The sequence below is a fragment of the Phytophthora cinnamomi genome (assembly GCF_018691715.1).
Source record: "Phytophthora cinnamomi strain GKB4 chromosome Unknown Contig23, whole genome shotgun sequence".
NCBI lineage: Eukaryota > Oomycota > Peronosporomycetes > Peronosporales > Peronosporaceae > Phytophthora > Phytophthora cinnamomi.
Window position 1 is genome coordinate 571,825 of NW_027150956.1, and position 136,151 is coordinate 707,975.

General features: G+C 55.1%; 29 protein-coding genes across 33 annotated transcripts; 14 read left to right on the top strand and 15 right to left on the bottom strand.

Moving 5' to 3' along the window:
* Positions 1–2,848: 2,848 nt before the first annotated feature.
* IUM83_05020 (ABC transporter A family member 1) lies at positions 2,849–8,698 on the top strand (the record flags this gene model as incomplete). The annotated part of the gene is made up of 1 exon (XM_067929128.1): positions 2,849–8,698. The coding sequence occupies one exon, from the start codon at positions 2,849–2,851 to the stop codon at positions 8,696–8,698; it is 5,850 nt and encodes a 1,949-aa protein (XP_067794826.1).
* Positions 8,699–9,197: 499 nt separating this feature from the next.
* IUM83_05021 (uncharacterized protein) lies at positions 9,198–9,984 on the bottom strand (the record flags this gene model as incomplete). Its single annotated transcript, XM_067929129.1, has 2 exons — positions 9,198–9,608; positions 9,679–9,984. The coding sequence occupies 2 exons, from the start codon at positions 9,982–9,984 to the stop codon at positions 9,198–9,200; spliced, it is 717 nt and encodes a 238-aa protein (XP_067794825.1).
* A 1,554-nt stretch (positions 9,985–11,538) lies between these two features.
* Positions 11,539–12,810, bottom strand: IUM83_05022 (uncharacterized protein; the record flags this gene model as incomplete). The annotated part of the gene is made up of 5 exons (XM_067929130.1): positions 11,539–11,542; positions 11,606–11,865; positions 12,004–12,078; positions 12,151–12,486; positions 12,805–12,810. 5 exons carry the CDS (start codon positions 12,808–12,810, stop codon positions 11,539–11,541), a joined length of 681 nt encoding a protein of 226 aa, XP_067794824.1.
* A 982-nt stretch (positions 12,811–13,792) lies between these two features.
* IUM83_05023 (putative 5'-nucleotidase domain-containing protein) lies at positions 13,793–16,078 on the top strand (the record flags this gene model as incomplete). Its single annotated transcript, XM_067929131.1, has 10 exons — positions 13,793–14,036; positions 14,113–14,186; positions 14,286–14,750; positions 14,834–14,926; positions 15,008–15,103; positions 15,209–15,315; positions 15,402–15,470; positions 15,550–15,610; positions 15,680–15,745; positions 15,818–16,078. 10 exons carry the CDS (start codon positions 13,793–13,795, stop codon positions 16,076–16,078), a joined length of 1,536 nt encoding a protein of 511 aa, XP_067794823.1.
* A 79-nt stretch (positions 16,079–16,157) lies between these two features.
* Positions 16,158–17,045, bottom strand: IUM83_05024 (Serine/threonine protein Kinase; the record flags this gene model as incomplete). The annotated part of the gene is made up of 1 exon (XM_067929132.1): positions 16,158–17,045. One exon carries the CDS (start codon positions 17,043–17,045, stop codon positions 16,158–16,160), a length of 888 nt encoding a protein of 295 aa, XP_067794822.1.
* A 20,212-nt stretch (positions 17,046–37,257) lies between these two features.
* On the top strand, positions 37,258–38,565 carry IUM83_05025 (uncharacterized protein; the record flags this gene model as incomplete). Its single annotated transcript, XM_067929133.1, has 6 exons — positions 37,258–37,432; positions 37,510–37,574; positions 37,659–37,910; positions 37,998–38,117; positions 38,200–38,455; positions 38,540–38,565. 6 exons carry the CDS (start codon positions 37,258–37,260, stop codon positions 38,563–38,565), a joined length of 894 nt encoding a protein of 297 aa, XP_067794821.1.
* Positions 38,566–38,726: 161 nt separating this feature from the next.
* On the bottom strand, positions 38,727–40,210 carry IUM83_05026 (hsp70-like protein; the record flags this gene model as incomplete). The annotated part of the gene is made up of 4 exons (XM_067929134.1): positions 38,727–39,007; positions 39,110–39,802; positions 39,860–39,988; positions 40,063–40,210. The coding sequence occupies 4 exons, from the start codon at positions 40,208–40,210 to the stop codon at positions 38,727–38,729; spliced, it is 1,251 nt and encodes a 416-aa protein (XP_067794820.1).
* A 13,220-nt stretch (positions 40,211–53,430) lies between these two features.
* Positions 53,431–55,232, top strand: IUM83_05027 (Serine protease family S33; the record flags this gene model as incomplete). 2 transcript variants are annotated; one of them, XM_067929135.1, is made up of 2 exons in its annotated part: positions 53,431–53,752; positions 53,815–55,232. In XM_067929135.1, 2 exons carry the CDS (start codon positions 53,431–53,433, stop codon positions 55,230–55,232), a joined length of 1,740 nt encoding a protein of 579 aa, XP_067794788.1. The 2 variants fall into 2 exon arrangements, with proteins under 2 accessions (XP_067794788.1, XP_067794789.1); XM_067929136.1 differs by lacking the exon at positions 53,431–53,752 and having other exon boundaries at positions 53,826–55,232.
* A 669-nt stretch (positions 55,233–55,901) lies between these two features.
* Positions 55,902–56,938, bottom strand: IUM83_05028 (Uracil phosphoribosyltransferase; the record flags this gene model as incomplete). Its single annotated transcript, XM_067929137.1, has 2 exons — positions 55,902–56,016; positions 56,127–56,938. The coding sequence occupies 2 exons, from the start codon at positions 56,936–56,938 to the stop codon at positions 55,902–55,904; spliced, it is 927 nt and encodes a 308-aa protein (XP_067794819.1).
* Positions 56,939–57,426: 488 nt separating this feature from the next.
* IUM83_05029 lies at positions 57,427–58,263 on the bottom strand (the record flags this gene model as incomplete). 2 transcript variants are annotated; one of them, XM_067929139.1, is made up of 2 exons in its annotated part: positions 57,666–57,732; positions 57,806–58,263. In XM_067929139.1, the coding sequence occupies 2 exons, from the start codon at positions 58,261–58,263 to the stop codon at positions 57,666–57,668; spliced, it is 525 nt and encodes a 174-aa protein (XP_067794787.1). The 2 variants fall into 2 exon arrangements, with proteins under 2 accessions (XP_067794786.1, XP_067794787.1); XM_067929138.1 differs by having other exon boundaries at positions 57,427–58,263.
* Positions 58,264–59,634: 1,371 nt separating this feature from the next.
* IUM83_05030 (uncharacterized protein) lies at positions 59,635–60,465 on the bottom strand (the record flags this gene model as incomplete). The annotated part of the gene is made up of 1 exon (XM_067929140.1): positions 59,635–60,465. The coding sequence occupies one exon, from the start codon at positions 60,463–60,465 to the stop codon at positions 59,635–59,637; it is 831 nt and encodes a 276-aa protein (XP_067794637.1).
* A 1,370-nt stretch (positions 60,466–61,835) lies between these two features.
* On the bottom strand, positions 61,836–62,666 carry IUM83_05031 (uncharacterized protein; the record flags this gene model as incomplete). Its single annotated transcript, XM_067929141.1, has 1 exon — positions 61,836–62,666. One exon carries the CDS (start codon positions 62,664–62,666, stop codon positions 61,836–61,838), a length of 831 nt encoding a protein of 276 aa, XP_067794868.1.
* Positions 62,667–64,037: 1,371 nt separating this feature from the next.
* IUM83_05032 (uncharacterized protein) lies at positions 64,038–64,868 on the bottom strand (the record flags this gene model as incomplete). The annotated part of the gene is made up of 1 exon (XM_067929142.1): positions 64,038–64,868. The coding sequence occupies one exon, from the start codon at positions 64,866–64,868 to the stop codon at positions 64,038–64,040; it is 831 nt and encodes a 276-aa protein (XP_067794638.1).
* Positions 64,869–66,239: 1,371 nt separating this feature from the next.
* On the bottom strand, positions 66,240–67,070 carry IUM83_05033 (uncharacterized protein; the record flags this gene model as incomplete). Its single annotated transcript, XM_067929143.1, has 1 exon — positions 66,240–67,070. The coding sequence occupies one exon, from the start codon at positions 67,068–67,070 to the stop codon at positions 66,240–66,242; it is 831 nt and encodes a 276-aa protein (XP_067794639.1).
* A 1,017-nt stretch (positions 67,071–68,087) lies between these two features.
* IUM83_05034 (Uracil phosphoribosyltransferase) lies at positions 68,088–68,849 on the top strand (the record flags this gene model as incomplete). Of its 2 annotated transcripts, XM_067929144.1 has the most annotated exons (2): positions 68,088–68,466; positions 68,552–68,568. In XM_067929144.1, 2 exons carry the CDS (start codon positions 68,088–68,090, stop codon positions 68,566–68,568), a joined length of 396 nt encoding a protein of 131 aa, XP_067794633.1. The 2 variants fall into 2 exon arrangements, with proteins under 2 accessions (XP_067794633.1, XP_067794634.1); XM_067929145.1 differs by having other exon boundaries at positions 68,088–68,849.
* A 226-nt stretch (positions 68,850–69,075) lies between these two features.
* Positions 69,076–74,335, bottom strand: IUM83_05035 (putative ras-specific guanine nucleotide-releasing factor; the record flags this gene model as incomplete). The annotated part of the gene is made up of 6 exons (XM_067929146.1): positions 69,076–69,180; positions 69,250–69,791; positions 69,855–69,931; positions 70,002–71,328; positions 72,325–73,559; positions 73,647–74,335. The coding sequence occupies 6 exons, from the start codon at positions 74,333–74,335 to the stop codon at positions 69,076–69,078; spliced, it is 3,975 nt and encodes a 1,324-aa protein (XP_067794635.1).
* A 1,248-nt stretch (positions 74,336–75,583) lies between these two features.
* On the top strand, positions 75,584–76,445 carry IUM83_05036 (Serine/threonine protein Kinase; the record flags this gene model as incomplete). The annotated part of the gene is made up of 2 exons (XM_067929147.1): positions 75,584–75,938; positions 76,000–76,445. 2 exons carry the CDS (start codon positions 75,584–75,586, stop codon positions 76,443–76,445), a joined length of 801 nt encoding a protein of 266 aa, XP_067794867.1.
* Positions 76,446–76,778: 333 nt separating this feature from the next.
* On the top strand, positions 76,779–82,152 carry IUM83_05037 (serine/threonine protein kinase; the record flags this gene model as incomplete). Its single annotated transcript, XM_067929148.1, has 5 exons — positions 76,779–76,928; positions 77,003–77,092; positions 77,166–77,412; positions 77,487–78,104; positions 81,149–82,152. 5 exons carry the CDS (start codon positions 76,779–76,781, stop codon positions 82,150–82,152), a joined length of 2,109 nt encoding a protein of 702 aa, XP_067794636.1.
* Positions 82,153–82,370: 218 nt separating this feature from the next.
* On the top strand, positions 82,371–83,723 carry IUM83_05038 (Transcription factor SKN7; the record flags this gene model as incomplete). Its single annotated transcript, XM_067929149.1, has 1 exon — positions 82,371–83,723. One exon carries the CDS (start codon positions 82,371–82,373, stop codon positions 83,721–83,723), a length of 1,353 nt encoding a protein of 450 aa, XP_067794837.1.
* A 2,542-nt stretch (positions 83,724–86,265) lies between these two features.
* IUM83_05039 lies at positions 86,266–88,097 on the top strand (the record flags this gene model as incomplete). 2 transcript variants are annotated; one of them, XM_067929150.1, is made up of 3 exons in its annotated part: positions 86,266–86,590; positions 86,674–87,082; positions 87,220–87,262. In XM_067929150.1, the coding sequence occupies 3 exons, from the start codon at positions 86,266–86,268 to the stop codon at positions 87,260–87,262; spliced, it is 777 nt and encodes a 258-aa protein (XP_067794631.1). The 2 variants fall into 2 exon arrangements, with proteins under 2 accessions (XP_067794631.1, XP_067794630.1); XM_067929151.1 differs by having other exon boundaries at positions 86,674–88,097.
* A 4,538-nt stretch (positions 88,098–92,635) lies between these two features.
* Positions 92,636–93,469, bottom strand: IUM83_05040 (Secreted protein; the record flags this gene model as incomplete). The annotated part of the gene is made up of 1 exon (XM_067929152.1): positions 92,636–93,469. The coding sequence occupies one exon, from the start codon at positions 93,467–93,469 to the stop codon at positions 92,636–92,638; it is 834 nt and encodes a 277-aa protein (XP_067794796.1).
* Positions 93,470–103,938: 10,469 nt separating this feature from the next.
* Positions 103,939–104,671, top strand: IUM83_05041 (uncharacterized protein; the record flags this gene model as incomplete). The annotated part of the gene is made up of 2 exons (XM_067929153.1): positions 103,939–104,170; positions 104,250–104,671. The coding sequence occupies 2 exons, from the start codon at positions 103,939–103,941 to the stop codon at positions 104,669–104,671; spliced, it is 654 nt and encodes a 217-aa protein (XP_067794795.1).
* Positions 104,672–105,479: 808 nt separating this feature from the next.
* On the top strand, positions 105,480–105,914 carry IUM83_05042 (elongation factor 2; the record flags this gene model as incomplete). Its single annotated transcript, XM_067929154.1, has 1 exon — positions 105,480–105,914. The coding sequence occupies one exon, from the start codon at positions 105,480–105,482 to the stop codon at positions 105,912–105,914; it is 435 nt and encodes a 144-aa protein (XP_067794753.1).
* Positions 105,915–106,292: 378 nt separating this feature from the next.
* Positions 106,293–107,497, bottom strand: IUM83_05043 (Developmentally-regulated GTP-binding protein 1; the record flags this gene model as incomplete). Its single annotated transcript, XM_067929155.1, has 2 exons — positions 106,293–106,296; positions 106,392–107,497. The coding sequence occupies 2 exons, from the start codon at positions 107,495–107,497 to the stop codon at positions 106,293–106,295; spliced, it is 1,110 nt and encodes a 369-aa protein (XP_067794752.1).
* Positions 107,498–107,720: 223 nt separating this feature from the next.
* Positions 107,721–108,095, top strand: IUM83_05044 (uncharacterized protein; the record flags this gene model as incomplete). Its single annotated transcript, XM_067929156.1, has 1 exon — positions 107,721–108,095. The coding sequence occupies one exon, from the start codon at positions 107,721–107,723 to the stop codon at positions 108,093–108,095; it is 375 nt and encodes a 124-aa protein (XP_067794679.1).
* Positions 108,096–108,687: 592 nt separating this feature from the next.
* Positions 108,688–110,159, bottom strand: IUM83_05045 (5'-AMP-activated protein Kinase subunit gamma; the record flags this gene model as incomplete). Its single annotated transcript, XM_067929157.1, has 5 exons — positions 108,688–108,855; positions 108,931–109,043; positions 109,117–109,470; positions 109,541–109,690; positions 109,763–110,159. 5 exons carry the CDS (start codon positions 110,157–110,159, stop codon positions 108,688–108,690), a joined length of 1,182 nt encoding a protein of 393 aa, XP_067794727.1.
* A 1,685-nt stretch (positions 110,160–111,844) lies between these two features.
* IUM83_05046 (DNA repair protein) lies at positions 111,845–113,376 on the top strand (the record flags this gene model as incomplete). The annotated part of the gene is made up of 4 exons (XM_067929158.1): positions 111,845–112,722; positions 112,812–112,854; positions 112,932–113,019; positions 113,114–113,376. The coding sequence occupies 4 exons, from the start codon at positions 111,845–111,847 to the stop codon at positions 113,374–113,376; spliced, it is 1,272 nt and encodes a 423-aa protein (XP_067794794.1).
* Positions 113,377–113,964: 588 nt separating this feature from the next.
* On the top strand, positions 113,965–115,029 carry IUM83_05047 (uncharacterized protein; the record flags this gene model as incomplete). The annotated part of the gene is made up of 1 exon (XM_067929159.1): positions 113,965–115,029. One exon carries the CDS (start codon positions 113,965–113,967, stop codon positions 115,027–115,029), a length of 1,065 nt encoding a protein of 354 aa, XP_067794728.1.
* A 661-nt stretch (positions 115,030–115,690) lies between these two features.
* IUM83_05048 (uncharacterized protein) lies at positions 115,691–116,521 on the bottom strand (the record flags this gene model as incomplete). Its single annotated transcript, XM_067929160.1, has 1 exon — positions 115,691–116,521. One exon carries the CDS (start codon positions 116,519–116,521, stop codon positions 115,691–115,693), a length of 831 nt encoding a protein of 276 aa, XP_067794640.1.
* Between the last annotated feature and the right edge of the window lie 19,630 nt (positions 116,522–136,151).

Below are 136,151 nucleotides of genomic sequence, written 5' to 3' on the forward strand. Positions count from 1 at the left end.
CAAGGGATCGACTCTCTTCTTCAAATTGAGCACGTCGAGTAAAAGCAAGGTTTACATGTTCAACTTTTAGTGTTGCCATTACGATTCAAGCTCCGTAAAATCTAATCCATCTTGATTGCGTTCACTAGTGGTGGGTTGTCTTCTGGGCTCGTTACAAAGAGATCCCACGGGATCGAAGCAACCTTGTTTTTTTTCCAATCACAGTGATCGAAGATCTTGCTTATGTCACAACTTTTATAGCGTTGAAATGTCTGGACAACGAACGGGGTCAAATCTCGCCCCTCCCCTTGCTGAAGAGTAGTGCCTTTGAAAATGAGAAATCAATAGGATTAAAAAAAACTGACAGTACGCTGGCAAGAAGATCGCCGCGACACCGACACTTCGTAGATAGTGAATAATTTCAGAGTGCCGATGGATAGTGTTGTAATGTACTGGTCCTCACGGTTGCCTCTGTACCAGGTTTGCTTTTGGTCCAATAGGTCGTTACAGCTAAGTGCAGCGAGGCCATATTAAAGGGTTCGACAGTTGGGAAAGGAGAGAGAAGCAGAGAGAGAGAAACCTCACTTCACAAAATACAACGGGAGGAACAAGCATCTTAACTCCCAGCCGGCCTTCTCTTCTTCTACATTAATTCGTCTTTGTGTAAGGTGTGAGTTGCCGACGAACGCAAGCCCTCTAAGTTACAAGTGATAGTAGCCCCACTCATGATCCAGACAGAATTCCGTCCAGGGTGTAGACGTGTTGGCCCTCCACCAGCGTGTATCAGATCCTGACAGCACTTGTCGAACTCAAACCGATCGAAAGTCCCTCTGTATTGAATTAGTCGATAATTCCGGTCAAAGTCGCCGCGGACGGCAACTTTGTCCTCGGACAGCGTATCCTCGCTACCGAACCATCCCTCGGTTATCGAATGACACATCGTCGGGAAAATCGAGATTCTAGTGGCTCCAGGCGAGATGCAGCGGGGCTGCCGTAGCTTTGCGTCAGAGGAAGACGGGTTAGACTCACCGAGTCTTATCTTGGGATAGCGGTCGTTCTAATTCCAGAACGACGTACTAGTCCGTACACCTTACGGAATCCAAGAGTCAACACAAGACCCTTAACTGTAAATCCCCAAACTGAATGTATTTTTCTTTGTTTTGGTGTAAATGTATGGCGCTCACTATCTACCATAGTGAGCCCTGGTCTCTTGCCTATCCATTGGCTATAAAGCCATCTACTGATGTTCCAGGTTAAGATGTGAACCCCACAACTCCTGGGTGTCCCACACTCTGCAGCCTTCGGGTAATCTTCGTGTAACCCCGTTACACGAGATGACTGAGCTCTTCCACAAACCGAAATGCGCCCTGCTTTTTGAAGTGAAGCGCGCTGCGCTCTGACACTTTCCACGTTAATCCCAAAGAGTGGATAATGCGCCATACCGAAGTTTTGGAGATGTCGATGCCGTGCACTCGTTTGATGGCGTCTTGAGCTTCATCTAAGTATGAGAGTAGGTGCTGCTGGTAGTAGGTAAATAGCCACGTCCGCTACTGCGCCGTGTACTTCCGCTTGCGTGTAGTCTGGACACGCTGGAACACCTCGGTTTCATATTAGATCTGCAGCCTATCGCCGATCGTACGCTCCGTCTTATTGAAGACGTGGGCGAAATGGATCTTCCTATAGCCGAGCTTGATATGCGCGTAAAGACAGTGGTAGATAGTGTTGGGGTGCGCGTGTTGCCACATTACCGCTTCCTCCGTCTCGAGTGGATTTGTGAGTGCGCACTTTGAATATTGGCCATTTATCGCCTAGGATTGATTGGCAGAGGTCAGGCCCAAATCGCACCGTTACGGAAAATTTGACCGGAATTGACAATATTACATCGGAGTTAAATAACGCAAAAATCTGATAGTTTTGACACCCCTCCCTAAAGCAGATTTTCACGGTGCCATGTCTTTCAGAAGTTGAAGGTGGTCGTCGCTGATTGGCTAATAGGATTTGTGTACTGGGGTGGTTGGACGTGAGCGCAAGTACAGTAGCTGTGTAATTACCAGTTATGTACATAACTGGTGTGACCCACATCGTTTCAAACCCAGCCGAAAATACTTGAAGTGCACGTTGATTGGTCAGTTCTTCAGGCGAGCTTCCTGCCAAATCTTTCAGGGTGCCAAATCTATCAGACTTTTGTTTGGGCTGAGTTCGCTGAAAGCAGTGACCTCAACAACTCGAAGACGTGTTGTCTTTGCTATCGACGGGACGGGTGCTGTACCCCTCTGAACGATTCAACTGTGCAGGAAGCCACGTCCAGGGCCAATTATGATTTATGGAACCCGATCTTGAACGAATGTGAATTGAGGCCTCGACTACGCTGGAGGTTGTAAGGAATGGAGACCAACGCGTGGTCGTCCAGAGCTATTGTACTTGTCGGAGTGCAATTCGCCAGGTCGAGATAGAATTTCCGTGAAGGACATTGTCCGGTCGCGCAAGAGTGCAGTACCACAGTCACCGTGCCAATCAGCAGTATGACCCAGAAGCTCAAGACAAGCATTCCTGCGTTAGCAGTGGATTTTCCTCTGATCATCGCCATCGCGAGTACCCGAGACACTTGCGCGTGGACAGATGTTGCCGTTTGAAGTCCCTCTCAACCAATCGGGCGATAAACACACCGAAGATTACTCTGGGAGCGCATCTACAAATCTACTCAGGAACTGATGATGCCAAAAACATTATACCAAGCAAGCCTTTTGGTTAAACAACGACCCCGGTCATCCATTCTTCGATCCGACGTCAAGTGCACACTTCAACGGCAACAACCACCAGTTCGGGCTCTTTCACCGCCAAAACACTCAACCAGATTGAGTCTGCGCCGATGACTCTCCAGGAGAAGCTCATGAAGAGCTCCACCGAGAACCTGGCGCAGCGACGCACGTCCTGGACGTTCATGCGGGCGTTGCTCTGGAAAAACTGGCTCATCAAGAACCGTCAACCCGTCGCTACCGCATGCGAGATCCTCGTGCCCACCTTCTTCATCCTGGTGCTAGGAATGCTGAAGCTGCTTACGACGACGGTCGACGTCCCTCCCGGCTGGAGCGACGACGCCGGCAGCACTGGCACCAGTTACAACCTGTTCCAGGCCACGGGCCAGACCAGCGAGTGGGTCGATGTCGACCTACCTAAGTTCGCGCTGCACGAGTCCACCATGACCGGCCTGATGCTCAAGCTCGGACGTCAGTCCATCGACGATGGCCTGCACCTAGAGGACCTGTCCGCTTCCGACTTGGTTGCATGCCGGACGGGAGTAATGGCTGGTGGACTGGTCGACACCAACACCTCATCACCGTATAGTGTACCGACCGAGTGTGCCGGCAAGGTTGTGCCCTACAAGATCGGCATCGCCCCCGACAACGCCTTCACGCGCAACTACTTCGCCGAGGCGATGGACATGTGGTACCCGCGAATTGAATTGTTGAACTCGTCCAGTGCGTCTCTGACGGTCCCGTCGTTCAAGGAGAGCATCCAGTTCTTCGACTCGAACGACGCACTCACGGAGTACGTGAAGGGCGACAAGTACGGCGACAACTTCGACAATCCCAAGATCTTTGCCGCGATTGTGTTTGATTCGGCTCCATCCGGGGATGACATTGGAACGTTCGCGTCCATCGAGTACTCGCTGCGGCTGAACGCAACAAAAGGTAATAGTAGAGATTCTGTTGGTCGTGTGCCAACCACGGATGGTGCGCTATCCAACGTGGACTCATTCCAGAAGGACATCGTGACGAAGTACTACTCGGCCTACACCGTCACGGGTTTCATGACGCTGCAGACACTTGTCACTCGCTTTGTGGCCTGCATGCCTGAGTGGAGTTCGGCAAACCAGTCCACCACGGGTATTTGCCAACGTGCTCAGACCACCGCCAAAGCATCGTCCGAGCTTGACAGCACACTTCTCGATGTTTTGACCGATGACGCCTTGATTCAGGAAGCGCTCAGCGGAGTTAAGATGTCTGCAACGCTTTCGACAATTGTGGCAGGGCTGTCGAACAGCACCAAGGAAACCTTGCTGGTGCCTCTACGCCAAGCTCCGCAGTCAATGCTAGGTGCTACTGTCGCCCCATTCCCTGGCGACAACTACACCAGCTCACCCTTCTATGATAACGTATCGACTGTATTCTCGATCGTCTTCGTTCTGGCATACCTGTTCACGATCTCGCGAATCCTAGTGGTGCTCATCCAAGAGAAGGAACTCCGCCTGCGTGAATTCATGAAGATCCTTGGTGTGACCGAGAATACAATCTTTTTCACATGGTACATCACGTACACTGTCATCCTTTTTGTCGGTGCTGTAGTTCAAGCTCTTGCAGGGCTGGTGGGGCTGTTCCCAAACAGCTCGCTGATTGTCACCTTCCTGTTCTTCTTCCTGTTTGGAATGAGCGTGCTGGCGTTGGGATTCCTCATCAGTACGCTTTTCAGCAAGGCCCGTGTGGGTGCTTTCGTTGGAATGGTGGCGTTCTTCGCCATGTACGCAATTTCGCAAGGGTTTTCGGATGGCACGGCTGAGGATACAAAGCGGATAGGCTCTGTGCTTTCTCCGGTGGCGTTGTCACTTGGTGTTAACGTACTCGCAAATGCTGAAAAGACTGGGGAAGGCGTGCAGCTCTCAACGATGGATACGCTCAGCCATAATTACCGCCTGAGCACAGCAATAGGGATGTTTGCCTTTGATACGGTACTGTACACAGTGCTTGGTCTGTACTTTGCGAAGGTGATGCCCAAGGAGTACGGCACGTCACTCAAATGGTACTTCCCGGTCTCTCCTTCATACTGGCGAGGCCGAAAGCAACACCAAGTGACGATCGAAGCACCTACCGACACCCACTCGGATAACCTCGTCTTGGAATTGAATCCGGACTACGAGCCTGTTAGCTCCGAACTACGCGACCAAGAGCATCACGGCGAGGCTCTTACTGTGAAACGACTGCGCAAGGTGTTTCAGGTCCCCGGAGGCGAGAAGGTGGCAGTAAAGGGGCTCGATGTCACCATGTACAAGGACCAGATCACTTGCTTGCTGGGCCACAACGGTGCCGGCAAGACCACACTGATCTCCATGCTCATCGGCATGGCCGCTCCCTCCAGTGGTAATGCCACCTACCGCGGCATGTCGATCAACGAAGACATGGACAAAATGCGTCAATCCCTCGGTATTTGTTTCCAGCACGACGTTCTGTTCCCGGAGCTGTCGGTCCAGGAGCACCTGCAGTTCTTCGGACAAATCAAGGGCTACGCGAACGAGGAGCTGCAGGCTGTGGTCGATCGGCAGATCCGCGAGGTCGGCTTAACTGAGAAGCGCAACTCGAAGCCCAACGATCTGTCTGGTGGCATGAAGCGCAAGTTGTCGGTGGCAGTGTCGCTGCTCGGTGACAGCTCGCTGGTGTTCCTGGACGAACCCACCTCTGGTATGGACCCGTACAGCCGTCGCAGCACGTGGGAGATCCTGCTGAACAACCGCAACGACCGTGTGATGGTTTTGACGACGCACTTCATGGACGAAGCTGACATCCTGGGTGATCGCATTGCCATCATGGCTGAAGGCGAGATGCGCTGCTGCGGCTCGTCGCTCTTCCTGAAGAACCGCTTCGGCGCGGGCTACAACTTGACCCTTGTCAAGGACGACGCCAACTGTGACGACGAAGAGGTTTCGGCCTTTGTAACCTCGTACGTCCCCTCTGCACAGCTCCTGAGCAACGTCGGAAGCGAGATTGCGTTCCAGCTTCCCCTTCACAGCTCGGCGAGCTTTGCCCCCATGTTCGCTGCGATGGATCGTCAGTTGCAGACGCTGGGTTTGCTGTCGTATGGAGTGTCCGTGACTACGTTGGAGGAAGTTTTCATCAAGGTGGCGGAGTTAGCAGACGAGAACAACCAGCATACGCTAGGCAATAATGTACAACGGAATTCGACGGATTCAGGAGAGTACTATCAACCCTGCGACGAGATCATCACGACGGAGTCGGTCTTCCAGAGGCACCTGCGTGCCCTCATCCTGAAGCGGTTCAGGTATGCCAAACGCGACAAGAAGGCCATCATCTACGTTGCTGCGCTGCCCGTTCTTCTTATCGCTGCGGGCTTGGGGATTCTTAAGGCCAGTATGGCGATCAAGGACGACCCTCTGAAAACTCTGACGACGGAGGCTTATTCCGGTAACGAGACTCCGACGCCGTACTTCTGCCAGGCTGGAGCTGGAACTGGGCAATGGTGCAGCGAGATGATGGCGTCGTCATATTACTCTGGAGCCAACGCACAGGCCCTTTCGATCTCGGAGCCGGCATTTGACACGGATTCGCCCACGGTATTTGGCATCACTTACACGGACCCGACCATCAATGCGAGCGGCGCGACCGGGTACAGTGTTGCGATGGGCCAGCAGGTTTACGAGCGTGGATATGGTAAGGGCGCTGGTCTTGTGGAGGGTCAGTATGGAGCTTACTTGGTGTACGGTGACAGCGACCATAACGTGTTTGGCTACAACGTGTTCACAAACACGACGGCGTCGCACTCGTCGGCGATTTTCAAGGCGTTGATGGACCAGGCGGTGTACCGGTTCTTCGCGGCGAACAGCTCGAGTGACTCAGCAGCTTCGACGGTGAACCTGAAGGTGAACAACTACCCGCTGCCGTACACCGCAGCAGCGAAAGCGGTGTTCAGTTCGTCCACATCGTTTGTTGCGGCTCTCTTCATTTGTATCGCGTTCACGTTCCTGCCGGCATCGATTGTCGTATTCCTGGTGAAGGAGAAGCAGGCTGAGCACAATTCGAAGCACCAACAGCTCGTCTCTGGAGTATCCTTGCCTGCGTTCTGGCTGTCCAACTACATCTGGGACTTCGTCATGTACATTTTCCCATGTGTATGCGCGCTAGTGTTAATTGTTCTGTTCAAGATCTCGGCGCTCACGGGTCAAGACTGCGATAGCTGCACGTCTGCGACGTTCCCTGCCGTGGTTTTGCTGTTCGTCCTCTTCGGCCTCGCTATCTGCCCGTTCACGTACTGTTTGTCGTTCATGTTCAAGGAGCACGCGTCCGCCCAAACGTATACGATCGTGCTCAACTTTATGATCGGCGTGGTGCTGATGATCGTATCCTTCATCCTGGACACAGTTAACTCGACAGAGGACGTGAATTCGGTGCTAAAGTTTTTATGGCGTTTCTCTCCGCTGTTCGACCTTGGAAATGGTCTTCTCAGCATGGTCACGAATGACATTGACACCATCCAGTACAGCGAAAGCAAAACAAGCCCGTTCAGCGGCGATGTCATCGGGTACGAGCTGCTCTACCTCGCGTTTTCTGCCGTTTTGTACATGGCCCTGGCAGTGTACCTTGACTACTCGAAGACTTTTGCGAAGAAAGAGGAGGACCATGAGCATCACGGTCTCAATGAAGATATCGAGCCGGACGAAGACGTTGGACGGGAAGCTCAGCGTGTCGCTAGTGGCGAAGCTGATGGGGACGCGGTGAAGCTTGCAGGACTCCGCAAGGTCTACCCGGGTGGCAAGGTGGCGGTTCGCAATCTCTCCTTCGGCTTGAAACGCGGCGAGTGCTTCGGCTTCCTCGGCATCAACGGAGCTGGAAAGACAACCACAATGAAGATGCTTACGGGCGACGTTCAACCGACCCAGGGTACAGCCACTCTCAATGGCTTTGACATCCTCTCACAGCAGATTGAAGTGCGCCGCCAAATCGGATACTGCCCGCAGTTCGACGCCTTGTTCGACTTGCTCAGTGTTCGTGAGCACCTAGAGCTCTTCGGCGCGATCAAGGGAATCCCTCGAGCATCTTTGGAGCGTGTTGTGATGGAGAAAATCCACCAGCTAAACCTCGCAGACTTCGAGAACAAGCTTGCTGGTAGTCTGAGCGGCGGCAACAAGCGCAAACTGTCGGTGGCCATCGCCATGATCGGCAACCCGGCCATCATCTTCCTGGACGAGCCTTCCACCGGTATGGACCCTGTCTCCCGACGATTCATGTGGGACGTCATCGCGGACATTTCAACTCGTGGCAAGGAGTCGACGATCGTTCTCACCACTCACAGCATGGAGGAGTGTGAGGCGCTGTGCTCGCGCGTTGGCATCATGGTGGGCGGTCGTCTTCGCTGCTTGGGCAGCGTGCAGCACCTCAAGTCTCGGTTTGGAGATGGCCTCGTGTTCGATGTGAAGCTGGACATGCCTACTGCGGACGAACTGGAGTACCTAGTCCAAAGCGTCTTTGGCAACGGCAGTGAGTTCGTCACGCCTGTAGAACTTGAAGACAAGTGCCGCGTATTCGGCAACGCCCAGCTCGCTGACCGAGTCACGGCGTCGCACCCGACCGGCTACAATGTTGCGGCCGCCATGCAGCGCGATGGGTTTGTCCGCGCCGAGGCCTTCTGCTCGTGGTGCGTCGAGGAAACGCGCTTCGACAAGCTTAACGATTACCTCGTGCAATCCTTCGGTGCGGGCCAAGTGCAGGTGATGGAGCGCCAGAACGACTTCGCTCGCTTCAAGGTGCGCAGCCACAATAACGAAGTAAAGTTGTCCAAGATGTTCGCGCTGGTCGAAGACGTGAAGACCAAGATGCACATCCGCGAGTACAGCGTCTCGCAGACGACCCTGGAGCAGATTTTCAACTCGTTCGCGAGTCAGCAGGAGGAGGAACAGGGCGTCGCTCGTGGAGTTTTCCAGCAGGAGCAATAAACGAGTAAACCCGTTAGCACATCCGTAGACTATTGTGAAGGATCGCCGTAGGTATTGATTGCTCTATGCCGGAAAATCTCTTGTGTGAAGTTCACACTGTGAACCCCATAATGCCTCTATACATTCCTCAAGGCTCAACAAGAAGCCACCTGGTTGCTAAAGGGCCAAGACAGGTTACTAGAGCAGCGTGTTCATTTTTCAAGTGCGGCTATAATTTCGGCCCGCACTGTACTTATCTTGTATTCCAGCGGAGAAGACAATACTGCTCTCGTCCACATGTTTAACCCCACCGGGAAATTCTTGTTCAGCTTAACCCTTTGAATATGTCACGGAGAAGGCCGTGGTCTCACCGCTCTGCCTATGGGGCTTCTTGTACCATGATCGGCCGACATAGCAAATAACAGTGATACATCGCAACTTAGCAAGTAAATGTGATACACCGCAATTTACAATCTTTTTACCCACTTTCGCGGTAATACGGTGCATTTACTCTAGTATGTTACATTAGTTGACATGAATTGTGTGAACCAGACTTCTCAGCTTCGAATTCCATGATCTCTGTTGATTCTGTAGACTTCGATGCGAAATAATGCTGCAGCTCAGGAAGGTGGAAATGAACATCGTCCCAAAGCAGGGAAAGGTTCTTGACTACAGCTTTCTCGTTTTGTTGTGCCTCGCCAACAACCCGTTGGTACTGTGTGATCCCCGCTACATCAAATGCAATAAATCCACCAAACTTCGCATCGTGCTCAACTTGGATCTGACGCATCTTATCGATGCAAGCTAGAGCAGCCTCTTGAACTTGAAAAGATCGGTCGAAATAGTTTCCCAGTGCATCGATCATCGTAGATCCGATCCATTGAAGATCCTGACGAGAAATGGCCAAATTCTCCATGTTCGTCGAGCCATTCTGCAATAACAGGCATCGCGGCGGTTGGCAAAACGACACATCCAGCTGTTGAGAAGGTATGCAAACTTACCAAGATGTGCGCATCAAGTTGCTCTTGAACCGTATCACATAGCTTCAAAAGGCCTTCCCAAAATGCAAGCGTATCCTTCGCCTCTGCCGCTGCTTTATTGCTGGCGCGTAGGTCTGTGTAGCACAGAGTCAGTTCCTTCCGTAGCGACGCGATCTGTGGGTTTGAAGAAAGCTCCTTCTGGTAAGCATTCCGGAGTTCTGAACACCCAGTATAGTTTTTGGCTGCAGCAAGCTCACAATGCCGCCGCGAAAACGATTCTTCAGTTTTCTGCAGCTCAGTATCCAGGGATTTCTGGAGTAATCCCATCTGCTGTTCTTGAGAAAGTATGGTTGATTCTTGTCGATCCATTTGCAGCCACCAATCATTCTTGCGTTCCAATATTTCGTCATGCTGATTGCGGAGTCTACCGTTTGCCGCCTTGCACCAAGTCCTCCACTCGACAGAGTTTCGGCGAAACTACCAGCAACCTTTACGTAAGCATCTACAGCAAGAACGATACTGTCGATCACAGCTAGCCACGCCAGTGTTGCTTTTGGGCCGGTTCCTGCACTTCCTGCTGACTCCAGCTTCACTTTGATAGTTCCTCTGTAATCAGTAAACGTCTCCCCAGCTATATTCTACAGTATTCATACCAGTTATTAGAGCACGGGACTTCGCACAAAGCATATGCACCTCACACGTACCTGACTTCTGTCGTCGTGCTCGATATCAGGCAAACATTTTATCGTTTGAATGACCCATTCTACGTATTCACCCAGCAGCCGATCGCTTGATTGGCGCTTCGAGGTCGCATCGCGCAACAAAATCAAAGTCGCACCCAGTTGGGCTGTCGTAGCTGTTCAACGTGCTTACCCAGCACTTCAAGAAGTCGCCGCTCCCAGCATGGAAATTTCGACAGCCGCTTCAAAATGGGATTCTCAGTAAAAACTTTTTTGCATCATTACCGCGGCAGCTTGACGATGTGTCTCAGATGACGAATCAGTAGCTGCCGTGCTCAGTTCCATGTCATTCTTCAATCCGGATGACTTCCAAAATGCATGTACAGTGCCACTTTTGAATGCAACTCGAAGCACAACATCTCTCGGTTCAGCTACCCTGGCACGTGTGATCGTTTTTTCCGCTCCTTTTGTGGATTTCAGTCGTTTCTGGGGTGAATTACTCTGCTGGCTGCGCGAGCTATTGCAGACTCTCTTAGTGCTTGAACACGAACCATCGAGTGGTTCTACGATGTCCACATGTTGGCTGTATCCAGCAAATCTATCACCATGCTCATCACTGTTCGCGGTGCTTCCCAATTTTATGGATAATCCGGTCGCTGACTCGTAGCCCCAGTGTGGTTACTCGCGTGTGCCATGCTGCCGTCGATATTGCATTCTTCATGCTCGATATGATAGCTGCTTGCTTCATTCATAGTGTCGCCAGAACCTTCAGGTTTCGAACCGGATTCGGCCAGAGCGGCGGACTTTCCGACGGCATCATTGTTGTCGCGACTCTCAGTGGGCTTATTTACTTCATTTCTGGACCCGCGAGTATCAATACGGCTTGAGAGGGTCTCATCGTTTCCATCTAGAGGGCGTAACGCGCACTTTTCAAAATCAGCGTTGGAATCACCAGCATTATCCTGAACATCCTCTCCAACACGGCGACCAACCGTGTTCCCTGGAATGTGACCACTTTCGCTACAAGCTGGTCTCACCGCAACTTCTGGATCAGCATGCTGCCACTCGGCTAGGTCAAGATCTGGGGGCGGGTGCTTGTAATCCCAGCTCTGCACTCGCTCCAAGAATCGGTCAAGTTGAATCGACTCGCCCAACTTGCTCTAAGCGCATTTCGAGTGGCGAGTTAGATACCATCCATTTCTCAACTGAGTTATGCACAACACAAAATTGCGCCGCACCTTGATCTGGGATACGTATTTCTCCCGTACCTCCGCTCAGCTTCTCGGAGCGGATTCTTCTTCCCCACCAACACGAACACCAATTGACGCTCCTTGATGTCATCTAGTGTTTCATCGTACCAGTCGTGCGCCTTCATACGCCCATCTTCATCGAAATGGTTAAATCCACAAAGAACATCGCCGTTTCGAACCCCGCTACGGTACGCCACACTCGTCCTCTCCAGGCCAGCGACCTCAAACACGGACTCGCCCACCTTTCGGACAGTAAAGTCGATATCATACACGCACGTCTAGACAAGACAAAAAACAGCCCATCAGCTGAATTAGTCCACTACCAGTCCTAACATGGCTAGCTAGGTAGCTCACTCGTATCGTGGGCAGCTGCGGCGAAGGAGGAGCCTCTGGCCCAAGAGCGCCGATCCGCTAACCTTCACGTTTCTCTTGTCCCACTTCTGAACAAACTTGGACAGCTCGTCCAGGCGGTGGACCCTCTTGAGGTTGGACTGCACAATGGGCTTCACGTCAGCTCCCACGTCCCAAAATTAAAAAAAATTAAAAACATAGATCTCCTTCACCTTTCTGGCCGAGATGAAGTCCAGCCGCTTCTTCATGAGCGTGTCCTCCTCCGGCCCCACAGCCACGCGCTTGTCCACGAACAAGATGAAGAGAGTGCCGGCCACCCGCGCGCCGAGCTCTAGCAGGGTGTCGTCGCCCCAGTTGCGCGCCTTCTTGTGGCCCGAGCAGCTGTAGTCACTAAAGCCGCAGCCGCGGTCGCCTGCGCGCAGCCCCGCGCCGAAGGCCACGCCGCCCTCCTGCACGTTGCACACCTCGAAGGGCCACTCCTCGTCGTCAGGCACGCGTCTCACAGAGAAGTCGAGCGCGGAGGACCCCTCCGGTTGGTAGAGATAGAGCTGGAAGGAGGAGAAGAAAAAAGGGCTTTAAATGGGCGACACAGTTGCAGAGGGCGTTATTTATTGTTGCGCGCCAGCATTCTCGCGCTGTCTCTTATTGGGCTTGCAGCAACAAGTGACGGGTGTGTCTTCCCTGGAGCTTGCTCGGAATTGCAACCTGGTGGTAGTGGAAGAATAAATATTTAAAACCTCGAGCAAGGTAAGAGGCAAGTTTTTTTTTCAACGCATGAGTTTCTTAACGAAGCGAGGTGGACTGTTCTCTGTCTGGATCGAGCACGAGTGCAATGGCAGTGCTAATAGCTGCTGTTTGGCCGTCACCTTCAGACAACGCACTGGCACACGTGTGCTGGTCGTTCAGAGCATTTTCTTTCGATTTCTGTTCTCTGCCTCCTTAATCCTTAAATATTAGAAGGCAGATGTGCAAGCTGCGATTGGTGTGCACGTGTAAACCGAGGTTGTCACTCTGGCGCTGTTGACGAGCACCCGCAACTGAGTCGCGTCTGGCTGACTGGCGGCGGTCTCACTTGGGGATTTCCCGACTGGCCAACACAGCAGCTCTATTCCCCTCCTGCACCAAGACAAATGGACCAGCGGTTTGCACAGTCGAGGTCAGCCGAGAATGCGGGGAGCAACCACAACGTTCGTGTTGAAGTCAAACCCTTAGACAAAGAGAGAAGAGTGTTGGAATATGTCACCACAAAGCTCACACGCACAAATTCAACTTGTTCTTGGCGGTAAGTTGGGGAATGGCCGCAGCCAAACTCCTTCTCCCTCTCTCCTAGACATGCATGCAACCGTTAGACTACACTACCTCAACTGCCTCGTCCCTTATCTGCTCCAGCAGCACTTCACTGTAACTTCAACAGCAGCAACTTGCAGTGCTTTCCAACAAAGAGAAGCAACCATTACGACTCAAGGTGCCGGCGACGATCCAATTGGCCTGCAACAGGTTTTCCCTGCGAGTGCGAGCAGCTTCCTACTCCGTGAACTCGACAGGGAACTGAGCGCCAAGCACAGCGAGCTGTAGCAGCCGCTTGCAAAAAGTCTTTTGGAGGAAGCTTTCTAACCAAAGTATCTCGCTTTGTACAAGGCTTTCAAAGCCACTTCTGGTTGCAGCACACCCCAAAGAACAACCTCCCATTCCAGCTCTATAGATGCGTAGACAGAAGCCGACGGAGCGACTGTACTGCCTCGGTCCCCTGTGACGAAAAGATTATATCAATAATATATTGTAGCCCAATGATTGCACCTTTTTAAATTAATCACACATAGTTTTTCCCTCTCAAAAAGCATATTACTGTCACTCATGATGTTGCGAGCGTCTGGCCCCGCCAAGCTGACGCTGCTGCGGGGCGCGCGCCGCCTGTCGGCGCTGTCGTTCGTGCCGCAGCTGCGCGCGTCCGTGCCGGCGTCGCTGCCGGCCATCCACCGCCTCGTGGAGAGCTACGAGCGCGACGTGCAGACGTTCCGGCCGCGCGAGAGCCTCCAGTCGGACGTCGTGTTCACCAACAACCACCTGCGACTCTCGGGCATCGACGTCGTGGGCTTCGGTGTGCTGCAATGACGCTGCCATTATCCGGATTTTATCTTATCTAATTGGCGGATTTTTTCTTTCACGTTAATTAGACTATGACTACACGCTGTGCCACTACACGGAAGAGCTGCAGCACCTCATCTACGCCATGGCCAGAGACTACATGGTGAGGCTGCTATTGCCCATCTCTTTTAATTATTATTATTGTTATTATTATATTGTTGCCTGTACTAATGATTTCGTATTAACAATGTGTTGAGTGCAGGTGGGCAAGTTGAGGTACCCGGAGGGGGTGTCGGTGCTGCAGTACGACCCGAGCTTCGCCATCCGCGGGCTGACTATCGACAAGCAGAAGGGGCTGCTGTGCAAGATCAGCTCGCACCAGAAGCTGTCCAACACGGCGGTGTTTCGAGGTCGCCAGCGGCTCTCGCGGGACGAAATTATGGAGCTCTACGGTGGCTCGAGACACATCCCCGTGCACGACCGCGACTGCAACATGGAACCGCTCAATGACCTGTTCAGTGTCGCCCATGCGTGTCTCTTTGCCGACGTGGTGCAGTACATGATCGACCGCGACATCGAGTACGAGCCGATTGCGCTGGTCGAGGACGTGAACCAGGCCATCACAAATGTCCACCTTAGTGGGGACATGCACAAGGAGGTGGCGCTCGACTTGTCGAAGTACATCGAGCCCAATCCGACATTGAGACCATTGTTGGAGCGCATTCGGGTGAGTGGTCTGAAGAGGCTTTCTACATGTAGTACGGGAGATTATGTTAGCCGCTCTAACGTACTCGTAACATCATTCTGCAGAACTCTGGCAAGAAAAGCTTCCTGTGCACGAACAGCTCCTTCTCTTACATCAACGCTGGCTTGAAGTATATGCTGGGAGATGACTGGCGAGAGGTTGGTGAACTCCAGACGCTGATTTCATTTTGATGTACGATCCTTTTCCACTAACTTGCTGATCGGTGGCATGTGTCCTAGCTCTTCGATGTGGTTAGCGTTAGTGCGCGGAAGCCGAAGTTTTACACTCGTCAGCGCTCGTTCCGCATGCTGGACATCGGGCACAAGCAAGTGCAGGTAAGTTGAAGATTGCTGTCAATTGTTCGGGTAGATAAAGGGGAAACTCGCTCGCTCTTTTGTGCACGGCGTATGCTGAATGATTGGACGTACTTCTTTCTGTAGTGGCACGCTGTGCGAGAACTGCGCCGAGGCGAGGTGTACACGCAGGGCAGTGTTTATCAGTTGTCCAAGTTAACGGGATGGGTCGGCAGTCGAGTGCTCTACATCGGGTGCGTTTGCCCCTATCGTTATGAAATTGCTGGAATTGAGTGGAACCGGATTAGCTGATAATATTCGATGTGCTTTACATTTACAGCGATAACTTGTTTTCGGATTTGGTGGAACCTTCTCGGGCAAACGGCTGGCGGACGGGTGCGATTATCCGGTGAGCACCGCTACTGTTGTCGTTCTACAACAGTAGTAGCACCGATCTCACATGCTGTGGGCTATGTTTCTATGTATAGCGAGCTGGAGGATGAAATGAAAGTCCAGCAAACACCAGAATACCAGCGACTGGCATTCCAGGTACGCAAGCATAGGATACGCTTCTGGTAAATGGATGCTAGAGTTGCCGACAAATACTCTGGCTTACAGATTAACAAGATTGAGGAGTTGATGCGCAACATCCAGAACGAGCTGCGCTCGGAACCAGTTCCGCAGGTAAGTGTACATACACCCATACTTTTCAAAAAATGAGTGTTAATTAGCGTTGATTTTGTCCTCAATTTTCAGAACCATGCCTTTGTGGACCAGCTCGTCAATGTCCACGAAGCAGTTCAGATGGAGATGGAGAACCTGATCAACGTCAATTTTGGGTCAGTGTTCCGAGCTGACACATATCCGTCCCAGTTCGCGTTCGTCGTTCAGCGCTACGTGGACATTTATTCTGCGCGGCTCGAGAATCTGCTGGAGTACCCGTCCAACCATACGTTCTACCCTGAACGAATCGCCATGCCTCACGAGCATCCTACAGGTGCTCCGCGGTACGAATAGAACAGCAACAGCGTCTAGCAGTGACAAGGTAACGCAAAAATCGCTAGACTTGTTTCTCCTTTACAAAAAGTCTGGTGGCCTATTCTTCCGATAGGCACGTCGCTCCAAACATCGGCTTCAGCTTGGTCTTGATCAAATGGTTCAGCACGCCAGGAGCCTGGCCGTTAATCGCCGAGATGACAGTTTTGTAGACGGTGCCCCTGTTGTTGATCGACTTGGCCGAGTAGTCCGCCAGCAGCCCCGAGATCGAGGACAAAATGAAGTTGGAGCTGTCGAAGCTGAGGTCGAACTCGGAAACGGAATCGAAGTCTATCGAGGTGGACTTGACGGCCGCACCCTTGAATTTCACGAGCACTTTCTTGAGGATGCTCTTGAAGTTCCCGAATACGGCCGCTTTCACGACTTCGACCTGGAGATCTGCGACGGTCATGTTTGAACAGAGAGAAGTTGATACGTCCGGCGCACACGCAAACATGTTTGCCTCAACGTTCGCTGCGAAGGTCGGTTTTTTCATACTGAATGTCAGTTGAACTTTTGCCGATGCGTCCAACAAGTTGGTGGTGATACCCAGCGAGGCTTCGACCGAGACGTGACCAGTAGAGTAGGCACTGATGTCCACCGTATTGGAGGAAGTCACATTTACGTGCTCCGGAACGACGGTTCGGAGGCCGGTAATGTTCATTGTCTCGATGGTTGGCACGAACGTCAGATGCTGGCCCAGAATGCTGTAGTTGAACCCAGCGAGCTTGACGTTGCGGAGAACCAGGGGGTCGTACTTCTTCAGCAACGAGCCAAGCACGTTCGCAGACTTGACGAGACCGATCGCACTGTTCAAACTGTCGAATTCCGACGCCGTCGGTTTAGTCGTGAAGTCGACCAGCACACACGCATCTTTGCGGGCGGCGGTGCTGGATCCAGCGAGAGCAGCGAATATGGCCGCGGTAACGAGAGTGAATAACCTTGCCATATTAGAAAGGTGTCGAATGGTCCCAAGTGCCCAGAACAAAGCAAACGAAATAATGAGAAGAAGTATCAATCGTATGGGCGGTAAATTGTTGTACGTTCGAACAAAGCCCTAATTGAATCCTTGAGGCAAATCCCAAGCAAGGATCGTACCGTATGTGTATGTACGGGATAGAACGCTACTTTAGCATTTGTTGTCCGGCACAAGCAGTGTAGCATGAACAGCAAGATATAGTTTGCACATGCAGTGATTCTGGAATCAGGTCTTGGTGCCACGAAAAGAGTTTTTATTTGTTTCGCAAGCAACAAATATCAGACATTCTCAAACGGTGTGAAGACTATACTGGTACTTGACAGACGTTATTTCCACGAGACCAGTCTGGCTATGCGCCTTCCTTTATCCCAATTGTCGTCGATCGTGGATTGATCACGAGAATTGCCACACCATAGATACATGTACAAACAACGAGCAATTTCCATAATATAGTAGGAAACTACTGTTTTGTTTCCCAGGTGATTATGACTGCCTCAAAAACAGTAGAAGTTCACAAAGTGCGATCCATGTCTTGATGCGTACTTAACTACGAACCAAAATAGAAATACGTCTGCGAGCTCTTGCTTTAGATTATTTACACGCAGATACAAAATACGCATAAACCGATAGAAAAGGTAACACTTCCTTACGAAAACTCGCAACCGCTTTACTTCATTGTCGAAATGGCAGACTCTAGTACAAAAACACAGTCAACGTTTGGCAACGCTCGCTTCGTCCTGGACGCATTCGATATCGACGCTGCTGGCGTCTACGAAGGGTCGTTGCAAATGAAACCCCGGACCCTGCCAGCTCCAAGGATGCTGTTGCGTACAATCAGCGCCGCAACAGTGCAGACACAGAATTTCCGTCACAAAAAGCAGCTAGGTCCGTATGCAAGGAGTTTGCACTACAGTGCGGTTTTCAGAATTTTTTCAAGCAGACCAGCGTAAAATCCAACAATTCAGGTAATCCAAAATACGCATCCAAAAAGCTGAACGGAATGCAATTTTTTGATGGCGAGACCCCTGCCACCGAGCTGGAACGCCCATTCTTCATCAACGTGTATGGAGAAAAACGGTTGCGCCGGCAAAGTAATAACGGACCGCTATAGCAATGTAACGGGCCATTCACCAACTGAGCATGCTGTACCATTCGTCATTTTGCCCAATAAACCCCAGACAGCGTCACACTAGGAACTTCAACCGCAGTCTAGACGGCTCGATTTGGCAGCTCCGTCTAAACCGAGAGTTGTTCGTGCGCGAAAATACTGACCAAGGCCGACAACTTGGTGGGGCCTCCTCGAACAATGCCATTAAGGCGATGGAATCTTCGCTAGCGACAGCCGGCTAGCGACAGCCGTGCTCACCGTGGTGGCGCGGAGCTATTCGACGTCCAAAGGATCTGTGCAAACCGGTGGGTTAACACAAGCGTCTACTATCTGCTTCAGTGTGTGGGCTTCCGCGAGCACACATGGGAGCATTCGCAAAGCATCTACGAGTGAGTTTTGAGCGAGAAGCTGTTGACTTTATCTGGGTGTACCAGTCAACGAGAGGAAGGCGCGGGCGGCGCCGACCGCATACGCTTCCAAGTAGGCGAAGCACTAGGGTGACGGCTAAATGCATTTGCTTTGTCGTTATCTCCAACCCGTGTGACCTTCTTGTTACACCACGGCGTAGGTAGATAGTTAACACAAGTTGACCACCTCAGCGGTTGGGAGCGCCACGGCTAGCAGGGGAGTCTACCAGTGCGAGGCCGTTCAGTGTCGACCAGACTTTACTGGCCTGCACGCATGGCTAGGATAGGGATGGCTGGGAGGAAGCATTATCAGCACTAGTGGTCGGGTGGCCCCACTAGCCGCTTCCTGCTCGTAAACCCGGTTATATGCACCGGACAGCAGAGCCCTTCGCACACTGGCACATGCGAGCCCTGTCGTCCCTCGGCCGAGGAGCTCCAACTACCACAGCCCCGTGGTCTCTCTCCACGGTCCCGCCGCCCTATTCGAACACTGCCCTCATCTGTGCACGAGCCTGCCTCTGCTCACCTGTCTCGACCGTAACCCTGCGTCGGCGCAACTCGTGTATATTAGTCTTGATCCTCCACTAACCAGTGAAAAATCGCAACTGAGGGTCGAGCCGGCCGACCGCCGCTCGCTGCCCTCCTACTTCCCGTCGATCTACCTATACTCCTACTGCACGGGCGCCTTCCTAGCCTACTGGACCTCTCCTCACCGGTACTTCAAGGCCTCACAGCCTCACGTTCCTGCTCTTGATCTCGCCTCGCCTCGCTTGCATACTCTTCGCCCTTGTCCTTCGGCGTGTCGCCCCACGCCTGCGATCTTCTACCGTCGCTGTCGCCACTTCAACCTTCCACTGCTTGCTCAACGCCCGTCGATGGCTGGTGGCACTAGCCCACTGGCTCGCCCTCGTCACCACCCGTATCTTGTCCCACACTACGGCCCGACTTGGCCACTTGTCCACCGTACTCGCCTCACGTCAAGTCGATCACCGCCACGCGATCGTCTGGCAGTGCTCGTTCGTGGCCTTGCGCTACGCGACGAGCCAACCTACTACACGCCATCCCCGGCTCCAAGGTCGTCCACGACCTTGGCAGCATCTTCGAGCTGCTCAAATTCTTCTTCAGTGAGCCATCTTCGTCCTGTCGGTCGCCCTGGTCCCGTGCTGTACTCCACTTGGTGCTCGCGCACGTAGCGTCCTGCGCGGTTGCGCACCCTTCGTCGTGCTCGCTCCACGATGTACCCAGCCGTTTCCACTTGCAGGAGTTCGGGCATGGGAGGCTGCCAACGTGGACGCCCTTGTCCACGAAGCATCTCCACCGTTGCTCCTCGTTCGCCGTCGACTGCTGACTCTTTCGTATCGGTACTGGCCTCGCCGTGACACCCATGATCGTCAGCGTCAGGTCCTCGTCGTGCTATTGTCTTGGCCTCGTGATCATCGGCTTCCGCACCGCCATGAATTCCACTAGCAGCGTCTGTACTAGCTGCTTCTGCTTCTGCGGCCTCTTGCTCGTGACGTGCAGCCTGGCGTCTTGCTGCACGTGCCTCGCGCTCGTCGGCTTCTCGTCGCCGGCGCCCCTTCGTTTCCTCGTAGGCTTTGGCTTCGGCATCCGCTTCTGCCCTACGTTTCCACCCTCGATTTCTGACTGCCGGCTTAGGTTGCGCTGCTGCGCTCGACCTCGCTCCATCTGTGCTGCTCATCCTGGGCGCCGCTATTCCTGGTTGGCTTATTTCATTCGCATCTCCATCTTGGTCCGCCGGGGCAGTTGAAACGCGTGTCGCCTCATCGGCTCCTGGGCGTGCCGTTCCATCACCCGTCCGCTGCTTCTCTTCCTCGTCTTGTCCGGCCAGATTTGTTCTGGTTGGCACTGGTACACTCGGTCGTGTTGTTGTGGCACTCCCGCGACCACTCGTTCCCTCCATGACGTCCCTCGTGGCGTCATCTCGCGTCATTTGGCCTTCGTCTCGGCCCTCGCCCACTATCGACTCGTCGGCCGTATTGCCACTGCTCGTCGTGGCCGCTGCGGTTTCGCCGTCGTGCTGCGCTCCTGCCTGCTCAGCGCCGTCGTCCACCGCCAACTCCCCGTCACTAGCGTCGTCTTCCAGCTCCAGCTCTGCGAGGAGCTTCTCGGCGATCACTCCCAGTGAGTCGCTCGGACAGCGGCTCGACACTAAGAAGCTACAGTGAACGATCAAGTGCTCGTCCGTATCGTCGCGGACGACTTCCCAATTGTCGAATCCTGCTGCTTGATCGATGCGTGCCGGACCTACCCATTGGTGTGCTAGCTTCGTAATGCCCTTGCCTCGTGGAGGCTTGAACACCCACACCGGATCACCAACGCCAAATTCCACGTCATGCCGGACTCGCCGGTTGTAGTATCGCTCGCGACGCAGTTGGTCCTTCGCCAGCGCTGCGTGCGCTGCACTCGTAGCTTTTGCGATGTTGTTTACCAGTCTGCGGTGGTACCCCGCAGCTGGTCCAGTCTGCGTGATGCCGCTGCTGCGTAGTAGCTCTCTCGGCGCTCGTAGTTTCCTTCCCATCATGAGCTCGTTCGGGCTGTAACCTGTGGCTGAGTGCTTGGCGCCATTGTACGCGTACGCCGCGCAGTGTAGCCACTGGTCCCAGTCGTCCTGAGCTTCTGCCACATACATCGCGACCATGTCCTTCCAGGACCGATGGAAGCGTTCCACCAGCCCCATCAAGGCAGGTCTGTAGGGTACAGGCGTAATCTGCTTCGCCTGTAGAGCCTTCACTAACGCGTCCAATACCTTCCCGTTCAGTTCCGGTGCTCCGTCCATGACGACCTCGCGCATGGGGCCGAACACGAATACCAATTTATTCGCGATGAACTTCGCGACGTCCTGCGCTGTGTGGTGCGGCACCGCTGCCACCACAGCGTATCTCGTAGCGTAGTCAATAGCCGCCACTACATACCTGTTGCCGTCGGCCGTGACAGGCAACGGTCCTGCGACATCGAGTGCCCAGCGATCACCCGCGCTGCCCACGCCCTGACTCCTGAGAGGCGGGATGACTGCCCTCGGCTTCGTCTTCCTCGACCCGCAGTCTCTGCATGACTGCACCCATCTGCGTACGTAGACCAGCATATCTGGCCACCAATAACTCCGCGCAACGCGTTCATATGTCTGAGGCGTGCGTAAATGGCACGAATAGATCGAGTCATGCCCTTCCTTCAGAGCCGCGGCCCACAAAACGGTGGGTAGCACGACCCTCTTGCTTCCGTCGCCCTGAACGATGTAGACAATCTCGTCCTCCACCACGATGGCTCTGTCGTGGTACTTACCCTTACGCCGGAGGTTCTTCACCATGCGATCTCTAGCTTGCTCCCTCAGGACGGCTCGATCAGTCAGCTGCTCCTCGCTGTCTGTTCCGCCCGGTCCACTTACTTGCTGCTCTGCCACGCCCACTACAGCGTCTACCGGGGCCCGTGAAGCGCATCAGCAACTACGTTGCTGGTGCCCGGTCTGTAGATAATCTCAAAGTCATATTCTTGTAACTGTAGCGCCCAGCGGTGCAGCCGCCCTGTCCATTCTTTCGACGTCATCAACCATTTGAGCGCCGCGTGATCCGTCACGAGCTCAAATCTACGACCATACAGGTACGGCCTAAACAGCTTTACCGCCCATACGACCGCCGCACACTCTAACTCGGTAATGGTGTACGCCGCCATCGTCTCGGAATTGATCTTAGACGCGTAGGCTATCGGCTGCTCGCCCTGCCCTTGATCTTGGGTCAGTGCGGCCCCGAGCCCCACCTTCGACGCATCCGTAACTAGTTTGAACGGCTTCGAAAGGTCTGGGTAGGCCAACAACGGCCTCTGCGTCAACTCCGACTTCAGCTTCTCAAAGGCGGCTTGCTGTGGTTCCGCCCACCTCCACACAACTCCCTTCCGTAGTAGTAGCGTCATAGGAGCTGCTTTGCTCGCGAAATCCGGCACGAAACGCCGATAATATCCCGCCATGTGTACAAATCTTTTCACTGCTGCAGCATCTGTCGGGGGTGGGAATCGCACGACGCTGTCCACCAAACTCGTCATCGGTCGGACGCCTTCAGCATCCAATTCGTGGCCCAAATAGTTCAATCTCGTCGCCGCGAAAGCGCACTTGCTGGCTTTCAACAACAACCCTGCCTTTGCCAGCCGTTCGAGCACTACCGCCAGCTGCACGATGTGCTGCGCCACATCGCCCTTAGAAAAGACAATAACATCGTCTAAATAGACTAAACAGCTTTGCCATGTTAGCCCTCGTAACACTGCGTCCATCATTCGTTGAAATGTGCCTGACGCATTTGCCAAGCCGAAGGGCATTCTCACAAACCTGAAGAGCCCCCTCCTGGTGATGAATCCGGTCTTATCTCGGTCCTTCTCGGCTACTGGGACCTGCCAATACCCAGCATGCAAGTCCAAGCTGGTGAAACGCCTGGATCCATGCATGTGGTCCAAGTTGTTGTCAATGCGTGGTAAGGGGTAGACATCTCGCTTGGTGATCGCGTTGAGGAGTCTGTAGTCTATACAGAATCGCACCGTGCCGTCCTTCTTTTTCACTAGCACAACAGGAAATCCCCACGCGCCATTACCCTCTTCGATCACGCCGTCCTTCAGCATCTTCTCCACATGTTCATCTACAATACTCTGTTCTGCATGTGAGTGCCGCCGCGGTCTCACTTTGACCGGCGCCTCATTTCCAGTGTGAATCTCGTGTGTTACTCCCAGCTTCGTCATCGGTGGGCATCCACTTCTCGGCTCTAGTAGTTCACGGTAGCGGCGTAAGAGTTGTAATAGAAGTTCTTTGTCGTGATCGTTCATGTCTCCCAGCACCAAATCGTCTTCGTTGCTCAACGGCGTCTGGTTATGGCACAAGTCTTCCAGCCATCGCCGTACACGGTCCTGCCCGCATTCGCCCGTCATCTCGAGTACCTCGACGTCGTTTGCTGTCGGCATCCACGTACCCAGCGCCTCTCTCCTTGGCAGCCTCACAGATTTGCCTTCGATGTTCATCACTGGTACAACTACCTTGCCTCCACGCACTGTTGACAATGTAGGAGCTAGGAACAGGTGTGGCTCTACGCGTCGAGCTGGTACGAACAGCCCCACAGTGCCTTCGGCCGCTGCCACTCCTAACTCCACATTACAACAAGTCCACGTCCGCACTCGCGCTGCCCGCACTAGTCGTACTCTCGCTGCTCGACCTGGTTGCCTGCTGCCGCTTGAGCACTGGAACGGCACGATCTTCTTCGTGTCGTCCTCGTACCATTTCATCTCACACGAGATGAAGTCGATCTTGACTCCCTTCCTGAGCATCCAGTCCTCGCCCAAGAGGAATTCCTCCGTCGCGCCCTCGACGATCAGCGCGTCGACCTCCATGGTCTGTTCGTACTGCGTACGAAACTTGAACCTCCATACGCCCAGCACGCGGGATACCGCGCCCGTGAACCCTCTACGTAGTCTACCGGAGGTAGCGCGTGCTGCTTCTCACCGTATTGCCGCCATCCTTCGCCGGCCACACTGTATTGTGCCCCGTGTCGAGCTTGATCCGCCGTTGCTCGCCCTGGACTCTCACCACCGCCGTCGGTAACGTACTCACCGTCGGCGCCTGTACTGCGCGCAGTTGGCCAACGCGCATCGGCCGGTACTGCTGGTCCATCTTCTCCACGCGGGAGCACGCGTACACACTACCACTGTGGTACACGTACTGCCGTGTATCGCTCTTTTGGCGTCTTGGTCGCCGACTCTGCCCTCTCGTAGTACTTGGAAGCGTGAAGCCAATTGCTTCGGCCTCCTCGCGGCTCAAGATTTTTCCTTTGTCGCCTCCGTGTCGTCGATACGCCTCCTCGACAGCTCGGTAAGCCACCACTGGTTGCGTTAGTTTTACCAGCGCTTCCCGCACCTCGCGTTGTTCTTTGGCTCTCGCCTTGCGCAGGCGCTTCTCAGAGCGTCGCCTCGCCCTGGAACGCTCCAGCGCTGTGTCACTCACGCCATCCACCGGTCGCGATACCGGTGCCTTGCCTGCTTCTTGCCCGCGACTGGACACCAACGTCGTCGCCATTCCATTCTCCGCCGGTTCGTCCGCCAGCCGTTCGCGCTCGGCGCGCCGTTCCCGACGCTCCTTGGTATGTGCGAGCCGCTTCTGCCGCTTGTGGAGCTGCCGCTCCGCTTCCTTCTTCTTGGCCACGTTGTAAGCCTGCTGTCGAGCCGTCACCATCAGTACTCGACCCCGCTCCTTGTCACACACGTGCAGCTCCGCCGCCAGCGCCTCGTGCAGCATGCCGCCGGCGTCACCGTGCTCCGCGTTCTGCGTGTTCTTCACGTCGTCCGTGCCCTTGCCGTCTCCGTGCAGCTCGGCCTGTCCGCTCTGCGCTGCCTTGTCCCGTAGCACGTCTTCGTTCGGCAGGCCGCTGATCTCGCCACCATCCTTCGTCGACTCGTCGTCGAAGTTGATCACCGCACGCTCCTGGCCAGTGCAGTGGGCCGACTTCGCGTCTCCAACGCCCGCCGAGACAGCGTCCACCGCCGATCGTTCGTACTCGTCACCGCCACTCACCACGCCGTCGTTCTGTGGCAAGCTCGGTGGCTGCTCGTTGCTGCGGGCCACCGTCACCGTGGCATGCAACAGACGCGTCGTCTCGGCGTCCGCGTTCCGCATGGCGCCGCCGTCGCCGTTGCTGCTCACCGCACGACCCTCGTCGTTCATCGACGGATCCGTCCGCTGGCCCATGTCGACATGCTCCATGTCGTCGGTCACTGACTCCGCCTCGACGCCAGCGAATGTCACACGTCGCTGCGTCGGCTCTTGACGTCACTAACCTCGGTGGCTGTCGGAGAGGCCACCAGCACCTGATGTCCGGCGCCATCCCCAGACCTCCGCCATTCCTCCTGTCGTCTTCTGGGGTCGGTGCGTGCCACGCCATCCCCTGACCGCATCTCCCCATCGTCTTCACCGCGGATGCATTCGTGCGCGTCGTCCGCGGCGCCATCCCCAGACTCAAAGTCCACTTGCCATGCTCCTCGTCGTCTGCGCCCGCGTCTCCCTCGTCTTCGTTCTCCGCCGTCGCTGGCTGCGCGTCCTTGCCGTTGCCCAGGCCGCTGCCTCGTCGTCTTACCCGGTCCAGTGCCTGCGAGCAGTAAGGCCGGGGCCCTTACGCTCGCGGGCCGTTTCCCGACTCTTCCGTGGTGTTCTCCGTCGCGCCAGCCACCGCGCTCTTGCCACTCGCTTGAAGGTCCGCCTCCTTCAGCTCACAGGACCGCGCAAAGTGCCCAAGTCGACCACAGTAGTAGCACTCCGTGCCAGGCCGAGGGGTGAACTCGCGCCTTGGCTGTTCTCGTCGTTGCATGTAGCGCTGCTGGTTGAGCAGCCTACCTTCTCGTGTCGCGAGCGCTGGGTTCGACACCCCGCCACTCGCTGCTGGTGCTCCGCTGCCATAACTGCCCTCAACCTTCAGCGCCTTTGCAGGACGCCTCGGGTTCTGATCTCCAACCGCTGCTGGCCGCTTTCCTCGCGCTGCGAACTGGTCACTGCTAGCCGTTCGAAATTTTGAACCGTCTCCCTGGCTGCTGCGTGTCCCTACCGGTACCAGCTGGAAACCAGGTGGTATCGCCTTCCACCAATCTGCACTGGCTTTTCCAGCGCTCACCTGCCGGCCTTCGGTGTCGTACCTAGGCGGTGTGGCCGCCGTGCCCCACATGGGTCCGTAGCCAGTCACCACACTTCCGAAGTTCCCTGTCAGCCCAGATTGTTCCTGGCCGCCAGTCGTCGTCGCGGCGCCCACCCCGGGCCCGCGCCCTCTTGACGTCTCGCGCTCGTCCCAGCGCGACATCGCCGTCTCCAACCCGACGCCGTACCCCTCACCGTACTCGCCAACGTGGGGCACCGCCAAGTTCAATGCTTCGTCCAACGTTTGAGGCCTGTGCCCTCGTACGTGGGTGGCACCCTCGGGGCTGCTCATCCCCTTCAGGAAGGCGTTCACCAACCAGTCTTCTCCGACGTCGCCGCGCTCCCCGATCTCGCGCAACGACTGCGCGTATTCGACAAGCCGCTCGCCTCTCATCTGCCGTCTCGCGTTGAGCAAGTCGACCACTTCCGGGCCAGTGCGTTGCGTCATGTATTTGGCGCGTAGCATCCCAGCTAACGTGCTGATGTTCTCTTCGCTCTCCGGCACGGACTCCATCACCGTGGCGAACCAGCGCTGCGCCTCGCCTTCGAGGTTCGACGCGACCTCGTGGTAGAGCTGGCGCTCCTGCCACTCGACTCCCAGCGACACTGCCTGGCGCCTGACCTCCGCGCGCACAGTCTTGAGCCACATCGTCACCGGCATCGTGTCGTCCAAGCCCTTGAACTTCTTCAACTTCAACGCTTTGGCTTTCTCGCGAACGATGATCGGTCGCTGAGGAGCGTTCCCCTGCACCGGACCACGCCCACGAGCTGCCATTGCTCCTTCGTGCGGTTGGGGAGGAGGAGGTGGTGGTGGCGTACGCCCCGTTCCGGCACCGCCGCTGCCACCATTCCCCGTCAAGTCCACTGCGTCCCCGTCCGTCGTCGTGTCCAAGTTCGCGCTGGCCTGTTGCCCGCTACCGCCGTCGTTTCCGCGGCCGCTTCTCGGCTGCGCGCCGTCACCGTCCGTCACCGTCCAGCTGCCGCTGCCCACTTCGTCGCCGTGTCCTGTCAGAACGTCACCGCCTCGACTCGTGCCGAGGTCGCCTTGCCCCGTTCCGCCTGCTGCCATCGGCGTGTCGCCAGATGCGCGGCGTATCTCCTCCGTGCTCAGCGTCACCGTGGCACCGTCCTCCGTCTCCAAGGTCGTGACCGTTGTCGGTTGGTGCTGAAGCTGCTGCTGTTTCGCCGCTTCCGTTGCCGCTCGCTCCGCTGACGCTGCTCGCCGTTGAGCGCGTTCATCACGTGCCAGTTGTCCTCCGACCACCGTCATTTCGTCTCTCGTAATCTGTTAACGTAATACCAAACTCATTAGTCTCATCGCTCATCTCCTCTCTCCTCTCTTCCTCTTTCTCTTCGTTTCTCCCTTCTCTCTCGACTGCGGCTATCCCCACGGATGCCAAGCCGCCAGCACCACTTCGTGATACTGCCCGGTAGGCCCCTGTATGACCACCATGTCGTTATCTCCAACCCGTGTGACCTTCTCGTTACACCACGGCGTAGGTAGATAGTTAACACAAGTTGACCACCTCAGCGGTTGGGAGCGCCACGGCTAGCAGGGGAGTCTACCAGTGCGAGGCCGTTCAGTGTCGACCAGACTTTACTGGCCTGCACGCATGGCTAGGATAGGGATGGCTGGGAGGAAGCATTATCAGCACTAGTGGTCGGGTGGCCCCACTAGCCGCTTCCTGCTCGTAAACCCGGTTATATGCACCGGACAGCAGAGCCCTTCGCACACTGGCACATGCGAGCCCTGTCGTCCCTCGGCCGAGGAGCTCCAACTACCACAGCCCCGTGGTCTCTCTCCACGGTCCCGCCGCCCTATTCGAACACTGCCCTCATCTGTGCACGAGCCTGCCTCTGCTCACCTGTCTCGACCGTAACCCTGCGTCGGCGCAACTCGTGTATATTAGTCTTGATCCTCCACTAACCAGTGAAAATCGCAACTGAGGGTCGAGCCGGCCGACCGCCGCTCGCTGCCCTCCTACTTCCCGTCGATCTACCTATACTCCTACTGCACGGGCGCCTTCCTAGCCTACTGGACCTCTCCCTCACCGGTACTTCAAGGCCTCACAGCCTCACGTTCCTGCTCTTGATCTCGCCTCGCCTCGCTTGCATACTCTTCGCCCTTGTCCTTCGGCGTGTCGCCCCACGCCTGCGATCTTCTACCGTCGCTGTCGCCACTTCAACCTTCCACTGCTTGCTCAACGCCCGTCGATGGCTGGTGGCACTAGCCCACTGGCTCGCCCTCGTCACCACCCGTATCTTGTCCCACACTACGGCCCGACTTGGCCACTTGTCCACCGTACTCGCCTCACGTCAAGTCGATCACCGCCACGCGATCGTCTGGCAGTGCTCGTTCGTGGCCTTGCGCTACGCGACGAGCCAACCTACTACACTTTGATGAGCGAACTTATACGGCTAAGTACATTTGCTTTGATGAACGAACTTAGTAACTACTGGGTCAGTACTGCATTTGTCCGCACTGGCTGGGAAACAAAACAGTAGTTTTCTACTGAATTATAGAAATTCCTCTACAAACAACTCACTAAGTGCTAACATCGCAATTGTTAATTAAGACCATCCGGCGTTAGACGATCTTTCATTTTAGGTGAGAGTCAGCTCCGCAACCTTTAAATCGCTCTTCTTGTCAAGATGAAACTCCCGACAGCAATGCCTCAAAAATATATCTGGGTTCACGCCACCACCACTAGGTTAGCATCAATCATCAGCAAAATCTTGGTGCTACTATTTATGGTATAATAGTACCGTAGAGCGGCTATCCTATCCTTTGATAACAGTAGGAAGCAGGGCAGTGCTGGGATGGAACTGGCTACCGTAGGAACTGCACTGTGCAATTTGCACATGTATCTCAGCAAAAGACTGGGGAAAACAAGTGTGTACAGTATTCACGAAACACACTGTACATGTACAGTGCGACCCCCCGTTTTCGCGGAGGGTGGACCATAAAAGAAACGAGAGGGTAATAAACTATGCCATGGACAATAAAATGATTTGCTATTTGATACTATATTTCACTTAATCCGGGCCTTATAAATGAAGCCTGTGCGGCACCAGCAGTTGCGAATAGTTTCATCGGAGATCTTTTTAAAGCCTTCAGAGCATCAGAGCAAAACTTCATTGCAGAGAAGAGATCCACAGTCATGTTGGGTTAAGACTAAGTTCGTGTTTCTGAGATAGTGTCAGCGTAGTGTACCAGGAAGGGCGACACAACATTTGTTCGACACACAGAAATGTTTAATGAGGGCAGGGGTATGAAAAGGTCTATGCACCCGAGTTTAAGTCAATCTCGGAGAACGTGTCATCCCTCCCTTGATACAGGGAAAACCTTTGAAAACGGAGATGTGCACGCCACTTGCGCAATCCAGTCCTATCCCAAAAGCTATCATCCGAGTGCCTCCGAATGTGCGGAGTATCATTTCTAACAGTTTATTAGAGGTCAGCAGCCGCGAAAACGGGGGGTCGCACTGTACCTCCTTGGGGTGGTCGCGTCATTTCCATGTGGAGATTGCAAGATATTACCTGGAGATTAGTCTCCACCTACTGTACCATATTAATAGCTAGAGAAGGTGAGAAGTTGTTATGTCGAAAAGGTCCAGAAGTTAGCCAATCACGTATCGAGCTTTCGCCTTTGATCTCCAGGATTTCTCCTTGAGATACCATCACCTTTTCGAGTGTATCTTGACTGTCTTTTTGCAGCGCTGTTTTCTCCCGAGGCTTGTCGTTTATGCTGCTGTCCTCGTTAGACTCATACGTATCACTCGATATTCTCAGTTGCTGGGTCAATCAATACGTTGATGCCTTCCTTCATTGTCTTCATCCGGACGTGACGAAAAACAGAAGGAGGAATTTATTTTGGTTCGTATACCGATCTGACCTTGTTTCACGATCAGGAATGCGGATCAGGCATGTGAACTGATCGATTTGACGGTGAAGCAAGTGTGTATTAGGGAAGTTGTTGCATTATAGGAACGTGCTAGTAGCTACCGAACAATATCTATAGTGTGACGTATCACTTGCTGCTCCGACAGGCCACACACGACATCAGGAGTGTCTGCTGAGTAGTAGCGGCGCTGATGCTCCTCCCAGACACGACGCACAGGCCATGCAACATGCTCAATCGCTAAGAGGTCAGTTTGGGCTTTCATTTCAGCTTCTACATTGGCGCCGGAGCTAGCTATGACTGTCTCGCTGCATGTATGCGCCCGGACGCACGAGTAGCCCATTGATGCAATCGTAAACTCCATTTTGTCACAGCAGCTCACTCGATACTTAGAACACCAACCAACTATCTTCCGCGAAGAAGCCCAAGCGCGAGTGTACTTGTACCCCTTCAAGAAACACGTCGTACGCTCAGCACGTCTCGGGGCGTTGCTGCCCGTGAGTTCAGCTGGCCGGGCTGCCTGCCCGTCGCCATCATCAGGCACTTCTGCTACGTTCATAGCTCGAGGGGTACCCTCGCCATCCAGCACCACGGCTTCCGCTCGCTTGTCCTTCTTGATTGCTCTAGCGCCTTCCACCATGTCACGTGAGCCCTTTGACGCAACTTCCCGACTGATTCAGCACCCAACACTGCCTGCCCTGCGCCACTCTCCATCCCTAGTTTCCCGATCCCACACCCGATCATCGGTGCGACATCCGTCGGATCATAATACCGATCAGTTCCATATACGACCCATTTGGGAGGTAACCAAACAGAAGTGCCACGCGGAGAGTTTCCCCGTGTTCAGACAGAGTTTTTGCGAGGCTTCTCATAGTTTCAGCTATCAAGTTCTCCACGTTGACCTTGATCAGCTACGTCCATCGGAGCGAAGGTCAGCACGTTCAATACGCAAGGATTCTCGAGGGAACAGCTCAAAGCCTACTTCCGCCTCGGTTTCTCGCAGATTATCAGCCTTGCCCTCCAATGCCTTTACCTTGAACTCGAATACACGTTTGATCATTACGTCGAGCATTTCGGCTGTTTCGACGTCCTGAACATATTTCATTTCAACAGGACCCATCACATCTGCCTTTCAATGTGAGGCACCCAGCTTCACGTGCTCCTTAGCCTGCTTGGTGTGGGCTAATAAAAGTTCATTGACTTCGAGTTCTCGACCGCTGGATGGATTTTGGCTTGTGCTGGTGCCAAAAGGGTGGTCTTCATGCCATGAAGGTTTTGAATATGGGCCGATATGGCTTGTGTGATACAGAATGAACTCGACCGCCGTATCTTTCGCTTCGATGCGTTTATTCTTTGCGATGTTTTCGAGGTCTTGACCTCGAGGTTTCTGGATCACGAGCTCAATGAGACGAGCATCGCCGATAGCACGAGCCAGAACCTACGTAGAGGTTCAGGACATAGTATTAATAAGAGAGTTAATAACTTTCACGCAGGCATGTGACGTCTAGCATCACACGTGATCTCACCACATTCACACTTGAGCTGCCTTCTCTGGGTAGCCGCGCGATTGCGTCGACAACACGCTGAATGCCGTCGCCAGATTGTTCTTGCTGCAGTGTTGGCAATCGTGTTACATACACGAGATCCTCCACGGTCTGCTTCAGCCACTTATCGAAATCGATTGACAGGGGGTTCTGCTGTTCGCCTAGGAAATCGCCCGTCGACACTTCCGAGCGATCCAGGACACTTTGAACCTACGAGTAATCTAAAGATCCTGCGCCATAATTTTCGATCACGAGTGCAAGCACTGCCGACGACGAAGTCTCTCATCAAATTAGTCGTCCTCGCTCACGATCATGTCATTTCGTACGAATCAAGGAAGACCGTTCTTTGATCAACTTTCTTCACGTTTTAAGTTACCAGTCTTTGCCGATGAACTCCTCATGGAAGCAGTTCATTTCGCACTTTTTTCTGTTGAATGTATTTGCGCGCCTGGCGAAATGTTGCTTTTGCTCTTCTGTCAGTTCCACTTGCTTGTTCACAGAGAGTGCTTCCACCGACAATTTATCAAGCGTATCGTCGCTCCAGTCGTGCTGCCTCTTTTTGATGCCCGGTTGGTCGTAACCACTGTAGTAGTTGACAAGGTCTCCGTCCCGCATGCCTGCACGGTAGGCGACGCCACCTTCACGGATATCGCAAACCTTGTAAAGCCATTCCGAGTAATTTAGTTGCTCGAGTTTCATCACGGGACGGCTCGCCACCCTTGGCGTTTGGGTAAAGGTAGATTTTTTGGACGGCATTAGTCGTAGAAGTTCATAGATGAAAGCGGAAATTTGCCAGCATCCAGAGCGATCCCACACTAAAACTGGCGTGATACTTCGCGTCCTAGACGGGCTGACGGGCTGAGGACGAAGTATTAATGAGGCGCTGAAGCAAACCATTACTACACCTTTGCCCGTCCATGTTCGCGGTAGTGTAAAACAATATGGAATGGGAGCCAAAAATTAGACATTAAATTTTCAAAAAAATAACCTAAAATTTTGGCTTGTACTCCAAAGTGGACTTAGTCCACAGCTAAGTCCCGTACTCCATGGGCTCGCTGCGGATGGCGGCCGCCACGGACAGCGCGCAGTGGTGAGCCATTTTATTGACCAGGCGGAGATCCATGCATGGCATCGCATGCTCGGCTGCCTTCTCGAGTAGCTGCATTCACAGCTGCGTCTTCTGACCGTATGGAACGTTCATCACCTCCTCATGGCTGAGCGCAAGGTAAGCCTTAATGCGTGCTTTCAAGACGCTGAAGCAGCATGCCAATTGTAGGTAATCAAAGCCTATTAGAGCACATAGAGTATAAGATGTAACGTAAGTTTACGTACCTTCAATGGGGTTGCACATTGGCGAGTAGGGACCCAGCCGTAGCAGCACCAGATCACATCGACCGTGGACGAGATTCTCGGTCTGATTGTGGGCCGGTGCGTTGTCTAAGACAACCACGATATTTTTTTACACGAAGTGATCCTTGTACATGTCGTGCTGCTTGACAGCATCATAGATGGAGTCCACAAAGCCAGCATTCACCTCCATCTTGATGCTTCCACGCCTTTTCTCGTAATACACTAGCCCAACCTCAGGCGAGACAGCACGCTGGAGCTGCAGGTTAGCGCCTTTTGAAGGCGAAAGCTTCGCCACAGCACGCTCTCCGATTGGCGCCCGCCCCTGGGACCGTTTACAATAACGATTGTAATTGGTCTCGTCGTAGTACACAATAAAGGCTCCTTCTCGCCCGTGTTTTAGAAGCGCTTTTCCAAACACTCTGCGCTTCTCAATGTTCTCTGCGTTATTACAAGGTTCTGGTTCGACTCTCTCCTGCGTACAGTATAGCATAATACATGTACGTGGTGCTGCAGAACACACAAATATCGTGAGATGTGGATCTCCTGCACAAACCACAACAATCGCCGAGTTAGGTCGGCGCTTGTTGGCCTAGTCCCCTCGCGGTTCGGCCCAACCGGGACAGCGGGTGTCTCGCCTCTCGCCGACACCTGCCAGCCGAGGTCCACTCTTCCGGAGATCCGCCGAGCTAGCGGACTCCGTTCACAAACTCCTGTGCCCTCCACCAAAGGATGAAGGGCGGCGCGCGAGCGCTTTTATAGGCCGCCGGGGCAGAAGCAACCGGACTTGAAGAGTGACGGCACGCGGGCTGTCCGGCGTACCGGCTCGCTGAGTTAGCGAGACTTTTCCTTCGCGCGTGGCGATAACCCCACGGCCAACCCGGGCCGACGTAGTCTCTTGGCGCTGCCAGTCGAGTGCCCTACAAGCTCTGCCTCTCGGGTACCGACGGCTGGCATAATTCGACCCCGTGCAGGGACTTACCGGAAAGTGTGCACGTGTTATGGGACCAGAAAATTCTGCTCTGTTTGTTCTTAAGACTTAGTCTCCTGGGGGGATGCCTCCACTATTCCTAAGGTCCTATACAAATATCAAGTGAAATGGAGTGGTTTCGCTCGGCCAACCCTTCACCCTCGCTATAACGCCTCGAACTCGGCGGAGCCGGATAAGCTGTCCGGATAACCCGGCGAGCTCCACGGAGAGATCTTACCGACTCGGCTGAGCGCTGCTGGGCTCGCCGGGCTCACGCTTGGTCCTCCTGTGAAGCCTATGGCCGTGCCCCGCTTCGTCTGGGAGGCCGGCGACCCTGTTTAGCCGAGCTCGAGGCTTGAAACTTGCATTGGACTCGGCTGAGCGCCTCCTAGTGTTCCCCGCGCTCGTACTGCCGTACGCGTATCTTCATCTTGCGTGGCGCCACCCGTCCTTGTTCTCCGGTGGTCTTGGATCCTCGTCAGTCGGCTGCAGTGCGTCCGAGAAGCCTGTGAGCTCGGCGAGCTCGGCGGACTGGCACATTGTACCCATCCAGCCGAGTAGTACCGTCGATTCTGCTTTTCTGGCTGTCTTGGTACCTTGTTCCACGAAATCTGGTGTTCCTACACCACCCTAGCCGAGTCCGGCGGCCGAAACCTGCCGTGGTCTCGGCTCAGCTCCCTCCTGGACTCGGCTGTGAACTCTGTGCACTTCCTCCGGTCGCCGCGGGTTAGTCCTTCGCTCTTGGCACTCTCTAGTCCGCGTAGCCGAGTTGGCGGGCCTACTGGATCGCGCTAACCTGGTGAACTCGGCTGTCTGGTGCGGTGTACCCATCGAGCCGAGTAGTACCGTCGATTCCGCTTTTAGGCGGATTTGGTACGCTGTTCCATTTGGGTGCTCCACAAAACAGATGTTTCCTACACCACATGTATAAACACAAGTTAGTTCGGGGCAACCCATTTAGCATCAATCGAAGCAGTACATACCTGCTTCACGGTGTAAAGCTTGTTGCATAGCTTCTTGCTTATAAGCGACGTGCTGACGAGGATGCCAAAGTCAAGGTACAGCATATCACGCATTTGCGAGAGCGTATACTGAAAGGTCTCATCGAGGTAGTCTACCAGCGCGCTCTCCATCGTTGGCGTGCACTTGGTGGTGGACGCACGCGCCCCGCCTCTCTTCTTCAGCTCTGGTATCCCCCGCTCGACAATATTACGCGCAGTGGTGGGAGGAAAAATACCATTGTGTTGCGCTACTAGCATCCAGTCTCCACCGTCTCCGTGAGCATCAAGGACGCGAGCGCGAGCGGCGATCGCGTGCTTCGGCTCCTTCGGCATGCTGCCGTTCGAATAATCACCACCAATTTGCCCTGTGCTAAATCCACCTTGGAGTAAATCCAAATTTCAGTATTTTTTCTAAATATAGCAGTTACTTCAGTTACTTCACACGATGTTGCTTTACACTACCGCGAACTTTGACGGGCAAATGTAACGCACTGCGTTATATATTACTGGTTTCGTAATTTATTACGGAACACGTAATTTATATTTGTTGCGGTACGTATTACGGGACAGCTTACGGGACGGCTTACGGGACGAAGTTTACGGGGCGACCCGTCAACTAACAATTGCATTCAACAAGGAGTGGCCATGAAGTGGGTAGCTAGTCTAGAGTACAAGAGAGTACGGACAATATCACTTTGCCTTCTACGAGCCCAAGCTTCGACTACATCACAGCAAAGGTGTAGACATTCACGCCTATTGAGCGGCTTTGCCAAGCCGCGAGTATAGATTCACGTCAGGGACGGGATGAAATGCTAACATCTGATATCCTCAGAATGGCATGCAATGTCTGCTATCTTTGGCCTCGTAAGGCGCTAGTTAACAATAAGAGCAGGATAGAGTTTAGGGAGTGGGGACAGTGAGCATCCTGTCGACGAATAGAGGACAACTGGAGTGTATTGTCGTTGCTACACGGTCAGAGAAACACCTTCGATTGTATATCCGCACTAGGCCGGCCATGACAGTGCTGTAGCGACTAAGTCGGAGACCGACTCAAAAAGTGGACTGCACAGACACCTCGTCGATCTTCATGAACACCTTCTTGAAAATGCTCTTGTAGTTATCAATTGTTACCTTTCCTGGAGATCCGAGACAGTCATGTTTGAGCAGAGAGAAGCGGATACCCCAGGTGCGCACCCGTAGATATTCGTTTCTACAGTGGTAAAGTAGGTCGGTGTTCCAGCACAAACGTTAATTACGCCGTCGCCGAGATGCCGAGCTCCACCACAGTCGCATTTAATGTGGCATCGACAAACAGCTACCCGCTCGGGTGCGATGCGATTTCGATAGAAGTCGGTGAGGTCACATTCACCAGTTGCGGAGCGAGACTTGAGAGACCGGTGACGTCCAAAGCCTGGAGTGCTGGGACGATGACCACATCATTGCTCTAAACGAATCCCCGAAGCGGGACATCGTTCATAAGCAGGGGGTCGTATTGTCCGAGAAGTGATGCACCACCAGCTTGAAAACGCCGATTGCATGATTCAGGAGGTGAATTTTTCTGGCTCGGCCGTGACGTCTATCAAGAAACATTTATCTTCAACGGCGGCGGCAATGCAAAACATAGCGAAGGTAGATAGAGTGACGAATTGGTCATCGCAGATACAATTTGGGGGTGATCTTGAGTCGATCCGAACAAGGTAAGGTGAATAATGGACCTGATTAGACATTTGCTCCTACCCAAGTAGAAGTCACCAACGAACCGGAAGCCCCGCGAATATTATAGCGGACTGCGCTGCCGTTGTCCACTCGGTCCACCGTAGGCTGGCCTAGCAGTACAATATGTCCCGAACGACCTGTAGCTCTAGGGCGGGTCAACGAGCACGAAGACGGCCGCGAACGCGCGGCTGCGAGTTAGAGCGTCCGTTGCGACGTCCGAGTGGTACATGGCGGGGGAGTGCTAGTCCACCGTGACGCAGTTGGCCACGAACTTCCTCATCTGGCCTTGCCTACAGTCAGCACCGCTGCCTGTCGACCTACAGGCCGGTGTCCCAAATTTCATGATAGACGAGGCTCGTCTTGAAAATCTCGTCTGACGAGCTCACCTCTTTTTTTGCGAAAACTTTTATGACCAATCCGAAGCCCGGAAATTATTTATTCTTGTTGCTGCTATTATTTATTAATACATTGGATTTGTGCCGTGCAGCGATCTCGGGGGAGCTTTTACACTGAAACGCGCAAATGGGCCAGCAGGAGTTCGAGCGCAAGCTGGCGGCGGCGGAGCGCAGCGGCGCGCGCGACCACTGCCTGGAGCTGCTGCACTACGTGCGCAAGGAGAGGCTGCGCGAGCCGCGCGCCGTGGCGCGCGTGGGGAAGCTGCTGGTGACCAAGCACAGCTGGGGGGTCGGCGACGAGCGTGCGTGGCGCCGGACCTAGCGTTTCAACTGCTGTTTCAACCGTTTTAACGTCCTTTATGATGTTATATTTACGCAGTGTGGAGCGTGTATGAGCAGACGTTCATTGCGGCGCTGGACCTGCACGACGACGAGTTGACGGAGGTAAAATACCTGTTAAAACGGCTTAAATCATCTTACAGTTGCGGATTTTTGGGTCTTACCTGTTCGTTCCGGTTACTTAAACAGACCTGCCTCAAGGCGCTGCAGACCAAGTTTCCGGGCAGTTCGCGCGTCGCTAGGCTCGAGGGCATGCGGCTGGAGCAGCGCGGGGAGTTCGCCAGGGCGCTGGCGCTGTATGACGAGCTGCTGGAGGCCAACCCGGCCAACGCGCTGGTGCTCAAGCGTAAGATCGCGGTGCTCAAGGCGCAGAAGAAGACGGCGGACGTGGTCACGGCGCTCAACGAGTTCCTGCGCAGCTTCGGCACGGACCAGGCGGCTGTACGTGCTGTCGCTGTGGTAGTTGTGACGGGTTGTTGGTTTTACCATGCTGATACACTGTTTTAATTTAAATCTTTTTTTCTGCAGTGGACGGAGCTGGGCGAGACGTACCTGTCCATGGGCGCGTACCACTACGGCGCTTTCTGCTACGAGGAGCTGGTGCTGCTGAACCCCATGGACGACATCGCGCACAGTCGCTTGGCTGACGTAAGTGGCAGCTTTTCACAAACGGAGAGGTTTTGAGTACGCTAAACTTTTGATGGTGCTGCGCTACGAACTATATTACCAGATCTACTCGACGATCGGAGGCCTGGACAACCTGCTGACGGCGCGCAAGCACTACGCGCACTCGATCGAGCTCAACAAGAAGCAGAACCTGCGCGCGTACTTGGCGCTGGTGACCTGCACTAAGTCGATCGCGGCGCAGCGTGGTTATCGCGCTGACCATGACGACGACGGGATCAACGAGCGGCTGCAGAAGTTCGCGCTTGACTACATTCAGGACTTTTACGCGGCGAATGCATCCCCCGAGCTCGCCGAGATCGGTAAGGAAGATAGTTGTATACTGCAGTTTGCGGGGAGGATTTTCGCGATATAACGTGTTGCTTTGTATTTGCTATCGATGCCAGCTCAAACCGCGATCACCGCCCTCTAGACAGGTTAAAAGGACGGGTGAAAGACGATGATTAACATGTGCTGATCTCGATCGACGAAGCTACACTGGATTGCTGGTGGTGATAGTACCGCAGACGTGGATTGCAGGGTGTGCGCATGAATGAATTGTCGTATTCTCTATTTTCTGTCTCTAACTCCCGTCTAATCCAACGTTCGCGCTGCCCCATACGCCACGGCTAGATCGGGATCGATAGTTGAAAGCGGCGCTCGGCCTTGAAACATCGCCGCGAGACGCTGACGCACCCACGGAATTCGCGAAGACCCTCCCACTAGTACCACGGCATCGATCTCCTCAGTCTCCATGTTGTTCGCTTCCAATACTTCGCGCACCGGAATCATTGTGCGTTCCAACAGTGACCCGCATAGCTCCTCGAACTGTGCCCGCGAGGTTCTCACCTCAACTCGGATCGGGTTTTCGCCTTCTCTCCAGATACAAGCAACGCTCGCGGTCGAAGCATCGGTCAGTCGCCTTTTCAGCAGCTCTGCGGTGCGACGGACTCCCGCCAATGTACATGGTGGCTCACTTGCGTCGTCGTCGAAGCCGTTTACCTCAAACTCGGCCCCTCGAGAGGGTATCGGTGAGCCAATCTTTGCCTCGAACTCCTTTACCAACCACGCAGCGAGCTGCGCGTCTACATCCTCGCCTCCCAAATGGTTATCTCCCAGCGTATCAAGGACGCTGATGGCTCCATTCCGTGCAAAGAGCAGTGATACGTCCAGCGTGCCGCCTCCGAAATCAAAAACCAGCATGAAGCTCACGTTCGGGTCCTGATGCAGGCCGTACGCAATGGCCGCAGCTGTCGGCTCTTCGAGCACGCGCGAGACCTCCAAACCAGCAGCTCGAAACGCCGCAACTGTAGCGTCACGCTGTCGAGCGTTGAAGTCCACGGGCACAGCAATCACCGCCTTGGTGATCTGGTCGTGGCCAACGAAGCGGTGCGCCATGCTTCGGAGGTGGCTCACCACGGCGCTTCCAATCTGCACGGGGGTGACACATTCCTGCTGCTGACCAGACACATCTAGCGCAAAGCACACGCCGTCGTGGGCGTTGTCGACCACCGGCTTGACTGCAAACTCGTAGGGCGTGGCGCCATTCGAGTCCACCTCCGACTCAACAACGTCCTCGTAGCTCCGACCGATGAACCGCTTGGCGTTGAAGATGGTATGCTGCGGGTCCGTCGTGCGGTGGGCTCGAGCTTCCCTCCCCACAATCACACCTGCCCCACCCACCACGTGAATACAAGTACAGCACCATAACTGAAAGTTTCACGAACCTCCGTTGGGTAGGAATGCGACAGTGGACGGCACGAGGACGTGGCCCTGGTCGTCTGCAATTGCCGTCACGTTGTTCTTCTGGGAGATGGCGACCACCGAGTACGTCGTGCCCAGGTCGATGCCCACCACTGACCATACAGTACATGCAAGTCGGTTAGTGCACTTTGGTAATGTATTCAGTTTTTTTTTTTGAATGGGGTACCGTGGTCTCTGCCCGTGAAGCCTTGGCGAGCGAGTAACGCCGCGACTACAGCAGAGGCGCCGCCCAGCAGCAGCAAAAGTGAGCCGACGTTCACGCTGCTGAAGGCTCCAGGGGCCGGAGGCCGGCGGGCAGCGCTCGACGTGGTCATCGCAGTTGCTATTGTCTGCCACGTCAGCGAATTGCCACTATGCAGTCTGATTGGCTGAAGCGGATTACTAAAACCGGGTACCGTACTGGGTGTGTTTACTGTTAGGATTACTCACTTTTCAAAAGTAGATACATGCGTAACTTTACCAGAGCGTGTTTGCTGCGCAGCTGAAGATGAAGTGAGAGCACGTCTCTAGTTCCAGCTTGTTTGCTACACTGCTGGAGGTGAATGCCAAAATTAGCCAATCACACGTTACCGAGTTGTGCGCGCACAGAGTGCTGCTCGTGGACATGCGGGTGCAGTATTACTCATGGCGCTGCGCCAGAGCAGGTTGCAACAGGTGCCTCAATGACCCCCCTCCCCCACTCCTTCTCCCTTGACTTACCCGTAGTAGCTGACAGTGGGTGATTTGGATTCTACTCACGCTACAAACATCGTTGCAAGTAACCAGTCATGTTTTCGTACAACGAAGATTGGTCTTGCTTGACGCTGTACCACAGTCAGCTGCCTAGCCAGACAAAACCTATTTTTCACCCTTGTGGGGATGACACAGAAGTCACCTGCAAGGTGATTGCTAAGCATTGCAGCATGCACGATACGTGGTGCGCCCGAGAGCGGACGCTTCGTCCATTTTAACCTTCGCACCCAAATCTCCAGCTACCGTATCGGTCTCCACCTTCTGAAGGTGGGGATGAAAACGGTGAATTTACCTCCGGTTGTGTTGATGTAATTCGTGTTATTTTTGACCAATCAATACTCAATATATTTTTGCTTTGGGGGCCATCTCTGCGTAGAAACATCGCCAAATTCGGTATAAGTACCGTAAACAACGGGTTCATTGCAACACACGGTCTCAATACAACTCATAAAAACCGTCAGGTTTTCGGTGCCGAGATCAGGTCTTTATCTTATATTTGTATGAAAAGGCTAAGTATTTCTTCAACCCGCAAATTATGTTCAGTTTTTACGCCGTAAATTTCCAGAATTTGCCAACAAATTATATAGGACGGTGTAGGTTACTGGGCTTGACCCGAAGCCCAACGCCCTTCTCATTACACGCCCCCGGTGCAGGAGTATACACGAGTTGCCGCGTTCACACCTAGGTCAACGGTTCAACGCCGACTGCCAACAAGTGCGAGGCTTACGACGACCAGACGGCTGACAGCCGACCCTTCAACGACACGGCGGGGCTCGGGAATAGGGACGGCGGGGAGGGAGCTACATAGACACCTGGGCCCCGGCAAGCCACAGGCGGCTCCCACCGGATATGCAAATCGGGCGAGGTGACGCCCCGTCACGGCTGATGGTGCTCGGAGGCGTCGTCCTCTCACGGCCAAGGTGCGTTCTGGAGTGCACCTCGTGCCCCCGTGGTCTCTCTCCACGGTCCCGGCCACCCTACTTGGTACGTCGCCCTCATATGCACTGTCCGCCACTTTCGCCTACCTTCGTTGTTACTCCAGGCGTTGGCCGACTACCCTCGAGTCGCAGAACCACACGCGGGAACCTATGCTTCGACGCAACTTCGTGTATTCCTTTAGTCTTGACTCACCACTAGCCAGTGATAAATCGCAACTGAGGGTCGAACGGCCAGACCGCCGCTCGTTGCCCCCACTTAGCCTACTCCCCCGTCGCCTAGCTACCCTAAGCTATCACACGGCGCCTTCCTACTCCTACTTGGACCTCTCCCTCTTCGCTCTCATCTCCGTGCTCGTGGCCTCCTGGTCTCACGTCGAGGACTCGCACGTCGCCCCTCCTTTCTCCGATACTTACCGCTCCTCACTGCTCACGCGTCGCTCCTCCCGGCGATCTTCTGCGGCCGCCGATTTTCAACTGCGACCTACTCCCGTCACTAGTGTCCGTAGTCAGCTGGCTCGCCCCGACCACTGACCGTTCGCTGTCGTACAACTCCGTCCCCGACTCCACGCTGTGCACCACACCGGTCACCGCGTCAAGTCGATCTCGACACACGTTCCGTCCAGCCGCTCCTGCACACGTCCGGCAGCCCAGTGACAGGGCATCCTACTACACGCCATCCCCGGCATCAAGATCGTCCTCGATCTTGTGGGCGTCAGCTGCTTCACGTCGTTGTCTCTGCAGCGCCGGCTGCTCTTCGTCATTGCTCGTCTTCCCTCGCCACCGCTTCTTCGGGAGTGGTGTTGATGTCTCACTCGCTGTTCCTTGCGTTCTCCCAGCCGGAGGTGGTTGCTGACTACCCCCTCGTATTGCTATTCCTGGCGGTCTCACCACTACCGGTCTCTTCACCGTCGCTGTCGACTCCGCTGCTGCCGGCCCCACGCCTTCTTGTCGGCGGGTCGCCGTCGGTTCTGATCCACCGGACCTGTGGTTCCGTTCTCCGTTCTCCGTCCTGCTGTCCGTCGGCTGGATCTCTTGTCGGATATCACTTTCGCCTCTCTCGCTGGCGTTGGCGCCCGCCTCTGCCTCTTCCGACTCTCTGCTCTCCTCCGACTGCAATTCCTGAAGTACGCGTTCCGCGAATGACCCGAGTGAACCACTTGGGCAGTGGCTCGACACGAGAAAGCTGCAGCGCACGATCAGCCGCTCACCGTTGTCCTCACGGGCCACTTCCCAGTTGTCGTAGCCAGCGTCCTGAACGTTCTTAGCAGGGCCCACCCATTGGTGGGCCAGCTTGGTGATGCCCTTGCCTCGTGGTGGCCTCAGCACACTGACGAAGACTCCCACGCCGAATCGCGTGGTCTCGCGCACCCTCTTGTTGTAATACTTCTGTCTGCGCAACTGGTCCTTCGCGAGCGCCGCTCGCGCTACCTCCGAAGCTCGTGTCAGCTGGTCAACCAGCGCCTTGTACTGTTCGGCGAAGGCACCGGTCCTCGCCGCCCGGTTTGTCCTTGTCCGCAGTAGTTCGTTTGGTGCGCGTAGCTTGCGCCCCATCATTAGCTCGTTTGGGCTGAAGCCCGTGCTCGTGTGCCTCGCTCCGTTGCATGCGTATGCTGCGCATGGCAGCCAGTGGTCCAAGTCGTCCTGCGCCGCCGACACGTATAGGGACATCATGTCTTTCCACGTGCGGTGAAATCTTCCGACTAGACCCAGCAGCGCTGGTCGATACGGCACTGGCGTGAGCTGCTTGGCCTGCAACTCATTCACCAGCGCCTCCACGATTTGTCCGTTCAGCTCTGGCGCGCCGTCCACCGCTATCCCCCGCATCGGCACATACACGAAGACCAACTTCTCGACCATGAGCCTGGCCACGTCCTTCGCTGTGTGCGAGGGCGTCGCTGCCACGACGGCTTACCGCGTCGCGTAGTCGACGGCCGCAATGACATACCGATTGCACTGGGGCGTAACGGGCAGCGGACCCGCTACGTCCAGCCCCCACCGATCTCCTGGTTCACCCACACCTTGGCTCCGCAGCGGGGGAATCACTTCCTTCGCCTTCGCTTTGCGCGACCCGCAGCCTCGACAAGACTGCACCCAACGTCGTACGTGAACCCTCATGTCGGGCCACCAGTAGCTAGTCGCGATTCTCGCAAGTGTCTGCGGCGTACGCAGATGACACGCGTACACCAAGTCATGGTTCTCACGCAGCACAGTAGCCCACAGAGCCGTGGGCAGCACTGCTCGGTTGCTGCCGTCGCCATCCTTGATGCACACCACGCCGTCAACTTCCACAATCAGCCTCGCGCCGTACTTGCCCTTCTTCTTCAGCTTCTGCACTGTCCTGTCACGGCATTGCTCTTCACGCAGCACTGCGTCCGTCAGCTGACCGTCACTCCTAACTGTAATGCTCTCACTGCCGCGTCGGCTGTTGCCGTTCTGCTGTCCTTCACCAGCGGCTTGCTGCTTTACTGCTACTCGTAGACTCTCGCCACCAGGTGGCTGCCTCGCTCCGTGACGTTCTCCTCCGCCACGTTCTTGCTCTTCTGCCTCGTTGGTTGCCCTCACAGCCGCCACGACGCTGGTTGGCGCTCGCGACAGTGCGTCGGCGACTACGTTGTCGGCGCCCGGCCTGTGCTCTATACCGAAGTCGTACTCTTGAAGTTGCAGTACCCACCTATATAGCTTCGGGTTCAGCGTCGTCGATGTCACCAACCACTTCAGAGCAGAGTGGTCCGTGACCAAATGGAACCTCCGCCCATACAAATACGGCCTGAACAGCTTCACGGTCCAGATTACGGCCGCGCATTCCAGCTCAGAGATGTCATACCTGGCCACCGTCTCCGAGTTCACCTTCGAAGCGTACGCTATGGGCCGCTCCCCCTTGCCTTGGTCCTGCGTCAGAGTCGCTCCGATCCCCACAGCAGATGCGTCGGTGACGAGTCTGAAAGGTCTCGAGAAGTCGGGGTAGGCCAAGATCGCCCGCTTGCTCAACTCCACCTTCAGGTCGTCAAAGGCGGTCTGCTGCGACTCGCCCCACCTCCATACTACTCCTTTGCGTAGTAGTTTCGTCATAGGAGCCGCCCTGCTGACGAACTCCGGTACAAAGCGTCTGTAGTAGCCAGCCATGGCCACGAATCGTCTCACTGCGTCTGTATCTTGAGGCGTGGGGAAGTTCGTCATACTGCTGACGTTGCTCTCCACTGGCCTCACGCCATCGGCGTCGAGTTCATGGTCGAGGTACTCCAACCTCTCGGCCGCAAATATGCACTTCTTTGTTTTCAGTGACAGCCCCGCCCGTGCTAACCGCTCGAGCACCGCGGCCAGCTCACCACGTGCTGGGCCACGTCGCCCTTGGTGAAGATGATGACGTCGTCCAGGTACACAAGACATGTCTGCCATGTGAGACCTCGGAGGACGGCGTCCATCATCCCCTGAAACGTTCCTGGTGCATTTGCGTGCCCGAAGGGCATTCGCATGAATCGAAAGAGTCCCGGTCAGGTCACGAACCCGACCTTGGCGCGATCCTTCTTTGCGACGGGTACCTGCCAGTACCCTGAGTGCAAGTCCAGCGTAGTAAACCTTTTGGTACCGTGCAGGTGGTCCAGAGTGTCGTCTATCCTCGGCAAAGGATAGACGTCCTTCTTCGTGATTTCGTTCAGCTGACGGTAGTCTATGCAGAAGTGCACGGACCCGTCCTTCTTCTTCATCAGGACCACTGGGAAGCCCCACGCCCCGTTGCCCTCCTCGATCACACCGCCGCGCAGCATCTCGTCCACGGTGTCGTCGATGACCTGCTGTTCTTCGTGTGCGTGCCGTCTAGCACGAACTTTGATCGGCGCTTCGGCACCGGTGTGGATCTCGTGCTCCACGCCGAGCGTCGTTGCTGCGGGACAGCCTTCTCTCGGCTCCAGTAGCTTGGGGTAGGTGCGCAGTAATTGTAATAACAGCTCACAATCCTCCTTACTCATGTCTCCCATGTTCAGGTCCTCCTCGTTGCTCAATGGTCTGGTGTCGGCCTGCAACTCGGCCAGCCACTGACGTACTCGGGTACGGTACAGCTCTCCTTCGTCGGCAAGTACCGTGATCTCGTCGCTGCTGGGAGTCCACGTCCCCAACTTCTCCTTCGTCGGCAACTTGACGCTCCTCCCGTACAAGTTCATCACTGGTACGATGATTCGACCACCGCGAGCCGTCGTCAGCGTCGGTCCCAGCAGTATGTGCGATTCTCCATGAGACTTCGGCGTTAACGAGCCCTCAGTACCGTCGGGGGCTGCCACCGCCAACTCGATGTTGTGGCAGGTCGCCGTGCGCACTCGTGCGCGTCGCACAACTCGTACCTTCGCCGGACGTGCCTGACGCTGGTCGGTCATGCACCAGAATGACACCACCTTCCGCACGTCGTCCGCATACCACTTCATCTCGCAGGAGACAAAGTCGATTTTGACTCCTTGCTGTAGCATCCAATCTTCTCCGAGGAGGAACTCCGAGGTCGCACCCTTCACCACCAGTGCATCGTCGACCATGCTCTGGTCGTACTGAGTACGGAACCGAAAGCGCCATACGCCCAGCACCTTCGAGACCACCCCAGTGAAGCCCTCGACGTAGTCCACGGGTGGCAGCGTCGGCAGGCGCTCGCCAAGTGACTGACAGTCCTCACCCGCCACGCTGAACTGGGCCCCCGTGTCCAACTTGATCTCTCTCTGCTCGCCCCTCACTGCCACGCTCGTCGTCGGCAATGAGTCAACAACTGGGGCTCGTACGGCACGCAGTCGTCCAACCCGCATTGGCCGCTGCTCGCCGACCATCTTCATGACATTCGTGCGTGCGTACGTACACGCTGCCGCTGGTGTACGCGTAACTCTTCCGTTGCCCGCGTCGCTTCGCTGCCGTCAACACCTTCGTCACGCGGGGCTGCTCGAACCCCGCCGCCATTGCCGCATCGTAGTCCATTGTTCCCGCGTCTTGGCTGCTTCCGCGCCGGTGAAGCGCGTCGAGCGCGTAGTACGCACCTTCGAGATGATCTGCCTGCTCGATCAGCGCCCGCAGGTGGCGTTTCTCCTTGGCACGTGCTTTGCGCACGAGCTTCTCGTATCTCCGTAACGCTGCAGAGACGTCGCCTCCGCCAACGACCTGCTGTCGCCGACGGTGAGCGGCATCTTCTCGTCCAGCACCGCCTTGACTTCCGCGCCGGCGTCAACCTTAGCTGCGTCGACGCTGGCCTCACAGCGTTGTCGTTCGGCACGACGCTCTCGTCGAGCCCGCACGTGTTCCACTCGATTTGAGCGCCTGTGGGCGCCCACCCGGACGCTTCGGACTCTGCTGCCAGTCTTCGTTGTTGGTCGCGCGCTTGCACGAGTAGTACCTTAGCCTTGGGTTGGTCACGGGCCCGTAGCTCTCGTTCCAGCACCACTCGAGCAGGTAGCGCGTCTCCATAGTCACCTTCCTCGCGCATTGTGGACGCTACTGCCCGCGTCTGCTGCGTGTTGCCGCCTTCTCCGGGAGTCGCGAAGGCCCTATCGCCTTCGTACAGCTTGCACACCACCTGCAGCTGTGCAGTCACTGCTACGTCAAGTTCCTGCTTGCTCAGGACACCCTCGCGAGCGTACCCACAAGCCTCGAGGAGGTCACGCGTGTCGACCACCACTCGCGTGTCGCCCTCCAGCTGGTCTGCCCCATCCCCAGTCGACACCACCGCTGCCGCGACCGCGGCACCCAATTACGACCTTCGCGCTGTCTTCGTCGTCGTTGCCCGAGCGCAAGATGCTTCCGTCCGCGCCTCTGCCTTCCTTGCCACCGTCGCCGTGGTCGGAGCCACCGCCATCGTCACCAGTGTGGCGTCCGTTGCCACCGTTACCATCTTCGCTTCGGTCGCTCTCGTCACTTGCCCGGCGGTCGCCTCAGCCGCTCCCGCCTTCGTTGGCGTTGTCACTGCCAACACCGTCGCTGCCGCCGCACTCGGTGTCGTCCTTGCTTGCGCTCCGCCATCCCCAGTCGTCGGCACCTCGCTTGTCGTCGTGCTTGGGACCGTGGACTTGCCTCGCGTCGCGGCGGCGCTCACCAGAGCCTCCGCTGCTGCGTTGCTGCGTGGCGTACGCTCGCGGGACGTCTCGCCATCGCCAGCGTAGACCACCACGCGGCACTCACTGCCACTTGTCGCGCACCACTGCCCGGTCGTGCTCTTCTCTCACTCTGCGGGCAGCCCCACGTTGCCGCCCTCGGACGCCAGCATCGCGAACCCTTCCTCGCGTGTGCGGCGCCCCTCATCCTCGTAGTCTTCCCGGATCAGGTTATGCGAGCAGTAAGGCCGGGGATCTTACGCTCGCGGGCCGTTTCCCGTCGTCGGTTCGTTGTCTTCTCCGCCGTCTTGCCTTGCGTCTGCGTCCCTAGCGGCCAGATCAGACCGCTTCAGGTCGCATTCTCGCGCGTAGTGTCCGCTCCGCCCACAGTAGAAGCAGTCGACGCCTGGCCTGTGAACGGCCGGTGTGCTTCCTCCTGGCGCCCGCTGCGCTTCAACGCGTTCCTGGTATCGGTCCAGGTTGCGTAGCCGACCCTCACGCGTCGCTAGCGTTGGGTTGGTCGCGCTCCTCGCTCCTGCCGAGTCGCCGTAGTTAGCTTCCACCTTCAAGGCCTTCGCTGGCTGTATTCCGTGCTGATCGCCGCTTTGCCGTTTCCCGCGTGCTCTAGACTGGTCTCCGCCAGCTGTTTGAAAATTCAAACCTTCACCCACACGGGCTTGCCTACCTGTAGGTACCAGTGAAAATCCTGGTGGAATTGCCTTCCATCATTCCGTTAAACTGGCTCCTCCCGTCGATACCGGTCTGCCTTCGGTATCGCACCGAGGTGGCTTCTGTGTCGACCCCCACATGGGGCGTACCCAGTTGCCACATTCGTTAAGTTGCCCCGAAGTCCCGATTGCTCCTGGCTGCTCATCGCTCCGGTCGTCGCCAGGGGTCCGCGCCCCCGTTGGGTCTCCCGGTCGTCCCAGCGCGTCATCGCGGCCTCAAGTCCGACGCCGTACCCTTCTCCGTACTCTCCGACGTTGGGGACCGCCAGCCGCACAGCTTCGTCAAGTGTCTGCGGCCGGTTTCCTCGCACGTGCGTCGCGCCTTCGACGCTGTTCATTCCCTTGAGGAACACGTTCACGAGCCAGCTCTCGCCGACGTCGCCGCACTCCCCAATGTCTCTCAAGGAATGCGCGTACTCCACGAGGCGCTCGCCCCGCATCTGTCGTCTTGCGTTCAAGAGGTCAACCACCTCCGGGGTCGTGTGTTGGGTCAGGTACTTGGCCCTCAGCATGCCCGCCAAGGTGTTGATGTTTTCCTCGCTGGGTGGCACGGGCTCCATGACGGTGGCAAACCACGGCTTCGCCTCTCCATCAAGGTGTGACGCTACTTCGTGATAGAGCTGCCCGTCGCTCCACTCTACGCCCATCGTCGAAGCCTGCCGACGGACCTCAGCGCGGACCGTCTTCAGCCACATCGTGACCGACATGCTGTCGTCCAGCCCTTTGAACTTGGAGAGCTTCAGTGCTCTGGCCTTCTCGCGCACGATCACCTGGCGTGGTTGGGGCTGGTCGTCCGCCCAGGATCCCCAGTACCTCGTCACTGGTGTCATGACCGTGACCGGTGGTGCGCGCCCAGGGTCTTCACCTCCCTGGTCGCCACCGCCGCCCGTCGTCAAGTTGCTCATCGTCGTGTTGGTTGCTGCGCTCGGGCTCGTTGCCATGCCCGTGGTAGCCGCCGTACTCAAGGTCGCTGCCGTGCTCGAGGTTGCCGCTGTACTCGAGGTCGCCGCCGTACTCGAGGTCACCGTCGTGCTCGGGTTTGTCGCCGCACGCCGCATCGTGCCAGCGCTGCTTCCCGCTATTCCAGCTCCGGCCGGCGCGACGGCTGACGGAGCGCCGCCGCCGCCAGGGTTCGAGCCACCCGACCCGGCGTTCGTTGGCGTGTCGCTCGTCGTAGGTCGGATCATCTCCGTCTCGACCAGTACCGTTCCTCCGCCTTCCGTCTCCAGTGTCGCAGATGCAGTCAGCTGCGGCTGCCGCTGCTTCGCCGCCTCACGAGCCGCTGTTTCCGCTCGTTCTTGCGACGCAACTCGTCGCTCAGCTCGTTGATCACGTTGCGTGGTCATGTTCGTTCGTTAGCTCCTCTATAAGCACCAATAAACCCCTCGGTTAGCTCTCTCGTTCTCACTCTTCTCTTTTCTCACTCGTTTCCGGGGTCCGGTGCCCGCTGACGCCAAACCCGCTAAGGTCCTCAGTCACGACCTAGCCCGGAAAGCGTCTGTCATGACCACCATGTAGATTACTGGACTTGACCCGAAGCCCAACGCCCTTCTCATTACACGCCCCCGGTGCAGGAGTATACACGAGTTGCCGCGTTCACACCTAGGTCAACGGTTCAACGCCGACTGCCAACAAGTGCGAGGCTTACGACGACCAGACGGCTGACAGCCGACCCTTCAACGACACGGCGGGGCTCGGGAATAGGGACGGCGGGGAGGGAGCTACATAGACACCTGGGCCCCGGCAAGCCACAGGCGGCTCCCACCGGATATGCAAATCGGGCGAGGTGACGCCCCGTCACGGCTGATGGTGCTCGGAGGCGTCGTCCTCTCACGGCCAAGGTGCGTTCTGGAGTGCACCTCGTGCCCCCGTGGTCTCTCTCCACGGTCCCGGCCACCCTACTTGGTACGTCGCCCTCATATGCACTGTCCGCCACTTTCGCCTACCTTCGTTGTTACTCCAGGCGTTGGCCGACTACCCTCGAGTCGCAGAACCACACGCGGGAACCTATGCTTCGACGCAACTTCGTGTATTCCTTTAGTCTTGACTCACCACTAGCCAGTGATAAATCGCAACTGAGGGTCGAACGGCCAGACCGCCGCTCGTTGCCCCCACTTAGCCTACTCCCCCGTCGCCTAGCTACCCTAAGCTATCACACGGCGCCTTCCTACTCCTACTTGGACCTCTCCCTCTTCGCTCTCATCTCCGTGCTCGTGGCCTCCTGGTCTCACGTCGAGGACTCGCACGTCGCCCCTCCTTTCTCCGCTACTTACCGCTCCTCACTGCTCACGCGTCGCTCCTCCCGGCGATCTTCTGCGGTCGCCGATCTTCAACTGCGACCTACTCCCGTCACTAGTGTCCGTAGTCAGCTGGCTCGCCCCGACCACCGACCGTTCGCTGTCGTACAACTCCGTCCCCGACTCCACGCTGTGCATCACACCGGTCACCGCGTCAAGTCGATCTCGACACACGTTCCGTCCAGCCGCTCCTGCACACGTCCGGCAGCCCAGTGACAGGGCATCCTACTACAACGGGAACATGTTACGAGTGTTGCAATGAACCCGTGGTTTACGGTAGGTTTGCCTCCAAACCACTTACAGGTAGTATCATAAATCTTGCGTTGCGATAAAAAGGGGAAATCTACGTGAATAGCTTAGGGTGTGTTCGACTTCAAAACATCAAATTCAGCTATTATCGGCTGTGTTGAACGGACTGGTTGAATGGAAATACAGAACCAGCAACCACACATCCGGTCGCCTCATCATAAATACTAACCTGTTTTTAATTGAAGAGAGGTATAAATCCTCCAGGGAGTAGCATTTTGCAAAACCGCAATGGACGATGGTGACGACGACGACTTGTGGTTGGTACAGGCTATCACTGCCTTGCTATTGAGAAATCATGGTGACGCTGTCGGTTCTTCACGACGCATTGTTGCGTGCGCTAGATAGTACTGAATAAATCGGCCAGGGTCCAAGAGCGCCTCTTCTTTTCTGGTGCCGCCATGTTTTTCCCACTGTGCAAGATGAAATGTAGACCGAATCTCATCATGTGGTCGCTATTGGCAAGAGATTGAAATGACCGGTTTGAAAAACAGCCCTACCCTATTTTTCGGAGCCAGTCATTAGGGATAAAGCAGCTCTTTGCGCATATTTGTGTTCGACTTTCATGTTTACGGGTAAATTGCTATTTTGCAGCTGGTTACACCCCAATCCTGTTATCATCTGTACATGGCGAACAACACCGCAGGTCTTGTTGACGCACTTTTGATCATATATGATGTGTCTACCTAACCCAAGCACCCCACGAGCTGAGCGACACTGCTCGCGGGAACGAGCACGAGCTGCTAAACTCTCAAGAGCGCGGTCGCGGAGCCCGTTTCAAATCGATTTAAAGAGGGGTGCGCGAAAAAAGAGCTCGTAGCTCGAGTCGATGATTGGATAAAAATAATGTTACTTTGTGGTTGCCACCTGACTGAGACGCAGACCATCTCTTTACACTCAGACGTGTAGGATCGACTTCTGTAATTGTTGTGTGTTATGATAGCACTCGCTAAGGGGTTTTTCACTCGAATGTAATGTTGACTCGAAAGTTGATCTTTCTGACCTATCGTTGCGTACTTATTCGAGGGAGCAGCGAACCAAGTAAGTGAGCAGCCCGAGTTGCGGTCGCTCGTCCCTCTGCTCGTGGGATGCTTAACCTAACAACGGTTATTGTTCGGTTGACCAGCTGGAGCCGATAGCTCTATCATAGAATCTCTAGATTGAGTTGAAGAGTGTAGAGCCCATATGGTGGAAACACGATTACTCTCCGAACCGCACCAGTGGAAGTTGTCCATACAGTGCTGTATCCGTACGCTTGGAGATACTTCGACTTGGTGCGTACTATGACGGGCCGTCGATACAGCCCATGTTTGCAGCAAGGGTTAGGTAAATGAGTATATTGAAAACAAGTAAGAAATCCCAAACACGGTGAACATATGTTGTGATCATTGATCACTGAGCAAACATGTTTGGCTGGTGGGACGGGTGTCATCGTTTGCAAGTCCACTACAAATCATGTTGGTCAAGATGAACTACTGCTGCAATCGGTCGTTAAAGCCTGCATAAGACTGACCCAGCGTCGAGTAGAAAACCCTAGGACCAACCAGGACCATGGGGCTAAGTCTGCGGGTTGTTCATGGCTCTCAAATTCCAAGGGGGTCGATTTAGCTTGAGCGCTCCTGGTAGATATTTGAGTGTCGTTTCACTCCGTCTGAAAACATAGGATGTACATTTCCGATTACCGTATTTGCTCTCCTAATTCATATCGTAGAAAACGTACGCAGAATACGGCCATATTTTTCACGAAAGAGACTTAAAATGAACAAAACTCTAGTACAATTTCAAGAATCTGTGGTGTGATCTCAAATACATGTACGTACGCATGAAACGCAGTCAAACCCGAGGAGATCTTTTGCGCGGGTAAGATAATAGTATTATCTTTAAAAGTAGAAAACTACCCCGTTGATTTCAGTGAAATCAGCGGAGTAGTTTTGTACTTTTTCATGCTTAGCATAAGTTTCTCTATTGGTTTCATGTTTATACTAACTTCTTGTACTTTTAAATATGCATTAACATACATATCTTTATGAAGCACTACATGTAGTACCTAACAACTGGCAACATCGGCTATCGCTATCGTCTGTTTGTCAAACAAGCGATTTAAGAAAAAAAGTCACTGCTTGCTTTAATCGAATGTATTCAACTGTACATATTGAGCATTACCATATGAGAATATAAAAGTTAGCCAGGTACAGTATCGAGTTGAGCTACTGACCGCATACCGACGTGCTCTGCGCCTCAAGGAGCCGCATGTTTAAGACAATTCGACGTTTTGTCGCCTACATAATAAAGTAGTCTGAGCTATAATAGACAGTTTGGGAACAGACTAAAGTTGTGCCAAGGATTCACGAGAAATCCAACAACATAAAAAACGCAAACTGACGCTGAGTGTGCAATAAGCAAGGAGATGCACATGTCATCGAATGCCCCGCGGTTGACTCCACAGCTCACTTATTTCCAATTTTTCCAGCTAAGCTGCAATGCAGTTCTCCCGACTATTTGCGCTAGCGGTCATAGCCATTCAAGCCTCGGCAACAGCCAAGACTACCGCCAAGACCCGGCTCAATGGCTGGTACAAATGCTCCGAGTACACCTTTTCCGACGAAGGGAGCTCCGGTGGTCAGTACGCCGAGTGCGCTACCTTCATTGCGCCACTGTGCTACCCTGGTATCTGCAAGACGCCGCAGTTTGCCGACCCGACAATCGACGTCTTCGTGAAGCGCATGCCAGCGACCAATGGCGACCCTAAGACCGCTACGAATGTTTGGCTCCTGCCAGGTGGTCCGAGCTCCTCGACTTCATGTACGTGACATTCTGAGTTCCGTCCGTTTGAATCACCTGCCTAACTCCGCTGTCGTTTTCAGTGGAGCCTTCGATGGTTAGCTTGCTCGCTGAGCTCAATGGGACAGCGAACATCTATACGATGGACTACCGCGGAATTGGTCGCAGTACGTTTTTGGACTGCGTTGCAGCGCAGGCTGCTACCACCGGGTCACCGAATGGTAGAGAGTTCGACACATCCGAAGTCCCAGCCTGCGCTCAAGAACTACAAAACAAGTACGGCGATCTCGTCGCGTTCTCGGTCACCAGTTCTGCCACTGACATGGTGACATTCATCTCGAAGTACACAAACGACGCCAATACCATTGTGTACGGCACCAGCTACGGAACCATAGTTGTGGAGCGCGTGATTCATTTGAACCCCCCAAAGGTAACGGGGTACGTCTTAGACGGCGTCGCAGCCACATCGGGAGCACCAGAGGACAAATCCTTTTACATGTCAAAGCGGGATGTTGACTTCGGTATAGTGGGTGACCGTTTCTTGGAGCTGTGCTCGCAGGATGTTACCTGCAGTAGCCACTTCAAAAAGCCAAATACGCTGCCTACAACACTTCGAGGCTTGGTGACCGACTTCGACAAAGATCCAAACTCGACATGTGCGGCGCTATTGAAGGACGTGAAAAATTTCGGCGAGCTGCCACCATCGGCTACACTGACGCTTACACTCGGTACAATGTTGATGGACGCGGAGATGCGGAAACTCATTCCTCCAGTGGTTTACCGTCTGAACCGCTGCGAGGCTCAGGACGCCGACGTTCTGAGCCAATTCATATATTACTTCAACGCAAACGTTGATGCGCCAACCCAAGATGACGGATTGTTCTCTCTGCTTCTCGCCGATCTCATCACGTACTCGGAGATGTATGAACACCCGCATCCCTCAACAGCTGAAATGGATAAGCGGTTTAAGAACGCTCTGGTAACTGCTGGTGCATTCTCTCAGTCTGCAGGATATTGTGCCTATTCCAAGGAAAGATCTCCGGCGTGCGATGAATTCAACGTCGGCAACTATGCTGCACACAGCATTACCTACAAACGCGACAAGTACTGGAACAAGACTGCCACAATCCCCCGCCAGGCCAGCGTACTGCTCCTGAGCAGCAAGCTTGACGCTCAGACATTGCACGAGTATGCCGAAACGATGCTGGAAACGCTAGACGGGAACGCAAAGGAGCTGGTTACGTTCAACACTTCCACTCACGGTGTGCTGGTGTGGACCCCGATGGATTCTGGTAGTGAGTTGTCTCCAACTTGCGGCGTCAAGATACTCGCATCGTATGTCAGTAACAAGGGCAAACTCAAGGGCCTGGACAAGTCTTGCGTCGACGAAATGCCCAAGTTCAATCTGACGCTCTCAGCGGACAACCTGGCCATGTACTTCAGTACTGACGACGTGTACGATGGTGCCTTCAACTCAAGTCTGAGTTACTACCCCCAGTGACCTTTACTATCATTGGGATATGCGAAAGCATGGTATCCTTGTAGATATCTCTCGTTGAACACGTGAAGCCAACAGGAATGCACCGAGGTGTTCCATCTGAAGTACATGTACTTCGATGTTGGAACAGTTTGACAATCAAATCCACAATACTTGTGTGCATACCATCGGGCTTGTAAAGTTCCCCATTCTTCATGCAAAGGTCGTCGATGATTTATCTTGCAGACAAAATCATTTGTCATTTGTGGGACAGCACATGCGCAGGATGGCAGACATGGCGGTATTTGAGAATGCCGATAGTGACAGGAAAAATATGAGGAACGGGTCGTTCTGATCAAAACTCTTGAATTCGACACCCTCAACAGCTGCAAAGGCACATGCCAGGAAATCCACGACCACCTCAACGCCACTCGTATACCTCCCTGGTGCTCTCGCACAGGCCACTGGATTGTCTACCGAGCCATTTGAGTCGTCTGTTGACGACAACAAAGAAGGTGAAAGTAGCAACTAAACTGGAACTGCGGGTGGTTCTGGTAGAAGAAAAGAACAGCGACATCCATTCACTGCAAGTCTTCAACTGAGATGATTTGCAACCTCTGAGAAAGTTTTTCACAAATCAAAGGGTTCGTTACCATGAGAAAGAGAGATCAACGACTTCTCGAATCACTTCCTCTATAAAACAAAAAAGAAACCGCGATGCTGCTGGGTTTCACTCGCCTTTTCTTCGATGAACTTACTACGACTTCGCCTTGACGAACCTCCTAATAGACCGTCGGCATCAGCTTGCCTGCCACGAGAGAAGAAAAACAAAAAATATGGGTGAGTATGAGATCTACTCAAATAATATGTACGCGTTATCCCAATTACTTCGCTAACAAACGAATTTAGTATCCCTACATGTAAGCACGCGATCCACCGTTGCTATCTGAGGCTTCAAGAACAAACGTATTGTGGTCGTCATCATCCTTCGCTGAATTCTGCTCCTGCAAGTGCTTCCAGAACATGAACATCGCCAGCGGGTAGTGGAGCATCGCGATGATCATCAGGAAAAACGCCGTCTTCAGCGACGTGTCGTCCTTCTCGCCCAGAGGTTTGGCCTGCACGATCCACAGCACGAACGTCAGCATGGCCGTGAACGTGGCCACACCCGCCAGGAAGAAGCCGCCGCCAACCCACTTCTTGTCGCCTTTGCGGCACGTGATGGCGCCCACAATCGAGATGATGGCCATCAGACCGTTCGACATGCTCATGCCGCCGAACGTCATGGTGGCAAAGCCCATTAAGCCGCACGACTTGTCCAGAAACTTGTTGAACTGCTCCGCATCCATACCCGCGGCAGTGGCCAGCACCGTCGCGTATGCCAATTGCTCAGCGTCGCTCACGTCGCCGGCCTTGCTGTAGCCTTCGCACGTGGCATATTGCGAGTACTTGGCCCACACCGTCTCGTTGATGACAGACAGGTCGTCGTACCCGGAGCCGAACTTGTAGTAGAAGCAGTGGTCGAGCGCGGTGGTCGAGTTGCTGAGCTCGCTGTCGATGCAGAAGCTCATGAGGCCGGCCTTAAAATTGGTGCTGGCGACTTGGTTCGTGAGTGCCGAGTTAACGGTGGAGTTGACTGTCCACATGGGCAGTATCATGGCGACGGCGTTGTAGAGCGTGCCGATGGTGATCATGGCGATGGCGCCGTAGCCGTGCTTGGAGATCGCCATGCTTGTTGGCTGGTAAATGTGAGACTGTGCGTTTTGGTGCGCGCACCATCGCGGTATAATTCGCGGAAGTACCCTACATGCTGTTCTCATGAAATAAACTTTTGCGTCCCCGTGCAACGCGTAAGCGTGTCGACCATCAGATGACCTTTTCGTCATGAACGCTCCACCAGAAGAGAATCCAGCCGGGAACTGAAGGTTGATTATCGCACGTGCGAGGAACCAAAGTAGTGGTAAACTGTTCATATTGTATAACGTAAAGTGCCAATACAATATCCATGGGACCTGACACCTCGAACATCACGAATCATCTACTACTGAAGGCCAAGCACCGCTAGATGGCAACAACATGCTGCCTACTAATTAATCGCTGGACACCTTGCAAGCATATCTATGCAATTATACAAGACGAAGCTAGCCATCGAAAAAAAAAAACTGTCAACTTAATGTTCATGCGATGCCGCGTTGTGTTGACAAGGGGTCTATCTACACTAAACTAAACTGGCAGACGCAGCACTACCATACCGCGGAGTCTCAACTCCCTTGAACGTCGTGTGGTCCTCCTCCAACTCCTTAAGCGCCTCCTGCTGCTGCTTCAAGTACTTCCAGAACAGGGACATCGCAACGGGGTAGTGCAGCATCGCGATGATCATCAGGAAGAACGAGGCCTTGAACGACGCGTCGTCCTCCTTGCCCAGAGGCTTCGACTGCACCACCCACAACACGAACGTCAGCATGGCCGTGAAGCACGCCACGCTCGCCAGGAAAAAGCCGCCGCCGACCCACTTCTTGTCGCCCTTGCGGCACGTGATGGCGCCCACGATCGAGATAATCGCCATCAGACCGTTCGACATGCTCATGCCGCCGAACGTCATGGTGGCCGTGCCCAGCAGACTGCACGACTTGTCCAGGAACTTGTCAAATTGCTCCGCATCCATGCCGGCGGCAGTGGCCAGCACCGTCGCGTATGCCAACTGCTCGGCGTCGCTCACGTCTCCCGCATTGCTGTACGCCTTGCACACGCCGTCGGACGAGTACTTGGACCAGACCGCGCTGTTGAGCACCGACAGGTCGTCGTACGATGAGCCGAACTTGTAGTAGAAGCAGTGGTCGAGCGTGGTGGTGGCGGCGCTGGTGTTCGTGAGCTCGCTGTCGACACAGAACCCCAGGAGGCCGGCCTTGAAGTTGGTGCTCGACACTTGCGACGACAGCGCCGCGTTGACCGTCTTGTTGGCGCTCCACATGGGCAGGATGAAGGCGACGGCATTGTAGAGAGTAGCAATGATGATCATGGAAATGGCTCCAAAGGCGAACTTGTTAAACGCCATTGTGCAGATGTGTTTGTGTGGTAAGGTTAGCTGCCTGTTCGGATTGAGTGAAGTCAAGTTGCTTGCTCGCTGTGAAGCAAATGTAAGAATGAGTTGGCGGCGGTGGCACCGCGAAACGATATAGGTGATTGATTATCTTCTTGTGGGAGCTTCCCCTGATCACTTCGATTTGTGACAGGGCTTGCCTGGATGGCTTCAAATGCAGTGGTGGTCGGGTGAGGTCTAACAATCTAAAATCGAGTTTAGGAGGTAATCCAGAGTGACCTTTGCACTACCGTGAACACCTGCCTCCCGATCCTAAGTCGTTGCGCGGTCGTCAGCGCCCTACTCATGTACTTCCACGTGCAGACTATTAAATAGGCTCGACAGATTGGCTTGGCGAAATGACCAGGCCCTATCCTTACAAAAGCCTCGATGTAATGCGATGTACTGTACTGTTTCCATTGCGCGTTGCCTCTGCTACCTGTAACAGCGACCACCGATCACTGGTAGAGTCTGAGTGGTAGGGTTTGCTTTGCTATTACTGCAGTGCACGCTCTGCTGGGGGGCTGTGCGGAGGGTAAACACCAAGATTTTATGCGATCGGGATCGAAACGCCCACTTTCTAGCGCGGTACATTGCGGGGCCGGTTCAGCAAGCGCTGAAGTGCATGTATATACTTTAGGTCTCTGCACGTTATGATGCCTGTTCAACATTTTTCTTCGCTTGAGCTAGAAACCTCAGCCGGTCGGTCGGTAACCCGCGCCCCGAGTTTTAGCACCAGAGCGCGTGCTGCTTTGCTAATAGCAATTTTCTATCGTGGGAGACCTCCGAGCGATGCCATGCAGCGTTGGGAGCGGCGGATCTCATCGTTGAGCCAAGTTTACCTGCCGCTTCGATCGCGAAACCAAAACCAAAATCCAGCCTGCCAACGATTACGCGGTGCGCAAGTTCCCCTGCTCCGTGGTAATCTTTCCAAAAATAACGTATAGTACCATATGGATACATTTCTGTGAGCGACATTACTGTATTTATTTGATATACTACGTTACATTTCAGGCGCGACAAATTACGGTACTACTGTATGTAGTCTACAAAAGTAAGTAAGTAGCAACTATTAATATCGCCGCACAATGAAACCGGGTCATGGGCTTGTTGCCGCACGACCGATGCATGAGGCATCGCGCCAACAGCAAGACAGCGTTCGGTTTCAATTCATTCACACACTCTATCATTTGAACAGAACAGTAGATGCTATATAGCTCACGTGTTGCTGACATCAGGTCAGCCATGACCGTATCCCGCTAAACGTACTCTTTCCAATCACGTCAAAAAGCAATCTTGGGTATCAAATCAATGCATCCATATTACAGTCTTATCCAAAAGCTTACGTTAAACTAGGCTAGCAGGGACACCACTGACAGGAGTCTCGGCGCCCGAGTACGTCGTGTGGTCCTCCTCCAATTCCTTAAGCGCCTCCTGCTGCTGCTTCAAGTACTTCCAGAACAGGGACATCGCAACGGGGTAGTGCAGCATCGCGATGATCATCAGGAAGAACGAGGCCTTGAACGACGCGTCGTCCTCCTTGCCCAGAGGCTTCGACTGCACCACCCACAACACGAACGTCAGCATGGCCGTGAAGCACGCCACGCTCGCCAGGAAAAAGCCGCCGCCGACCCACTTCTTGTCGCCCTTGCGGCACGTGATGGCGCCCACGATCGAGATAATCGCCATCAGACCGTTCGACATGCTCATGCCGCCGAACGTCATGGTGGCCGTGCCCAGCAGACTGCACGACTTGTCCAGGAACTTGTCAAATTGCTCCGCATCCATGCCGGCGGCAGTGGCCAGCACCGTCGCGTATGCCAACTGCTCGGCGTCGCTCACGTCTCCCGCATTGCTGTACGCCTTGCACACGCCGTCGGACGAGTACTTGGACCAGACCGCGCTGTTGAGCACCGACAGGTCGTCGTACGATGAGCCGAACTTGTAGTAGAAGCAGTGGTCGAGCGTGGTGGTGGCGGCGCTGGTGTTCGTGAGCTCGCTGTCGACACAGAACCCCAGGAGGCCGGCCTTGAAGTTGGTGCTCGACACTTGCGACGACAGCGCCGCGTTGACCGTCTTGTTGGCGCTCCACATGGGCAGGATGAAGGCGACGGCATTGTAGAGAGTAGCAATGATGATCATGGAAATGGCTCCAAAGGCGAACTTGTTAAACGCCATTGTGCAGATGTGTTTGTGTGGTAAGGTTAGCTGCCTGTTCGGATTGAGTGAAGTCAAGTTGCTTGCTCGCTGTGAAGCAAATGTAAGAATGAGTTGGCGGCGGTGGCACCGCGAAACGATATAGGTGATTGATTATCTTCTTGTGGGAGCTTCCCCTGATCACTTCGATTTGTGACAGGGCTTGCCTGGATGGCTTCAAATGCAGTGGTGGTCGGGTGAGGTCTAACAATCTAAAATCGAGTTTAGGAGGTAATCCAGAGTGACCTTTGCACTACCGTGAACACCTGCCTCCCGATCCTAAGTCGTTGCGCGGTCGTCAGCGCCCTACTCATGTACTTCCACGTGCAGACTATTAAATAGGCTCGACAGATTGGCTTGGCGAAATGACCAGGCCCTATCCTTACAAAAGCCTCGATGTAATGCGATGTACTGTACTGTTTCCATTGCGCGTTGCCTCTGCTACCTGTAACAGCGACCACCGATCACTGGTAGAGTCTGAGTGGTAGGGTTTGCTTTGCTATTACTGCAGTGCACGCTCTGCTGGGGGGCTGTGCGGAGGGTAAACACCAAGATTTTATGCGATCGGGATCGAAACGCCCACTTTCTAGCGCGGTACATTGCGGGGCCGGTTCAGCAAGCGCTGAAGTGCATGTATATACTTTAGGTCTCTGCACGTTATGATGCCTGTTCAACATTTTTCTTCGCTTGAGCTAGAAACCTCAGCCGGTCGGTCGGTAACCCGCGCCCCGAGTTTTAGCACCAGAGCGCGTGCTGCTTTGCTAATAGCAATTTTCTATCGTGGGAGACCTCCGAGCGATGCCATGCAGCGTTGGGAGCGGCGGATCTCATCGTTGAGCCAAGTTTACCTGCCGCTTCGATCGCGAAACCAAAACCAAAATCCAGCCTGCCAACGATTACGCGGTGCGCAAGTTCCCCTGCTCCGTTGTAATCTTTCCAAAAATAACGTATAGTACCATATGGATACATTTCTGTGAGCGACATTACTGTATTTATTTGATATACTACGTTACATTTCAGGCGCGACAAATTACGGTACTACTGTATGTAGTCTACAAAAGTAAGTAAGTAGCAACTATTAATATCGCCGCACAATGAAACCGGGTCATGGGCTTGTTGCCGCACGACCGATGCATGAGGCATCGCGCCAACAGCAAGACAGCGTTCGGTTTCAATTCATTCACACACTCTATCATTTGAACAGAACAGTAGATGCTATATAGCTCACGTGTTGCTGACATCAGGTCAGCCATGACCGTATCCCGCTAAACGTACTCTTTCCAATCACGTCAAAAGCAATCTTGGGTATCAAATCAATGCATCCATATTACAGTCTTATCCAAAAGCTTACGTTAAACTAGGCTAGCAGGGACACCACTGACAGGAGTCTCGGCGCCCGAGTACGTCGTGTGGTCCTCCTCCAATTCCTTAAGCGCCTCCTGCTGCTGCTTCAAGTACTTCCAGAACAGGGACATCGCAACGGGGTAGTGCAGCATCGCGATGATCATCAGGAAGAACGAGGCCTTGAACGACGCGTCGTCCTCCTTGCCCAGAGGCTTCGACTGCACCACCCACAACACGAACGTCAGCATGGCCGTGAAGCACGCCACGCTCGCCAGGAAAAAGCCGCCGCCGACCCACTTCTTGTCGCCCTTGCGGCACGTGATGGCGCCCACGATCGAGATAATCGCCATCAGACCGTTCGACATGCTCATGCCGCCGAACGTCATGGTGGCCGTGCCCAGCAGACTGCACGACTTGTCCAGGAACTTGTCAAATTGCTCCGCATCCATGCCGGCGGCAGTGGCCAGCACCGTCGCGTATGCCAACTGCTCGGCGTCGCTCACGTCTCCCGCATTGCTGTACGCCTTGCACACGCCGTCGGACGAGTACTTGGACCAGACCGCGCTGTTGAGCACCGACAGGTCGTCGTACGATGAGCCGAACTTGTAGTAGAAGCAGTGGTCGAGCGTGGTGGTGGCGGCGCTGGTGTTCGTGAGCTCGCTGTCGACACAGAACCCCAGGAGGCCGGCCTTGAAGTTGGTGCTCGACACTTGCGACGACAGCGCCGCGTTGACCGTCTTGTTGGCGCTCCACATGGGCAGGATGAAGGCGACGGCATTGTAGAGAGTAGCAATGATGATCATGGAAATGGCTCCAAAGGCGAACTTGTTAAACGCCATTGTGCAGATGTGTTTGTGTGGTAAGGTTAGCTGCCTGTTCGGATTGAGTGAAGTCAAGTTGCTTGCTCGCTGTGAAGCAAATGTAAGAATGAGTTGGCGGCGGTGGCACCGCGAAACGATATAGGTGATTGATTATCTTCTTGTGGGAGCTTCCCCTGATCACTTCGATTTGTGACAGGGCTTGCCTGGATGGCTTCAAATGCAGTGGTGGTCGGGTGAGGTCTAACAATCTAAAATCGAGTTTAGGAGGTAATCCAGAGTGACCTTTGCACTACCGTGAACACCTGCCTCCCGATCCTAAGTCGTTGCGCGGTCGTCAGCGCCCTACTCATGTACTTCCACGTGCAGACTATTAAATAGGCTCGACAGATTGGCTTGGCGAAATGACCAGGCCCTATCCTTACAAAAGCCTCGATGTAATGCGATGTACTGTACTGTTTCCATTGCGCGTTGCCTCTGCTACCTGTAACAGCGACCACCGATCACTGGTAGAGTCTGAGTGGTAGGGTTTGCTTTGCTATTACTGCAGTGCACGCTCTGCTGGGGGGCTGTGCGGAGGGTAAACACCAAGATTTTATGCGATCGGGATCGAAACGCCCACTTTCTAGCGCGGTACATTGCGGGGCCGGTTCAGCAAGCGCTGAAGTGCATGTATATACTTTAGGTCTCTGCACGTTATGATGCCTGTTCAACATTTTTCTTCGCTTGAGCTAGAAACCTCAGCCGGTCGGTCGGTAACCCGCGCCCCGAGTTTTAGCACCAGAGCGCGTGCTGCTTTGCTAATAGCAATTTTCTATCGTGGGAGACCTCCGAGCGATGCCATGCAGCGTTGGGAGCGGCGGGTCTCATCGTTGAGCCAAGTTTACCTGCCGCTTCGATCGCGAAACCAAAACCAAAATCCAGCCTGCCAACGATTACGCGGTGCGCAAGTTCCCCTGCTCCCTGGTAATCTTTCCAAAAATAACGTATAGTACCATATGGATACATTTCTGTGAGCGACATTACTGTATTTATTTGATATACTACGTTACATTTCAGGCGCGACAAATTACGGTACTACTGTATGTAGTCTACAAAAGTAAGTAAGTAGCAACTATTAATATCGCCGCACAATGAAACCGGGTCATGGGCTTGTTGCCGCACGACCGATGCATGAGGCATCGCGCCAACAGCAAGACAGCGTTCGGTTTCAATTCATTCACACACTCTATCATTTGAACAGAACAGTAGATGCTATATAGCTCACGTGTTGCTGACATCAGGTCAGCCATGACCGTATCCCGCTAAACGTACTCTTTCCAATCACGTCAAAAAGCAATCTTGGGTATCAAATCAATGCATCCATATTACAGTCTTATCCAAAAGCTTACGTTAAACTAGGCTAGCAGGGACACCACTGACAGGAGTCTCGGCGCCCGAGTACGTCGTGTGGTCCTCCTCCAATTCCTTAAGCGCCTCCTGCTGCTGCTTCAAGTACTTCCAGAACAGGGACATCGCAACGGGGTAGTGCAGCATCGCGATGATCATCAGGAAGAACGAGGCCTTGAACGACGCGTCGTCCTCCTTGCCCAGAGGCTTCGACTGCACCACCCACAACACGAACGTCAGCATGGCCGTGAAGCACGCCACGCTCGCCAGGAAAAAGCCGCCGCCGACCCACTTCTTGTCGCCCTTGCGGCACGTGATGGCGCCCACGATCGAGATAATCGCCATCAGACCGTTCGACATGCTCATGCCGCCGAACGTCATGGTGGCCGTGCCCAGCAGACTGCACGACTTGTCCAGGAACTTGTCAAATTGCTCCGCATCCATGCCGGCGGCAGTGGCCAGCACCGTCGCGTATGCCAACTGCTCGGCGTCGCTCACGTCTCCCGCATTGCTGTACGCCTTGCACACGCCGTCGGACGAGTACTTGGACCAGACCGCGCTGTTGAGCACCGACAGGTCGTCGTACGATGAGCCGAACTTGTAGTAGAAGCAGTGGTCGAGCGTGGTGGTGGCGGCGCTGGTGTTCGTGAGCTCGCTGTCGACACAGAACCCCAGGAGGCCGGCCTTGAAGTTGGTGCTCGACACTTGCGACGACAGCGCCGCGTTGACCGTCTTGTTGGCGCTCCACATGGGCAGGATGAAGGCGACGGCATTGTAGAGAGTAGCAATGATGATCATGGAAATGGCTCCAAAGGCGAACTTGTTAAACGCCATTGTGCAGATGTGTTTGTGTGGTAAGGTTAGCTGCCTGTTCGGATTGAGTGAAGTCAAGTTGCTTGCTCGCTGTGAAGCAAATGTAAGAATGAGTTGGCGGCGGTGGCACCGCGAAACGATATAGGTGATTGATTATCTTCTTGTGGGAGCTTCCCCTGATCACTTCGATTTGTGACAGGGCTTGCCTGGATGGCTTCAAATGCAGTGGTGGTCGGGTGAGGTCTAACAATCTAAAATCGAGTTTAGGAGGTAATCCAGAGTGACCTTTGCACTACCGTGAACACCTGCCTCCCGATCCTAAGTCGTTGCGCGGTCGTCAGCGCCCTACTCATGTACTTCCACGTGCAGACTATTAAATAGGCTCGACAGATTGGCTTGGCGAAATGACCAGGCCCTATCCTTACAAAAGCCTCGATGTAATGCGATGTACTGTACTGTTTCCATTGCGCGTTGCCTCTGCTACCTGTAACAGCGACCACCGATCACTGGTAGAGTCTGAGTGGTAGGGTTTGCTTTGCTATTACTGCAGTGCACGCTCTGCTGGGGGGCTGTGCGGAGGGTAAACACCAAGATTTTATGCGATCGGGATCGAAACGCCCACTTTCTAGCGCGGTACATTGCGGGGCCGGTTCAGCAAGCGCTGAAGTGCATGTATATACTTTAGGTCTCTGCACGTTATGATGCCTGTTCAACATTTTTCTTCGCTTGAGCTAGAAACCTCAGCCGGTCGGTCGGTAACCCGCGCCCCGAGTTTTAGCACCAGAGCGCGTGCTGCTTTGCTAATAGCAATTTTCTATCGTGGGAGACCTCCGAGCGATGCCATGCAGCGTTGGGAGCGGCGGATCTCATCGTTGAGCCAAGTTTACCTGCCGCTTCGATCGCGAAACCAAAACCAAAATCCAGCCTGCCAGCGATTACGCGGTGCGCAAGTTCCCCTGCTCCGTTGTAATCTTTCCAAAAATAACGTATAGTACCATATGGATACATTTCTGTGAGCGACATTACTGTATTTATTTGATATACTACGTTACATTTCAGGCGCGACAAATTACGGTACTACTGTATGTAGTCTACAAAAGTAAGTAAGTAGCAACTATTAATATCGCCGCACAATGAAACCGGGTCATGGGCTTGTTGCCGCACGACCGATGCATGAGGCATCGCGCCAACAGCAAGACAGCGTTCGGTTTCAATTCATTCACACACTCTATCATTTGAACAGAACAGTAGATGCTATATAGCTCACGTGTTGCTGACATCAGGTCAGCCATGACCGTATCCCGCTAAACGTACTCTTTCCAATCACGTCAAAAAGCAATCTTGGGTATCAAATCAATGCATCCATATTACAGTCTTATCCAAAAGCTTACGTTAAACTAGGCTAGCAGGGACACCACTGACAGGAGTCTCGGCGCCCGAGTACGTCGTGTGGTCCTCCTCCAATTCCTTAAGCGCCTCCTGCTGCTGCTTCAAGTACTTCCAGAACAGGGACATCGCAACGGGGTAGTGCAGCATCGCGATGATCATCAGGAAGAACGAGGCCTTGAACGACGCGTCGTCCTCCTTGCCCAGAGGCTTCGACTGCACCACCCACAACACGAACGTCAGCATGGCCGTGAAGCACGCCACGCTCGCCAGGAAAAAGCCGCCGCCGACCCACTTCTTGTCGCCCTTGCGGCACGTGATGGCGCCCACGATCGAGATAATCGCCATCAGACCGTTCGACATGCTCATGCCGCCGAACGTCATGGTGGCCGTGCCCAGCAGACTGCACGACTTGTCCAGGAACTTGTCAAATTGCTCCGCATCCATGCCGGCGGCAGTGGCCAGCACCGTCGCGTATGCCAACTGCTCGGCGTCGCTCACGTCTCCCGCATTGCTGTACGCCTTGCACACGCCGTCGGACGAGTACTTGGACCAGACCGCGCTGTTGAGCACCGACAGGTCGTCGTACGATGAGCCGAACTTGTAGTAGAAGCAGTGGTCGAGCGTGGTGGTGGCGGCGCTGGTGTTCGTGAGCTCGCTGTCGACACAGAACCCCAGGAGGCCGGCCTTGAAGTTGGTGCTCGACACTTGCGACGACAGCGCCGCGTTGACCGTCTTGTTGGCGCTCCACATGGGCAGGATGAAGGCGACGGCATTGTAGAGAGTAGCAATGATGATCATGGAAATGGCTCCGAACGCGAGCTTGTTAAACGGCATGACTCAAGAGTGCTAGCGTTTCTGTACTACGGTAGTTGTGTTGTATGTGTGGTGAGGACAGAATTTGCAAATGAGCCAATACGCCTTGGGTTTGGCTGGCAATGGCGATTTCAATGAGGTGCTGGCGGCTAGAGAATCCAGCGATAACTAAGCAATCGCTGGGTACCAGCGGATGGTCGTAAGCGAAGTGTGTGCCGTCTGTTCTCACGTACATGCACGTGCCATCCAGCATTGTGGTACAGTTGTACCGAATGTGTATGCTTATCTGCACCAATGTGGCTTTACGCGAACAGTAAACAAGGCCTTCAAAACATGATCGAGGCCGATTTCCTCCTTATCGACAGCCAGGGTTTTGCTGCATGCAATGGTAGTGAAAGATGTTACTTGCGCGAACATAGGAATCTACTGCGAACCTTGGCGCAATGTCTTCTTCACTACGCGCGTGTGGTCCCATCGGGACTCCCAACGCTTGTTTGCTGGCGATGACAGCCTCGGTGAGCGGCTGCTGCAACACAGAAAAATCCGTACAAGGCGGGATTGCGCTGACAAAGCGGTCGTTATTACGCCTGTAATCGCCCGCCCGCTCCTTTGAGATTTGTGTCGATAAAATGCAAGCTGGCTCGGTAAACTTTACCGCAAAGGCAGCTCCGCCAGCACGGGCGAACGCTAGATCAAACCACTCGTTTACCGATACAGAACAGCACTAGCGTAGCTTTGCTTTAAGATTGCAATGTACAGTAGTTAGCGATTTTAGCTTTTTAGCTTTCAAGTTACTTGATTTTGACAGGCACGAAAGGCATCATGATTGGGATTACAGCCCACGTCGATTCAGTACAGCCCGCCATAGATACAATAATCATCCTATTTTTAAATGCGCAAGTACTGTGCCTATTGTACTGATGAAAGGAAAATCTGAGGACTGGGGTGGTCAACACCTCTCCACCTCATTCCCCATTCTCCAATCTCTCAACTCACCGACAACACTTCCTGCAGATCTACAACCTTTGGAAAAAAAAAATGGCGATCTCCAAGCACGGCTACGGCGCCATCGCCATGATCACCATCGGCACGCTCTACAACGCCGTCGCCATGATACTGCCCATGTGGACAGTCAACTCCACCGTCAACTCGGCACTCACGAACCAAGTCGCCAGCACCAACTTCAAGGCCGGCCTCATGGGCTTCTGCATCGACAGCGAGCTCAGCAACTCGACCACCGCGCTCGACCACTGCTTCTACTACAAGTTCGGCTCCGGGTACGACGACCTGTCTGTCATCAACGAGACGGTGTGGGCCAAGTACTCGCAATACGCCACGTGCAAAGGCTACAGCAAGGCCGGCGACGTGAGCGACGCTGAGCAATTGGCATACGCGACGGTGCTGGCCACTGCCGCGGGTATGGATGCGGAGCAGTTCAACAAGTTTCTGGACAAGTCGTGCGGCTTAATGGGCTTTGCCACCATGACGTTCGGCGGCATGAGCATGTCGAACGGTCTGATGGCCATCATCTCGATCGTGGGCGCCATCACGTGCCGCAAGGGCGACAAGAAGTGGGTTGGCGGCGGCTTCTTCCTGGCGGGTGTGGCCACGTTCACGGCCATGCTGACGTTCGTGCTGTGGATCGTGCAGGCCAAACCGCTGGGCGAGAAGGACGACACGTCGCTGAAGACGGCGTTTTTCCTGATGATCATCGCGATGCTTCACTACCCGCTGGCGATGTTCATGTTCTGGAAGCACTTGCAGCTGGATGGAGGAAAGCACGGAGGATCGGTTGCGTAAGAAGCAGCTACAAGCAAACAATTAACCTGAAGTTTTGGGCCCCACACCCACAGCATACTTCTACGTAGCAGGTTAATCAATAAAGAAGCACGATGGAAGGCTGTACTTACACTCATAGTTTATTACGTCCACATGATAACTGCTACCTCAGCTCTTGACCCTGTATGCTGACACCTGAACATGGTCGACTCAGTTATTTGCAATGGTATATCCACGGATACTACGATCACGAAGCTTCGGACGCAGCATCGGCGACGCGTGGTTCGATCTTCAAGGAACGGGCGAAACACGACTCAGAGTCTATATACGGAACTGGTGAGCAAAGGTATTCCTAAGAGGGTGCAGCAAAGTCCAAGCGTTAGTCATGACACGAGCAGCATGGCATGTAGGCAGGGCTTACCAGCACCCGTTTGTCCGTCGGCAGTAAATACGGCGTCTTTTGGAAAGACAGTATCCTATGAATGAGGAAGCCGATGGAGCGGATTTTCTTGAAGTTGATCAGATCTCCTTCCACGCGATCCGGGAATTCTTGGAGCGCGATGACGTTTTGAATCACCACGCCCATGTACGGGATTAACGGTGGAGTTGCCTCCTTGGTGAATTTGTTCAGTGGGCGAGCACCCTTCTCCGTGAGCGGCACCAGCTCTTGCCACAAGTCGCGCGCTTGTGGAGGCAACCGGCCCCACGTTTTCTTTAACCGGAAAATTGATGAATCGTTCGCCGCATTCATGACTGCCATAAATCCGTCTAGATTTTGGAGAGGCGAGAGCAGCACACCAGCAACGCGAATAAAATAGGCAAGAATCTCGGCACGTTGGTCCACGTCGCCTCGCATCAGAATTTGGCTAACCACCCAAATGGAAATGTGATTATGCAGCAGCCGTAGGCGCTGGTACCCCGGTGTCTTCTCCGCGTTGCGTTTTGAGGCTAATACCTCGGACACTACGACATTAAAGACAGTGTTAGAATATGTTTGCTACGAAGTTGAGATCTGTCCGTAATTACCTTTAATCTTGCTGAAGAGGTAATGCTGCATCAATGTAATTTGCTGAGCAATGATGCTTGGGTCCAAATCCAAGATCCTGTCAAAAGGTAAGAAATGACGAGTTAACAAGAAGTGAAATATATAGTTCAACCCGCACCAACACGTACCAGAGTCTTGTCACACGCTGCTCCCCAGGGTAGTTACGACCCACGTTAACTCCTCTAGGTTGCCATGGTGTGATTGTAGTTGATCGCCCCTCGGGTGGTGGTTCGATGTTCTCTTCAGGTTTGACAACGAACGACTGTTTTGCCTCTCCGTTCATCCAAACACCTGCAAGCGACATTCGACGCCTCATCGCCTCTGTGATAATTTCCATACCCGTTGCGGCGGCGAACAAGTCGTCATCCAAGAACGCAAGATTGGGGTGCGCTTGTTTAGCAGTGCAGATAAACTGCTTCAGCGACTTATAATCGCTTTCACAGAATGAAAGCACCTGGAAATCTTGCATGCGGCTCGATTGACAAGCATCCACGAACTCAGGTAACAGAGACGAATTTAACCATTGTGCACACTGGGGGTCTTCTTTCCCTAAATCGTCCTGAAGGGGAACGACTTCACTGAAAAACTCCGCCACGTAATTGCAGACATCCATATCGCATTCCACACTATGCTTCAAAATTTCCACCAGTTTGTTGAGCGCACTCAACACCATCCGTCTCGCGTAAAATCCAGCTTCTGTTCCGATAGAATACCGTTTCCAAAGGATTTGCAGAATGTCGACCATTTCCTTGTAGTTATCTGCGCCTCCGTTGCTGGCGTAACCACAATACCAGATAAGCGCATTGAGCTCCTCCAGGCGGTAATTCTCAAACTGCAGCAACAGATCAGCAATTGCATCAAACGTCCCCGCAATGATCTCCTCTACGCCATCGTTCTCTTCTGTCACCAGATCCTTGATGCTCAAGGTCTTCCCAGACATATCCTTGCGCCCAGTTAGAGACATTGGAATATCAGGTTCCAGTTCGTCGACGTCCTCGTCTTCGTCATCGGAGTCGTCATTGTCATCACCCATTTCGCTGTAATCATCGATTATGGTAGCACAATCATCGCTGGACGCATTCTCGTCAGCAAGGGCATGAGAGGAGCGGTTAGCTTCAGCCATAGACACTGCCGATTGTCCGTATATGTCTCGCATTTCCGCACTCGAGTTGTCGCCCATTTTCGCAAGAAGACACGCGAACAGCTCATCGCATCCGTAAAGAGCAGCGTAATGCAAAGGTGTTCGATACAGCTCGCAAACAGCAGACATATCTGCACCACTTTGCACAAGGTAGTTCATCGTAGAAATGACGGAGGAGTTGTCCACATGAATGCTACTGCGCAGATCAACCGTCGTCTGGTGATGATGCTTGTGGTGGTGGTGGTTGTCCTCTCCCATAGGCGATGGCACTGACGGTGACATGGCAGCGATTTTTTCCATAGCCATACCGTGATCTTTAGCAACAGCGATCATTAGCGGTGTCAACCCTTCGCTTGTGCGAACATCAACACCGCAGCCGTTTTCAATCAGCAGCTGACATACACGTTGGCTTGCACTAGCTGCCGCAAAATGCAATGGGGTTTCTCCGTGCAGCGTCCGAATATCGACTTGAGCACCATAGTCTAGCAAACCCTCCACCACATTTGCGCGACCACTTTTTGCTGCAAGCGCGAGAGCGCTCATGCCGCGCTGCCAATTCCGTGCATTCAAGTCGATAGTGCTACCGGCGTCCATAATCGCGTCAATTCCACCGAGATATCCCCTCTCTGCTAGCAACATCACCGGAGTGTTGCCATATATGTCGACAGTATCAACAGGTGCTCCGTAGGCTAGCAATTTCTTAATGACAAGGACGGCCTTATCAGAGTCACTGAACGTGGCTGAACTCCCGTTTGCTGCTTTCGTCATGTCGCTAGATGATGTGCTCATCGTCGCGGGCATCATACAGGGAGAACCAACCATGTGCATCGCGCTACGTCCGAATTCGCCGATGGTCTTCACCTTTGCACCAACCTGAAGCATGTATGAAACGACATTGAAGTGTAGCGCACTAGCTGCAACGTGTAGCGGTGTGTTGCTTCCGCATTCGTGAGCGACATAATTCACATCTGCGCCGTTCCCGAGCAGCATTTGTACAGTGGACAGCACGCCACGCTGACACGCATGCATAAGCGCCACATTCCAGAGCGCTTTGTTGGAGGTCAGAATCTTGAAATAACTGCTTCCTGGGATGAATGCCAGTCTGTGGGGAGATGCAGACTCGAGCAGTAACTTCATAATGTCTTCGAACGGCCATAGAACCACATTTTGACCGTTTACCGTGACCAACACATAACCGCGTGTGATGATAGTTCCGACAGCTGAGTAACCATGGGGAGAGATATGCTCCACGATAGCGCCATATTTGTATGTCGGTTCCATTGCAAACTCCAATACACGCCGCCAATCACCATCAATCGATAGAGTGATCTGGTCCTTGAAAATATCCTCGAGTACTGCAGGGATACTCACGTTGCTGATGAAGTCGACTGCGTGCGTCAGAATGTTTAGCGACGTTTCATCATCAGTAGATTTACCGACGGCCCATGACCCGTTCAGCTCAGTCAGTAACGTCTTGAGTGAAATGAGGTTTTCCAGTCCGCTGTTCGAAAGCACATACGTAAAAATTGGTATGATATCGTCGGTCTCAAGCGGCTCCAGTTCGGCAATTGTATCATGCTCCTCCGCGTACGTGGACTGGATCTCCTTGATTGTGCTCGTGAGAACGTCGTACTTGGCTGCCGGTAGGTGGACATTGGCAATTTGTGCGAGAATCCTTGAGGCTTTCCGCCACTCCTTCCACGAGATCTGGTGCAGTGGGATATTGAAGTACATTTGATCTTTTCCTTGCAGCCACCGAACCTTGCGATTTATCGAGGACTCATCTTCATGGTATACGCGCCGTAAGTAAGAGTTAATATTGTCCTCCAGTGGAAGAAAGAGTACTTCTTCAACGTGGCGAGACACTGCTGAGCGCAAAATATCGAGCGACATCGGCAGCGCACTGGACTTCTTGTCAATAGTCCCGTTCGCATCAGCGTTGCCCGGATCCTTGAAAGCTGCCAAAATTCGAGCGCCATGGTCTTTAATAATTGACTCGGTGAGTGTTGCGTGAAATTCGCGGAACTTGCGCAGCGAACCTGAGCTTCGGCACTCGAAGGAGTTGGTGAAGCTCTTAAACTTGGCTGCTTCGGGAGATTTGCTTGTGTGAAGCACCCGCCGCAGTTCCGCTACGATACGGATACTGCGCGCGTCGATGGTGGTGGTGCGAATGCCCTTTGATCCCTCGCTAGATTGAAGCAAGCTGCCTGCAGCTGAAGTACCTAGCAGCGCCGCTGATGGCGGCATAGTGCTGCTACCGCCTCCTGACAGGCTCTGCAGCAGACACACCCAGGCGCTTGCGTCGTCGTCATTGGAGCCTGAACACACAAACGAAAAGTCCTCGCCGGCTACTTCAAAGCAGAACGGCCTCTTGGTCTCGTCCGGCTCGAGGAAGCGCACCGACAGCATGCCGTCCTGCAGGTGCATCTCTCCGCGCAGCTTGCCGAAGTTGCTCCCCTTGTAGTACTGCAGCGAGGCCCAGTACTCCCCGGTCGCGATGTTGGTCCGCTTGATCAGCACGAAGTACCGGCGCTTCCACGTTTTCCTGCATCAGCAGCAACAACAACACAAGTTTATCGCGTGAGTTCCTCCCAGCCAGTCGTCTCCATCCGCGCCGCAGCGCGCCACGTACATGACGTTGGCCTGCTTGTAGAGCCAGCCGCTGCGCACGAGCTCGCGGTCGATGCGCACGGACGCCGAGTTGCGGCGCGAGCCCTGCGAGTTGCTGCTCGAGTAGCTGCTGGCCAGCTCCGTGCTGCGCGCCGACATGCGCAGCAGCGTCTCCTGGTCGGGCACGCGCACGGCGCGGCCCGTGGGCACGCCGCGCCGCGCCGAGACGCGCCACGAGAACTTCTTGCCGCCCATGTGGCGGTGCGCGGCGCGCGCGTCCTCGGCGGTCTGCAGCACGGGCACGAAGTCGTCCTCCTCGGCGTCGTACTCGCCCACGACGACGCGCGCGCGGCCGGCGGCGGCGGCGGCGGCGGCGTCCTCGTCGTCGCTGGGCACGTCCACCTCGGCCTGGTCGGCGCCGTCCAGGCGGAAGCCGCTGCTGTCGCGCGCGGCCTCCAGCACGGGGATGTCGCCGTCCGACTCCCCGCGCCGCCTGGGCGCGGGCGCGCTCGACGCCGCGTGGGACGCGCGCAGCGGCGGCAGCGGCGGCGGCGCGCGCCGCGTCACGCGCACGGGCGGCGTCCCCACCTCGTCCATGAGGAAGGTGCTGAAGCTGAGCTGGCGGCCCGAGTCGGTGGCGGAGCGCTCCATGGGGTCGCGCGTGAGGGAGGCGGCGGCCGCGCGGTGCAAGTCCAGCGCGCTGCGGTCCATGCGCCGAGCGCCTGGGTGCGTGCGTGCGTGGGTCTTTTAACGCCGGGAAAAAGTGGGTTTTTAGGCGCGCGCGGCGGGAGAACAGCACGAGCCGGGCACGCGGAGAGAGCGCGGGGGGAGGCGCGCGAGATGCAGGCGGCGAGGACGCCCGGACGCTGCTACAGACGCAGATACGGCGCGCGCGGGGCCGCAGGTAGTGCGGAATCGAGCGCTTCGTTCCTCGCTTTCCGATTGGCGCGTTTTGGTGCCCGGCGGCGGGCGCTACAGACGCCGCGGCCGGAATACAGCAGGGCACTGTCTACTGGAATCGCGAGTTTATTGAATACCAGAGGGTAAATCGGTGGGAGCTTCTGTTGTTTCACGCAGACGACTAATAGACAGTATTGGATAGTGGAGGTTTACAGTCCAACTTTCGACTCGCTGTACTGGAAAGCCGCAGCATGCGGTACAGTCAGTTCTTGTCGGTGGCCATGGGGTCCGCAGGATGCTGCTGGCCTTAGTGCGACTGGCAGCGCCCGACGGCGCCGCTGGATGGAGGCGCCAGCGCGAGAGTCGCGCGGCAGACGAGGCTGCTTAACGCCGAACAAATCGCACGACGGACGCTCGCCGCGTTGTGGAGCACGTGTCGGGCTCGCACGCAGCCCCTCGCCGCGGCTCTGCCCTTGGCCGCCCGCGACGGCGCGAAGCTGCCTCAGCCCACGTCGGCGGCGATGAGGCGGCCGAGTGCAATTGAAGGAATGCACATGCACAGACACTAGTAGGTAGAGTTCATTCATGTCAAGCGGGTAAAGCGCTCTCGGTAGTCGGCATCCCACGGGTGTCAACCAATTCATGGAGTATCCCTCCCTCCCTTCAAGTTCAAGCTCTGGCTGCCTGCCTGCCCACCGAAACCGAATGACATGGCAGACATCCCAGCTGGCTGAGCTTCCGGCTGAGTCGTTACGCGGACACTTTCGCGACGGCCGGGCCCAAGTAATATGGCTGCATGCTGCAGTCGCGGTGGATAGTCTCTCTTGGGTTGACTTCAGTACTGCAGCTCTCCACCTGCTGACGCTGCATCTTGTGGCGGCGTCCACTGCGCGTCCTCACCAAGGGCATTACGTTGCCGTCTTCTGTCGGGCCCAGTTGGCGCTGACGAAAGCCGATAGAGACCCGAGGAGTGGGGATATCCGGCGGCTGCCATCTCACCTTGAGACGGACATGACTTTCCAATCCACCTTCGACATCGCATCCACCCCTCAACCAGACATGGTCAAGACCGTAGCCTTCACCGCCGCTGCAATCGTCGCAGCTTTTGGCTCCACCAACGCTGGGGAGTCGGTGAACTCAAGTTGCTCGATCATAGACTTCACGGAGCAAAACACACAATTCCTCCTCCTGAACAACGCGGTTGATGTTGTCAGCCAGTCGACGGCGCTATCCACGCTGGTCAAGAACTACGACCCGCTCGTGCTGCACGACATCGACCTCGGCGAGTTTTCTTACTTTATTCTGGGTCAAGATCTTACTTTCACGCCTACGCTTGATCACTTGAACGTAACGGGCCTCGCAAATACGGTGCCGGAGCACGTCAACGCGTCCTCGTCGAACTGCGTCGCTCTCGGTGCCTACTGCACCGGTGAAGTCTCGATCGATCGAGGCCACTGTGAGCTTGACACTGCAAGAAATCGATACCTCGATCACGGTGGACGTATCGCTGACCCTGGACAAATCCACTCTGGCGGCTACCGTGCAGGCAGACATGTATGGCTGCGCTACTGGGGCACCCGACTGTGAAGACCTCACGATCACCAGCATCGAGGTCGCTGGAGTCGACGGCAACTACAGCAACATCACGGACTCGATGTTACAGCGATTCAAGAGCGCAACGGTTCAAACTGTGGCACTCGACTTTGACTCCATCGCCGAGTCCGACTTCAGCTTCCACGGGTCGGGGCCGATTATCTCGGCTCTCACGAATGCTCTGGTCGACTTTTCGGCCGACGAGGTCAATAAGAAGGGCGATGCGTACGACATGTTCACCTCGAAAATCAACGACCAGTTGCTTTCTGTGGCCAACAAGTACATTGGCTCGAAGCTCATGCTCCACTTCGGTGCTACGTGCGTTTGACTGAGCGGCCGAGAATCTGGCTGTATAAACTCTTACGAATAGTACTTGTGTAAATGTTGAGGAGGACAGATTTTCTTGATAAATTCGTGCGCTCATAAGTTGCCACCGTCTTTAGTGTGGCTAAGGATAGGACGGTGGTGGCGAACGTTGTTGTGTACGCTCCGCTGTGGCATCAAATGAAGGACCGCTTGTTTCTACTGCCTGGCCGCTGAATTTAGCTTGTTGGTGGGGCATCGACTTCTTGTCGTGGATAAGGAAGTTGGGTCAGTGGTTGGTTGTTGACATCGAACTGAAGTGCCAAATTGCGTTGAGTGAGCGCCCGTCAACTGTGCCATGGATGTGATCGAGACAGACAGGGCTGATGTGCAGGTCAACTCGGCCGGTGCCACCAGCTATGTGAACAACTACAAGATCATGACCATGCTCGGAGAGGGCACGTTCTCCAAGGTTTACCTGTGTCAAAACGAGGCTGGCAACGAATTTGTAAGCGCGGTCTTGCATAGCTTGCTATTGAAGCTACTGGACGCTAATGCTTGCCTCCGTTTCTCCGAATGCAGGCGCTCAAGGTCATTAATAAGTCCATCCTCAAGCGCAAGCGTGAGTACAAGCGTGTCGACGGGAAACTTGTGCTCTCCAACGCGTTCCAGGTACACCCAGCTCTGGTAGCGACGCGCCGAAGCTGCCAGATTTTAACGCAGTTTCTTCCCTTCGTCTCCTCAGAAAGTTCAAAGGGAGGTGGCTATCATGAAGAAGCTCGCGCATTCGAATCTGGTGCGATTGTATGAAGTGATTGACAGCCCGCCTGACGACAAGCTCTTTTTGGTGCTCGAGCTCATTCGCGGAGGTCAGATCATGTACTGGGACGACAAGCAGTTTCGCTACTTTGCACGAAATACACCGACCGGCGTTCTAGGCAAGGACACAGTGCGCGACTGCTTGCGCGATATCGTGGCTGCACTCGACTATTGTACGTCTTGCTGGTTAGTGTCTCGTACTACCCTCATAGCCAACTAATATGTACGTACATACGATGGGACTCAGTGCACCGCAACCATGTCTGTCACCGTGATATCAAGCCCGAAAACATTCTACTGTGCCGTGATCAATTCAAGCTCGCTGACTTTGGCGTTGCGTACATGAACGAGGATGCACTCTCCGTTGCATCAAGTGGATTGAAACTTCGTAGTACGGAAGGAACATACCATTTCCTGGCTCCCGAATGCACGACAGGTGACGAATATGACCCTTACCAAGTGGATGTTTGGGCGCTGGGGGTGACGATGTTTGCTTTGCTACTGGGAACGCTGCCGTTTGGTACAAGTGTTGCATCGTTAAGTGACGTTATGACCTCAATTCGTGAGGACCCGTTGATCCTCCCGCCGGATCTCGACCCGGAGTGCGCCGAGTTGCTCTCAAAACTCATGGAAAAGAACCCTCACCTGCGCATTACGATCCCACAGCTTAAGACGCACCCGTGGGTCTCGAGATCGGGTGGTGAGGTGGATCGGAGACCATCGGGAGTTGAGGTAATGGTCACCCAGCAGGAGATTGAAGCTGCCTTCACGCCTGTCAACAACTTCATCGTCGTGATGAAGCTCAAGATGAAGATGTCCTCCCGGTTGAACAACGTCCGCAAGTCTCTCGCTAACAGCCCTAATAGTAAGCGGCGGGTTGAGGCGGTACCAGTCACGAAGCATGTTCCAACCGAAGAAAAATCCGAGGTCGATGGACTCACTTTACCAAAGACACAGGAGATGGCGCCGAGCGAGCAGCCACACGTAGTGAACGATCGATTGCAAAGACGACCGAGTCGCTTGGCGGGGTCAATTAGTGAGACTGTGGGGTCGCTAGCAACGACCTTAACTCGTCGAAAGAGTCAGGCGGGCGCTATATCGCCCATCTTCGACGACACAGCCACCCCCGCTTCATCTCCTGTACCAGCAGAGGATTCGCCAGGCAAGCCAGACGCTGGCAGCCACGCCGGTGTCTTGCTACGTACTATGTCTAGGCGTAATTCGTCTGTCCAATCACTCATTCCCGACATCCCTCTACATGCAGAGAGTGAGAAAGTAGCGGAATACGGTCTTTCTCCAGGCAAAGGTGATGGAGAAACAGAGTCGTTGGGAAACAGTGCGTCACTGGATACGAACAAGTCTATCAGCAAAACAGAAGAGGGGAGGCCGATGGCCTACCGATTGACAAAGCGCCCACTCAGAGGTTTCTCACGAGCAAACGAGCTCCCCGAAGGCGCAAGTGCTATGGAACCAACAAGCCCAACAAACAGGAAAAAGAGGCGAGAATCTCTACCGGGAAAAAGGGACCCCAGCTTTGGTCTATCAGCTGCAGATACTGCAACCTCTGTATTATCTGTTGAAAATGATGCACCCCCGACTAAGCCCGAGGGTGACGACAGTCCACCCCGGAGGCTATTACGGAAGAACTCCATGTCCTTCCGAGCATTAGTAGCGATACCCGACTTACTATCCCCTGCGGATGGCGACTTAGCGCGGGACGAAAGCGAAGCTACCGCTGGATCTAGTTCGCAAACCCTACTTCCCTCCGAAAGCACTACCGACGCTTTGAAGCAAAATGGACAATCGACTGCACAACTTGCCACCACACGACCTGTCGTCCTTTCACGACGATTATCAACGCGAAACTCACGATCCATTCGATCACTGAGCATCTCTACTGAATCTGCTCCAGGTGATGCACGAACAAAGCCAGTATCATCGCTGAATGAGGTGCCTCAAGTGCAGCCTTCTTCAGAGAAAGAGAGCCCTGTCCCGCCGAGTTGGTCGTCGCATGTTCACACCAGTGGTGATCCGCCAGTAACAACAGGGAAGTCTGGTTCTATATGCTCAACTCATGCGGTACCTGTGCAGCTGTCGAGACGCCACTCGATGTCATTTGGAGCACTTGAGCCGACGGAGGGACCCCCGAGTGAAGCAGATGCAAAAGAGAGGGAGACCTCGTCAAAAAGCGACGCAGGCAGCACGTCACCTACTGGCAATGCTGATGCAATTTTGGGCGTCGAGGGCGATTCGCTAAACCCGTCAAGCTCAACTAGTAAGCTGTCATGGGGGCTGTCACGACGGGCGTCGACAACGTTTCGCGCTTTCCCTCTTACCATTGACATACCGAAACGCGAGGGAAATGTGAAGGACGGTGAGTCTGCAACGAAAGTTTCTCCAAGTGGACTATCTCCGATCAAAGCTATTGTTGACTCCCCGATCACTCCAGCTCAAGCTACTTCGTCTGCCGCCGGCAGCAGCTCCGATATCTCACCCTCACCGCGAATGCTCTCTCCAACCAGTCCACCCAACACGCTGAAAGTAAAGGTCGATGTGCAGAGCGACGAACACCTTTTGCAGCCCACCCGAAAAGCGGAAAAGCTGCCGGTACTGGATATACATCTGTCGCCGACACTGTCACCCGCCATGTCTCCGGTAACTTCTCCTCACAAGGCTGCCCATTCTAGCGACGAGGAAACCTCGGGTGAGTCAACACCTAGAAGACGCTCGAGCAGCCCGTCCGAAATAATAGAAGCAACGGGCCCCGCATCGTTCAGGCCCCCGCCTCTGCCTAGAAAGCGGTCCTCCAGCTTGAAACTGGACGAGTTTTCTTCAACCTCGGACGAAGGGGACAAACAGTCGGACCCGCTTCCCAGCAGTATTGCCAAGAGTAGCTCACCGGTTGCGAGCCCAGACTCGACAACTCCGATTGAGAGCGCACCTTCATCTCTGACTGCGAACACACCTTCAACTCGTGCACCACCACTAAAAGACCCAGATGCCTCAACCACACACCCAAGGGCTACTAGTAGGCCGACATCGCCACTGCCAGAACCCGATAAGAGACCCCAGTCGCCGTCCCGGCATGTAAACTCCGCAGAAGGTGACGACGACCCCGACTTAACGCGCAAATCATCCCTAGCGAAGGTGCTGGACGCGTGCCTCACCGCCGGCCGAGCATCTCGGAGCATTGACGCGGGGACATCGTCTCTGGAGGCTATCGAGACTCCTATGAAGCCTCCGACGCCTACCCGACGACACCAAGTGCGGGTTCCGCCGTTAGTTCGACCGGAAGTCGACCACCAAGTCGACAGTGCACTGAGTCACGGACGTCACCACCAGGTCGCACCCATCGAGAAGCCCCCACGACTGAAGCCTTCCCCTTGCGTGGTTGAAGGTGACAGTCAGTCGGCGTCTCGGCCTCGACGGAGGTCCATCGTCCAAGCTCAAGATTCGCTGCGGGTCCTGTTCGGTGGCAAAAGCTCCTTCCGCTTGAGCATGTTGGACGAACCGCGAGGCGCCAACTACGCCACACTCGACAAAATTAGCACCATCAAGTCCAAGGTCTGCGGCATCATGTAGGAGCACACCAGTAGAGGAATACATGTACAATACTGTACGTATTAGTGACCATGTGCAAACCACTTTTTCAGCTTCCTGATGATGGATTGGGCACCTAAGCCAAGAGAAAGTTCTTGTGAATCGACGACCCGACGTCGGTCGAAGATGTGGCGCTCAAGCGCTTGCAGGAAGCTTCATCCTCAACAGCTTCAATGCAATGATACTATAAGTACATGCATGTATCTACCCACTCGTCGCTGCTGTCAAAGCTCAACTTGCTATCGCGCGCCTCAAAACCAGCCTTCCTGAGCTTTTGGCGGGACCCCTTACAGCTGGTGCCCGCAATAGTGGCCCCTCTCACCTGGGACGAGCGAGATTCGCTCACTCTTCAATTAGCCGCTTCAAACGCATTTGATAGCATGGCGGTGCCGGCTCCCGCAGCGCTGCCAGCCATCGCCACGGGCTTCGTGCGCAAGCTGTACCGCATCCTGGACCAGGAGAGCGCGGCGGTCATCGCCTGGGACGCCGACGGCGCGTCCTTCGTGGTGCTCGACCCGGACGCCCTGGAGACGCACGTGCTGCCGCGCTACTTCCGCGGGCGGATCAGCGCCTTCCGCCAGCAGCTCAAGGAGCACAGCTTCGTCAGTAACGAGGCGGCAGAGCAGGGGCGCGAGCGCTATCGCCACCCGCTCTTCCGTCGGGGCTGCCCCGAGCAGCTCAACCAGATCACACACACGCCGCTGCCCCGGAAGAGGCCCCCGAGGAGGAAGAAGCGCAAGCAAGCAGACACCGAAGCCACCGCTGCTAGCACGAGCGAAGTCAAGGTAGTGAAGAGCAGCGCCGATAGAGGCGTCCACCGGGTGGCAACGTACCCACCTCAGAACGAACCGGAGCCAGAGTTTAAGCATGCTACCGTCGACTCGGCGGAACTGGCGGGTAACCCCCTGTTCGCACAGGAAGAGCCACCGCTGAGCGGGTTCGTGCACGGCCTGGCGGTAGACAGCTTGGCCGTGCACCCGGTGGGCCCCACTACCCCGTTGTCCGATGGACTGATGACTCTGAAAGAGGAGGCGATGCCCGACGACGTCATGGAGGCGTTGCTCTCGCTGCTCAGCACGTCGCTGTCGACGGACGGGCGGGAGGCTACAGCCGCTGCTAATACCAACATTGCCGCCGGGGCTAACAGCACGAGCAGCACAGGCAGCCACAACATCTTCGCGGATGGTAAATCGCCAGTGGTACTACCAGCGCAACCTCCGGGCATCGTCGAGAACGGCCAGTTATCCGATGACACGCTGAACGGCCTCATGCGCTGGGCCTCGGCCAACGGAGCCAGCGCCTCGTGGACATGAACAGCCTCGCGAGATCAGCACAACAATTCAATTCCTAGTACTTACCACTTGACAACCAAAACTGCAACCTTCCCCCGCGTTAGTGACACCAATAATGCCCTGGACACTTCAACGCGGACACTCCTCCACCCCACCGCACCTCATTTTTGTACGTCTCTCCTCCTTCTGTCCGACGTCAACCGCCCCACACCCATTAGTCGATCTACCTGCCTGCAGCCATGGCGGTGGGCATCCCCACGGGCTTCGTGCGCAAGCTGTACCGCATCCTGGACCACGAGAGCGCGGCCATCATCGCGTGGGACGCCGACGGCGCGTCCTTCTCCATCCACGACAGCGCCGCGCTGGACGCGCAGGTGCTGCCGCGCTACTTCCGCGGGCGGATCAGCGCCTTCCGCCAGCAGCTGCTGGACCACGGCTTCGCGCGCTGCGACTGCGAGGAGGACGAGGCGCGGGAGCAGTACCGCCACGCGGACTTCCTCAAGGGCCAGCCGGGCCGCCTCAGCAGGATCGAGCGCCGCCCCAAGCGCAAGAGCAAAGGCGCCGAGGCGCCCAAGCCGGCGCACAACAGCTTCTCGCTCAAGGTGACGCTCACGGTGCCGCCCCGCGAGGGCCGCAAGAGGGAGCGCACACAGCTCCAAGAGCAGCAGCAGCAGCAGCAGCAGCAACAGCCAATCAAGCGGCCGAAGCCCGCCGTGGCCAGGAACCCACTCTTCTCGGACGAGCCCGAGCCTAGCATCATGTCCCTCGCCAAATTCGTGGAGGGCGCGGGGCTGCTGCCCGCCAGCTCCGAGCTGCCGGATCCCATCAGCTACCTCAACAAGGCGGCGGGACAGAGCTCGGTAGCTGCACCGGCAGCTCCTCAGGAGACGACAGCAGAGGGGGCGCCGTCCACGGCGCCCATGTTCTCGGACGACATGGTCAAGTCGACACTGTTCTTCCTGCTGTCGCCGTCGTGCACGGGGGTCGAGGCCAATGCTGCTGGAGCTGCGGCGACGGTGCCTGCGACTGCAGCTGCAGCTGCTGCTCCCGCTCCTGCTCCTGCTAGTGCCGCGCCGCCTCTGGCGACGGCGATGACGACCTCGACCACGAGCTTTCTAGCGTCGCTGCTGGCTTCTTCATCGACAGGGGGCGTGACGGCGACGCCCTTTGCGCGCGGCAACAACCCGCTTTTTAGTGACCAGGCGACGGACGGAGACGACGACAGCATCTGGAACATCCTCGTGTCGTCGTCTGTTGACCGCGTGCGCAGCGCGATCGGTGGGGTGCAGTCTCCGCAAGAGAAGCTGCGGCTGATTCTGGAGGAACGCGAGAAGCTGGAGGAGCAGCGCAAGAAAGTCGGCGCGCCAGCGGGCCCGATCATGCCCAGAGTGCCAGCACATAACGCTGAGCAGGCGTCGGCTGCGATGGAGAATTCTCGGCAGCATAAGCAGCAGAACCCACTGTTCTCAACAGAACCTGCGTTGGAAACGAGGAGTGGGGGGCAAAGGGAACCGGCAGAAGACGATCTGTGGAAGTTGCTGATGTCCTCGTCAATCGACTCATTCAGGCGGGTTTCGGACTTAGGACTGTAAATCGAATTGCGAGGTGGAGTGGCAGTTTTGGAAGGGCGGGATTTAATAGCATTGTGGTCGTTTGTATTTACGTTGTTGTCATGGGTGATGACGCGTTCGTTGTGTGTTACGCGTCAGGTGATAGATAGTTAGATGTTTCGAATCTATGGAGTCCTGGCTCAGGGTTATCGCTGTTTCGTTCGGTTAGTTTGGAGGATGCCAATGTGCAGCCGCACAATGCGCAAGGCAGAGAAGAAAGTATTCAGCAGAGTACCCACATTTTGTATATTTGTTGTTATGTATGTGTGTGTGTGGGGGGGGGGTCGCCAACTTCCAGTGTTTACTGCCTAGAACTAGAACCAACGAAGGGCATTGTAACTGCATTCGCGATCATCGTCGCCACTAGCTTCGTTGCGTCTGAATCTGCCCTTAGTTGTTTCTTAGCTTTGGATGGATCGGCAATAAAAGCGCGAAATTGTCGTTTTTCGTGACCTTGATATTCGACTTCTCCACAGCCGCCGATACTCGTGCTATATCGGAGTTCTTCAGCAGTTTCTTGACCAACTTTGGACTGTTTTTCAATTTAGTGAAAAAGTTCGGGTCGTTCTCTGCCGCCGTCTCCAACCTTTTCACGGCAGGACTCGTTCCCCAAAGCCGCACCAACACCAGGATCTTTGCGCAGGCTGTTGGTTTTGCTGCTGATACCGGTGTTTTTGCCGAACACACCCTTCATCTTTGATAGAGTTGAGGAGAGAATTGCTCTTTGCTCGGCCTTGGCTTTGCCAAAATCCCCACGCCTTGAACAAACCAAACCAACCAAAGTGCAAACTATTGGCTCGAAGTTATATTTCACGACCGTTGAACCACTTGTAACTTGGCTAACTTGCGTGCGTCGGCAGCTCTCACCTCACAGACACGAATGAATGAAGAAGATGAGAAGGCTACTTGGAAGTTAAGATACTTGTTCCTCCCGTTTATATATTCTGTAGTGAAGTTTCTCCCTCTCTGCTTCTCTCTCCTTTCACAGCTGTCGAACCTCCTGCTGTGGTTTGACTGCACTTAACTGTACTGGACCAAAAGCCAACCTTACACAGAGGCAACCGTGAGGACCAGTTCTTCACAACAGCCCCACCTATTGGTTGTCAACGGTGCATGGGCTTTTGGTAGAGTCGTAGTGTCTTTGGGAGACCAATCCCATATTTGCTCGGTGCTGCTCGACTTTGCCACGATGTAATGGCTTCGTAAATGTATCTGCCACATAATCAACCGCGTGACAGTGATCTCATTCCGTTCTACACGTTCCCGGATGAAATGATGCCGCACACAATGTGTCGTCCAGCTGTGAAATTCAGGGTTGTTTGCCAGCTTTCGAGCACTTTCGTTATCCACAAAAACTTCAGAGGGTTTGTTCTGTTTCACTTTCAGTTCTTTTAGCATTTGTCGCAGGTGAATGACGTCTTGAACAAGAAGACTGAGTGCCATATACTCAGCTTCAGTTGTGTGCACTCTCCGAACCTTTTTTCAATTTGTTAAAAAGATGGTACATTACTAGCTTGAACTTCTGGAAAAGCGTGCAGGAAGCGCCCTTTAACTTCTTGGCTCCCAACATCGTAGCTACGACGTCACCAATTCTCTACGTTGAAAGTTACGACATAGCTCGAATAATTATAGTGTTTGGCTCGAACGTGATGACCAAAAAATCTGTTATTGCACAAAATGTGCATATAAAGAGGGAGCATCACTGATGACCGAAACATCAGTTATTGCACAGAACGTGAGGAGCCGTCATCACTGATGATCAAACAATCAGTTATTGCACAAAACGTGCATAAGTAGCTGTGATCAATGATGGCAGCTCCTTATCCACGTTTTGTGCAATAGCTGAATTTAGCATCTCTGGCTTGATGAATTATCAGAGATGTGTTGTTAATAAATGAGAGGATGACAGATTTGATAATAAAATCCCAGTATCTCAGGTCGTCATTTATCAATTTTTGATCAACCACGCGGAGATTAGATGCATCCACTCTCATAACTATGTCATACGTTTCGGGTTATATCAACACAATTTTGCTTCAAACGTCGTAAGTTACCCCAAGTTTCTGTAGCTTTTTACCGCGAAAGGGTTAAATTATTTTGTATCTATCAAAATATTATACTGTAGCTAACAGTAAACCAGATTGCAAAATAAGTACTGCTAAAGGTATCCACGAGAAGCCGGGTTATTGCATCTCGAACAAGCGTACGGAGACAACTTCCAGTGATACGGTTCGCGTCTTCGCCCCGTATGGGCTCTCCACACTTCAGCTCAGCGTTGAGACACATTACTACACGTAGAGCTACCGAACCCCAATAATCGAGTCCGTGGGCGTATCTATAGGATTTTGCCAACTTTTGTAGTCATATCATGCATAATCAAGACAGCATCAACATGTATCTTCAACTGGCCATCGTTAAATTGACTTGTGCATTGCACTCATGTGTGGTTGTGTTTTGGGCACAAAACAAAGGGATGCTCTCTCCTTGTTAGTCTCATTCTCCAACTAACCAGCAACAAGTGAGAATGCGTCTCTACCAGCTATTCGCGCTAGCAACCATAGCCGCTCAAGCTTCGGCAGCAGCCAAGACTACCGTCAAGACCCAGCTCAATGGGTGGTACAAATGCTCCGACTACACCTTCTCCGACGAAGGAAGCTCCGATGGTCAGTACGCCGAGTGTGCTACCTTTATTGTGCCACTGTGCTACCCTGGAATCTGCAAGACGCCGCACTTTGCGGACCCGACAATCGACGTCTTCGTGAAGCGAATGCTGGCAACCAATGCCGACCCTAAGACCGCTACAAATGCCTGGCTCCTACAAGGTGGGCCCGGATTCTCCTCCTCGTCGTGTAAGTGTTTTGAGCTACAATAACGAATTAGTACCGCCCTTCGTGCCATACGACTGACGGATTTGATGTGCTGTCGTTTCCAGTGGAGGCCTCGATGGTAAGTTTGTTCACTCAACTGGATGGGACGGCGAACATCTATACGATGGACTACCGTGGTGTTGGTCGCAGTACGTTTTTGGACTGCGTCGCAGCGCAGGCTACGACCAGCGGGTCTCCGAATGGTAGAGAGTTCGACCCAACCGAAGTCCCAGCCTGCGCTCAAGAACTACAAAACAAGTACGGCGACCTTGCCGCATTCTCGGTCACAAGTGCAGCCACTGACTTGGTGACGTTCATGTCGAAGTACACAAGCGCCGCCAACACCATCGTGTACGGCACTAGCTATGGAACAGTTGTGGTGGAGCGTGTGATTCACTTGAACCCCCAACACGTGGTGGGGTACGTTTTGGACGGCATTGCAACAACGTCGGGAGCTCCTATCGACAAGACGATGTATGTATCTACGTGGGACACCGACTTTGGCGAAGTGGGTGACCGGTTTTTAGAGCTGTGCTCGGAGGATGCTTCTTGCAACAGTCGCTTCAAGAAGCCAAACACATTGCGGAAAACCCTTACAGGGTTGCTGGCAGATTTCGACAAGAATCCGAACTCAACGTGCGCGGCAATCATTAGCAGCTTGAATCCTCTTGGCGATATGGCACCATCATTTACGTTACGTAGTACTCTCGGCACGTTTTTGATGGACGCTGAGCAACGGAAATTCATTCCTCCGATCGTTTACCGCCTGAATCGCTGTGACAAGAGGGACGTCGAAGTTCTGACGAACTTCGTAAGCTCATTTCGTATGACAACTTCTTCCGAAGGCCAAGATGATGCGTTTTACTCGCCGCTGCTGTACTATCTTATCAACTTCTCAGAGGGGTGGGAAACCCCGACGCCATTGATGGCCGAGATGGAAAAACGATTCACTAGCAAACGTATCGCCAGTGGAGGATACGCAACGGTACCTCTTTATTGTGCTTTCTCCAAAGAGAAGTCGAAGGCGTGCGATGAATTCAACGTCGGCAACTATACTGCACACAGCATTACCTACAAACGCGACGAGTACTGGAACAAGGCTGCCGTAGTCCCCCGCCAGGCCAGCGTACTGCTTCTCAGCAGCAAGTTGGACGCTCAGACGCCTCACAAGTATGCGGAATATTTGTTGGCCGCGCTGGATGGAAACCAAAAGGAGCTGGTTACATTCAACACTTCCACTCATGGAGCGATCTCATGGACCCCGATGGATTCCGGTAGTGAGTGGTCTCCAACTTGCGGCGTCAAGATACTCGCTTCATATGTTAGCAACAAGGGCAAGCTCAAGGGTCTAGACAAGTCCTGCGTGGACGAAATGCCAAAGTTCGATCTGACGCTATCAACGGACTCCCAGACCACGTTCTTCGGTACGGATGACGCGTACGATGGTGCCTTGAACTCAAGTTTTGCCTATTACCCTCCGTCAGCCTAACGATCTCTGGGATTCTAGGAGGGACGGAATCCCTGTGGATCTCTCTCTCTCTCGTTGAACAAGCGGCGCTAGTGAGCGTGGCAGAAATGCACCGATACGCTTCTTCTCAAGAACTTCGAGGTTGATAAGCAAATCCACAGAATCTGTGTGCATACCATCGGACTTGTATCTTCCCTCATTCTTCACTACATGTACGAAGAACACCGATAAACGTGGGATGCCGATAAAAGATCTTGAATCGTGTTTCTTAGCAGCATCCCTAAACTGGAACTGCGGGTGATTATGGTAGAAAATGAGAATAGCGTACGAGCTACCAATTACAATGTACTCCGTGTACATGGCGGAATAGGTTTCGGCTGCATGGAGTATTGCCGCTTTCACTAATTTTGCCACCCTATCAGGGCTTCGGACTTTGAGCATAATCACCACGGTGCTAAAATTAGATTATGAAACTGCAAAACGGACGTCGGTCCGAATAACTTTAGCAATCAAAACTACTTTAGATAGCAACATGCAAGAGCTCCTCGCTGGAGCAGAAGAAAGCACGATGCCTAGTACGGTTCGTTGCTGCTTGACGATAAAGAAAGGTGAAGCACTGAGTAGATGCCGTGATAAGGGACGTGTGGCGAGATTTGATTTCACAGTCGGTGATGGGCTTGATGTTTTGCCGGCGAAGGTAGCGACCAAGTTCGAGTCAGCTGTACGGAAGCCGCTTGACTCAACTATGATAGTGTATTTGAAGCCAAGCAACAATGCCCCCCCCCCCCCGTTTTCCACGTGAAAATGGAAGCGATACAAGCGCAGGTTGGCCACGAGGTGACCAGGCGTGTTGGCGCAGCATAGATCACCCGTCCTTCGTGGTTTCATCGGCGAAAACAAGTTGGTCAGGGCATGAGTAAAATGGAGCTAGTCGTGCCAAGTGTTGTTTTCGCTCTACAGGAATACTTTCTCGAGCCCGCTTGGTTTACTTCTTCCTCGACAAGTCCAAATCAAAACGAAGCACTCGACATACAGCAGCATCTGAAACATTGTCAAGCTGGGGGTAACGTTCCGTGATGGACGCTTTTATTTCTTCAAAATAAAAGCAGGTTTCCACTTCATATGGGGGTCAAATCAAAGCTACATTAATGGGATTATGCAATGACCATCAGCTCTAAGGGACGAGGAGAGCGGTGCCCCCAATTGGTCATGCAGTAACCCCACTAATGCAGCGTCGAATCCCCCCGTGTACCCGCCACCATGCTAGCGGAAAGATTGGCGACGGATTCCTTGCACAGTCTAGTGTACGTCTTGAACGCGTCGGACACCCACCTCCCGTGGAACTGGATAGTGAGTGCGTCTGTGCCGGATCGGTACATGTGGGTTGCCCCACCGGCGCGCAGAGAATGCGAACTGAAGTGGCGTGGGTCTTGACCGCAGCCTGCGGCAGCCCGTTTTAGCGCCGTGGCTACATCGGCGGTGGAGACGCAAGCCGGTTTTCCACAGCGATCCAGGTAGACAGCCGCCGGTATGTCAGTGGGTAGACCCTTTCGAGCCTGGAGAAGGAACAGAGCGCCAAACACGGGGCACAGGAACGGATGTCCGGAGCGTGACAGTAATCTGGTAATAGGTGCCCCGTTCTGGTTCGTCTTGGACCCGACCAGGCGCACACACACGGCTTGTGCCTCCAGTTGGCTGAATGTAGGCTTCCCTCTGGCATCGAGAACAGCAATGTCTTGCGCACGAATTGCAAACCACTTGAAAGAGGTCCCAGTAATTGCCACAATTTCTGAGCGTCTCAACAGGAAAAAGAACGCCAGGCACATGACCCCCCAAAGGGCTTGATCAAATGGTTCAGTCATCGAGAGGCTGTGAAAGCACCCCTCCAGGAGGCTGAGCGACACTGGTGCCTTCCGGTGTCGTGGTCCATCGAGACGACTGATGCCTTTGAGGAGCATGCGGATGTGCGGGTGTGTAACGGGAAAATCTTGTCCGGCTGCTGCGAAGAAGTGCCGAACACCGAGAAGGACCGTCGTAATTGAGTCGCTGCGAATCGGACTTCCAGAACCGAAACCGAACTGGAAACCATGGAGAATGAAATCAGAGATGAACTGCACTTGAGCTTCCAGCGGGAGCCCGACCATCGAGGGGAGTATTCCTTGACGTGACGCCCAAGTGGTCCATTTTGCTAGCGCTCGCTTGTACTGGGCAAAGGTGGAGTCGGCAACGGAGTGAGCGCGGAGATACGCTGCCAAAGCTCGGTTAGTCCCCGAACATCGAGCGAAGGCGTCATCTGCGACCAGCCTATTGTTAGTGCCGAGAACTTCGCCGCATATGACGGGTTAGCTGCAATGCGGGAGCCGGAATCTGCACGGGTATTGTCGACACCAGCCACATGGGACGCTGAAAACCGGAGCTGAAACGACGTCTCCCACCAACTTAGAAGCCGTATGATCACTTGGGCACGCGGATTTCGTGAGGAAAGTTTGTTTTGCCACGCGACTGCGGAGGTGTTGTCGATACGAAACTGGACGTGGCGAGGCCGGCCGGTGCCAGAGGCATTGGCTCCCCAACGCTTTCCCCAAGCATGAACGGCGAAAGCACAAGAGAGCAGCTCACGAAAATTGATGTCAAACCCGTTCTGAGCGCCATTCTTGAAGTCGTCAATGAGGCCGCGTTCCTTGGCCGAAAACTCGTACGTGAGAGCTTGGTTAAAGGAAATATCGAGGGCGCACAGCCCATAGTCAGAGGCGTCCATCTCGACCACGATATCGGGTTCCGGGAGAGCGTTGAAATATTCGAGCGCCACTCCGTTCAGTTGGGGAGTGTGCAGCACGAGCCACCACCACAGAAGGTCTTGTTTCATGTCGGCCGTGACGGGCACCTTCTCGAATCTGTGTAGATGGCTCTCACGCACACGCAGGCGTTGAAGGAAAGGACGAGCCGGCCGAATGCACGTCGCGACATGCCGGAGGCTGCCCATCAAGCTCCGGTATGACTGTCGCGACATCGTCGTAGCAAAGAAGGCACCTGCCACAATTCCCCGCGCCTTGTCGATCTTGGGCGCCGGCATGGAAACCGTTTCCGCAATGGTGTCGAACTCGAGACCGAGAACACGTTGACGGGTGTTCCAAGCTGTGAACTTCTTTTCGTTGATAGCTTTCGAACCCAGCACTGACACCATCGCGAATCTCAGTGACCGATCAACGTCGCTGCAGGAGGAACCTATGTCTGGTGACACATTTATATGGTCGTCGACCCAGTGATAGTTGAAAAATCCACCGGGAAATACGCTGTTGGTGTGCGAACCATGAACGTGGGCGATGGCCCCACCGGCAATTTCATAGAATCCGGGTGATCCTGTCCATCCAAAAGGTGCGGCGAGCTCGATCACAATGACATCGTCCTCCTCGATATGACCGGCGAAAAGATACACACGGTTGCTGTGAAGGCTGACATTGCGGAAGGCTGAAGCCACGTCTCCCGCCATCAGGCAGATCTGTACACCTGGGTGGTCGCGCTTCGACCGCAGGATTTCCGTGGCGACGGCGTCGCAGTGACTGAACTCCGGTTTGATGATAGAGTCTTGGTCAGTACAGTCGTTGATGGAGGCTCCTTCCGGAAACGAGAGATCATGGATGGTGCGGCCCGACATCGTCGCGTCCTCACCGCTCTTGTCGACTACCCCGAATGGGCTGATAATGATCTCTGGCCACTGCTGAAGAAGGTCTTTGTCAAGGACCAAACACCGCCCTGCATCTTGCTCCTTTCGGATATTCTTGCGTAGCACGTTGAGACGGTCCCTCGCAGAACCGTGATTCGGGGGCCGAGTTGTTTGGCGTGGTGGCGGCTTACTGAGGCGCACCTCCACTCCACCTTCAACGATTTTCTGCAGTTCTTCCAGACGCTCATAGCCTTTGCACACACTATTCAGTAGGGCCGGTACCATGTTCTTGTTTGGTCGATAGTCGCTGCTAGTTTGACCTCGCACCAGCTCCACAAATTCTTGCAGCGAGATTCCGGACCGGCGTGCATATTGGGAGAGGGCCTTTTGCAATGGCGTGTCCAGCAGGAACTCGGGTCCGTCTCTACCTGGGCGAGACAGCGGATAGTTGTCTGGCGGAAGCGTTATCCCCAGGTCGCTCATCTTATGGGCCAGCATCGCCCGTCTTGTCGACTGCACCAGGTCGCTCCTCTTGCTCGCGTTCTCATGCGTCGAGGCCGCAATCTCGTGACTGATAACGGGGCGTAAACATCTCGAGCGCCGCTCAGGATTCGGGCGATTGCTTCCTTTCGCAGCGCTGGTATGCGCCGTGGTTGCTGGCAGCGAACTCCGAGGTGACACGCCGCCGGACGACTGCACTGGCGGTGACAGTTGCGTCGTTCGCAGTGGATGTGCCGGCTGTATGGCCGGCACTGGCTGTATGGCCGTGGGCGACTGTATGGTCATCCCGGACTGTATAGTCGAATTCAACTGTGTAGTTGGCAATTTCCGGAGCCATTGCGCTCCAGAAATGTCATCTAAGTGATCCTCGAAACCGCTTGATGAGACGAGCGTATTACCGCTCGGTGACGTCTGGATGAGGGCAAGATCGGCAGCGTTTGGGCAGAATTTCCGCTCGCGCGGCGAAAGCCGTGATGGCCGTCATGGGTGCAGATGCTTGACCTGCCACCAGAGCTTGCAGGCGCGTGACTTCCTCCTTGAGCGCTTGGACTTGGCCTTCCAGGTCGTTCACTTCGTCGCCTCCGGTGCGTGGATTTGTTGGCAGCGCATCGCTGCCAACCACTTCGTCTCGCTGCGCCCCTGGCTCGAAGGACGCCATGAAAGCATCCAGGTTGAACGCCTCCTCCGAGCGCGGGGCCACAAGCGTCCGCTTCGGTGTCGACGTGACCTTGGTCACACGTGCCTTCGCCGCCCCTGGAGCCTTGCGCGCCTTCTTCGCAGGCGGGGCTGGACGCTTGTCTTCGGAGTCGGATGCGGAGTCGAGGGCAGCTCTCGCTCTCGCTAACGCTGCGGCCCTTGGCGTCTTCTTCGCCGGCGGAGCCGGAGGCTTGTCTTCCAGCTCCGACTCGGACTCCTCGCTGGCTGGCTTCTTCGCACGGGCAACGCCTTCGGACGAGGGAGGCCGCTTTCCTTGCTTCTTCTTCCCCTTGGGCGTCTCCTCTCCAGCAGCGGTGGCAGCAGGTTTTGCACCAGCCCGCTTCGATTGACGCAGGGGCCCTGGCTCGCTAGTCCTTCGGGCTGGCGTCGTGGTCCACGGCTCCTCCCCACCAGTGACGTCGACCACGTCGACTTCCACACGGATGCCTTCGCCTTGTCGAGGGGGCCCGTTCAACGTGGGTGATGGAGAGCGCGAAGGGACGGCTTGGTCGGAGCTGGCGCGGGTGATCATCTTGGCTGCTAGAGTATTAAACCCCCTTTTCTTGGTTGCGTGGCGTTCTTCTTGATTCGAAGTGAGGAGAACGCCACGCGTCGAACGGGTGGACTGGGGCCACTGTAGTGGGCCTACTTTGGCTCACTACTTTAGCTTACACGTCGCGCTACGTGTATGAGGAAGCGTAGGAGTTTATTAATAATTTGAATTAATTATACTTGAGTCCACAAGTATAATATAAATCAAATAAAACACCAAATAGGTAGTTTAAGGTAAAATGAGAACTGTATTGTTTGTAAATTGATCTTCCTCTAAAATCTGCTAAAAACTGTTTATCATCTATGAAAGGGTTGGCAGCGGCTGGCTGTCAGAGCCCCGCTAATATGCATGTCTCTGATTGGTAGAAAGATGCTGCTTTCTACCAATAAGATCTTTTGGGTATGTGTGGACCACTCACTGTGGTGGTCCACTTCAATGTATCCATCGGTGTGTCTTACACCAATGTGAGGAAGTATCCAAAACGTTTAACAGATAACCTATCTGTTAAATTCACAAGTGGCTTGCAGCCACTTGTACGTGTAACCCCGTTACACCATCCCCCCCCTTGGGTTAGACGCGGGTCTCCGCACGTCAATCTTTTGGAATTGACCATTCGTCAATTCTCCGCGTTTGGAGAAGAAATCCGCGCTCATTCAACGATGAGCGCGCCGCAGAAGAAGACCTCGAAGTCGGTGGGGAGTCATCTCTCCATCGACGACTACTTCGAACGCCAGAAGGCGAAGTATGGCGACGTCGTCGACTTCGACGACGACGATGAAGACATGGAGGGCGAGGAGGACTCGCCCTCAAAGCGTAAGGACTCAGTGTCGCGAGCGAATCGCTCGACCCTCATGCGAAGAACATTCGCCCGCGTGAAGGGGACGAATCGGACGCTTCGAGTTCGAAGCGTTCGCGTACTGAGAGTGATACCCCACTCGCTTCAGCTGGGGCTCTCAGTACTCCGCGCGCTGGTGCTGCAGCGCGTGATGTTAAAGCTCAAGGCTCTCCGCGCGCTGCGCCTGCAGCGCGCGATCCATGGATGCCGTCCGCGTCCGAGATCGCGGACCGATTTGGGAACTCGGTACCTCCGAATGAGGTGCCGCTGTACGTATGCAGCGCCATCAAAGATGACGCTGTGGCTGCCGAGCTGCACTTTGATGCGGAAACGCATCAAAGGCGCGATTACTACATCGGACTCTTTCATGAGCTCCGATGGTTTCAAAGCAAGAAGACCTCTTCTCGCAGCAAAGTGCCCGAATGGCAGACACTTTGTCAAAGCTGGAATGCCTTTGTTGAGAACTTCAACAAGAGGCCGAGTGCTTACCGTGATCGGATTAAGCAAGCGCGTGATCGCTTCGAGACGTACTCGAAGCGTGGAAAGCTGGAGCAACTTCATGTTGCTGCTGAGGAGGCAAATGTGCCGTGCGCTGTGCCCGAGGGCTTTCAGTGCACGAAGTGCTTTCAGGCGCGGTCCGCTTGAGCGACCGCGACCTGAACGGGTACACGTCGTTCCGTGTGCCCGGGAGTCTCAAAGAGCTCCGTGCTAAGTTCTTAGCACGTGAGGGTTCGGGCGCTAGCGATGATCGCAGCGCTCGTGTTACTTCCGCTGCGCCAGCGCGTACTGCTCTTCGTACGCCCTCACCATTTCCGGAACGTCCTCCAGCAAGACGTTCCGCGGCTCCTATGTATCTCGATGGGGAGGAAATCCTCTCCAACGAATACGAAACGAGCCCCTTGAGGGTTCGTTTTCGGGATACTATGGTCAACAATCCGCTCAACAATCCAGCGGGTTGAGCCGCGGGCGTCACGGATCGGCGGTGGCGGGGTGGGAACACGCCCGGGTATGATCAGCCCCGGGCTGATCGGTATGCGCCTCTCCACGACCGGGTGACCGTCGTGGAGCGTCTGTAGGAGCGCTGAGTTCGCCGCCCTGAAACAGGAGCTGGCGAACCAGAAGGCCCAAGTCGCGGCGGTCTCGCAGACCGCCTCGAATATCCAGGTCGAGCTGGGGACCCAGATGAAGGGTTGCTCCAGCGCGTCCGCGCGCTGGAGGAGAGGTTGTTCGTCGCCGAGGCCAAGTCCTCCGCTTCTGCCTCGGCTCCTGCCGAGGCTTCGGGTCAGCCGAGCTAGATGGCTCGTGCTGCCGGTATGGCTTCAGCCGTCCGACGTAAAAGGTCGGATGGAGGCGCATGCTAGACGGTATGTCTAGCGTGTATGCGTTGCCGTGCCGTGCCAACACAGTGAACGGCCCGATGAAGCGCGGAGCAAGCTTGCTTGCTCCGAAATCCGAAACTGCATGTCTAGGCAGGTTTTGTGTAGCTAACAAAACTAATGAACCAACTTTGAATTCATTTGTGTTGCCTCTGCCCGCATTGTCTGCGTTCAGCTTCTGTTGATCAACAGAAGCTGCTATAGTGTCTTGGACAAACCGAATCACGGCTTGTCTTTTGGTGATGAAACTGATTGCATCCGAGCTGAAGTCGTTCAGCTCGCTCTCCGCTAGAGGCCCGGCCTCTGCGTGGTTCTATGCGGTGTCTGCGCCCTGCGCAGACCCGTGGTCGTTGGCCATATTGTTGGGGGAGTCTGCGCCCTGCGCAGACTCATGTGGTTTGTCCATTGTTGCAGCTGACACTGTGCAAGTGTCAGCGGTTTTCTGCGGCTGCTGTATTGCAGTCGTAGATCCTCCCCCACTTACAGTGGGAGCCATCACTCCGAGTAAACTCGGTAGACGTGGATGCCGCATGGCATTCACGTAGAACGGTGTATGCCCGGTCGAGGCATGCACTGAGTTATTGATGGCAAACTCTGCCATCGATAAGCACTCGCTCCAGTATTGGAACGAGTGAGCGTAGCTCTTCAGAATGTCGACGAGCACGCGGTTCACGCGCTCGGTTTGACCGTCCGTCTGCGGATGATCCGCAGTCGACATGGAAAGCTGGCTCCCAAGAAGTGTAAACACTTCTTGCCACAGGTGCGCTGTGAAGCGCGGGTCTCTGTCCGACACGATGTCGGACGGCATGCCATGGTGTTTGAACACCATGTCGACGAGCAGACGGGCCGTCTGCTTCGCGGTCACCTCTGCTGGCACCGCAGCAAGATGTACCATCTTGCTGAAACGGTCTACAAAGACCACAACACCGGTGTTCCCTCCGCTATCCGGGGGAAGACCAAAGATGAAGTCCAAAGACATGGACTTCCAACACTCCGACGGAGTCGGTAGTGATTGCAGTGGAGCCTGCGGGAATGGCGCAGGCTTCACGCGTTGGCATACCTCGCAAGCACGGATGTACTTGCGCACCCACTATACTGGTGGTGCCAGTAGAAGTCGCGCGTGAAGGACGTAAGTCTTCTCACGTCCGAGATGTCCCGCAGTCGGGGCATCATGATACTCGTACATGATCCTGAGTCGCAGGTCATGGTCATTTGGCACGACAACGCGATCCGCGTTGTCGACGACTGCGTTGTAAAGTAGCAGTCCGTCGTGCACACGAAAACGGTGTGCACGCGCTCGAAGGTGCTTGGGCAGCTTCTGACGGGACTTGTCAGAAGGCGCTGTGCCATAGGCCAGCAAGAGCTTCGCGTCCGCGTCGTGCGCGTACGCGGCCTTCACATCATCCAACAGAGATGATGTGGGTTTGCTCGATCGCATGGCGTCAATGGCATTGACGTCAACAGCTTCTGCATAGTCCGGCCGACGTGATAACGCGTCGGCCACCACGTTCAATCTTCCGGGTTTGTATTCGACCCGGAAGTTATACTCCGCAAAGAATGAAAGCCATCTCGCCATTCTTTTGTGAGAATGTGGCGACTTCACTGCGGTGCGCAGTGAAGCATGGTCGGTGTAGACCACAAATGGTCTACTCCCAAGCAAGTACACTCGGAACTTTGCGAGTGCATACTTCATGGCAAGGAGTTCCTTGTCATGCACCGGATAGTTGCGCTCAGCTGGCTTCAGCTGACGCGATTGGTAGTAGACGACACGACCACGGCCCTCGTGATCGTGCTGCATTAACGCGCATCCGATCGCGAAATCGGATGCGTCACACACTACGTGAAATGGGCGATCTTGGTCAGCCACAGCCAGGATCGGCGCCTCGGTCAAGCCCCGCTTGACTGCATCGAATGCCGTTTGGCAATCGGGTGTCCAATTCCACACAGCTTCTTTCTTAAGAAGTTGTGACAGCGGGCGGATCTTGCCCGCATAATCCTCCACGTACTTGCACAAGTACGTGGCCAAGCCAAGGAACTGCCTCAGTTCCTTGACACTTGAAGGGGTTGGCCATGCATTAATCGCTCTGACCTTTTCCGGGTCAGGGCGAACGCCATTCTTACCTACGAGACACCCGAGGACGGGTATCTCGCTCTCCCCGAAGATACACTTCTTCAGGTTTGCGTAGAGCTTCCGGAGATGCACCCTGTGCATTTCTACGTCGGTCTTCCCGTCCACAGCCCGGCTGTGGATGAACACATCATCGAAGTAGCTCGGTGCGAAGTCGCGCACCGAGCGCAACAAGTGCGTCACGCACCTGTTGAAAGTCGCAGGGGCATTCTTAAGCCCCTGTGGCATTACTAGCCATTCCCAGAGCATGCCGCTTGGCGTGCTCACTGCCGTGAGAGGGATATCGCTCTCACGCATTAGGATTTGATAAAATCCATCTCGCAAGTCGAGAGCACTGTAAACGGTGCTCCCGGCCATCGAATCGATGATAACATCTTTTCGTGGTATCGGCGTCTGCGCCGGTACCGTCGCATCGTTCAGCTTGTTGTAGGCATGAACGATGCGCCACCCGCCCTGTGGCTTCTTGACACAGAACGTCGGAGCACTGTGCGGGGACTTTGATTCCCGCACTTGTCCTGCTTTACGACGACTTTCAAAGAAGTCGTCGATCGCTTTCACTTGCTCTCGCGGCAGTGGCCACTGCCGCGTGACACAGTACTTCGTGCCCGGCACGAGATCAATCTCGTGCTGAATGCCCTTATCCTGCGGAAGCTCCGCAGGAATCTCTTCCGGGAGTACGTCTTTGTACTCCCTCAACACTTCGTAATAGGGACTCGACTTCAGCGAGTCCCAACCTTGTTCCTCGAAGCGCTCTCGCTTCGTCTTCGCACTGAGAGTGTCTTCACTCTCAGTGGTACTTCCCATGAAGAGCTGCCTCAGCTCTTCGCTCTCGCTCGCCGTTCTTTCGCTGTCCGAAAGAACGCAGCCTTGCTCGATGCGTCCATCGTGCAAGTCGCGCGTGAAGCGATTCCAGCTCATGGCTGGAAGCGAAGTCAACTCCGACGCCGTCGTCGGAGGACTAGCGAGTTCCATGTCGCGATACTGGAATCCAGTATCGGTGCGCGTCAAGACGCTTAGCGTCTTGACATTCGGCGTCACCGCCGCAGTCTACCCAGCAGACTGCTCTTGTTGCGTCTCGGTCCCGGACCGAGACTTGCGCAGCGCTCTCCGCTTGCGCCGTCTTCTTGTTGTGCGGAGCCCGGCTCCGCACAGTTGTTCTTCTGGTCCAGGCCCGGCCGTGGACTGTCGTTCGCCGGCGGACCCTGTCCGCGGGCGCGCGGTATCAAGCCCGGCTTGACCGCATTTTCCTTCGTGCAGCCGGCTGCACGACAGCATGCAAATTGCGTCAGTGCGGTACGTTTGCAACCGTCCGCACTGTTTGCAGCGTCAACTCCCGGAGTTGACACGCCTTCGTCACCTCGACGCCATTCATTGGCGGAGCCCCTCATGACCGAGGGTGCGTCGGCTCCCGGAGCCGACGCGTCGTTGTCGACCTGACCGCTTCGGGTCAGGGACTGTCCCTTACACGCTTGAACGTGGGTGTTGGTTCCCGGAACCAACACATCTTTTTCTTCCGACGTCGGCAGCATTGCCGACGTGGGTCTCACTTGTGCGCGCCCTCGCGCACTTCTTGGGCACTCCGGGACAGCAGCATAAAGCGCTGTCTCGACTGGTGAGCTGCGGTAACAGGGCCATCGCTCTCTGTTCCGCTATCGCGTCCGAAGCGCACGAGCGTGCGCTTCTTCCAGTCTATCACCGGATCATGCCGTGCAAGCCACGGCATGCCCATTACTACGTCGAACTTATCGTCCAGGTCCAGGACGATAAAGTGTTCGACAAACACTCGTTGTTTGTACGAGAAGCGCACGTTCACGACGCGCTTCTCGGTCTTCACGATGGCACCTGTTGCCAGTCGTACCTCCAGAAGACTTCGAGGTGTATCTACCTCCTCGAAGTCAAGTCTCGACAGGCTTCGTAGTCGAACAAAGTTGTTCGACGCGCCTGAGTCTACCAAAGCTCGAAGAGAGTCACTCGCTCTCTTCGAGTAAACCATCAAGATGACTAGGTTCGGCCTGTCATCTTGTTTCTTGCAGTGAGAGCTGGTCTCACTGGGGGCTGCAGTCCTCAGTGTCGCGTGCCCGATGTCGGCACGCGCGACTGCATTACCAGTAGGGCGCCCCGCGCCTACTGGATGTTCGCGTTTTTTGTTGGTCCGCGGCGATGCCTAGCATCGCCACGACGGCCACCTCCAGGGGGCATGGGAGCTGTGCACTCCCGTGCAAAGTGACCGATCTTTCCGCAACGGAAGCATCGCACGTTACCTCCCTGCTGCTGGTAACCAGCAGTTGTTGCGCTCGAGAGGTCCATTGGTTCCGGACCTCCCGTCCTCGCTACCGGGCGCGGTTGCGGCCTCGGCACGTTCACATGCAGTTTAGCCTGCCGCAGGCTAAACTCTTCTTGCATGGCAAGAGTGATCGCAGCTTCGAGAGTACTCGGGTACTCTCGGAAGAGATAGGTCTTCACAGGCCCATCTCTAAGTCCTTTCATGAACGTGACGACCTCGTCAATCGGGTTAGTCACGATATTTGATACCAAATATCGTGCGCACTGCGCGTAAGCATGGACATCATGCTTACCCTGCTGAAGGTCGAGGAACTCCGCCCTCGACCGGAATTCGTTTTGCGGGGGCTCAAACGCTTGTTTGAGCTTCTCCTTGAATACTTCGTACGTGCTGAAGCACGTAGGATCGGAGAGTCGGCGTCCATACGCCCAACTCCTTGCGCGTCCGCCAAGGCAGGACATGGCGAACGCGACCTTCGACAGCGGGTCGACGATGCGTCGAGCCGCTATGGCTGTGTCGAGTTCGACAAGCCATCGGAGGAGAGGCTCGCCCTCTCTTCCCACGTAATTGCTTACGCTCAACTTTAATGGTTGAGCACGCGGTGTCGTCCCTGACGACGCCGTCACTGAGGAAGCAGCGTCACGCTGCTCCTTCATGATGAACCCCAGAGCAACACCATGTTGCTCCGTCGGCGATAGTGTACGCAGCATTGTAGCTATCGCCGCTTCTCCAATGACTGTTGACAGTCGTTGGAGGGCCTCCCACTCTGGGTCAGACAGGTGGGGGCAGTCAGCGCGTGCAACATGCGTTGCAGGCGTGTTGGAGTTTCCATGGGCACCTCCGTGCTCATGTGGTTCTCGGCTCCGCGTTCGTACACCGCGTACGAACGTCAAGCAGTCGGTTGTTGGACGGACTACAAAGTGCTACCAGGTGTAGTGGGCCTACTTTGGCTCACTACTTTAGCTTACACGTCGCGCTACGTGTATGAGGAAGCGTAGGAGTTTATTAATAATTTGAATTAATTATACTTGAGTCCACAAGTATAATATAAATCAAATAAAACACCAAATAGGTAGTTTAAGGTAAAATGAGAACTGTATTGTTTGTAAATTGATCTTCCTCTAAAATCTGCTAAAAACTGTTTATCATCTATGAAAGGGTTGGCAGCGGCTGGCTGTCAGAGCCCCGCTAATATGCATGTCTCTGATTGGTAGAAAGATGCTGCTTTCTACCAATAAGATCTTTTGGGTATGTGTGGACCACTCACTGTGGTGGTCCACTTCAATGTATCCATCGGTGTGTCTTACACCAATGTGAGGAAGTATCCAAAACGTTTAACAGATAACCTATCTGTTAAATTCACAAGTGGCTTGCAGCCACTTGTACGTGTAACCCCGTTACAGCCACAGTGTAGTAGAGATACCGGTATATACCGGTAGGACCCGGTATACCGAAAGACCAAAATTGTGTGGAAAACACAATTCCCTGGCTGCGCCATGGAATACAGCGGTGAGCTTTTACATAGTCGTCGTCGAAGTTGAGTACTTCGAGAGGCCATCGAGATTTGCGATGCTTCTCTCTGATCTTCTTGTCAACATTACCAGTCGATTGAAAACGCAGTAGCCACCGCCGAAGCGTACGCTCCGCAATGCCGAGCACGACAGATACCATATGTACCGGAATGTCATACGCATAGAGCAAAATAACAGCCCTCCACCTTAAGTCTTCGGAGTAAGTCATTTTAAGCAACCCCGAATGGCCGGGTGATTGGCGGCATTCGGACTTTCTCGTCCTCTAACTTGCCTCTAATCTGAGTTTTAACTTTTAGCACAGGTCATAGCAAATCCCACCCTACACCTAGTCTCGCCTATCTTATTCCCGGTTTAAGACCTCGACTTGGCCAAAATGTGTGAAAGGCACAATACCTGAGACTTTCACCGGTGTTCTTCGGCTTCCCTGCGTGCCCTAATGGACGCGGATGCACTTCTCACTTGCTTGGTGGGCTCACCTTCGTGTTTCCATGCACGAACGTTAGAAATGAACATTTGGTTTAAATACAACCGACACAAAGTCGTGCGCCGCACGAAGAGTAGCTCTGAAATTTCGTAGCCTAAATTTGAAAAAGCAGACGAAACAAAGCTACGTCCTGCCACAACTTGTTTATTTCTCGTAGCCTACGCGGCGTGAACGCGGTTACAGGCAATATCTAACAAAGCCGTGCTTCGCCTGAAACAGCGGTGGGTTTTAATTTGGGGACCGCACAGCACAACAATAGATAGATTCTGCTGTAGTATAGTACTTCTCTCATCTTTTCTTTAATAACAGGAAATAGGTAGTTTAGTTGTTCACTACTGCCCCAAACGGATATAATACAGTAGTCGGAACTTAAATAGAACAACATTGGAATACTAAATGGGAAATTCGCCTTCACTATTTACCAGTCACGCTCCGAGAAAGCACTGCTAGAAACTGACACTCTGTTAGTAGATAAAACTGGACATGCATATGGGTCTGCACTAGGAACTATGCCAATAATACGGACGTGTTTGCTCGCGCGGACCGTACGATGAACCAAAATTGTCCGGATTATTGGTCAGATAATTATATTCTACACCCAAATTGGTGCACTTTCGAAACCTAAGTCGCACATTTTGATCGAGAAATATTTGCAATCCATGAATCTTGAGAAATTGCCCTCTAGTCACCTCTGTTGTAAAGTTTCGAGCTACCAAAAAACAGTCAGGCTCTAGTTCAATCCACTCGTGTTTACTTGACCATGGCATGCATTTTCTTATTTTTCTTTTTTTTCCGCGGATAATGCCGTTCGCGTCCAGGGTGCACTCTAGATCTCCTCCAGCAAATGCTGCAACCCACTCAGCGATCATCATGCGCATAAAACCTTTAAGCTCTGCTGTGTCCAAAGCTGCACGATCAACTCCCCGTGTATTGTATGTAGACATCAAGTGGGTGGCCGAACAAGCAAGGCGTACACTTCATTGGAGCAACCAATTTGAGTCTCTTTTCAACACAAACAATACAAACCATGCACTCGACTACTCAGTGAATCATCAAAATGAACGTGTCAGACAAACATATATTATTGCGCGGAGCGGGACGGTGTCTGGGGGAACAAGACCAGACCTCGGAAAAATACATGTAACTATTTTATTTTACTGAGAGGGTGGGTCTGGACTCTGTAGCACCTGCGGCCACGACAGGATCACCCGTCACCTCCATCCTCAGCTCCACGCCATTTGACGAGCAAAAGCATCTCTGCAGTCAGAGCCCTTGCGATCAGAGCGGCATCGCATGGGTTAACCTTCGTGCAACATATGATTAATGCGATTGACTAATACTGTATTTACTATAATAATGCCCCCATGGGGCACTCCGTTTGTACCCCCTGCTAGGTGGGTACTATTAAAGGGGGGCACTATTAAAGGGATGGGGCACTACAGTAGTCAAGTGAGAGTCGTGTTGATTTAGGAAGAGTCCTAAAAGCTGCATGTGTTTGCTTAGAGATCAGCCTTTTCGATGATGTCGATGAACGAGTCGCCATCTTCAGACTCGCTGTTGTTTTCAGCTTTCACAACTACATCGTCGTTGGTTGATGCAGCTGCACGATGTTCAGCCATCAAAGAAATGGAGTGCGTGGTCAGAGAGAGTTGATTATCCAGTCCGAGGAAACAACGACGGAGGCTTGTGATGATGGTCTCTCTGGACACAGCCTTCCAAGCACGGGTCAGCCAGCTTCGAACCACATCGTTTCCCGGTACTTTCACGTTACCACATGAGTAGACAAGACACGCGCTGGTCATCGACTTTTCGATGCTCAAGCGCTATTTTTGGCTCCGCGCGTTTATTTCAGCTGACGACGAGGAGCTCTCAGACTTTCTCCCGTCCCGTTCAGCCCACCGCAAGCTGGAGGCGCTGCTGTCAAGCCTCCGGGACGTCGAGTTCGCGTCAAAGCACCTGCAGGGTGACGGACTTACGCTGCTGGACGCTCGTGTCCTATTCGACGAGCTCCTCAAGAGTCACCCGTCGTTCACGAAGTATCTCAGTAAGGAACACTGCTCATTATGGGTCTGGCAATTTTTATTGAATTAATTTGTGTTGTTTTATGTTTTATTTATGTATAGCCACCGACGCGGATACATTCCACTCCGCTGTATTCGAACAGGCGGTCGTCAAGGTGCTTGATGATCAGGCGGCCCTGCTGACGGACGACGAAGTCGCTGCGCTGGAGCCATTCAAGCGTACGCAGGCTGATGCGGAAGAAATCGACCGCACGCCGGCGGACAAGGAAGGCTTCGCTGTGCGTACGTTCAAACGCCGCAAGATAGCTGCTGCACCGACCACGTACGAGCTGCTGGAGGCGATTCCTCCCACATCAAACATGGTGGAGAGGCTCTTCTGCATCGCACACGCTGTGCTGCGCCATGAGGGCCACCGCCTCTCCCCCATAATGCTGGAGATGATCTTATTCCTCAAGATCAACAGCCCGTACTGGGATGAAACGACAGTGGAGCAGTGCCTGTACGTGGGTACAGTCATAACATGATTGCAATAATTCACTGTGTTCACACTAAGTCTTGCGTTATTTATTAATTCTCTAACTCAGATGCAATTCAATATTTATTATGTTGCCCTGCGAACAATACATATATATATATATATCGTATTTTCGGGATGCCTGGTTCAGCGTCTTGAAGCAAGTCAAGAACCCGCAGAGAACAGCTCTAACTATACAATGGAAGGCCAACTCCAGTCGCTGCAGTACTTCGTTTTGCTCAATCTAGCTGAACGCGTCGCTGGGAGTGCACGTAGCTACGGTTTTCTGTATGGGAGCCTCCCTTCAGAGCTCGAACCCCGCAAACTTCTCATCGTAACTATGTTTCTTGAGGGTGTCTGAAACACATATCTAAACAACAAGCGCCAACTCACAGTAGAAAAAAAGTTATAGCAAAAAAAGGTAGCCGTAATATTTTGTCCGGGAGTGTAAGTCAATTCACTTGAATAAAGTATACCACCTGCATGCCTAATTTGGATTTTGAGTCATTTGTATCGAACTACCTAATCAGACGTTTCCAAAATGCCTAATCGAGGTTCAAATTAGGTAGGTAGGTAGTAGTAGTAAACGGAGGTGTCGCGTTTTCACTCTGTTATCTGGTGAGGTAGGTTGGTATTTCTGCCTAATTTTGAGAGGCCTGAGGATATCGCACAATCGCTAAACGATGATGGATAATTGGCGTCGGAATGATGGTAAAAATGGCAACTTATGTCGGTGGTCTCAAAACGTGAGGCCCACAATCTAATTGACCAGCTCCAGCGCAAGTTAAACGCCCCAAGGTCCACTCAGACCTCAGACAATGGCCCGCTCTCGCCGTTCCAGTGCCCCTGCCCGCAAACCCGCGCCCGCCGCCAAGGCCGCCCCGGTCCCTGCTAAGCCTGCCGCTCCGGCTCCAGCCCCCGTACAGGCCAGCACCCCCGCCCCCACCGTCGGCGGCGGCCTGCTGTCGACCGTTGCCGAAGGTTTCGCTTTCGGAACGGGCAGCGCCATCGCCCGCCACGGTGTGAACGCCGTCATCGACTCGTTCAGCGGCTCGAAGGAGGAGCCCGCCGCTCAGCCCGTGGCTGCGGCCGCGGCCCCTGCGGTCCCCGTCGCCGCGTCCTCGGCGGCCGTGTGCGCCAGCGACAACAAGGCCTTCCTCGACTGCATCAACCGCAACGCCAACGACGTGGCCGCCTGCCAGTTTTACCTAGACGCGCTCAACCAGTGCAAGCAGCAGAGCATCAACCTGTAGACACAAGACCGATAGAAGAGAAATAGGAGGCGAGATGAGGCCGCTCCGTCCACCACAGCTTCAGATTGTGACGGGAGGGCGACCACATTGATCCGACCGCAATAAATGCACAATGAACGTATCTTGATAAACCATGCCCCACACCAGACACCAAACACAACATGAACTCGAGTGTACAGTCAGTCGATAGTATATTGGGAGCCATCGAGACAGCCTCTGCGCTTGGAGCCACTTCATCGACGAAGCTATCGATTCACTCCGGGCGGAGCTGTATTCTGCCGGCGTCAACGAGGAACGAGAGTATCCATAATTAATCACTCCGCTGACTCGTGTGCGAGCGCAGCTCTGCCTGCGTTTGCCGGCCCCGCCACCCGCTGCTCATCTGGGCCAACAGCAGATCATACTCTAAGCTGCGTCCCGCTCCAGCGAGACGCTCGAGACCCCTCGCTCAGAACGAATTCAACGGACTCTCCTTACACCTTCTTCACGATCTGCACGATGTCTTCGTCCTGGAGCTGGTGCTCCTTGCCGACCTTCTGCGGCTGGTGCTTGCAGGACGAACCCCAGACCCAGGCGTACTTGAATTCCTTGAGCAGCGTCTTGTGGATACGCTGGCAGAAATTCTCGACCGTGGGCGCCTCCTCGTGCAGAATGACGGGTGCGTTGTAATCGGGCAGCTTGCCGCGCGGCTTGGTGTAAATGCGGATCATGTGGCAGTAGTCCCAGATCATCTCGAGCAGCTCGTCGAGGTTCCAGCCGTGGTGCGCCGAGATAACGACGTTATGCGGGATCTGGTCGATGATGGTCAGCTCCTCGATCGTGAGCTGGTCGATCTTGTTGAGCACGTAGAGGCACGGGATGTAGACGCGGTTGCCCTCGATCTGGTCGATGAACTCGTCCACGGTCACGTCGGCGCGCAGCGTCACGTCGGCGTTGTGGATCTTGTACTCGTGCAGGATCTGGTAGACCGTGTCGGCGTCCAACTCGCTCTGCGGGACCGTGGTCTGGAAGTTGATGCCGCCGCGCTCCTTGCGGCGGAAGACCATGTTGGCCGGCTTCTTGTTGAGGCGGATGCCGAAGCCCTCGAGCTCGAACTCGATGAGCTTCTTGTGCGTGGCGGGCTTCATGGCGTCCAGCACGATGAGGATGACGTTGCACGTGCGCGCCGTGCCGATGACCTGTCGGCCGCGGCCTTTGCCGTCCTTGGCGCCCTCGATGATGCCGGGCAGGTCGAGGATCTGGATGCGCGCGCCGCGGTAGTTGAGCGTGCCGGGGATGGCCGTGAGCGTCGTGAACTCGTAGGACGCCGACTCGGAGAAGGTGCCCGTGAGCTTCGTGAGCAGCGTGGACTTGCCCACGGACGGGAAGCCCACGAGCCCCACGCGCGTGTCGCCGGCCTTGTTCACGTCGAAGCCCTCGCCTGTGCCGCCGCCGCCCGACTTGGAGCCGGCGTCCGTCACCTCGCGCCGCAGCTTGGCGATCTTGGCCTTGAGCAGGCACAGGTGCTTCATGGTGGCCTTGTTCTTCTGCGTGCGCGCGTACTCGGCCTCCAGCTCGGCGATCTTGGCCATCGCGGACGACATGGCGGCTGCGCTCGTTCACGTACACGGAGGCTCGAGTGGGGTAAGTGGCGCAATGCGAGCCATGAACGGGTGGCAGCTACGGAACCCAAAACAGTGGCTTCAGAACCCAAACTACGCTACGTTGGGCTCCCACGTTTTCTATATCGCAGGGGTATGCTGTTACATGGGATCGAAGCCCAAAACAAAACTGATTAGCGCCGCAGTATCGCAACTGGCGAGAATAATGGGGTGCTGCTCGTCCAAGGCGCAGCTCTCGACTGTGTCGGAGCCTCCGCGGGCGCGGCCGCAGCAGCAGCCGAGAGGCGGCCAGACGCTCGGAGGAGGAGGAGGCAGCAGCCTGCAGACCAGCGGGCCGGAGCCGTCGGCCGCCGAGAAGCGCGCAAGGGCGGCGGAAGCGGCCGAGGCGCGCAAGGGCGACTGGCGCCAGGGAGGCCACGCCGACCCGGACAAGGCGCGCAGCATCGCCCAGCGCCGCGAGAAGGATGAGCTACTGGCCAGGATCTACAACCGCTACACGGCGCTGGGGCGCGAGCCGCCCATCGGGCTGCCGTCCTGCGACTTGGACCAGCTGCGCCGCCACCTCGAGACGCTGCGCTGAAGCTACTGGAGAACGGAGCCGCTGGAGGAGAGTTTTGTTGAATATATGGAGGAGGCTGCAACGCAGCCCCATGGCTAAGCCTACATGTACTTGCTTGGCTGTATGGAGTCCAAGTCGACCTGCTCTTTTCGAGTGCGTCTATACAACTGTAGCCATGTTGGCTGCAACTGCAACCTGCAGACGTTCTGGTGGTGGTGGTGGTGGCATTATCCAGTCGTTATAGTACCTACGCGCCGTCGAGGCCATTTCTACTGGCCAGGACGGTGCTGGCGAGGAGCAGGAGCCCGAAGGGCAGGCTGCAGCCCGATGCGACCAAGGAAAGGCAGCGACCCCAATACCGCCGTCTGTGGCAAGAGCGAGACGTCCTGTACTTGACGCAAGCCTGACGCTGCCTGCTACTCCCTTGCTGCTTTCCTCATTGTCTCCTCTCTCAAAGTTGGTTGTTGTTTGATTTGTTTGTGTTCTTCTTGTCCCCGGCTCTCGCGCGTCCACCCGCGGTCGTCGCTCGCTGCTCGGTGCTTCATTTCCATTTTGTCTGTCTGTCCTCTGTCGCCGGTAGCCTGGCGAGCGCGAGACACCCTAGTTTCGCTCGCTACTCGAGGAAATAATTAAACAAATCGCTGAGGGATACGAGACCCACGCAGCGCGAATACTCGTCCACGCACACGAATCGGTGCGCCTTGCACGCGGCGAACCGCTCGAAAATCATGTGCAGCGTGTCTGTCTTGTAGCAGAGATGTAGGCCCTCTCCGACGTTGCCCTGAGGTCACATAATCCAACGTCAGCAAACTCGATTCCAACCGTAACCGCGTGATCAACTCGCTTGCCAACTCACCTCAGCAGCCTGGATCCTGAGGATTTCTCCCACAGGCATGTCTAACTGGGTAAGTGATCGGTCCTTCACCAATTCGGTGACGTTCGATACACAATAAATATTCACAACAACGCCTGCATCCAAACATACAGATACAGCTGAGTTAGTCCACGCATTACAATCGAAAAATACTGCGTCCCGGCTTACCACTCGGGTCGACTATCGGCACAGCCGAGACCCTCCGCTCAATTAGGGTGTGCAGCACGCGAATAAGCGGCATGTCTTCTGGCACGGTCACGAAGCCGCTGTAGACGCCTATGCCCAGATCGAAAATGGGCTGGTCGAACAGCCGACGCTGCTCGCGGAAGGTAGCCACCAGGTATTCCAAAATCCCGCTGTGCGTGATGACAGACAAGACCGAGTTCTGGGTCGGGTCTACTACGGGGAGTCTATGAAGCCTATTGTCGCGCAGCATCTTGCACACTTCGTACAAGTTGTGTTCTGGTGTGACGGACACCATCTCCTCCCGTGTTGGTGCCATCGACAGGGATCGAGGAATTGCTGCACCACGGATGATACACAGTTAGTCATCAAACAAACAAAAAAATATCCTCGAGCTGCCGACGCATACCTCTCCAGGAAGCGATGCTGTGCTCTGCTAGCTCGTTCATGGGCGACCCACGGATGTAGAAGTGGCGCAGGATGTTGACAAAATCGGTCGCCGTGAACATGCCCACGAACTTGCCCTGCTCGGCGTCCCAGATCGGCACTGACTTAATATCTACAGCGTCAGCAGCAGCAGCACTCGTCAGTGTTGCTCCCCCTACCATAATTGCAGCGTTGCAGCCCTTACCGTGCTCCACCAGCGCGAAGAAGGCGAGGTTGATGGGGATCTTGACGTCGAAGACCACGACCTTGCCGCTGTTCTTGATGACGTCGTAGCACTGCGTCTCCCGCAGGAAGGCGGCGATGACGCGCTTGCCCTCCTTGACGATGTCCAGCACCGAGGCCTGCGCCAGGTTGAGCGCCGTGGCCGAGTGCGAGCGGTCCGCGTCGCTCATGGCCTGGTCCTCGTCCCCCTGCAGCTGCGGCGGCACCACCACGTGCGTGCGCGTCAGCAGGCCGTTCGAGTCGGCCATGGCGTGCACGGTGGTGGGGGCGGCGGGCTCGTTGAAGCCCGAGGTGGCGCTGTGCGGGGCCGGCGGCGGCGCGTCGTCCCGCGAGGAGGCGTAGTATCCGTCATTGGACATCCCTCCGTCGCCTCGCTTTCTCTTGCGGTCCGCGAGCGTGGTGGCGACTGCTCCGTGCAGTCACGGACAGGGGCAGGGCGGCGGCGCGGGACCTGGAGCGGTTGGCAGCCCGTCAGACGGCCGTGCTGGGCGCTGCAGAGCGAGTTCCGGGACGCAACTGGCGCGGACGGAGGCGCCGGGCGGAGGTGGAAGTGACGGAGCGAGAGAGGGGGGGAGAGGGCCGGCGCGGGGCGGCGGCGGGACGGACAGGGCCCGGCGGCGAGTGATCGATCGGGCGACGGAAGACTGCGAGGGGGCCTTTGCTTTGGCTCGGAGTGTGACTGGGTTTTCTTAGGCCGCATACAGAGGGCGAGATAAGCGGGTTTCGGCCAATCAGAGGATTTCCTGCGGCGAATCAGCCAATGAGCAGATGCGGATGTGATGAAGCCGACGTAGACGACTGGTGTGGCGCACATGAGATCGAGCGTCATAGGTACAGGAAGGGTAAGATCGCCAAGCGAAAATGTAAGAAGAGGTCATGGAGGCTCTTGTTCCAAACAGCACAAGTTCATCAGCGGCAAGGTTACTAGTTAGACCACCGGGTTATGAAAGATAGATCGAAGTGTACTTCTGAGCGATTATGCCATGGCAATGTTTGGATGCATTGGCAGCTCTCGACGGATAGATACTGAGGCCAACTTCAACGTCGCTGGCTGCCGTGCACCGGACACGAAAGCTGTTCAGGCTCAAGGCAATTCCTTTTGTACTTAAATGGCGGAGAGAGCGAGCGAGGCAGTACCCTCGCGGAAAATCGCGCTCGCTGCTCCTGCGAGCTCCGTCAAAGCAGCCTTCGCCCGCCGGGCTGCCGGGTCGGATTCGTTGGCCTGGCTGAACATGCCGAGCGTTGATATCACTTGCATTGTGTTCTCTACCCGAGTGTTGAAGGCGGCCTCATCGCGTTTTATTTTCTTGGCTAGATGGAGGAGGATCGCCCTGGCCTCGATTGACTCGGGATGCCCGCCGCACTGCGCTAAGAACCTGAACTTGATCCGTACGTTCTTCATCAGCCTTCTCATCAGCTGACGCTGTCGACGCTGAGCAGCGATAAATGCGCGCTTCTCCTCCTCAGATGGAGCTACTGAGATGCCGAGTCGGTCGATCCGGGCCAACATGTTGCTGATGCCCTTTTCCAGCCGGTCAAGTTTCTGGCGGGTGCACTCGTGCATGGGTTGGGTCTCCATGGTCGAGGTGTCGACGCTGGCCTTGACAAGAATTCGTTCCAAGTCTCCGGCTGGCAGGCTGCTACAGTGAAGAATCGTGCAGAATTAGCCTAAAGCTGCCGGTGATGCCTATCAAGCTCACGCTGTTCGTTTCAGCTATACATAGTGGGCGCTAGGAAGTGATCAATTTACACGGCTTCCACCGGTAGATAAATCAGGTCGCAATAATGGCCAAAAGCGAGGAACAGCTGACCGCCACGGCCACCACCAGGACGCTCGTAATCGTTGGGTTCTGCACTCCCAGGTGCTGTTTTGCCGCCGCACAAAATGTCCTGCGCTGAGTTCCCAGCCCAACGTGAGCTTCTCATGGCCCAGCAAATCTGCGGAGCAACCATGCGTCCAGTCCGCCCTTTAGCGATGGCTACACTCGCGAGGTTCCAAATATGAATTCACAAGTGAGACCGGCGTGGTAGTTACTCCTTAGCCATGTCGGACAGCGACGAACAGCAGGCACAGGAGCAGCAGGAGCAGGCGGCCTCGCTGCGGGCCTTCGTACGCTCGAGCGACGGCATCATCGCTAAGACGGCGTTGCAGTACGTGGACTCCGTGCGCTGCCGCCGCCGCGTGGTGGACGCCAGCAAATGGCTCAAGCTCAAGTCGGAGCGGGGCATCGACCTTTATACGGAGCGCGTGGAGCAGCGCGTGGCGCCGAGCGTCTGCAACACCCGACACTCGCTGCCCGACGACGGCAGCAGCTCGGGGTCGATTGGGACGCTGCGCACCACGATGGTGAGCGCCTTCGGGGGCGGCACGCTGCCCGGAACGCTGGACGAGGTCATGGACGGGCTGTACGCGGACTCGACGGAGCAGATGCAGCTGAACGCCTCCATCCAGTACGGCGGTGTCTTGGATTGCGGCGTGGTGCGCACGTTCCGTACGCGATCGGAGGCCACGCCGCACGAGTTCTTCGGCGTCAAGTTCGTGGAGAGATCCAGCCACATCCCGGGGGTCATCGACCAGCTCTGCTGGGTCGAACGCATGGACACGACCATGATCGCCGGCAGGCGCTTCGGCTTCCAGCTGATAAAGTCCGTCGAGACGGAGGACCGCGCGTCGGATCCGTCGCTGCGCCGGGTCAACATGTCGGTCTGCTATCTGTACTGCCAAGCCGCGCCCGACGCTGTGGACATATTTATTCGGGGGATTGTGGAGCTGCCAGGGAGCTCCAAGCCCCGGCGACGCCAGGAGACGATCGACGCGGCAGGAGACTATATCCTCGCGACGATCCACGGGAGGGAGTGCCAGCGCATGAAGACGATCGCGACGCTGATCGAGAAGTCCAAGTCGGAGCGCGAGAGTCTCCTGTACGTTGAACTGCCTGTCTGCCATGGCCCTCTTCCATCGTAACACAGCTAACGCTAATGATCTGTGTGCATGTTACGATGCACTGCAGTGCTTGCCACTGCTCGAAGATCGTCCGCGGGCTGGAGAAAGTCGTACGTTCAGCGTGACGCCACGGGGTGGTATGGGCATGGAGACTTACTGCTGGGTGGTGATATCTGTACTGCTGCAGGAAATGTGTTCGGGCTGTCGTGAAGCCATGCATCGCCCGAAGCTGGTGGCTCTGGCTGACGCCGACAGCAGAAGGCTCGGCTCGCAAGGTAACTGCACTATTGCGTGGGAAAGGGGCTGCAGACACCTCGAAGCTGACAGCTCTTTATGTCTCCAACTGCGTGTTTCTCTCCTTGCTCGCAGCCCCCAGCGAGTCGCTGCGCGGGGTCAAGCTCCAGTCGCGGTACGGCAGCACGCGCGACGACGGTGACGTGCCGGACAGCGTGGCCAGGAGCTACCACGAGTCCGAGTCCTTCCGCATGATGCTGCCGATCCGCGACCCGCGCCCGGCCTCCAACTACCGCGTGAGCCGCAACAAGCGTGAGAACATCCTCATCACCATGCTGCGCAAGCACGAGCGACAACGCGCCTGCAGCTCCGCAGCGACCTCCTCGTCAAGTTCGTAGCGTACACGTAGCGAGCCTTCCTGCTGGCGCGATGGCTGCCCTCGTCCTCGTCTTCGCCTTGCGAGGCGTCGTGCTGCGCGAATAGCTGCGCCGCGACGCTGGAGGAGGCGGAGTTGCACGAGACCGCGCCGTCGCAGATCCCCTGGTTCTGCTTCCGCGTCTCGGCGGCGAACTTCTTGCGGAAAATCTCCTGCCGCCGGTCGTAGCGGTCGAAGTCGAGGCCGATGCGCTGCGCCTCGTCGAACATCTCCCCGGAGCTGCGCAGCGCCACGGCGGCTCGGTGGGCGTTCGATGCATTCCTGCTCGTTGAAGTGACCACGTTGAAGTTGTCAACCTAATGTTCCCTGAAGGTCGTCCGACGGTCGTCGGAATGTAGCTAGGACCCAGGTCACCTAGCCTCGAGGGTAAGTGACCTACATGTAGACTAGGTACCCTGCGCCCTAACTACATTCGGAGGACATACGGGGAACATTTTTGTGTATGCACACCACTGTTTTTGTGTGCTGTCTTCAACGCCAGGTCTCATTACTGAAATCGCCTGCGAGGGCTCAAGTGACCAAGACAGAGAGAGATACACACACGTATACAATGGGCAAGGACTACTACGCCGTGCTGAACGTGGCGCGGGGCGCGTCGGACGACGAGCTGCGCAAGGCCTACCGCAAGCTGGCGCTCAAGTGGCACCCGGACAAGAACCCGAACGACCGCGACGGGGCGCAGAAGAAGTTCCAGGAGATCGGCGAGGCCTACGAGGTGCTGAGCGACAAGAAGAAGCGCGAGATCTACGACATGTACGGCGAGGAGGGGCTCAAGGGCCAGCCGGCAGGGCCCGAGGGCCCCGAGGCGGGGGGCATGCCTGGCGGCATGGGCGGCATGCCCGGCGGCTTCACGTACACGACGTCGTCCACCGGCGGCTTCCCGGGCGGCGGCTTCAGCTTCCACTCCACGGACCCGTCCAAGATCTTCGAGCAGTTCTTCGGCACCTCCAACCTGCACGAGGCCGAGGGCAGGGACCCCATGGCTTCCATGTTCGGCGACATGGGCTTCGGCGGCATGCACAACATGCGCAGCGGCGGCTTCGGCGACCCCTTCGGGCAGTCGCGCCAGCCGCGCGCGCAGCAGCTCAAGAGCGAGCTGGAGGTGTCGCTCGAGCAGCTCTACACGGGCTGCACGAAGAAGCTCAAGATCACGCGCAAGGTGCACGACCCGAGCTCCAACCAGCTGCACGAGGAGCAGAAGATCCTCGAGATCAGCATCAAGCCTGGCTGGAAGGACGGCACGAAGGTCACCTTCGAGGGCCAGGGCGACGCGCTGCCCGGCCGACCCGCGCAGGACATCGTGTTCGTCATCAGGCAGAAGCCGCACAACAAGTTCAAACGCGACGGAGACAACCTGCTGTACCACGCCAAGCTGTCGCTGCGAGACGCGCTGCTGGGCAGCGGCACGCTTACCATCAAAACGCTGGACGGACGCGAGGTGCCCGTCCCGCTCGGAGGCGTGGTCGCCCCCGGCATGCAGATGGTGATCGCTGGCGAGGGCATGCCGCTGCAGAAGTGGCCCTCGCAGCGGGGCAACCTGGTGGTGGAGTTCGACGTGCAGTTCCCCACCAAGCTCTCGGACGCGCAGAAGAACATGGTGCGCCAGGCACTGTAAACTACCAAGTTTTGATAGGGACACGGAGCTAGGCAGGACGCGAGTTGTCCGTCAGTATTGATCATTTATTTTGCTAATAGAAAACTTGAAAACTACAACTCCATGACGACGATGGACTTCATCGTCGTCATCCCGCAATTCCGTCACCGGAATCCGGTGGTGCTGTCCTTCGTCATTTGGGACGAGGCTTCAAGAGATCACAACGTTAGCAAGACTTACAGGACGCAGTGTGTACTTCGCTATGTTACATGATTAAAGTTGATTTGCTGCTGCTCTCGCTCGCGCCGTTCCTCTCTCACCTCTCTCGACGCTATTTCTCTCCTGATCTTTCCTGTCTTCATTTTTCTCCTGATGAACGAGCTTGCAGTGGCTCGCTTCCCTCCTCTCGTTCGCTTCGGTTTCATTCGGGTTTTGTTTTTCTTGTCTGGGTTAGTGGTGGACTGTCCGCTTCCTCGTCTTATCTCCATGTCGAGAGGCGGCAAACGGGACATAACGCATATGCAGCGAGAGCAACTGAAAAGAAAAGCAAAGAACCACAGCGCCACCGCAGCGACCGTCACGTGCGTCCACCGCCCGAAGCAAGGAGATAAAATACCAACACGACGTCCCAATCTGGTCGCCGTGCGTCAATCCGCGCGTCCAAAGCCCAAGCCTGCCCCCATCACATGGTGCCGCGACGGATGTGCTGGTAGACGAGCCCCTCGGGCGTGAGCTGCGGCTTGTATCCCGAGGACGCGGCCCAGGCCTGGATGTTGATGTCGTCCTTGGCGGTCTTGACGACGTCGGCGGCCTTTTTGGTCTGCTGCTCCTTGGCCCTGGCCAGGATCTTGCCCACGCCGTCGGCGAAGGCGTTGGCGTTGTCGCCGCACTCGAGCCTGAGCACCTCGAGCTTGAGCTGCATCTGGTCCAGCAGCGCCACGTTCTCCTTGGCCAGCTTGCGCTCCATGCGGCGGCGCTCGCTCTGCAGGCCGGAGAGCTGCTTCTGCAGCCGGTTGACGAGGAACTCCTGCTCCTGCTCCAGCTCGTTCTCCAGGTGCACCTTCTCGTGCAGGATCTTGGCCACCTGCGACTCGAGCGCCTTGCGCACGCCGTTGTCCTCGTTCTGCAGCTCCTGCAGCAGACGCTCCTTCTCGGCGCGCGCGGCCTCGAGCTGCTTCGAGAGGCGGTTCACGATGTACTCCTGCTCGTTCTCGAGCTTGTTCTCCAGGTCCACCTTCTCCTTGCGCAGCTGGTTGAGCTTCTTCTGCAGGCTGTTGGTCAGCAGCTCCTCCTCGCGCTCCACCTCGAGCGCCAGCTTCTCCTTCTCGCTCTTCACGTCGTGCAGCCGCTTGATGAGGCGGTTGGTCATGCGCTCCTCCTCGAACTCGGTCGACTCGCCCAGCGCCACCAGCGACGCGCGCAGCGACTTCACCTCCTGCTCCAGCGCCGCCGTGCGCTGCCGCTCCAGCAGCAGCAGCTCGCGCGCGTCCTCCTCCACGGGGTTGTTGGCCATCGTCTGGCTACTTCGTACGCTGGGATCGCGCGACTACTTGGCGTTTGTATACGCCTAAAACTTTAGCGACTCGTGAGCGCCCCGCAGCTTTTCCGGAAATGACAGCGAGGAAGAAGCACCCTGGTGCGTGCGCCGCCAGCTGTTTCTCCGTGGGAGCACAGACCCAACTATAGAAACGGCGCGGCTGGCGACGATAGAGTCTCACAGGTAGGGCGGCCGTAATTTACGATACTGGCATCTGCAGCGATGCCCCCCCCGCGGCAAGCAGCATGGACCGGCAGTTCAGGACTGCGCCTCGTATGCATATGCCCATCTGTATTTCTCCATGACGGTCAGCGAAACGCCCGAGAAAGAACCACTCGTCTGTCCTGCTTCGTGGCGACCTATAAGGTAAACGACAGCAGGAAACGGAACAAGAGCATATGAGTGATGTCATGATGTTGAGTGTTATGCAGTACTATGATTCCGAAGTGCGAGGCCATGCTTTTGAAGCAGCTTGTGTTGACGGTGTCGCTGCTTGGCAGGTTGCTAGTGGATTCACCGACTGTGGTATTCATTATTGTTGAAAACGGCCTCATTTTTCAACCCGCATCAAGTTTCAGGGCTTCAATCGCCGCGCTGAATCTGCATCGGCGACCTTCAACTCTGGGAATCTCGGCGAGAGCGACACGACACGCATTCGCAAGTTGCAAGTTGCAACTTGGCGCGGTGCCGCAGCAACGCTCACTCGCTGTCTTGATGCCGGGCACTGTGCCCGGCACGACCAGCCGAGCGTTTTCCCTCTGACAGCCCCACAGCTGCGCGGACGCACGTATGTTTCGGCGCCAGCTGACGGAACCGCTATGTTCGTCTATGGACTATTTTGGGCTATTTCGGCTCGAATATTTCGCTGCGGCGATTCAGAATGTGCCAAAACTTCATGCGTCAAAAAGTGGCAATTGGTTAAACGTATATGTACATGTACATGTGGACGCGGGTCCTCTTGCACCGAGTTTCGTTGGACGATTCAAGTTGAAGTTGACCTGTCGACGAACGAGGCTCATCTCACGTGAGACCTGCTCGGCTCTCCCGGTGCTTGGATCACTTGGCCTCCCCCCCTTGCTCGTCGCTCCCGCCGTCGCCGTCACCGCCGCCTTCGTCGCCTCACGCGCCCCAGTCGTGCTCTAGATCTGACCCGTCAGCACGTCGTTGTCGGTGTTCTCAGCGATTGGGGCCGGTGTTGATGGTGGCGGTGACTGTCGGTGCCCCGGAAACAAGGGGCTCAGCGCTGGACGCGTCAGATGACGCTGAGTCGTCGTCGACGAGCAGATCGTCTCGGCTGGCAGAGGGGTTTGAGGCGGGTGCAGCGTGCGCGGCGGAGCCTTCCTCACTCAGAGTCGAGTCTGTAGATTTCGACGGTGACGTGGAGGTCGCTTGATTCTGATGAGGTCTTCCAGTGCCTGAGGACGACACAGAGGTCCTCCATTCACAGGCATTTACAAATACACGTAGGCATATGCCGAATCTACCCTAAATAGCTTATACAGGGCATTGTGACGCAATGGGATAGGGCGCATACTGAACCGAAGGTAAAATGAAAAGTTGTGTGTATCGAAGGAACGTCTGTAGGCACTGAAGCACTAATGGGAAACTGTCTTGTTTGTTTGCAGGGGTTATAATCTGTTTGAGTTCGCTAAACTGCAGCGTTTGCAGTGCTCCTTCCAGCGAGAAGTTTGTAAGTCTACTTTTTGAAGGAGGTTTCTCCCATTTCAGCAGCGAAAAATCGCTCTCGACAGTGGCTGTTTCTGGGAATTTCAATATGTACTGCGATTGGGAGTCATCCAGGTCCAACGATGACATCGTTTACTTCCGGGACATGTCGGTATCATCATCGTCCAGTAGTACCTGATTAACTATCGCCTCTCTTTGATGGTTCTTCCGATACATTTTCCAAGTCAAAAACTTTCGCCGAAGAGGCGCCCACTCCCAGGGTCCTCCGGACTTTGCCGCTATCATCAGGATACGAGCATTCCAGCCCAAATCACAAAGTCCTCGCCCATCGAGACGCTGGCCTTAAGGCAGTCTTTTGTATGCGGTCGTATGGCGTGTCGTTATTATCGCTCGCTTTGCCACGCTGTGCACATGCCAGTACGGCAAGATCTACTGACTGCAAGTCGGGCTGTCGGAACAAAGACAAATACTACAATACAATGATGCACGAAGGTCTAACTTAGTATGTAGCAAGAAAGCGCGAAATCCGTTATGTACGGACGACACCCAACTATTTAGGACTTCTGCTAAAAATAGGATAAGACGCGTTTGCCTTATTATAGCGAGAAATGCCCTATTTGTAAATGCCTGTCCATTCAAAATCCTGACCTGCCTTGCTCGATGAAGACAAGGTGTCCTTGTCAGAACCAGTTGAGTTCGCGGATGTCGAGGTAGCAACTGGTGCGGCTGAAGCTCGACTTGAGTCGGAATTCGGCGTCGATGAACTGCTTACGGATGAACCGGGATCTGACCCGAAGCGGCTCCTCAGAAATTGCCCAAGCGCCTATCCGGTAACCCTGCCTGCGATGGGTTCGGAACAAGACATGCAACGCTGGAGATCGTCAACCATGGCGGAGAGCAGGGCACGCACAAGCTGGGAGCCCAAGTCGGTGGAGGTGGAGTGCGGAAGGATGCTACCCGAGGACGCTTGGAAGTGAAGCATACTGAACCCAAGTCATCTCCAGAATTCCAAGTTGCCCGACTCCCGACGAAGAAACTCCGAACGTCGAGCTCCGAATGCCGACCTCCCGACGGAGCGACATGCGATCAGTCGCCTCCTGATTTGTATCAAGAAAGTCCAGAGATGTACCCAGAAAGTCCTTCCAAGTTTCAAGTATATTCCAGTCAAGATGTTTACGACCGACCAAGACGACCGACCATGATATGTTATGCACCGACCAGATTCCTGCCCGATCCATGACCTGCTCGACGTGCGACGTGATTACGCCACGCCCAACCATGGTGAATTCAAGATAAAATAACTGCTTCCAGAGAGATTGTAGGTACACACACCTAACAGACTAGATAATCAGAGAGTTCAATTTGCCAAGAAGAGCGCATGTGCTGCCGAGTCCTTAGAGACGAAGTGGTGCTGTCAAACAGTGAGAGGAACAAGCCTTGCCCGGAGGAACCAACACTACCGGCGGCCCTAAGCTGTGAGCCTGAGTCTGGACGCGTCGTGACCGCGATTACCGCCGTGGAACTCTCCCAAAGGCTAACGCCAAGTTAGGCGGTGATCGGGCGACGCGTGCCTCGAAGTGATCTGTCCTATTTCATATTCCAGTTGTTGGTTCTCTTTCTAGAGGCGCCATATTTCATATTAACTGCGTTTCTAGGAGGTTGTGTGTAGTCACCCCTGGATCCAATCGATTGACTACTGTGTGACAGGACTGTATATTGTTTGACTGAAGGTTGTCCTCCTTTTCGAGTTGAGCTTTCTCAAAGTCTTCTGCTTGGAGTTAATTAACTTCTTGTGGAAGCTGGTGCGCGTGAGTGAAGGGTGCTTCCGGGTTTGACCAGTGATCCGGAAGAAAACCAAGTAGACTGGTGTACGGACCCCCCCGCTCAAGGGTCCAAATGAATAAGTAGCTGCTGTATATTGGCATATTAACTCTGTATTTTTGGTTATCTAGGAAGGCTTACCTGTGCTTTCGCTCCACGGTCGTGGAGACTTACTGTTTGGAGTAACGTAAGCGCTCTACACTCAAGGCCTCTTCATAGTGAAAACAACTCAACCGGTGAATTCCGTCCCACCGAAGGTAAACGACACCTAGAGGGATTTACAAGGTCACACACCAACCTCGTTCTTTGGGGTAGTTAGTGCTGCTCCCGAGGTCTGACCCCATTGGGAAATCCGGAAGGAGGAGTATTTCTCCGGAAGGGCAGCCCCGTGGCTACGTGCTATACACCTGGGCGATAAAAGACGCTCACCCGCCTCGCCACAGATCACTGGCCTGATCAGGCGACAACAAGGAAGTTGAGTCGGATTTGAGCTCGTAGAAGTCGATTGGGGGGGGGGGGGGGGCAAGCGTTAGAGCTTGAGCTCGAAGGGTGACTTGAGAGTCACCAGAAATTGAGTTTGGTGTTGATGCTGTAGCAAACGTCGAATCTGGCTGACCTGCCCCCCCCCCCCCGAAGGCAGTGAATCGACTCCGGATCCATCGGACCTGTGGAGGCCGATCGAGAGTTCGAGATGACTTTTGAGCCTGAAAAATCGTCAGACGTCGAGTTTGTCGCTGTTGCACTCCCGGGAGCCCCGGGGGTTTTGCCACCTTGGTGAAGTCCCGCTTGTTGGTCAGATGGTAAATCCGAAAGTGAAATTGAAAAAGTCGAAGAGGTGAAAACTGGTCAATCCAAACATTTGGTCACGGATAGGACGGGCGAACAGGTCACACATCACAACACATCCTAACCCTAGGTCACGTGACCAAACTAATTTGGTCAGTCACATCATCACGAAATGTAGATGAGATGGAGAGATAAATACGTGCAATGCACGCAACTGAATGCGAACGGAAGCAGTTTTGTAACCAACTTGTAGGCGTGTTTGCTATCTTTATACTGACGCGGCTAGTCCTTCCCATTCGTCACTTCAGCCATCATAATGCGCAATTTTCCTCAGCGCACAACAACTCTCCCAGCTTCTTCCAGTCCCCACGCCATGCCTCGACGTAGGTTGAACGCTGCTTCTCCACCTCATATCAACCCATCCCTCGCCGTCGAATCGCCTACCACGTCCTCGTTTCACTCCATTGACCAGGAGGAGTACTAATTCTAAACGCCCGTATCAACAAGAACCACACGATCATGCAATTGCCGGCTTCGCCGATATGGATCCCGATTTGCGTTCGATACAAGCTATGCTTACTTCAGCGGATACAGCTATACGACCCGATATACGTCAGTCGTGACGATTCGGGTGGCTATCCTGACGGCACCACCGACTTCTGTGGTGTAGGAAACATCAGTTTTGTGGAGCACCCAAGTGGAACAAGGTACCAAGACAGCCAAAAGCGAAACTGACGGTACTACTCGGCTGGGTGGGTACACTGTACCAGTCAGCCGAGTTGTACCGAGCTAGCGTGAGCCAAAAGACCAGGCAACTCAGCTACGAAGTCGAGAGAGCGCCAAGAACCAAGGGATAACTAGCGGCGATCAGAAGACGCGCACGGAGTCCACAGCCGAGTCCAGGAGGGAGTCAGCGGAGACCAAGACGGGTTCAGTCGCCGGACTCGGCTAACGGTACCATGTACCGTCCGGATAAGACAGATCCATCCAAGGGTACAATGTACCGTCCGGATACGAGCTCCGCCGAGTCCAAGGGTCACTCCGCCGAGTCCTATCGTCGCTCCGCCGAGTCCGTCGAGTTATCCGGACAGCTTATCCGGCTCAGCCGAGATCGAAGCGTCGCTGAGAGGGTGAAGGGTCGGCCGAGATCCGAAACCACTCCATTTCACTTGATATTTGTATAGGACCTTAGGAATAGTGGAGGCGCCCTTTCAGGGCGCCCAGGAGACTTAAGAACAAACAGAGCAGGATTTTCTAGGCCCACCACACGTGTACACTTCTCCGTAAGTCACTGCGCGGGGTCGGATTATGCCTGCCGTCGGTACCCGAGAGGCATAGCTTGGAGGGTACTCGACTGGCAGCGCCAAGAGATAAGTCGGCCCGGGTTGGGCAAATCTCGCCAAGCGCGAAAGGAACAAGTCTCGCCAGGTCGGCGAGCCGGTACGCCGGACAGCCCGGGTGCCGTTACTCTTCAAGTCGGGTTGCTTCTGCCCCGGCGACCTGTAAAAGCGCTCGCGCGCCGTCGTCCATCCTTTGGTGGAGGGCACAGGATTTCTGAACCCGGAGGCAGGTAGCTCAGCTGACCTCCGTGATTTGACTGGCTTGGGGTACTTGGTCTAGGCGAAGGCGAGCCACTTCTGTCCCGGAAGGGCCGAACCGCTTGGGGCAACTCAGCGCAGGCCAACAAGAGCCGACTAGCTCGGCTCTTGTTGTGGTTTGTGCTAGTATCCACATTTGACGATTTTGTGCGTGCTACAACACCACACTTCCGCATCGTCGGCACCAGCTTCGTCTGCATTGTCCGAACCGCTGGCACCACAATCGGGAAACAAGGACACGCTGGGGGCGGGGGCCGATGGCACCACGACGGGTTGTACCATTTTGGCTGTGGTTTGGTCCTGACGGGCGTCAAACAAGAGAAATGGGCATACCAAGGTTTACTACCAAGGGTTTTGCTATGTCCGATCAAACATTACGAACGTCAAGATATCGTATCGATGTAGCTCGTACCGACAGAAATGCAAACCGCGTTTCTCATACACGGCTGCAACAGCATCGCTCGACTTTAGTGAGATCGTGTGTCGTGTAGGAACACGCGCTAAATTATATATGGCACACTTTCCCCACCGACAACACCCACCGAGTCACCGAAGACTCAAATGGGCTTGTTAGGGTTAGAACCTGAAGGCCCAGGAACTTTCCCTTGCCCCGGGTTGATGTTTCCCCTGTGTACCGAGCTTCCGCTAGTCGACCGACGGAAGACTCAGCGTCACTAGCCACGAGCAAAGGCTAGCACGCTCTCACACACAAAATATACCTCGCAGGCCCTCAGAAGGAAGGGTCCCGGCCTTTTACGGCGTGATACGAGGGTGCCGGAGCTATACTCCGGCGGGAAGAAATAAATGGAGTGCGCTCTCGCTCCTCTAGTTCCTGGCGACGACTCGTCGCTACCAATACACCGGCCACTAACTCTTGGCCCTGCCAGGGATGAACACACGCTACACTAGTAGATGTGCCCACCGACAGTCATAATCCCACCTACCAGGTTTACCTTGAGCTGCAGGTCGTTCACTGCAGGCACCGGTGTCGCCCTTGCGTGGTTGGGAGGAAAAGCTGTTCTGTTATTGTTGCCCGAAGGCTTATCTTGTCTTCTCTTAAGTTTCCTATCAATCAATACAAATATCAAGTATAAACGCGTCCGTTTTGGACCGCCAGTTGTAACTCACGACTCTTCGGCGCTTTCTCTGCGACGTGGCGGCGTTACCGACGACTCAAACGGCCGCTGAAACGCCACCGACGACTCGGGACAGGCGCCGATGACTCATAAGTTCGGATCTTGCCAGTAGGTTCGCCCCGCACTTAGCGAGCTGCAACTGCCCGATCTTGACTTGGGACCGTTGACGAGTCATCGTCACCGGCCTATTTAGGCCAATCAGCGATCAGGGAGTTTAGTCCAATGACTGGCGATGGGTTGTGACTTGCCAGTTAACGCCGGCGCCTCGAGTCTTCTTCGTCCCTCGTCCCGCTTTTGGGTTTTGGCTTCGGCTTCATTTCCCGATACCACAACTGCCCCCACCGCGACTCGAGCCGCATGCTGGTGAGCGTCGGGGTGCTCCTGTGCCATGGTTGGTTCTTCGCGTGCTGCCCAGTCCGCCGTGAACTCGGCTCTCAGGGCTCTCGGTGTGTCTCGGTCTTCGCTCCAGGTAAGCCGTCTTCTTCTTGTTCTCTTGCCGTCTTCACTTCTAACCCGGATCTTGGTATCTTGGTCAGTCTTCGCCAGGTCGAGGAAGCTCGCTTGGTGCTGGTAGTTTGCCTGCTGCTCCTGCTCCCTCGCAGTCGGCGGTGTCTGAGGGTGAGAGCGCTGCTGAGTCGACGGCCAGTTCGGCCACGGTGAGTTTCCTGCCGTCTTCTCGCTTTCTGTCAGCTTCACGTGAGATGCTGATGCTTGGCGGCTTTGTGCGTCTGCTTCCCAGGTTGTCCTGTCATCTCCGGAGTTGGGCTCACTCGCTGTTGGCGATACGCCGAGCCAAGTTTCGCTGGGGGCTTCCACTGAGTCGTCCGCGTCTCTGGCCACCTCTCCGGCTGCTCCTTCGGTACGTCTCGTTTGACTGGCACCTTGATCTTGAGCTGCTCTCGCTTACCTTCACGGTTATTGCCTTCGTTTCTTGTCATTCAGGATACTTCTCTGGTTGATGTGCCCGTTGGTAGTGCTGCCGGCGACTCGGTTGCGATCCAGTCGTCGCAGCTAGCTGCTCGGTGCTCTACTTTGAGCGTTGAGGCCAGTCGTTCCACCACCGACGACTCGCTGATCACGGTGTCGCGTGAGGCCCTTGAGCAAATCGTCATGGAAGCCAGTGCTGAGGCATCGGAGCGCGTGATCGCGGTGTTGGGTCCTCGGCTGGATCTCATCGGTCGTCTCAATGTCACCCTGCACCAGGGTCCCAACATTCGTGGTGACCGCCACGTGGGCTCTCGCTTGGCTGCTGCTCGCTCGCTGGAAGACGTGGTGGCGGCGGCTCAGCCCAACATGGGAGTCCACGATGACATTAATCTGGACTTGGCCGTGATGCGAGGCCAGTTGCACTCCGCTGAAGCTGCGCGTGCTGCCGCCAAAAACTCGGCGATGAAGGAGTCGTTCAAGCACGAGAACACCATGGTGTTCCTCAAGCAAGCGCGCGCGGAACTCGAGCACTCCAAGAAAGAGGTCAAGCGTCTGCGGGTCCTGGAGGCTCACTACCTCCAGGAGATGGAGGGTCTTCGTGGAGCCGTGGATGCGCACACCGAGACGGCCGCCCGCTTGGAGAACCGCGTTAGAGTTGCTGACGACGAGTGCAAGCGTCTGGCTCTCCAGCTCACTCGCGAGCAGACGGTGTTCAAGACTGCCGTGGCATCGTCGACTGCACAGAGCAAGCATCTTCACGATCTTCTGGCTCGCTTGGATGCCGGCGATGACTCGTCGTCGACTCGCCTCCAGCGCCGAAATGAAGACCTTCAAGAGCAGGTGAAGCGGCTCACGCGCGCCAACAGGACTCTTCGGGCGCATGTCAAGTTTGAAGACATGGATCCAGACGTCCTCGTGCTGATCTCTGAAGGTTCGTACTGGTCGTTGTGTTGCTGGATGTGCTGGCTTGTGTTCTGATTCTGGCGATGACTCATGCTTTACAGGTTTGTCGACTGGCGAGTTGAACTGGGACCTGCTGGACATTAGCCGGGAGACTCGGCGGGTCCTCAAGGACATGCTGGCTAATGCGGATCCGTCTCGAACCGAGGATGCCATTGCCGTTGACTTGGCCCACGCTGCTTTCCTGGAGTCGGACTCTCATGTTGAGTTGTCGTCGGAGGAGCGGTCGGTTGAGGCGAACAAGACAACGCCGGGGACTCGTGCTGCCGATATCGAAGCGGACCGGGCTTTACGCGCTGCGCAGATTGGTTGCTCACGCAAGCGTTCCTCGCAAAGGGAAGCCGGTTCTCATCATGTTCGTGGTCGGTCAAGCTCGGTTTCTCGTTCGGCGTCGCAAAAGCGGGTCCGTTCCTCGTCACTCCGTCGCAGTCCGTCCGCCAGTCGCCCGGGCAAGAGACCTCGCCGCCCCGCCGAAGACTCAGCTTCTGCTGTCCGTGGCTCTCGTACGTCTTCTTCTCGTCGAGGTGGTAGCCGTGAGTCTTCGGTGACAGCTCCTGGTGATTCTCGGACTTCTTCTCAAGATGGTGAGCACTTGGAAATGGAGGTGGAGGTTGTCGAGTCTTCCGGAAGTGTTCCTGCGGCTGCAGAGTCTCCGTCCGCGTTGGCAGTGAAAGCTCCGAGTGCTTCCGGGGCTTCGTCGTCCAAGGGCAAGTCGAGGCGGAAACCCAAGGGGCGATGGGCTCGTTCTCAGTGATCTACTGGTCCGCCCGCTCGCGCCGTCTTCTCCGGGGCCGCTGCGAAGTCTTCGTCGGACAGCTCACCCGTCGTTCCTTCCCGCAAGCCTTCTCGTGTGGTGGAGTCATCGGATAAAGATGCTGTCTCGTCGAGCACTATTTCTCCTCCTTCCGAGCACGTTCACGTTGATTCTGGCGCTTCTCTCGAATGGTTTCCAGACACTGGTTCGGAGGCGGAGAATTTGGTCGTTGGATCAGTGATTGAGTATCGGTGGGCGCCCCTCAATCCTCTTCTCTCTTGGAGCTCCCAGGTTCCGAGTCGTCGGGAGCTATCTCAGGTGCTGGTGTGGAGCCTAAGAAAACACCTCCTGTTCCACCGAAGACTCACACGAGTCACCGTCGACAACCCCGTCGTTCTTCCGTTCCACGCCAGTCTGCGTCTTCCGGAAGCCGCCGAGTCGTCGCCACTTCGTCGTCCACCCCTGGGTCAGACTCCAGCCCCCGGCGTCTTCCTGTGGTACCGTCGCCGGCGCGGGGCCAGTTACCCCTCGTCCGATTTTCCAAGCAAGTGGCCAAGTGGGCTGTGCCGTACATCGAGCCGCCTTTTACGCGTCCTGGGGCTCTCAAGTGCTGGACCCAGATGCTGAATGCTCGGTTGCCTGCACTGGTGCCCCGGGATCTCCGAATTATTTCCAGTCCTAAAGGCATCGCGGCGTTCGCGGATTACAAAAACCCTGATCATTCGTGGCAGAAGCTTCGCCGGCGACTCCCGTCTCAAGCGTGTCTTTTTGACACTTCAGAGTTTGATCCCGACTCCAAGGTGTCCCAGCGGGCTTCGCCGATGACTCGAGTGATGGAGTACTGGGGCAATTTTCGTGGGAGCGGCGACTCGGACAACGTCGACCTTGGTTTCTCGATTTGGGAGCGTGATCACTGGATCCTTCCGAAGGCAGTGGAGACTACGTTCTCCGCAGTTGCCGCTGACCTGGACATGATGGACTGGACTGCCGCGCAGAAGACTCGGACGAGGAAGGACTTGGATGCTTTGAAAGCTGCCTGGTCGAGGTACGTGGTCGAGCGCAACAAACGCAGCGACCGTCTCCGCGCCAAGGTGGTCCCGTACATCTGGAAGTGGGGCAGCAGCCAAGATCCGGGTTTCTCGGAGGTGAAGCCCGAGTTCATGCTCGAGCCGACCATGCCCGGGTATTCTCTGGAGTACTTGCCTTGGGAGCCCAAGACTGTCGACTGGTTGAGCGAGGTCGCTGCCCTGGATGCTGCGGAGCCTTGGCGGAACGGCTGGATCGATGTGCCGGAGCAGCACCCCTACAACACCACGTTCGTCCCATGCAACCCGTCGGCTCCGTTTTTTGTCCCAGCTGGTTCTTCGCGCGCCGATGTTGGTCGTCGAGTTGTTCCAAGTTCGTCACTGCAGCCGGGTGAATTAAGCTCAGAATGGGTGGCCGAGTTTGGTGATGCACGCGTTCCTGCTGCGTCTGAGTCTTCGCCGACTGTTGCGTCTGTTCCGGGAGGACAAGCTCTGGATGCTGCTGGTGGCTCCGACGACTCGAGCTTGCTTGGTGTCTTGGCTCGGGCAGCTATTGCCTCCGATCCTGATTGAGTTGAAGTCGGGTTCAAGCGAGTCGTCGGCAGCGTCTTCTATCCATCTGGCTTTCATTTCCAGTCTTGCTTCTGAGTTGTCGTTGATTTAGCTGTCCGTCTTGGTAGCGGTTTAATTTTAAATGCAAAAGATAATGCCACAGTAGCAGTTTTCGTCTGTGGTCTTGGGCTGCGTTGCCCCAAGTACAGGTCATCATGGTCATGACTCATTGCCACCTAGTCTTCGTCAGCGACTTGAACCATTTGCAGGCGCTGTTCACTTCTTTTTCGCCGCAGGTCATAGCGGAGCCCGCCGCAAGAAAGGTTAATGGCTGGCTGTAGTGGGTCTAACTTGACTCACTACTTTAGCTTACACGTTGCGCAACGTGTATGAGGAAGCGTAAGTACTTAGTAATTACTTAGGTTAATTATATTTGAATACACAAATATAAGTTAAGTAACAAAAGGATTCCAAGTGACTTAGATTAGGTAAAATGAGAACTGTATTGTTTGTAAATTGATCTTCCTCTAAAATCTGCTAAAAACTGTTTATCATCTATGAAAGGGTTGGCAGCGGCTGGCTGTCAGGGCCCCGCTAATATGCATGTCTCTGATTGGTAGAAAGATGCTGCTTTCTACCAATAAGATCTTTTGGGTATGTGTGGACCACTCACTGTGGTGGTCCACTTCAATGTATCCATCGGTGTCTTACACCAATGTGAGGAAGTATCCAAAACGTTTAACAGATAACCTATCTGTTAAATTCACAAGTGGCTTGCAGCCACTTGTACGTGTAACCCCGTTACACCATCCCCCCCTTAAGATTAGACGCGCGGGGTCCCCGCACGTCAATCTTTTGGAATTGACCATTCGTCAATTCTCCGCGTTTGGAGAAGAAACCCGCGCTCATTCAACGATGAGCGCGCCTCAGAAGAAGTCCGCAAAGTCGGTGGAGAGTCATCTCTCCATCGACGACTACTTCGAACGCCAGAAGGCGAAGTACGGCGACGTCGTCGACTTCGACGACGACGATGAAGACATGGAGGGCGAGGAGGACTCGCCCTCAAAGCGTAAAGACTCAGTGTCGAGCGAATCGCTCGACCCTCACGCCAAGAACGTTCGCCCGCGTGAAGGGGACGAATCGGACGCTTCGAGTTCGAAGCGTTCGCGTACTGAGAGTGATACCCCACTCGCTTCAGCTGGGGCTCTCAGTACTCCGCGCGCTGCTGCTGCAGCGCGTGATGCTAAAGCTCAAGGCTCTCCGCGCGCTGCGCCTGCAGCGCGCGATCCATGGATGCCGTCCGCGTCCGAGATCGCGGACCGGTTTGGGAACTCGGTACCTCCGAATGAGGTGCCGCTGTACGTATGCAGCGCCATCAAAGATGACGCTGTGGCTGCCGAGCTGCACTTTGATGCGGAAACGCATCAAAGGCGCGATTACTACATCGGACTCTTTCATGAGCTCCGATGGTTTCAAAGCAAGAAGACCTCTTCTCGCAGCAAAGTGCCCGAATGGCAGGCACTTTGTCAAGCTGGAACGCCTTTGTTGAGAACTTCAACAAGAGGCCGAGTGCTTACCGTGATCGGATTAAGCAAGCGCGTGATCGCTTCGAGACGTACTCGAAGCGTGGAAAGCTGGAGCAACTTCATGTTGCTGCTGAGGAGGCAAATGTGCCGTGCGCTGTGCCCGAGGGCTTTCAGTGCATGAAGTGCTTTCCAGGCGCGGTCCGCTTGAGCGACCGCGACCTGAACGGGTACACGTCGTTCCGTGTGCCCGAGAGTCTCAAGAGCTCCGTGCTAAGTTCTTAGCACGTGAGGAGTTCGGGCGCTAGCGATGATCGCAGCGCTCGTGTTACTTCCGCTGCGCCAGCGCGTACTGCTCTTCGTACGCCCTCACCATTTCCGGAACGTCCTCCAGCAAGACGTTCCGCGGCTCCCATGTATCTCGATGGGGAGGAAATCCTCTCCAACGAATACGAAAACGAGCCCCTTGAGGGTTCGTTTTCGGGATACTATGGTCAACAATCCGCTCAACAATCCAGCGGGTTGAGCCGCGGGCGTCACGGATCGGCGGTGGCGGGGGTGGGAACACGCCCCGGGTATGATCAGCCCCGGGCTGATCAGTATGCGCCTCTCCACGACCGGGTGACCGTCGTGGAGCGTCTGTAGGCGCTGAGTTCGCCGCCCTGAAACAGGAGCTGGCGAACCAGAAGGCCCAAGTCGCGGCGGTCTCGCAGACCGCCTCGAATATCCAGGTCGAGCTGGGGACCCAGATGAAGGGGTTGCTCCAGCGCGTCCGCGCGCTGGAGGAGAGGTTGTTCGTCGCCGAGGCCAAGTCCTCCGCTTCTGCCTCGGCTCCTGCCGAGGCTTCGGGTCAGCCGAGCTAGATGGCTCGTGCTGCCGGTATGGCTTCAGCCGTCCGACGTAAAAGGTCGGATGGAGGCGCATGCTAGACGGTATGTCTAGCGTGGATGCGTTGCCGTGCCGTGCCAACACAGTGAACGGCCCGACGAAGCGCGGAGCAAGCTTGCTTGCTCCGAAATCCGAAACTGCATGTCTAGGCAGGTTTTGTGTAGCTAACAAAACTAATGAACCAACTTTAAATTCATTTGTGTTGCCTCTGCCCGCATTGTCTGCGTTCAGCTTCTGTTGATCAACAGAAGCTGCTATATGTCTTGGACAAACCGAATCACGGCTTGTCTTTTGGTGATGAAACTGATTGCATCCGAGCTGAAGTCATTCAGCTCGCTCTCCGCTAGAGGCCCGGCCTCTGCGTGGTTCTTTGCGGTGTCTGCGCCCTGCGCAGACCCGTGGTCGTTGGCCATGTTGTTGGGGGAGTCTGCGCCCTGCGCAGACTCATGTGGTTTGTCCATTGTTGCAGCTGACACTGTGCAAGTGTCAGCGGTTTTCTGCGGCTGCTGTATTGCAGGCGTAGATCCTCCCCCACTTAAAGTGGGAGCCATCACTCCGAGTAAACTCGGTAGACGTGGATGCCGCATGGCATTCACGTAGAACGGTGTATGCCCGGTCGAGGCATGCACTGAGTTATTGATGGCAAACTCTGCCATCGATAAGCACTCGCTCCAGTATTGGAACGAGTGAGCGTAGCTCTTCAACATATCGACGAGCACGCGATTCACGCGCTCGGTTTGACCGTCCGTCTGCGGATGATCCGCAGTCGACATGGAAAGCTGGCTCCCAAGAAGTGTAAACACTTCTTGCCACAGGTGCGCTGTGAAGCGCGGGTCTCTGTCCGACACGATGTCGGACGGCATGCCATGGTGTTTGAACACCATGTCGACGAGCAGACGGGCCGTCTGCTTCGCGGTCACCTCTGCTGGCACCGCAGCAAGATGTACCATCTTGCTGAAACGGTCTACAAAGACCACAACACCGGTGTTCCCTCCGCTATCCGGGGGAAGACCAAAGATGAAGTCCAAGGACATGGACTTCCAACACTCCGACGGAGTCGGTAGTGATTGCAGTGGAGCCTGCGCGAATGGCGCAGGCTTCACGCGTTGGTATACCTCGCAAGCACGGGTGTACTTGCGCACCCACTGTGGTGCCAGTAGAAGTCGCGCGTGAGAAGGACGTAAGTCTTCTCACGTCCGAGATGTCCCGCAGTCGGGGCATCATGATACTCGTACATGATCCTGAGTCGCAGGTCATGGTCATTTGGCACGACAATGCGATCCGCGTTGTCGTCGACTGCGTTGTAGAGTAGCAGTCCGTCGTGCACACGAAAGCGGTGTGCACGCGCTCGAAGGTGCTTGGGCAGCTTCTGACGGGACTTGTCAGAAGGCGCTGTGCCATAGGCCAGCAAGAGCTTCGCGTCCGCGTCGTGCGCGTACGCGGCCTTCACGTCATCCAACAGAGATGATGTGGGTTTGCTCGATCGCATGGCGTCAATGGCATTGACGTCAACAGCTTCTGCATAGTCCGACCGACGTGATAACGCGTCGGCCACCACGTTCAATCTTCCGGGTTTGTATTCGACCCAGAAGTTATACTCCGCAAAGAATGAGAGCCATCTCGCCATTCTTTGTGAAATGTGTGGCGACTTCACTGCGGTGCGCAGTGAAGCATGGTCGGTGTAGACCACAAATGGTCTACTCCCAAGCAAGTACACTCGGAACTTTGCGAGTGCATATTTCATGGCAAGGAGTTCCTTGTCATGCACCGGATAATTACGCTCAACTGCTTTCAGCTGACGCGACTGGTAATAGACGACACGGTCACGGCCCTCGTGATCGTGCTGCATCAACGCGCATCCGATCGCGAAATCGGATGCGTCACACACTACGTGAAATGGGCGATCTTGGTCAGCCACTGCCAAGATCGGCGCCTCAGTCAAGCCCCGCTTGACTGCATCGAATGCCTTTTGGCAATCGGGTGTCCAATTCCACACAGCTTCTTTCTTAAGAAGCTGTGACAGCGGGCGGATCTTGCCCGCATAGTCCTCCACGTACTTGCACAAGTACGTGGCCAAGGAACTGCCTCAGTTCCTTGACACTTGAAGGCGTTGGCCATTCATTGATCACTCTGACCTTTTCCGGGTCAGGGCGAACACCATTCTTCCCTACGAGACACCCGAGGACGGGTATCTCGCTCGCCCCGAAGATACACTTCTTCAGGTTCGCGTAGAGCTTATGCTTTCGCATAAGCTCAAGTAGTTTCCGGAGATGCACCCTGTGCATCTCTACGTCGGTTCTTCCGTCCACAGCCCGGCTGTGGATGAATACATCATCGAAGTAGCTCGGTGCGAAGTCGCGCACTGAGCGCAACAAGTGCGTCACGCACCTGTTGAAAGTCGCAGGGGCGTTCTTAAGCCCCTGTGGCATTACTAGCCACTCCCAGAGCATGCCGCTTGGCGTGCTCACTGCCGTGAGAGGGATATCGCTCTCACGCATTAGGATTTGATAAAATCCATCTCGCAAGTCGAGAGCACTGTAAACGGTGCTCCCGGCCATCGAATCGATGATAACATCTTTTCGTGGTATCGGCGTCTGCGCCGGTACCGTCGCATCGTTCAGCTTGTTGTAGGCATGAACGATGCGCCATCCGCCCTGTGGCTTCTTGACACAGAACGTCGGAGCACTGTGCGGGGACTTTGATTCCCGCACTTGTCCTGTTTTACGACGACTTTCAAAGAAGTCGTCGATCGCTTTCACTTGCTCTCGCGGCAGTGGCCACTGCCGCGTGACACAGTACTTCGTGCCCGGCACGAGATCAATCTCGTGCTGAATGCCCTTATCCTGCGGAAGCTCCGCAGGAATGTCTTCCGGGAGTACGTCTTTGTACTCCCTCAACAATTCGTAATAGGGACTCGACTTCAGCGAGTCCCAACCTTGTTCCTCGAAGCGCTCTCGCTTCGTCTTCGCACTGAGAGTGTCTTCACTCTCAGTGGTACTTCCCATGAAGAGCTGCCTCAGCTCTTCGCTCTCGCTCGCCGTTCTTTCGCTGTCCGAAAGAACGCAGACTTGCTCGATGCGTCCATCGTGCAAGTCGCGTGTGAAGCGCTTCCAGCTCATGGCTGGAAGCGAAGTCAACTCCGACGCCGTCGTCGGAGGACTAGCGAGTTCCATGTCGCGATACTGGAATCCAGTATCGGTGCGCGTCAAGACGCTTAGCGTCTTGACATTCGGCGTCACTGCCGCAGTCTGCCCAGCAGACTGCTCTTGTTGCGTCTCGGTCCCGGACTGAGACTTGCGTAGCGTTTTCGGCTTGCGCTGTCTTCTTGTTGTGCGGAGCCGGGCTCCGCACAGTTGTTCTTCTGGTCCAGGCCCGGCCGTGGACAGTTGTTCGCCGGCGGACCCTGTCCGCGGGCGCGCGGTATCAAGCCCGGCTTGACCACATGTTCCTTCGTGCATCCCGGCTGCACGGTAATGTGTCCCTTCGCCGACAGACCCTGTCTGCGGGCGCGCGATATCAAGCCCGGCTTGATCGCATGGCGCTTCGTCGTGCAGCCCGGCTGCACGACAGCATGCAAATTGCGTCAGTGCGGTACGTTTGCGACCGTCCGCACTGTTTGCTGCGTCAACTCCCGGAGTTGACACGCCTTCGTCACCTCGACGCCATTCAATGGCGGAGCCCCTCATGACCGAGGGTGCGTCGGCTCCCGGAGCCGACGCGTCGTTGTCGACCTGACCTTTTCGGGTCAGGGACTGTCCCTTACACGCTTCAACGTGGGTGTTGGTTCCCGGAACCAACACATCTTTTTCTTCCGACGTCGGCAGCATTGCCGACGTGGGTCTTACTTGTGCGCGCCCTCGCGCACTTCTTGGACACTCCGGGACAGCAGCGTTAAGCGCTGTCTCGACTGGTGAGCCGCGCGCACCTGCTGGTGCGTGCGCTGCGGTAACAGGGCCATCGCTCTCTGTTCCGCTATCGCGTCCGAAGCGCACGAGCGTGCGCTTCTTCCAGTCTATCACCGGATCATGCCGTGCAAGCCACGGCATGCCCATTACTACGTCGAACTTATCGTCCAGGTCCAGGACGATAAAGTGTTCGACAAACACTCGTTGTTTGTACGAGAAGCGCACGTTCACGACGCGCTTCTCGGTCTTCACGATGGCACCTGTTGCCAGTCGTACCTCCAGAAGACTTCGAGGTGTATCTACCTCCTCGAAGTCAAGTCTCGGCAGGCTTCGTAGTCGAACAAAGTTGTTCGACGCGCCTGAATCTACCAAAGCTCGAAGAGAGTCACTCGCTCTCTTCGAGTAAACCTTCAAGATGACTAGGTTCGGCCTGTCATCTTGTTTCTTGCAGTGAGAGCTGGTCTCACTGGGGGCTGCAGTCCTCAGCGTCGCGTGCCCGATGTCGGCACGCGCGACTGCATTACCAGTAGGGCGCCCCGCGCCTACTGGATGTTCGCGTTTTTTATGGTCCGCGGCGATGCCTAGCATCGCCACGACGGCTACCTCCAGGGGGCATGGGAGCTGTGCACTCCCGTGCAAAGTGACCGATCCTTCCGCAACGGAAGCATCGCACGTTACCTCCCTGCTGCTGGTAACCAGCAGTTGTTACATTCGAGAGGTCCATTGGTTCTGGACCTCCCGGCCTCGCTACCGGGCGCGGTTGCGGCCTCGGTACGTTTACATGGAGTTTAGCCTGCCGCAGGCTAAACTCTTCTTGCATGGCAAGAGTGATTGCAGCTTCGAGAGTACTCGGGTACTCTCGGAAGAGATAGGTCTTCACAGGCCCATCTCCAAGCCCCTTCATGAACGTGACGACCTTGGTCGCCTCGTCAATCGGGTTAGTCACGATATTTGATACCAAATATCGTGCGCGCTGCGCGTAAGCATGGACGTCATGCTTACCCTGCTGAAGGTCGAGGAACTCCGCCCTCGACCGGAACTCGTTTTGCGGGGGCTCAAACGCTTGTTTGAGCTCCTCTTTGAATACCTCGTACGTGCTGAAGCATGTAGGATCAGAGAGTCGGCGCCCATACGTCCAACTCCTTGCACGTCCGCGAAGGCATGACATAGCGAACGCGACCTTCGACAGCGGGTCGACGATACGTCGAGCCGCTATGGCTCGACAAGCCACCGGAGGAGAGGCTCGCCATCTCTTCCCACGTAAGTGCTTACGCTCAATTTCAATGATTGAGCACGCGGTGTCGTCCCTGACGACGCCGTCACTGAGGAAGCAGCATCACGCTGCTCCTTCATGATGAAGCCCAGAGCAACACCATGTTGCTCCGTCGGCGATAGCGTACGCAGCATCGTAGCTATCGTCGCTTCTCCAATGACTGTTGACAGTTGTTGGAGGGCTTCCCACTCTGGGTCAGACAGGTCTGGGCAGTCAGCGCGTGCAACATGCGTTGCAGGCGTGTTGGAGCTCTCCATGGGCACCTCCCTGCTCATGTGGTTCTCGGCTCCGCGTTCGTACACCGCGTACGAACGTCAAGCAGTCGGTCGTTGGACGGACTACAAAGTGCTACCAGGTGTAGTGGGTCTAACTTGACTCACTACTTTAGCTTACACGTTGCGCAACGTGTATGAGGAAGCGTAAGTACTTAGTAATTACTTAGGTTAATTATATTTGAATACACAAATATAAGTTAAGTAACAAAAGGATTCCAAGTGACTTAGATTAGGTAAAATGAGAACTGTATTGTTTGTAAATTGATCTTCCTCTAAAATCTGCTAAAAACTGTTTATCATCTATGAAAGGGTTGGCAGCGGCTGGCTGTCAGGGCCCCGCTAATATGCATGTCTCTGATTGGTAGAAAGATGCTGCTTTCTACCAATAAGATCTTTTGGGTATGTGTGGACCACTCACTGTGGTGGTCCACTTCAATGTATCCATCGGTGTCTTACACCAATGTGAGGAAGTATCTAAAACGTTAAACAGATAACCT